The sequence below is a fragment of the Copadichromis virginalis genome, linkage group LG1, assembly GCF_057382275.1.
Source record: "Copadichromis virginalis isolate Kocher_CV1m ecotype Utaka linkage group LG1, C_Virginalis_male_GT1.1, whole genome shotgun sequence".
Lineage (NCBI taxonomy): Eukaryota > Metazoa > Chordata > Actinopteri > Cichliformes > Cichlidae > Copadichromis > Copadichromis virginalis.
This window is the reverse complement of record NC_140618.1, coordinates 8,585,671-8,705,383: the sequence shown is the minus strand read 5'-3', so window position 1 is coordinate 8,705,383 and position 119,713 is coordinate 8,585,671. Positions and strand designations below refer to the sequence as shown.

The window sequence follows — 119,713 nt, the reverse complement described above, 5'->3', positions numbered from 1 at the left end:
CTCTAGAATCCATTTGAAAAAGACTTTTACCCACCTGACCCTGTGATGACCTCTTAACTTCTGGAATCTAAAAACTGCATCACCGCTGACAGCAGGTTTGAGTTGCGGTCAGAGAAAAGCTTTCACCTGTCACCCCTTACCCTATAACCTAGGCCTTCTTTGCACATTTCCTACATGAATTTTATTGACACAAATGAAATGGTCAAAAAGACCTGAGAACTGCCACTTAGCAAACACCGGGAAAACACTGAAAGGTGAATGGGGGTGGTAGATAATTAGTTGTGCTGAATATCATAGAGTTTAACCTCAGAGCACACTTTTGGATAGAATAATGCTTTTTGAAGGTCGCCCAGCAGACAGTAACTTTTGATTAATTACTGCGATTCTTCCCTCAGAACGCAGGACGCCACTTCCCGTAATACACATTCACTTTACTTGCTGTGAGGATTCATTTATTATAGTTAAAGAAAAATAACAAGAAATGATAACAGTATGACAGAAAGGCCTATAGCATCATCTCCACCTACCTGTACTTTTAGTTACTGACGCGTGTATGGTGAAGTTATTTGCTGCCTCACTGTAAGCTCTAAGTAGTAGGTCCTATCAACGCGCAATCCTCATGGTCGAAACATTAATCCAGGTAGAAATGCAGGGCTTCCCTCTAGAAACCTGCTGCTGAGCCATGTAAATCAGTTAATCCGTACCAGAGTTGTGAAACAAATCCAGGCAGAGTGTAAACTCCAGACTCTAATCATCACGGTGACTCCGGTGGTTCTACTTTTACGCACAAAGCCACTGAATGACAGAAAGCTGGAAACTGACACAACCCACAGAATGCGCCCTCTGCTGCGCCCCCTGCCGCTATGACTACGTTGTCTGACTGTGTGTGTTTGTGTCTCGTGTAAATATTGAGGTGTGCGCCTCCTTTCCAATTCCGCGAAAGGTGGTGGTGAGCTTGGATGTATTTATGTGTAAAGTGAGAGGGAAGTGGGGGGTTTATGTTCCTCTCCAAAGTCTTTTCGACACTCCTCTCGCCGTGAGCTGCAGGTCCTTAATCAAGTCAAAGCTACTCCCATGTCTCTGACAGAGGTCACAAAAAGGATCTAAGTGCTGAAAAACTGAAATGCTAGTGTATTAGCTGCATTTAGCTTTTGTTCTCTAACACTGCATACATACAACGCCGCAAGGACGCCAGTAACTCATATTTGTGAGGGTTATTTTGAAATACAACTTTCAAAATATTGCTCGAGTCTTTGTAAAACTTGCAATAGTTTTAATCAGCAGCAATTAAAAACAAACTCAATATATAAAATAACAAAACAGCAAAGTTAAAGGGCAGTTTTATCAAAATAATGTTTCCCCTTCTTGCCACAAATAAAATACAGCCAGGACTTATTAGATAATCTAGTTCATGCCTCTGTAACATGATCATTTTTTATCTAACTTCTACAAAATGACATAGAGTCATTGAAGAAACTGTTCTGAAAGAAATGCAATTTGCACAGTTTTGTTTGCATGGATTTATTGTTTGGTCATCCAATAAACCAACTCATAGTGCTATATGTACAGCTTCACCTATACTGTTTCAATACTGGGAAAATGCAGAAAACCACAAAACAGTGAATTTAAACTATAATTCACAAGAATTGTCTTGATTTTTTCCAGGATGTCTCAAAGGAGCAGACTTCATTAAGTGGGATTGGTACTCAGATGCAGCCAAAGCAAATATACAAAAACTGGATAAAAGACTTTTTAGCTAAATGAAAACTGGAGGCATTTTTATATGAGGTAGATCACATGTGGAGTAACATTTGGCTTCAGGCTTGAATCACAGACATTTGCTGTTTTATTTTTGCAGAGTAAAAAAGCTCAGTGTATTGTTCTTTTCAGTCTGTTTATTTAGTTTGAAAAACAGAGCTATGCATAGCAGAGTGGTTTATACCACAGCAGCTTATTATAGCCATCCTTCATAAACATGCAGCCTTTATTATAGAGTATAGCCAACATAATCTACAAATATTGTGAAATCAGTATACCAATATGTCTGTGCAGCCTAAGTCTGTGCATAGAGATCCATCACCAGTGGCACTAGTGGCACTAGGTACCACTGCACTGCAGCATGTCTCTTTGCAGTATGGGGAGTAAAGTAAAGGGAGCTTGCCCCCACTGACTTTTCTCACTAGTGCATAGATGCTGAGACTGCTCAGGCATTTAACCTTGAAGTTTTTAAACCTTTCTTAGACAAACAATACTGTTTGAGATGATTGGCTGACAGTCTGTCTAGACAAGATTTAAAGACAGTGGACACTACTGTCTCACACAAGGTGAACATGTACACTGTCTCTGGACAACACTCAAAAAAATTTCATGAATGTGTCGAAAGGGAGCAGTAGAATGACAAGCTATAGTAAAGCACCATCTCCCTTTATTTATTTACATTTTTTTTAAGGGTTAATGTAAGTTGATCTTCGGGGAAAATTTATTTTGCAATCTACATCTAACTCATAATTCTGAAATGCAATTGATTAACTAACAAGTCAAACCACTGTTTCAGATCATTATTTTTTGCAGCACATGGCTCACAATAAACAATACACTTGGTTCATTCCAGCAGAAACTAATAGTTGGTTCTGTGAGGTGGAACGAATTGGCAGCCGGCTCTCCAGACTGCAGAAAAATCTATCAGAGTTGAGCATATCAACACTGCAGCTTCTAAACCAGCTCTTAGGATTTTAGCTTGTCATTCACCCAAACAGAGATTATACAGATAATATTGCATGGGTTTAGTCAACTATTTTATAATAAGTACAATAATGAATTCACTCTCATTTTACTCCCCCTTTTGGGTTTACTGTGACCTTCTACGTGTGTCTACATTATAATTACACCATTACACTCATAAACAGACAACTGTAAGCTTTAAACCACAGCTGAATCAATCAAGCCTGTAGCGTGGAGGTTTAAAGTTGTCTGAGAAATCAGAGGTACACAAAGATGGAAAGAAAGTTAGTCCATTATTTGCATTCTGAAAATGAGATTGTCTTCACAGCCTTGCAGAAATCCTCACACTAGTTTGCCTCTCATTATCCAAGCTCTTCTTGGCTGATGGCCACTGTGCATTGGCAGCTGAGACGTACAGTGCTGCTGTTGTGACAGAAAAAAAGTGCATTGATTTACTGTGAGCAAGGATCCAAGTGCTCAGTTTTCAGGCGTAGATAAAAGCTATTTTGATGATCTACTGTAGCCAGTGCTAACTGAGATAAATTGAAAACCTTATGCTTTAATCACCCACTTTAAGTATTACAGCTATAGATTACTATCATGTAACCAGACTAATCCTTGCTGCAAACTCAGCAACTCTAATTGAAAAAAGAACTATATATATTTTAATATTCAGACATAATAAAATTGCATTTAATACACATTGCACATTTAATACAAATGTCAGTGTAACGTCCTATGATAAACAAATATGTATTTAATTTGTGCCGCAGATTGATTGACAGTTATTTCTCACCAAGACATATGGAGCACATATTCATGTGTGTAGCTTTCTAGACTGGATGGAGCTCAGGAAATACTAAACTGTCTGGACTTCTCTCCAGCGATGAGACATTGCTCTCATTTTGTGGCTCTGCATCTGTTTGCTGTCACTAGTCACAAAGTTCTGTCAGTCCTTTGGGACTAGACTTTTCTTGCAGTGTTGACACCTGTAGTCTCACAAACTGACAAAATATAACAACAGTGCATTGCTGATAGGCAGCAATGTTGTGCATCAGACGTGTTCAAAGTAAACAAGTTGTCGCTTTCTGATAGCAGACATTTGCACTGAGAGCTTTCCTGTCAAAGCAGAACAATGAGCCTTCATATGAAATCATCATGGGACAGTTGCCCCAAAAACAACACATTATACCGTGTTTCTTTTTATACAACAACTGCGATGTTCTGGTTCTTAGATTTAACTGCTCTATCAGAACAGATGCTGAACTATACTCTGTAGCATGGGCAGAAGATTGTTGTGGGAGAAAAGTAAATATGAATGTCACTCACATTACTTTTTTTTACCAGGAAATAGCCACCGGGCACGGATGTTCTTGCCTTCTTCAAGTCAAATGCCCCAAGAAAGGCACTGATCTCCAGTGAGGTGGATGACATATGACAACACGACCCATCAGCTTGTGTGGGGCTGTTTGACACTCGTGGTGTTACTCCTCTGGCTTGGTGCCATTCCCTGCTGACTGTCAGATTAAATAAGGGTTAAGCATTTTTTGTAGGGTTAAAGAGCAGGTGGTGGGAAACAGGTGAAGCCTCTACACCTTCGGGGACATTCCAGTCTTAGTTCACACTACCTTCCTAGTTTTTGGACCTCCTAGCATGAATGTAGAGCCTCCGCCTTCTGAAATACCAATGGCTTGTGACTGACTTTCAAAGTGAGAATGGCATATTTTAAGAAATGATCTAACTGGATGACCTAGCCCCTTCACTGCAGTAGAAACATTTATCAGAAAAATAATTAGGCATACTATGCAGACAATCTCAGTGTTAATGCAGAATTGTTTAATACTAAGCACAATACAGAAAATCAGTGGTAAACAAAGAAAAGACCTTGTCCTTGTTTGTGCCCTTGCATTTATGCCCCGCAGGAAGAAATGAGAGAGCAATGGATGAGACAGGCTTTAAGACAGAAAAATCATTCTAGTCTCAAGAAAAGAGACACTGGTCATTTTCAGCTGATGATATTAATGGTGTAGAAGGGTCATTCAGATGGCTTTTAAAGTGCAGACAATGCTCCCTAGGGGCAACAATGCACATTGAGTCACTAAGTCTCTTTAACATTCTTCAAGTATTATTTACCTTCAAGCTCTGAAGACTCAAACTGTGGGTTTTTAGTGAAAAATCTACATTCAGACAATTTCTTCAGACACCTATAAAATAGTCTACGTACATTTCAAGCAGAAGCTTCCAACAGACTAAGGAAATACACCCTTGTGTTTCCAAATGCATTAAAACTGATAAAGTGATTATGTGTTATCCATTTTGAAATTAAAGGACGAAGATGCCCAAGAAAGCTCTGTCCACGTGTGCATGTATGTTGCCTAACAGTGAACCTTTGGTCCTTTTCACTTGGTCTCAGAGAGCTTTGCCAGGCTGGCTTGGCGGAAGGTCGCTTGGTCCCTCATCTCCAAGACACAGTCTCTCACCATCTCTGCAAACATGGAAGGCCAGAGCTTGTGTAAAGCCTCGCCCTTCAGGTTGGTGTCTGATGCACTTTGGACCAACTCCTGTAGGTACTGCTCTACCATAGTAGCACGCTCTGACGACTCCACACTGCCCTCCTGTGAAAGGAAAGAGAGCTCATTGTTGTTGATTCTGTTTTTCTATGGCATGGGAACATGTGAAACCATTGAGATTGTCTATTTTCTCTATGAACTGCTCACAATGGGCTGAAAAATATAATAAGTACACAAACTTCAGATAATAACACACAGACAGTAATAATCCTACATGTCTTTATTAAACACACCCATAATACAATCATAGTGCAAAAGTGAAACCTTAGATTCTTAGTTCACAAGGAAAATTTGCACTATTCGGATCGGATCAATTCTAATGATCTCTGGTGCAAAAAGCTTTCTTGACACTTTCTACTGCTGCAACACCCAACATCTACTAAGCTTTGTTTCAAGGACAGCTAACGACATATTATCCTGTAAGACACGTTAATAAAAGATGGGAAGTCTAGAAAAACAAAGCAGCTTATAAATGACAAAAAAGTTTTTTGTTTTTTCCTTTAAAGTTATCAAAATTTACCTGGCCTTGTGCGAAAAAAGCTATTGCTCAAAAAACTGTTTGGCTCAAAAAACGAATTCAAAAACAAATTTAAGGTTTTGGAGTGCCTGAATCACAGTCCACACTTAAATCCTACTGACACACTTTGACATGAACTTAAACAGGCCACTCATGCTTGAAAACCCTTCAATGTGGTTGAATTGAAACAATTCTGCAAAGACGAGTTGGCAAAAATTCCTCCACAGTTTTTTTTTCACATGGAGGTAGGTAGGTTTGGATAACTTTTTTCCCCTCAATAAATGAAATCATCTCGTAAAAGTGCACTTTATATTTTCTGGAATCATCTTTGTCTAACATTAAAATGTGCATAATGATCTGAAACATGTAATTGTGACAAATTTTCAAAAAAGGAAAAAATCACTAAGAGGGCAAATTCTTTTTCACAGCACTGTGGTTGAGCAGACAACTAATATGCCGAAGGCTATGCTTCTCTCTGCTGTGCCCTGTGTTTGAGTCTACTTCAGAGTATTTCCTGCAAGCCACTCTCACTCTCTCTCTTCATTTTACGGTCTACCCTACACTGTGTGTAATAAAGATCTTTCTTCATTGAGCATGCCATGCTTCACTGTTGGAGATGTTAAGATGATAGTTTACTCCCATTCCTCTATTCCACTAAGCTGTTTCTTGAGTCAACATTCAAATGATTTCCATACTTATTTAAACATACGTATAGACTGTGAACAGAACAACATAATTTGCATGTTTGCGTTACAAATTCTAATACATTTGGTTTGTTCATTTTTCTATCTTATAAATACATTTGTTTTTCAAACAGAAATGATAGGAGTGTCTTAGATTAGTGGAAACAGAGGTCTTACATATCGCAGTACGCTTTTGTTAAACATACAACTAAATTATAAAGTCAATGCTGGCGTTGATGTTATAATGAAATTGGGTAAAAAGCCTTTATCTAACTTTAAAAGAGAGGTGAAAGAGGTGACCTGAACATGGGGCAGAAAAGCAAGAGTACTGTCATGCCAAAACAGGTACTGGTGCCTGATCTGCACAAACATGTCAGATGCTCCACTCTGTCCTCAGTAAAAGGAGGTTAAATTGCACCCAAATAAAGCAGGATGAAACTGCATTAGTGCAAGTGCCAGTTACTAAGAGGCTACAGTAGCTAGAGGCTTAGGCTTCTCCAATGTGCTGTTATCCCAAGTTCACTGTATTTATTGTTGCTGAATTTAAGAGAAAATAGAAATTTGAGTAATATTAAGTAATCCCAAGTGGAACCATGTTAACTGTATCTGGTTGAGGAAAGTAATTTTAAGATTTCAGAAATTGCTGTTTTTTCTTCGGCTTATAATGTGTGTTTTATAAGCTATGCCATCCAATGCAAAGTTTCTGCAAAGCAACACTGGTGGTATTAGTTGCACTTGTTAGTGAAACCTTTAGCAATGATGATGATAAAACAGCATGCACAATATCTTTTATTGCTATAATAGTTGAAAACCAACTTTCAGTCCATCTCACCCATACTGCTCACTCCTGCTTTATCTGACTTAATCAATGCCATAACTGTTGCAACAGAGGCCTGCTTTGTTCTCTGAATATAAATGACTGCAGATCAAGATACAAGTTTCACAATACAGTAGTCCTGCATGAATTAGAAAGGACTGATTCTGTCAGTCCTTTGGGACTAGACTTTTCTTGCAGTGTTGACACCTGTAGTCTCACAAACTGACAAAATATAACAACAACTCAAATACTGATTCCTGTTCGATGGTGCATTAATGACCTGTGTGTTATTTGTATGAATGACACCAGAAGCTGACTCCTGTTCAAGTCATTGTTTGTATTTTCTCTTAACCTTCTTTTGAAGATGAAGTACAGTCAGCACTATAAATAAGAACTAACCTCAGGGCTCTCTGCACTGCAGTCTCTGCTTGGATAGTTAAACAACGCTCTGCTCAGGCCTTCTCCCAGGAGTTTCCCATTATCACGCAGCTCCTCTGGACTGAGTCCTGCCCGCCGGCCACGCCCCTCCAACAGGAACTGCAACTGCCGCTTCCTTCAGGGTGAAGAAAGACAAGAAAGAAGAGTAAGTCAGATATAGACTGAAAAAACACAAAGACACCTGGGGAGAAACAGTGGCTGCAAGTGAGTGGCACCACTATAATAAAGGCATGTTTTTGTATCCATCAAATGGCACTATCTCAACTTAATACTGTGAAAACAGTTTCTTGAGAAATAAGGGAAAGGGCTCACTTAAGAAGTCGTCAGAAATGACAGCATTTAAACAAACACTGACAGTTCAGAAAGGTCAGTAACACTCAGATACTTTGAACAAAAAAACACCATAATGGATTAAATCCAAGAAAACAGGCAAACAATATGTAAAATGTTAATAGTCTTTTTGAACTATTTCCATGAATATTTTAATGTCTTTAACACAGAGAAGTACAATACACTTATTAAAGCAGTACAGCGCTCTAACATAAACTACATCAAATGTTGCTGTCTATCAAAAGTAAATGTCATGTGATACACTACTGCACCAACATGTACCACAGGTCAGTGCCAGGATGCTGAAACTGTCTTTTCAGAGGAAGCTGGAGGCAAACATTCCTTTTAAGATAAGACAGTTTGTAGAGTGTGTGAATGCATGTGTATGCCAAAACACATCAGTGTGTGTCATTCACACATTATAATGACTAACACAATAATACAGATACGTGGAAGTTAGATCTGATAAAAAATTAAAAAAAAAAACTTGAAACAACACCTTGGGTTTGATATATGATCCCACAGTTTCAGCCTGAATTTTACAAACACAATGCAGATGGCATCTGTTTAATGCTGAGGAATTTAGTTGTATTTTGTCCATCAGAGACCTTAAGCAATATAGCAAGCATGCCCAGTTACAGCATTAGTTTCCCTTTGATGTCTTCACCACTCAGACTGAAGTTAAAGAACCCTGACAGGTGTGGGTGGGGGAGGTAACTTAACTTAACCCAACTGATTAAAGGTAGATAGATCAATAAGTGGGCCATTCTCTCTCTCAGCTTGTTCACAGTGCATCAGTTCTTTATTACTATATTTTATACTTTATATTACTATACTCTATACTTTATTACGATATTCTATTATCTTTATTACTTATCCAGATAAATGACATTATAACTCTCTTTTTCAAGAAATGGCCACGAGGATATTACAACCATTATAAACGCATACAAACACAAATACAACTGTCACACACTACAAATGAGTGAAAATGAACAGTTGTTGAAAGCAGAGAATACACACTACTGAATCTTGCACATGTAACTTTATACTGAGAGGAAGTATGAAATATGCTTAATGCAGGTATAACACATGTTATATAAGAAGGAGAAGCAAGGGACAGAGAGAGGACATTAGCATTTTATAAATGATTTTATAAATGAAAAAAATATATATTATTGATTGGTGATAGCAATCTCTGTTCTGGTCCATTAAAGGACTATTCACATCTATTACAGGAAAGACAAGAAGCACAGATTTTGTATGAAATTAAGGCAATTAAATGATTAGATAAGTAAGCGATGACTATAGACTGACTCAATGCCAAATTTTAGAGGAGCTCGTGTGCACAGAAAAATCAGATAGCTAATATATGCAATATAAACAGCATCACATGTGTTTCCAGTGTCAGCTCCTTATGATGCAAAACAAAGTGTGATAAACTGAAAGTGTTTATTATAATGAGATCATAAATTCCATAGTGTAGGATGATGTGGGTTTTTTGGTTTTTTTTACTAGAACGCCTGTGGCGCACAGATAAACGCAGTCTGAATGCATACCTTTGCCACGGCTACAAATGCTGCATGAATTGAGTCCCTGGATCCAGAGGCATATCTGACTACATAAAAAATTACGTACAATAATTTTTAGTATTTCTATTAGCTATTTATTTTTTGCAAAATGTGATGCACATGATTTTTTTTGCCATATCTTGCAGGTCAAATCAGTCCATAACTTTTAAAATCATTTTGCAAAGAAACCCATCAAAACATCTTACTGATAAAGGCACTGATGCAGAGTTATGCAGCCATCCATAACTCTGCATCGAGGAGACGCTGCAGTGACAGAATCCCAGTGGGGACAAATCCTGAAATGCGCAGAATGCCTAAACTTACTGACCATGCAGGAACTTAATTCCTCACTAGTGTTTAAGGTAACTCTTCTAAACAAAATAGGCATAACAAGAGCTCAGCATTAATTTACCATCTTTTAATACTGTTTGCTCACTCATAATCCCTGTTTCCAGTAATTTCTTTTTTATTATTATTCATGCTGGGAAACTAAAACCACATTTTATGTGAGAAACAATCTACAGCAGTTTTCAGATTTTTTTAAAATAAGTGAGTCAGATGGATACAAATTATTCAAGATCCTGCATGCGGATAACAGTGAGTAAGATTTCTGCACTGATATGAAATTAATCTTTGGCCTTGGGCTGTTGTGTGTTATATATTCATAACAGACTCCATGAAGCAGAGGTGAGATACAAAGGATACAAAGGCAGTTGAAATTGAGTTCTAGGTTGTTTAAAATAAAATTGTTTACATTTTATTCAACATGCATTAGTGTGCCCATCTCCTGATGGCTGTTTCCAGCAGGATAGTGTCACAAAGCTCAAATCGTGTCAAACTGGTTTCTTGAAGATGACAATGAGCTCACTGTACTCAAATAACTTACACAGTCACCAGATCTCAATCCAGTAGAACCAGATCCAGTAGAGATTTTCAATCTTTTTCAATCTTTTTTTTTTCAATCTTTTTCAATAAATGTTTCCTGTCAATATAACTAAAATCTATGAGGAATGTTTCCTTTGTGATCTGTGCAATCAAAAATTAAGGCAGTTCTGATGCCAACATGGGGTAAAACCTGTTACAGGCAAGAGGTATTCAATTATCTGGGAAGTATATAATCCTTAATTTATTTATTATCCAGGTAGATATCACTGAGTTCAAAAAATGTCTTTACAAGAAATCTGGCCAAAGTAGTCTTGTGCGTGACAAGCAGATTTCTTTTCCTTGTTAGGATGTTTTTTAATTGACCCTGAGAGACAGACCTCAAGAGTTTTTTGGCTGGGGAGAGAAAGGAATGTTTGTGTCTAAATGCCAAGTACCCACCCTTATCTTGAGACACATAGTCTAATTCCCCTGGCTCCTCAGTGCCAGGCTCTGTCTCACTGTTACTCACACTCATATACCCACAAAACGCTATGCACAGGCATGTACACACATGTACAGAAGCCTACATCTGACACACATTTAAGGATCCACACATTTTTGACATACTTAAACAAACAATCTACATGGTCCAAGACACAGCACACACCTGCCATTAATCTGTAGTTAATGCTATGTTATGGTTAAACATCTGGAATCAAGTTCTCACCTGGACTCCTCAAGCAGCAGAAGGAGCCGGCAACGTGGAGTTTCGGTGGCTGCTATATGGCCCAGTGTTCCAAATACACGTTCTGCAGCGATAACGTCGTTCATGGTCACCTAAGGTGAATACACAAAGCACATACATACACACAGCACAATATATTTCAGTGACAAGCTTTTTCATGTATTTCCCAATACGAAATGAAGATTTACAACTTTATTCATGGCTTCGGCTTAGCAAAAAGGTTTGATACCATTTAACAGATGCAAGATAGGATAAGACATGAAAGTGGCAGCTAACACAGAGACAAGACCTTTGATAAAGGTCATTTATCAAATCAAGTCTAAAATGGGATCTAATGTAGAGGCAATATCCTCAGGTACAGCATTCCAGGAGACACAGACCTATAATTTATAATTGTATCTATGAAGCACCTTGAGGCGACTTTTGTTGTGATTTGGCGCTATATAAATAAAATTGAATTGAATTGAATTGAATTCATTTAGGGCTGGCAACAGTAAATTAATGGTTTGACATGTTTTAATTAATTAATTGCCCCTCTGTGAATCGCCACCTTATCATGGTGGAGGGATGCATGTGTCCGAGGGATTCCATGGACCATGTTGTCATGGGGCTTTTGCCAAAATATCTCACTATCTATAAGCACCAGGAATGTGTTAACAGACCAAGCTAATCCTCACCTCCTGGCCATTTATCCTCTGCAGGTTGAAGTGGTGAAGACGATAGATGACAAAGGAGCGCCAAAGAGTCAAACTGACCACTGGGTTGCCGTCTGGGTGTATGGTCAGCTGGTCTAGGCGCCTCACCTGAGCCAGGGCTGCCAGCTGCGGCAGACGGCTGATGTTGGTTTCCAGGAATATCATATGCTACCGAAAAGAAACAAAAGTTGGTACGTGTTAAAGCAATAAGTAGTTGTTTATATCAATAACTCACTAAATTCAACTAGGACTTAAAAGATTGGCCTTTGGCAAAAAGGGTTTAAAAGATATATACAATATATTAAAATATTAAATGATGTGATTTTTTTATACTGCCTTAATTTACACTGCCTCAACAATATACCTGTGAGGCAGCTATAAGTATAAATTATGAGCCCTACCACTGACTATTAAATTTATTTGTCTATTGTATATTGGGTTAATGTGGCGCTCTACAAGATACATTACGTAATAAGAGAAATTAACTAAAGGTTCAGGGACAATAACTATGTACTATGATCTGGCAAATAGCCACTAGCCAAGACCGTCTTTTGGTGTCATGTCATGGAACTTTGGTGAGTAAGGTAAATAAAAAATGCATTGAGCGTATTCCTTCCTTCCTTCCTTCCTTCCTTCCTTCCGTATTCCTTCCTGATTAATTAATTAATTAAGTCATCACAGCTGCACAGCTAATAATATAACATGGCCTCACCGACAGATTTGGGAACTTGACTCTTATTCGTGGCAGTGTTGGTACTATGGCATCAAAGTTGATGTAGCGGAAGGTTATTACAGTGACAGCACCAGCAGTCTGAACACCCCAGCCCCTCTCCAGGGCCTCCAGGGCTCCAAGTCCAAATAAACGCAGGGTGTCTCCATCCAGCTCTGCCAGGTGACTGTCAGACAAGGACAAGCTTTGAACACTGCCACTCCCTGCCTCCACAAGCCTGCAAATTACATACAAACACACACGAAAACACTCCTTAAGTTAATTTTCTGATACTAAGATAAGATAAGATAAGATAAGATAAGATAAGATAAGATAAGATAAGATAAGATAAGATAAGATAAGATAAGATAAGATAAGATAAGATAAGATAAGATAAGATAAGATAGAACTTTATTAATCCCTCGGGTGGGTTCCTCTGGGAAATTCGATTTCCAAAAAAGCACAGCACCGACAGAAGTTACAGAGTTATACACACACACATATATATAAATACAGAGACAATATAAATAAAATATACGAATATAAATGCGCAAATTGTGGGGTTTTTTTTGTGAAACTTGAAGAATGTCTTCATGAAAAAAGTGTATGCTACATTTGCTTGAAAATTCAGGCATTGTTGCTAAGAGAAGTGGAACACAAGAGAACACTCACTGGTCTAGTCAATGTCCTGTTTGTGCTGCCCAATTACTTTCTATACTCCTAGACAACAGTTGAAGTGCCCTTCTCTGATAAGAGAGTCGTGAGAGTAGAGAATCTTGGCGAGTCTCAAGGAGACATAATCTCCGTCTGGGTCTGCTGACACTCAAGGGACTTTTCAGCATAGCAGGGCATCAGATGGCTACTGGCTCCACCCTTCAACAGTGATCATCCTGACTTCAGGCCGCCAATAGACAAATCACCCCTATTCATGTTTCATATCCTCTTGACAAAATGCAACAGAAAGCCAAAGTACTTTTAAGATTAATCCCTTGATTACTGAAGTCTAATCCAAGATTACACAGAGACCAAACTTTAGAAAGTGTGAGTTTGAGTTGTGACCTTAGATAGGTTTTAAATAGATAGTCAGGGGCACAAAATATAATGTGAACAAAAAGAGTATATTTAGTTTTCCATAATGAGGCTGCAGAGGTGTGGACTCGAGTCACATGACTTGGACTCGAGTCAGACTCGAGTCATTAATTTTATGACTTTAGACTTGACTTGAAAAAATGTTCTAAGACTTGTGACTTGACTTGGACTTTTACACCAATGACTTGGGACTTGAATTGGACTTGAACCGGTTTACTTGAAAAGACTTGATATTTTACCCCAAATATAAAATTTAACATGCATATTATATAGAGATTGAAAATGTGACGTCATTCACGGGTAGAACCGCAAAGGATTCTGGGAACTCGTGGCAAGCGGTACTAGCGCACGCAGGCTTTCAATTAAAATCAGTTATACAGCGATAAAAAGAAACACAAAAATGTCAAGAAGCCGTTGTATTATTAACTGCAATAGCCGGTCTCATGACAGCCACGGGAAGCCGACGGGTAAAGAGATCGGTTGTTATCGGATTACGTCGTTGAAGAGAAATTGTTCAAGCCATGTTTCCGAAGTAACAAGGACGCGACGGATGGCCTGGATTGCAGCCATTCAAAGATCAAATATAACGTCCCAGAACACTCCAGCTCACAGGTTAGTCTGCTCCAAGCAGTGTTGGGGAGTAACGGAATACATGTACCGCCGTTACGTATTTAAAATACAAAATATGAGTAACTGTATTCCGTTACAGTTACCGTTTAAAAAGGTGGTATTCAGAATACAGTTACTTTGTTGAAATAAATGGATTACACTGCGGTACTTTCCTGTTTCATATTGTCGCGGGTCAGGACTGTTTGGGTTTTGTTTGACAGCTACGTTCTGTTGTTCCAGGCGGCAGCGTTACGGTTGCCATGGTTACAGGGCGACGCTCTCTCTCTCTGCGACTGTGTGTTTCCTGGGTGAGAGAGCGCCTTTTCGTTGTTGTTGTCGTTGTTGTTGTGCTAAGCTAACAGGCAGAATGCTACAAGCATAGCTCTAAAGAATGTAGCATCATGGGCAGTGTAGTCCGTGCTGCAGGGAGAATGGACTGCCATACACGTTATGGGTCTGTGAGCGCGAGGAGGGAGAAAAAGGGGAGTGGAAAGGTACGAGTTGTCATCGAGGAAAAACGGGAGCTGGAAGCATGTAAATATAATAATAACCACTTCAGCCAAGAAGAGTGCCTGACGAGCCCAGTTGTAAGTAAGCTATTAAGACTCGACTGTACACCGTGTTCGTGTTTTCCTCCGAAAACAATAAGTTCTGTTGGAGCAGTCTTTCAACGCCTCTCTCTGTCTCTCGCAAGAAAAGTTGACCCAGACAACAAAGTAAAGCTAGTTTTCGGCTACAAGCCGACAGGGACCCCGCCGCATTAGTCAGAGGTCCCTTTACTACAGTTCGGAGTCGCGGACCTTCAGTAATAGTAATAAATCACACAGCAATAGTACATTCACGTTGTTGTAAAAAGCATGATAATATATTAAGTAATCCAAAGTATTCAGAATACGTTACTGTCATTGAGTAACGTAACGGAATACGTTACAGAATACATTTTGGGGCATGTATTCTGTATTCTGTAATGGAATACATTTTAAAAGTAACCTTCCCAACACTGGCTCCAAGCATTTACACGAAGGTCAGTGTTTTTTAGTAGTTAATACGTCATTTTTCTTAACATAATTGGTGATATAGGTTACAAGCAAGTCTGGCGCTGAACAGAAATTGTCGCGCTATGCTCCTTTATTTATTGTGCATAAATAGTGAATTGTCCTGACACGATATTGCGTTTCGCTTCTGTTATTATGGTACATTGACAAAAACATATACTTTTATTCACAGGATAAAACAGGTTTTTTGTATCACTAATTGCCCAGTACGATTACAGCATACAGTATTATTGTCACTGCTACATTTCTGTGATGGGTACCAGAAATTATTTCCACTACTAATTAATTACCGTTGAGCTCAAAGGTCCTATTAATAAACGGTTAAGGAATGTGTATTTATGACGACAATTTGTGAGACTGGTAAACTTATGATACGTACGATGGTCTTTCGTTCTACACGGTGCATTTCAAGGTCCTGTACCCATCCGTCGGTAAACTGTACCTGGGCTTGTTGCAGTGACCTGAAGTTACTAAACTTCATGAGTGTATGCACTCACTCCAAGAACCGTATGATTATAAATATGCATATAAATATGCTACGATGAGATAGCTGACTTCATCTAACTAGCAAATGTTGTCCAGGCTACGTTGGTGATACAGTTTTTTTTAATGTGTATGATATTTTTGTCATGCGATTTTAAAGCTGGTCCTACAACCGCATCCAAGAATAACATGCAGCTTATCTCAGAACTGTCGGTGAAAATTATTCTTGGAGCTAGGTTTAATTGAGCTGCATTTTAAAGAGGTGCAATTTCACAATTTGTGTATATTTTCTAAGTTCACTATTTTGTCATGTGTTGAGAAAAACAGATTTAAAAATTACATGGTCTAATATTTACATTTAGCATAACTGCAACATTATTTTTTCGTTGTTTTTTTTTTAAGACTCGAAAGGACTTGAAATTCAAAATTTCAGACTTGTGACTTGACTCGGACTTTTACACCAGTGACTTGAGACTCGACTCTGACTTGCCTGACATTACTTGAGACTTGACTTGAGACTTGCAAAACAATGACTTGGTCCCACCTCTGTGAGGCTGTCTCATATATACAGCTTGTTTAAAAAGTCACCATTTTTGGAGAGTGGCCCTCAAACAAAAGCTTTTTCTATAGCCCCGAGTAGGTGCAGTTTCCTCTCCTAGGTTGAAAAAAGGTTGCCATAGATTTTTAAAAACCAAACAAGTACTGTCAATGAATAATTGAACTAAATCAGTAACATGCCTTTTTAAAATGAGCAGTTTGCTACAGGAAGTGTTGTGTCTCAACTAGATTGACAAGCTTGACCAAGTAAAGGAAATGCAAACAAAAACAGGTTTGCACATTTTTGTGTGTATTAGTGTGTAATTTCATACTTTCAAAATCTGTAACGTGTTTACTCTTTGGACAGAAATATTGGTATTAGTATTTTATTTTTTTGTGAATCTGCAGTTTGTTGTCTCAATCTATTAACCACTGGTCTAAAAGCTGTTAAAACTAATAAACAGTAAGCAAATTGGAAGAAATTAAAATCATAAAGTCCATGTGTTGTCTACAAATTTCATACTTACAGAATTCATATGCTGATTAATTAACTGTGTAGCCACACAAATAAGATGAAAAAAATGAGACAGAACTACTACATGTTCCACTAATTATATTAAAAAGTGAAGACAGTGAGAATGATTATATAAGATTACCAGAGTGTCATAGTGAAACCTTATAGTTATCAATATAACATGTTCAGCCTGCTAGGGGAATAAGTGACACAACTGACTGACAATGTGCTTCTCATCAGGTGATGGATTGATCTTGGTGATGGATTTATTTTTGTGTTAATGTACAGTCGTAAATAAATACAGTAGTCTACATAAGACTTCTGTGAGTTAAACACAGTTTAATTAGTGTTAAAAATAAGCTCACTTGCTTCAAATTATGCTTTCCAGTAATCACAACAAATCAGGCACTGTGTCATTTCAGGCCGGAAAAAAAAAAAAAAAAAAAAAAAAAAAAAAAAAATAATATATATATATATATATATATATATATATATATATATATATATATATCGTTAGCTTCATAGCATAATTGCCTAAGTCATTTGACTAAGTCAATGACTTAGGCACTTATGCTATGAAGCTAACGATATATATATATATATATATATATATATATATATATATATATATATATATATATATATATATATAAATTCTTGCAGTTGGAAGTAACATTTTCAAGCTATACTGTTCCAGGCTGAACTAAATTAATCATGTAATACAACCTGAACCTCTCACAATGCACCACTCACTGATGAGGAGTGTCCCCCTCAATCATTATGTTTTTACCTAGACATATTACTCCAACATAGCGAATGTGATCCACCACTCACTCTGTGGCTTGTTAGTCAAATGTCAAGGGACGGTCATGGTGTGGGGGATTCCACAGATGTATTAAAGAAACTGATATGTGTAACAGTCAGCCTTTCTGTCATTTTTTCCCCAGTGGCCAAAAATTGAACTTACACTCAAAAGAAAAACCCTGAAAGTTTAAAAAGCATTTTCTTAAGTACAGCGATTACATCGTATTCAGTCATGTGAAAAACTAGGAACACCCCATCATGTAATACATTGACTTGGCCATTCAAATACCTTGATTGTTTCCTTTTCAGCCATTCTGTTGTACATTTGATGCTGTGACATGGCCTCACATAAAATACACTGGCATACAGAGGAGTTCATAGTTGACTCAGTGGCTACATGGTACCCATGTTTTGCAGCTGTAAAAGGAACACAAATCTGCACTACTATGAATGACAGCTGGTCTGTGAATGTACTGATATTGTGTTTACTTTTTGCCAAATGTGGTGTTGTGCGGTATGGCAAAACAACGCCACTTTGTTCATGTTTGTCAAAAAGACACTGTTCCAGAATTCTTATGGCTGCTATGTTCTTTTCAGAGAAAATAGATTTTTGCTTGGTAACCTTTTCAAACAAGCCACAATTTTTCAGTCTTTTTATAATTGTACTGTCATGAACTTTAACATTTAACATTCATACTTGCTAGGAAGGCCACTACTAGGAAAACTGTGGAATTCCGTTAACATGCACTTGAATGCTACAAACCAGAAATCTGCCACAAACTCTACACTTATAAAGGTGGTCACACATGCTGATGATCAGTTAATTAGATGCATTTGATTAGTATGCATTTGATCTTCTTGCAACTTATCCTCCTAGTTCCTAAGAATGTTCTTAGTTTTGTACAAGACTGCACAGACTGCTGTGCAAATGTTTTTTTGTATTGTTTTTTTTTCCACAACTGTATAAAAACAGTACAAAAACAGTACAAAAGGTCAGAATTATGCTTTTTATATTAGTACATATACCAACCTTACAAACATGGATGCCAACATGTACAAAGGGTTCAAATAATTCTTGCAACAAGTGCAGTAGAAGGAGTGCATCCATTTTTTTACATTTTTATTTTAAAAACATGTGTGGACATTGATAGATGACTATTTCAGATGACAAGATCTCTAAATCAAAATCTCACTGACTGCAAGCATATATGTTAGATAAAGTAGTAGCAAAGAAGTTTTAAAACCGTAAAATTCAAGTGGGTCGTGTTTCAAGTGCACACATGGACAAAAACATGGAACTAGACGGGGAGACGCCAGACTCTGAAAGGCAGTTTAATATATTTAAGGAACATGCCACGCCTCCAAGATGCAAGAATGCCAAAGGCTATAAATCAGAAGGAGTTGAAGAACAGTGCAGGAGATGGAGTGTAGTATGTAGATAAGTCACATCAAGAATGAGAGTAACTTCTAAACACCTGGCAGCATGCCATCAACACAATCTGCACTGTCACATACTGTTCAGCACAGCTGAAGGCTCCAGGTGGCCCTGAATCCCCTTATGACATGAACCCATGTACACATGCTGAGAGAAGAAGAGAGCAAGGCGGGGAAGACGGAGTGAAGAATCTATCACAATTATACAGCTCCTGCTCGCTCAAGGAATTATAGGGAACAACATTTCATTTAATTAGCGCTATTTAACATAATCCAAAAGAGGTTTTAAAAGGGACATCTGTCATCTCTTAACAACTGAATCCCACCACAGAAACAGCTTGTACAAATGCCTAAATATTGTGAGGTAGTGACACATATGAAACTTTGAACCGAGCTGTTATTTTAACACGCCACTCCATCATTTCCATCTTGTAAAAAGTGAATGCAATTTATTAAGATGCAGGCTTACTGGGTACTTAGTGTTGCACAGAACAGTCCTGTTTCTGTAAAGTATTCCTACAGCTTGCACTGGTTTAAAACGTCTTAAGTTCTTCCTTCACTCATATAGCCCACTAAATCTTTTTCTCACCATTGTTCCGGTATCTAACTGATTTATGTGCCTCAAAAAAACAAACACCTGTTCAGGATCTCTCAATTTCATCAATGTATAAACACTACAAAGCCCCTTCCATCTCTTCCCAACTCAATTGCTGAATTTCTGGGTAATAACTCTTCTATTGCCATGCAACCCTTATTGCATCTGTCAGGGGTAATGAGGTTAATTAAATCTAAGATTTCACAAAAATGAATACAATCAAGCCTACATAACAGCCATAATTTGGCAATGATACAAACTATTGTCCCATAAATTTTAGGAGCACGATGATACTATCAAGCTAAAAGTGGCATCAACATTTGTTTCATTCGTTCCTTTCATTGGAAAGGGGTGATTTATCTCTGTATTTAAAGAAAGAACCAGAGATGACATTATGTATCCATGCACTCTATGGGGGAGGATGTTGTAATTTTCTTCAGGGTGTAGTACTTCAACAGCTCTTCGAGGTAATCAGGACCACACTGTGTAGGCATTACAACATTCTGTACACCCACCCAGTGGTGAACAAAACAAGTTTTAAATTTCCTAATTCTCATATTTCCAAGCATTTTGATTTTTTACCCCTTGACCCTTTCATACATGTTGCTTCTCTTTCGTGTTAGTAGTGGTGCCATGGTTTGTAAATTCCCTTTGTATTTTGTCACACAGTACAAGCCAAAGTAATTCAAGTCTTAGCTGATAAGACTATGGCAGACTTCGCATCACTATGACCTGTTAAGCTACGTTAGTAAAGTTATAATAGACCAGTAAAAGAAAACCACTGGCACTGAAGATTTTACTTTAGGGCCATTTTCATATCCTGGTGCAGGAAGAAAGGGCCCTCTTTGAAACATGTAATAATAGCCCTTAACACAGCGCACACATTCATCTCAACCCTCCCACTTATAATTCATCCAGACTTGTATCAGTCTTGATAGGAAAGAATATAAGGGCATTACTTCCACATTATACTGAGTCCACACTACTGATTTAAACTTTTTGCAATGTCATGTTGTAAATATTTGAAAGAAAAGAACTGTTTTCAGACATCTACATGTGCATCTGCTCATCTTACCAGAGTTCAGAGAGCTGAGGAGTAACCAAAGGCAACATGCCTGAAGTAAATAAAGGGGTAACTGTGCTGTAAAATAATATTTTAAGGTATGTTTCACACACCAGCTGTTGCAGTATCTGAATATATTACCAGAATGATCCCTACATGTTCTGTCTAGGCCATTCTGCCATCTGTTAATAAGTTAAAATGGTACAGCAGCTGCTAAAACACTGCATTTAAATGTGACAAACAGTACTTTGTTAATAGATGTTTCAAGGGGGCAGGAGTCAAATTATGTGAGATTTTTTTCAGTGCCTGTGATCACTTTAAATATTTAAGTAAAATATATCATTGTGGCATTTTTGTCTTACTTGGGGTCTCGTGGGCTGTTTGGACGGCTGTTGCTCTGGAGTCTGATTTCTGTTCCCCCAGATGGCCGCTCTGGTCCTGAACCTGGGCTTACCCGCCTGATGAAAAATAAACAAAAATTTTCAACAACGGACAAAAACAATTCTTTCTAAAATCCTATAAGATAAAAAATAACAAGTAATAAAAGATAAGTAATAGTGATAATAAGCCGGAATCACAAAAACAATCATTGTTATATTGTCTCATCTTTCTACTTAAAAATATCTGCACACAGGATGAACTGTGACAATTATATGCAACACAAAAGTTTACACAGCAATGTATACAGTTCCCTCACTGTTGCATTTTTCACTTTTCTCTCCTCCCACCTACACACACGATGCTAATTTACTTCTATCAGTTACCAAAAAGACTACATTTTTCATTCATGATCACTAATTTAAGTATTAACTGCTCTGCTCAACTTCATTGAATTGTTTTTCATTGATTTGTTTTGTGTACAGTCAGGAAGAACTGCCATATTTAATTTTTTCTTAAATAACTCATGAATGATGGAAATGTTTTTAGTTTTGCATGTACTTGTTTATCAACCATAGAACTAGTTAAATGAAAATACATTTTTTGACTCAGTTACGGTGGTAGATGAATTATGAGCATAATTACTTTGGTAATTATGTAATTACCAAAGTAATTACAATTATTCCTGAGGGAGGCATGAATCGCTGTGCCAAAATTCTGGCTCAAAAGGAAAATTAAAAAGTTGGCTAAAGGCAACACTGTATGTATCCATGAGTTACTTCATTCAAAACCAAGTTGGTAGATCGATCAACTGGAAACCAATCTCCATTGTGAAAAGCTAAAAAGGTAGTAAAAACAGTTAAAAATAAACCATGACTGAAACCACAATTCTAACTAGACCAGGAATATGTAGTATAACATAGTTTGCTCATAACGTCAGTATCTTAACCAGTCACTGTCTAATTTTTACTTCTAAAATCCATCTTAATTTTCTGTACATGCTGTGTGTACCTCGGTTCATCAGGGGAAGGTTCCTGTGTAAGGCCATTGGTCTGGGCGGGGCTGTGAGCCGGGCTGTTCTCTGGACTGACTTCTTCTTTAGCGCCATTTGTGGATGGGAGCTCCAGGCAGGCCCTGACACCCTCCCACTGCTGTGCAGCATTACGGATTGCTAGACGCCGCTTCTCCTTGATGAACAGAACACACACACAAACATACACAGAACAAAGAAGGTTTCAAGTGTCAAATCTCCTGAGCAGGACAGAGCTAGCATGCTAATAGAACCTCTGTGTGTTTTCATCAGGTCACAGAAAATCATATCCTTCTTGCCTTCCTCATATATATATTTTACTGGGATACATTGTTAAAGAAAGCATATACAATAAAGTACAATAAAGTAAGACATTTTACTAAAGCAGATATAGAACTCAATTTATATTAGATTTGAAATTATATAGTGATTTCTTAGTCCAATTCATTTGCTTCTTTTGTCACACTACAGCATTATGATTTAACAGTGTTTGCCTTTTACACCAGAAAAATGTGACATCCCACCCTGCAAGAGAGAAGATTTCTGCCTCTCTGTTCTATTTCAATTACTCTTACTTGGACAGCTGGAGTTGCAATATACTCAGCTAAGGAATGTGCCACTCCTTGAAGCAGGGATGAGTATCAGTTCATGGTAAGTCCTTGGCCTTTGTGAACCCTTGGCTGTGGCATTCACTATAAAATTTTCTCAACACCAGGGATTAAAGAGAGTTAGGTAACTGAGAGACAACGAGTTTCGGCATAGGGTCCATCTAACAGTTAAAGCAGCAGGAGCTTTGGCACACACACACAAACATATTTACCGCAAAACAGATGCATGTGCAAAGCAGAACATCTTAGATCATTTAAAGCTATAAAGTGTCATTTATAGACTCCTTTACAAATACAGTACCCCTGTGAACTCTGTACAATACTCCAGATTCCATCTAAAAGGGTTTTTGTATCATACAGAAGAAAAGAGAATGCATTAAAAGAAATTCACATCTATGAAGCATCCAAAATATGTACACTATTAATGAGCTTCATCAGTCCCAAGAGACATATGTCAAAAGAAAAAAATAAACTCATAAATAAAAATCCTTATCATGACCTAAATATTTTAGAGCCTTCTCATTAAATATGTTTTGAAGGGCAGACTGATGTCTGATGAGCTGCTTTTTTTCTTTAAATGCACATTTAAGCCTGAACCTGAATCTCATAATTATGAGTAATTCAAAAGATGAATAAACTACAAATCAGATATCATCACCTATATGTGGCATTTTAAGAATGTTAAAACCTTACTGCTTATTATTGTCCTTCTACATACTAACTATATAAAGGGTAATTATGAGTTTATTCACTTCTTAACAGACTGTTGTGTTGCTGTCGTCTACAACGTGCATTTGCATCCTGCCAGCTAAAGACAGCAAGAGTGAATCTTGTCAAACTGGTACCTTATGAATGGTCTGCTTGTGACTCTCCTTCTTCTTTTCCTCCTCTTTTCGAGCCTGTACACCTGCCATGCGCCGATCCTCGTCCTGAAAAAGAAAGCCGGTGCAATCAGAGTGTCGCTCCATTCAAGAGTTCTGAATTATTCAAGAGAGAGGGGAACCACAAAAGACCCTGTCAGGACAACTGTTCTCTACACTAGAAATGGACCATTATGGAGGCTGGTAGATAGTCTCACATAAACCGGCTGCATCACTGGATTATCTGTCTGATTTTCAGTCTCAGATAAACTGAGCCCAGCTGTTGGGGAAAGCCAAAACTCCCAGAATGCAATGCAGCCAACACAGTCTGAGTGTGCCAGCAAAGAGCAGGGGGATATTCAGCTGTCTATGGCGAGCTAGTAATGACGCAAAATGATGCTCAATTCTGATAAAGACAGGCAAAATGCTGTCAGCTGGTAGAGACAGTTAAGAATCCAAACCCATATAACAATCCTTAAAATTAATTTTATAATAAAAACAACATATAATATCAAAATTAAAAAGCTGTTTTAACCTGATGAATAACTTCTTGACTGCAAAGGATGCTATTGTTCAGTGTCAATACATTCTTTGTTTGTGCACTTGCCAAAACAATGAATGTTTGGACAACAGCTCTCGGTTATGAGGCTGTTAAGATTTTCAATAACGTTCCCAGTTAAAATTTGAATGTTAAACATATTCAGGTATTTTTCTGAAACATAATAGTTGACTATTAATGCTCTAGTCTAGCGGATGTGTGTTATCTGAATTTTATTCTCATTTTCCGTTTTTGATTCCTAAAGAACCGTCTACCCACCAGTCACCCAGGCATGGGCTTTCACAGCATAGAGGTAGTATGGTTCCCTGGAGACATATATTCCAAATCAGTTATAATATGCTTAAAGAAATAGAAACCCCAATGCTAGACAAACATTTCTGTCATTAAGTCAATGCTGTGTGTCTCCCTAAAGTAAACTCTGAAAATGTAACTGATTTGTATCAGGAATTGGCAGCTGAAATGTGGTGGAGATGCTTTTATTGGACCACAATAATCCTGAAATTTGCTAATCCTGAAACCTCTTATGATTCAAGTAAAAACATTTTGAAATCTGAGTTACATGTTTTGTTTTTTGGGGGTTTGGTTTTACTTCATATCAGCACTATGTTTTGAGGGCAAGGTGTGTGGTACTTACAGATTCCTTTAAAGTGCAAGCTCAGACCTGGGTGCTCTCTGCCTGACAGCTTCTAAAAGCACGCTGACATTTCATGATAGCACATTTCTGGCAAACTGTACGACAAAAATGATTTCATGTTTTCTGAGAATAATCACTGTTTTGCTACATACACTGTGTGTAAAATATATGTAAATGTGTAGCTTAGAGTCATAACTTAGTCACTGAACCACTTTGCTTTTAGCATAAAACAGAGCATAATGAATGCAGTACCACAGTCAGACTCCAGAATATAGCACTGTAAAGTTGTTCATACAACTTGGTGATACAGAGTGACAGTGAATGGGAAACTATGTGGGTTCAAAATAAATTTTAAGTGTGAAATCATAAAAACGTTTATTTCAAGAATGAGTCGCTCTCAAGAATCAACATGTAGGAACATCAGAGGGACAAAAAGTTTGGACCATTAGCTTAACATGCAAGTGTAATGAGAATATGGCATAGGTTTATTAAATATCAACCACAGCAAAGTCATAAGCTGTGAAGGTTTAATCGCTTTAAGGCAGCTCTTTGCTTCTAAAAGTATTTGTGAATATTTCTTCCCTATTTTTAATAAGCAAAATATAGCAAAACAAACAGTGTAACACAGTGTTCTCTGATTGTAGCTGTGCAATTTGTTGTAAGAAGAAAATAAAAATATCTGAAAGGACAACAAAATATCTTAACAGTCACAGCTGAACTGGTTAACTGGTGGCTGATGTCCTGTTTATCACTTTTAAACACACACAGTCGAACACGTCAGTCTTACTGTGATGCGCTTCATGTCCAGCTGTCTGAGATGAAGCACACAGCGCAGGACGGCCTGCTTGTACCATGTCTCCAGGGCTACAGGATTCCCATCCAGCGTGAGCTCAGAAAGGGAGCACGACTCTCCAAGGCAGGCTAGCTGGTCAAAACTAGAAACAAAGGATGAATGTTTTAAACACACTCGTGAATTTCAGTGGGGGGGGTACTTTTCCAGTACAAAGACTGGCTACGCTAAATGCTTTACGGTCAGTAGCAAATACTGGGAAGTCATGCAGACACTTGAATTCCTGCACTCTGCCTGAGTGCCATTTAACTCAACGTAAGTTAGTCATATCCAAGTTTGATTCTCATAAAGCAAAGAACTCTTATCAATTATAATTTGTTGTATTACACATTACAGAAAACATTGCAATCTACAACTACTGATCAGCACCTTAGCTAAGGAGTTAGACAATCCTTACCCTATGTTTTATGTTCTCTGTTACTGGTTGTCGAAATCAGATAGGCCACTGTTCAGTGTGGAATATGCTGCTAAAAAGTGGCTGTCTCTGTATGTTTATATGCTTTTATACATCAGTCTCTAATTTTTTGGTTCCCTCTCTGGTTCCCTCCCTTTTTTAAATGCATGTGTAAAAAATTAAATTATTATGGCTTTAGCTCTCACAAAATTTCACCAGGATTTTTCCCCAGAGTCAGAACAACATTAGGCAAAAAAGCTTTCAAATATAAGCTACAGATGGACCTGAAATTGTACAGCTGGGAATTTGGGTACTCTTGGTCAATGGACTGCTCTCAAAGCTCTACTGTAATTTATTTGAAATTTGATCTATTTTTACCTTATTGCATGTAATTTGAATTTGTATGACAACTGTGCATGTGTTTTATACAATGTCCCCTGCCCTCAGGTCACTTTTGAAAAAAATTGACAATTTTAAATGAGACTTTGAGTAAATGATATTAAAAATATATATATAAAAATACATTTTGCAGAACCTGAATCATCCACCAGACAATCTCACTATCTTCGTTTTATTCCTGACACATTTTGTCTTGCTTCGTATTGACAGAATGGAGCCGGGCTAACACATGCCATGTTAAGCTGGTAATTCAGCAGGCACTCTGGCAGCCTGACATTACTCAGGGGGCAATGAAGAGAGACAAATCTGCTACACTGTTGATATCACCCTATGGCAAAAGGAAACATGAAAAAGCAAAGTCACGCCATGCACAGCAGGGGATATTCTATCATTGCTAATTTATGATAATAACCTTGATGAATCATTTGCCTGGAACCACTCAAAGTCCTAGTACACTGTGCCTGTTCCTAGCCAGAGGTTTAACTAAATGCTAAACACCATGCTGGAGATACCAGGGGTCTTCCAATCTCAAACACTTGCAGTAGCTTAGACCCTTTCTGTTACGGAATATTAATTCCTACCATAAAAATATAAAAGAGATAATAAACATAATAAAGAGGTGCTTGAGTGCATCTAACACATTCTGCCTAATTGGTGTATTCATAATAAGGAATAATAATAACATTAATGATGAAGACCAAAACCTTTACAAAAACAGAACTTCTAATTCTTGCACCATCCACCAGTTTCTGATTGCTACTAATGGTCCAATAAAAAGTGAATATCAAAACTATTTTTTAAGATGTGAGTACAGAGTGCGGTGTGAATGAAAACTGTAGCTTCAGGCTTTATCTATACTAGCACTACCCTGCACATATTCTTCAATGACTTATTGGTAATTATTAGTTCTGCTTTGATCCTATTTTCATAGGGTGTCTTGTTTTGTTTTGTTTTGTTTTGTTTTGTTTTGTTTTGTTTTAAAAATCAATATCAATGTAAGCTCAAATGAATATTTCAGTCTTAATATTATTTCATGAGAGATGTTTGATCCAAGATCCTGAACTGAGTAAACTGACTCCATCAAGGTGATGAGTGTGCTCTGTCTCTTTACCTAGCAACAGAGCACAGCTGTTCTCCTATCAGCACTAAAGAGTTCAAAAAGGTGCACACACGCTAACCAGCCTTCTATACTGCCACTACATGAGTACATTAAAGACGATACATTAAAATACCCTATCATGGAGCAGGATAAATGATACATATATGTTTCGCATAATCAAAATTTACTTATATTTTTATTCAGATATTATATCTGGAACTAGATGTCACTGTAAAATCAGAAGTTTAAGAATATAGGATTTTATTCCTTGCGACTATGTCATGATTCTCACAATGTGTGAAGCATAGAGACACAAGAAAAGCAAAGCTGGTTTGGACTGTCAGCTCAGATCTATCAGAGCACAAGGTGACTATGGTCAAGGGAGCCAATGATCCCACAGAAATTATCCTCCACTAGGCAAAAATAAAGCAAATGGCCTCATTTAGTGCCAAGATGATGCTGTGTTAAGTTTATTCTATGAGCTGGGCTCAGAAATGAAGAAGAAAAGAAAAGAAAGGAGGACAGATACTGGAAAAAAGTGTGTAAAGCTGTCTGACAGTTAGCACTAAGACAAAAAAAATCATACCTCTCATTCATCCTACATGCCCTTACCTAGGTATATTTTCCATTAATTCATCCAACCTCCAAATCTGTCATCAATAATTATCTTCTCACAACCTGCTTCTTTGTTGCCCAAATAACTTTAAACATTCTCACACCCATTTCTTAGGTAACAGATGATTAAATACTAACAATAAAGAGCACATCGAGGATTTGTTATTTTCTAGGTTGCAGAAATTGCCCACTACAGCAAATCTGTGAGTGTGTCTGGCTGTGGGTGTGTATTCTCTGCCCAAAGCCATGGGAGGGGACGTGGCACTGTCCGGCCACCATCCCTATTTCTATCCTGCGGGGAGGAGGGAGTTAAGCGGTACAAGCTCTTACCTGGTGATGTTGTTGCAGCTGAGAAAGAGGCGCTGCAACAAGGGCAGGCGGTCCACCTCAGTCTATAAAGAGAAAGAGGGAGAGGGAAGACAGAGAGATGGAGGGATGTGAAGATGAGAAGGTGCTCAGGAAGAGGGCACTGCATCGTCACTGTCGTCAAGGCTCTGTATCCCTCTCCATTCCCTCAGTCACCTTGCAGCTCTCAGCTCCAGCATGCAGCATCCCCATCCACCCTGCGCATGCACACACACATACACACACACACACACACACACACATATAGCATGCTGCCTTGTCTGCACATGGAGAGGAGGGGCAACAGAGAGAGAGAGAGAGGAAGAGAGCGAGAATAGATAGAATATGAGGAGGAAAGGGGGGAGGGGAGAGTGGAGAATGTGCTGCGCTAATGCAGAGATCCCCTGCTGCAGGAAGCTAACTTGAAATGCTCAGTGGAAAGCATAGTGATATAAAACGAGCAGCTTACTAAGGTAGTGCACCTCATCATGCAATAGCTGGAGAAAATTCAGTGGAAACTGACAGGGATGTGGAGAGTTTTACCATCAGGCAGGCTCAGCATCAAAAATCGATGCACAATTTACTGAGGGGGTGGGGGAAAAGCAGCAGCTGGGCAGCTGGCACGCTGAATTGGACACACAGGGACAAGTGCAATGTCATAATCACGTAAACTATTTGGATGACAGCATGGGGTAAATCACATTCTCTAGTATCAAGGTCTGGGCTTTCTTTATGTGTGTCGCTGGACAATGTTGGCTATACTGGAAGCAAAGAGGACACTCCCATCAGCAGTCTGACTGGGCTGCGTCACTATCCACCCACACTGCAGCCAATGCCTCACAAACCTCCTTCAGTTTCCTGCTAGGCTCTGTTCTATTATGAGGTTAGACTGGTGTTCAGGTCATGCTAGCACCCCTGCAGAAGAACAGTGCAGCCAGGTTTCGTCATTTAGAAATCCACAAAATTCCCTCCCACACAAGCATATAGATATAACACAGTTATGCAACACTGCGTTATCAACTGCATATAAGACCAACAAGCTGAGTACAGTATATTTACTACAGATAGAGTAGTAGGCTATGCAACATCAGCAGTAGTGCTAGAGATACTGATAACTGTGAAAGATTTCTACAGAAAAAACTGGGGAGGAGGTTTTTCCTGCTGACAATAGGCTGGGTTAACCTTAGATTGGTCATCAGTCCATCACATGACCAACACAAAACTCACAAGGCCAATGCCAAAGATCATCTGTAGGAAGCTGGAGTACCGAGAGAAAATCCATACAGACACAGTGCTAACAATGGTAACCACTGCATCACTGTGCCGTTCCTCCCCTACAATTATACACATCAAAACTCAGTTAAAAGAAACATTTAATATTTACAACTTGGCTTTTTTAAGCTAGTAACAACCTACACATAATTTTTAAGTTCTGCATGAGATTTTAGCAAGATGTTTTAGCTTGTTTAACACATTAATTTACATTAGTTTACACTATGCCTCCTTATCTAGACTTCTGCGTCATGATAACCAAAAATGTTGAATTAGAAATACGTGCATGAAATAGTGGTGAGACAAGGAGTTAGTAAACACTAAATCAGGGTTGTAAACTCAAATTTCTAATTGGCACATAAGGTGGGTCCTGTGCGGTATATGTAATAAATAATCATTTATACATTATTGATCCCCGTGGGATCCACCTTGCATAGGGGTACCTCAGGGTAGACGTTCAGTGGATTTGAACCCCTGACTTTCCGATCATGGGGCCAGCAACATCTAACAACACATACGAGAGCTATTGCTCAAAGGAGATAATTCAATAGAACTTAGATAGATAGATAGATAGATAGATAGATAGATAGATAGATAGATAGATAGATAGATAGATAGATAGATAGATAGATAGATAGATAGATAGATAGATAGATAGATAGATAGATAGATAGATAGATAGATAGATAGATAGATAGATAGATAGATAGATAGATAGATAGATAGATAGATAGATAGATAGATAGATAGATAGATAGATAGATAGATAGATAGATAGATAGATAGATAGATAGATAGATAGATAGATAGATAGATAGATAGATAGATAGATAGATAGATAGATAGATAGATAGATAGATAGATAGATAGATAGATAGATAGATAGATAGATAGATAGATAGATAGATAGATAGATAGATAGATAGATAGATAGATAGATAGATAGATAGATAGATAGATAGATAGATAGATAGATAGATAGATAGATAGATAGATAGATAGATAGATAGATAGATAGATAGATAGATAGATAGATAGATAGATAGATAGATAGATAGATAGATAGATAGATAGATAGATAGATAGATAGATAGATAGATAGATAGATAGATAGATAGATAGATAGATAGATAGATAGATAGATAGATAGATAGATAGATAGATAGATAGATAGATAGATAGATAGATAGATAGATAGATAGATAGATAGATAGATAGATAGATAGATAGATAGATAGATAGATAGATAGATAGATAGATAGATAGATAGATAGATAGATAGATAGATAGATAGATAGATAGATAGATAGATAGATAGATAGATAGATAGATAGATAGATAGATAGGTAGGCAGGGTTTATTTATTTATTTCTTCTATGACAAATGCAAGTCATGCTATGCAGTGCTCAACCAACTCAACCATCAATCACATTTACAGTCTCTGTCTATGCCTGCTTTTGTATGGATGCTAGTGAACTAGTAGCCACTCCTGGCTGTCTGAAACTAAATATAGCAGCCCTGTCTCAGACAGAATGATGTCATCACTGAGCTGATGAGCTGCATAACAATCGCCCACCAATGTGGTCCTTTTTTAGGAAGTCTCATAAGAGATCAGCTTACAGGATCTCTTATGAGGCTGGGTAGAGCGGTGTGTGTGTGTATTCTTGTTTGCCTGTATGCCTGCGGGTGTGTATTTATGTATCTGTGTGCCCGTGCCTTCACCTCTTTATCCCAGCTCCACCCTCTCTTTACTGACAGCTTGCGTGTCTTCATTTTCACACTCATACTCAGCTCTGGCTGAGGCATTATTCAATAAACACAGAAAAACCTCTCATCACCGCTGTCTCATCTGCATGCAATACCAACACACCACAAAAGAGCAAGAAAGCTGCTCATGTAAACACAGGTACATGTGGCTGCTGGGAGGGTTTCTAAGACCGTAAGCTGGTGGGTTTTGTGGAAGTTCCTTCAATAGCACAGGCTTGAGATGTGATTTCATCTGCTTTATGCGACTGCGCATTATAACTGCAGATGCTGTGACATGTGGCACACTCCTGTGTTGTTCTTGCATGACCTTTGAGACACTTCACATGTCAGCCAAAACATTTTGTGGTCCTCACTTGGCTTTTAAATTGTAGAAGTTAAGAGTTTCTCCCTGCAACAACATAACATAACACACAGTTTCCATGTTCCCAGGCCATACTGGAAAAACATAGAAATTACTAAGTTGCTGTTACTGTTTACTGACCTGTTTTGGGAAACACTTCAAGCTATTTACTCAGGAACATCCAAAAATCCCCTTTCCCATAAACCGTGTCAATATATAAAACTCACCTAATTAATTACTCTACAGTAAAACTACCAAAGAGCAATATAGAGTTTCTACATTTTTCTATGTAGTCTTTTGGCTCACAGACAAACCCTTCTGTTAATGCATAAAGTCAGTCTGCCAGTGCCATGCCTTTTTTTCTTAGACTGCTTTATCACTGCTCAAGCTGACTGCACTTTTCTTTCAAACAAATCATCATTCCCACAGCCAAAAATATAAAATGGATCCCTTAGTGACATGCAGCGAATTTCATAATGGAAAGGAACACCTAAGAGGAAGGATGGATGACTGGGTGCAAAGTAATCAAGTTTAAGAGTTGCTTTCAAAGAAAGACAGTGTCAGTGTTTTTTTCAGGTTAAGAATTTCACTTTTTATCTGCTTTCCCTTTCATGACAGAGAGAAAACCTGAGCACCTGGAACGTGGTTATTTAGTTTGTACAAGGTATAAGCACTTGGCAGCAAGCAGCAATAATGACAGAGACCAAGAAACTGCTGAGGGGTAGCATTTTTCCTCTCCTGTGTATCAAATAAAATACAACATCCGATAATTAGGACTGGAAGTGTTTTGTGATCAGAAATTGCAGGCAGACGGCAGGCTGAGTGACGGGAAGGGCTTTCAACTGATTCAAAATGTTGAAATCCGTTTTTATTTTCTATCTTAAAAAGCATGAAAGGGCTTAGGGGATTTGCATACAAATGAAGGGGCCTGTTTTGGCATGCACTGTTGTGTTTATCAGATTAAAACTATAGAAACCAAAGGGAGTAAGTTTCCGTGTTTAGAATATCCAGTTTCTCTTTCAGCGTGCCAGAAAGTCGGTGGGAGGTTGTGGGTAATGAGTTATGTCTCCCTAGGTAACACCAACAGTGATATACTCCACCACCACTTTCTCACAAAGGTTCCATTAATGTTATTTTTATTTTTGTTATTTTGTGGCTGTAAAAACTGATATGTTGATCCATAGCAAAGGTAACAGTAACCATCCAAGGGACCTGGTCCACAAGTGGTAATTTGAACATGAAAGATAAAGTACAATTGCTATTGCTTTCATCTTCAGAGGCACATTTTCTGAACAGTAATAAGAAAAAAAATAATTGGTAGCTGCAGGAACTTCAAAGAACCACAGGGTAGCTGTAGTGTTGGGATATAGCTGTGTGCTGCATCACACTAGGGTCTACAAGTCGGATATAGCTAAGTTAAATCAATGCACAATGTAAGATCTAAGCGTGCAAACATTTTTGTATTTGTACTTTCAAACTGATGGAAATAAGGGAACTGAATAAGTGAACAGAAAGAAAGGCCAAAAAGCAGGAAGTGCTTTTGCTTTTTGTTTTTTAACATGAAGGAAAAGGACAGTACGCATGCAAAACACTTACATACAAAAATCTATAATTAGTTGGAAAAGAGTTCCCTCACCACAACAGAGATGCAGTTCTGCCCTAGGTTCAGTTCAGTCAAAGAGTCAAGACCCTGCAAGTTTTCCATTTTGGAGATGTTGTTTCCTGCTAGGTTCAACACTCTTAATTCACTCAGATGAGACACATTTTCTATCCTGCAGATCTAAAGGAAAGCACAGTATGACAAAATTAGTTAAAAACAAAACTAAAATGCATGTAAAAGAGCAATCATATCATATATTACCCAATTCTATGCAGTGAGGCACAGATTAAGGCTGGATTAGCAGAGTATAACATACTTGAATTGTATATTTGAATTTCTTTCTCTAAAATGACACACATGCTGTCTGGCTAACCAAATCATGAAAACAAAAGAAATAACTAAGAGTCAGTCAATGGTGGAATCTTACCCCACCTTCTCCATCACACTGCTTGGAGAAAAACATTTATAAACCTCTGTAAGAGTGACATTTTTAATACTTCACACAAATTCCCAGTGGCTGTTATCAAGATGGTGATGTATTTGCCTATTCCTACTGTGCACACTATAAACATTAAGAAAAGGCGGACAATGCTTTACGAGTTGACGATTCTGTGAAAACACAAAATCCAAACATAACTGCTGTTTAAATGGTAAACAGAACAGATGGATTGAAAATCTATATTGAATATGAGACTAAAAAAGTTCTTGTCTAGGATATCTTTTCAGATGGTCTGAAATATCAGTGTTTATAAATGTAAAAGCTAAAGAGACATTTATTTAGTAATATAAAGCAGAAACACTGCAGTATGATCTTAGTCAGCACCACAGCATAAATTGCATCTGATTTATATCTTGTTTTGGGAGCTTAGATAGGTGTTCATTAAAATAGGAATAAATAGATTATGAATTTTGGCCCGAAATACAGTCTGCACACTGTAAGTGTTCATCAATTTAAACAATCGAGCCACCATAATAAATGTTGCTGAGAATCATTAAACAAAGGGGCAAGTGTAGACTTTTTACCTATATCTCACTTTGGGAATTGATAAAACTAATTGTTCTGTAACACGCATTTTAAAATCAAAGGACATAACCTTTACAACGGACAGACACATGGATATGAATTCATAAACTCTGTATCTCTGTACACACTGAAATAGATTTTGGATAGCCCCATTCTAAAATATATGAGAATCTTAAGTTACAGACTATGAATTTGGTGATTTCCAGTGAAGAAGGTCAGGACCCGGAGTTTGGCAAGAGGCTTCTGTCTCACAGGTAAAGGCCTGTTCTTCTACACTTGGTATGTTTATTTCAAATGACATAGGAAAAATAAGTATGTGTCACAAGTATCGTTGGTCACGGATATTCTTGTGGGGAAATCCTGTCTAAACTTCACCTCATCCCAGAGTGATGTGCCAACCAAACATGGCAGACAGAGTCAAACTTAATCAACATCATCATTTGTAGGAGCGAGAGTTCTACATGACTTTAGCCAACTTCTCTAAGAGAGTGATATTTTTTGTCTTTCAATTCAGTGACCCCACAGGGCATTCTCAGCTATTTCTTGAGAACATTTAAGTCAAACTGTTCAAGTGGAAAACATCACAGCCTAAGTAAAGAATTGGTTATTCAACAATCTCAGTTCACATTGTAACCCCAAGACTTGGTCACTGAGACTGAGTGGGTTGAAGGCCGACTCCCAGAGAGAATATCTCATTCTGAATAGCTTCAGCAAACTGGAAAAGAAACCTCTCGCTGGTACAGCAATAAATGGGTAAAATGGCTGAGTTTTAGATGTTTGTGAGCTTCCCAGCTCAAGGATGGGGGGAAGAAAGGATAACAGTGATGCAAAGCTTGTGGTCAAAAGGGGGGGGGAAAAGACAAGCAGCTGGTGTTCTGTGGCCAAAAGTCACTAAACAACAACTATAATTCATCCACTTCATAATCTTGAATTATCATTATGCAGCAATTCAGAATACATTTGGGTGGTCAGATCTCTTGTGAGTTTGGAAAATGTGTTAAAAATATGACTGAACAGTTATTGAGCTGCACAAAACAGAAGGTTTTAAGTTCAGTGTTTGAAAGACAAACTGGCCCTGTGAGAATGATAGATTTATCATCTGCTTCACAATAGGTGTCTGCCAGAGTACGAGCCTAAATATAATGTGCTTGCATTACAAATAAGAGCAAAAGAGCTAAAGAAGTTTCATTATTAATTCAACTGCAAGATTATAAAAACTGCTAAAATTAACCATATAGATGTAGTTAGTAAGCACAAGTCAACACTGTTGAGGCAACAGAGAAATCTCTGTCAGGAAAAATAACGTAAAACTAACAATCATTGAATGGCAACTGTAATGCTTGCTCGTGTAAAGAGCAACCGACCTCAGAAAGAGAGCAAGTCTTACCAGAGCTCTGGAGTAGCTCTCTGAGGAGGCGTGTAGGCGGCATTCTGGCAAAACACTAATTTGACCAAGGGAAGCCTTTCTATGTTGTCTTCCTTTTCCATTAGTTGTTAAAATTCTCATTTGACATAATTTTATTTCTCAGGCTTTTAATATCATTAAGCAGGCTCTATTCTCAAGGAACAAAACAGTATAATAATAGATAATAATAGAATGAGACAATTTAGGAACACTATAATCTACAAGAGTTCAAAACATTACCCAGTGCTGAAAACATAAAAAAAACAGTTCCATCTGTTCGATAAATTATGCGATGGCCACTGAGGAAATTAATGTGGGAGTAGGTATTAGACAACAGCTTGTGGGTTCTGATGGTTTTCAGTGCTTTCTTCTCTTAGAGTGCTGTGAACTATGTGAAAAGCTGAAGTTAAGTGCCCAAAACAACGAGCCAGATTTCTGGCTTTAAAAACAAACCTCAGTATTAAAGTGAATTAACTGCTCCTAATACATGGTTTAGAACATGGAAGAGTCAATCCGCTCATACTGAACTTTGAAGCCTACAACCATGATCAGCCTTTACACCACTGGCAACTAAATTAACACTGTTTAATATACATGTCCTGTAGGAGGGATGACGGTAAAGGAACAGCACCTGATTGTCATGCAAATCCAACATATTCAGTTTAGACAAGCTGTCCAGGCAGCAGATTTCATGAATTCTGCAAAGTACAAGGAAAAATGTGACACATAATGGGAAAACACAACATGAAACAGAATTTGTCTGTAGAGTGGCAACAGTTACGTAACACGTATTATGTTAATTCTGGCTTAATGAAAAACCAACAGGAAAATTTAAAAAGGTTGCAGTTTTTGAGGGAACAGCAGCAGTACAGGTAATATCCAGTAATATATTGTTCAGAGCTCTCCATGTGGATGGAGATCATATAACACTGAACAATAATTTGCTGTGGTCTTTTGAAAATGCCAACAAATAAAGTAGAGGAATTTCTTACTGTTCAGTTACTATGACCTCAGATACTGATTTGCAAAGACAAATGTCATGTTTGAAAGAAAGTGGAAGAAATGCCAGAGTTCACCTGTAAGATCTTTATGTCAAAAAGATGTGACTTTGATCCTGAACCTGCTGACCTTTTGAAACAAAAATGTCACTAAGATGATTGCTTTTCAAATGGAACTGGGTTTAATCATTTCTGATGCTGACCATGTAGCCGTACCTAGTTAATTCAAATGTATTAAATGCTAAATGTAAACAACATTTTCATTTCATGGCAGCACTGTTGAACCCCTTTTAACTATTAATAAATGCTGCAACTTTCATTGCATATTGACCATATTATTAGAGATGTTTAACAAAAGAACAATAAAGCTACTCAAGTGGTTATCTTGCATTAGCACAACTGAACTGCACATTGTCAAAGTCGATTATGTTTTTATCATACTAAAAATAAGCTTCATAATATCTATAATTGTACTATCTGTGCTGTCTTTGTTTGTTTACACTTCCTGTCATGGCAACTAACCTGTTCTTCCCCAGTATGAGGATCTTGAGAGACCTCAGAACTTCAATGCCAGCCATGTCACTGATGTGATTGTCATGCAAATTCAGTAAAACCAGCTGCTGCAAATGTGACAAATTTTGGATCTTTGTAATTAGATTGTGCTGAAGGTTGAGAAACTGCAGTTCTTTTACAAAGTCCAACTGTGGGCATTCCTCCAGAGATTGTCTAAAGTATTGGGGGGGAAAACATATCACAAGATTTAGACTTTAAATAAAATCTATACATTTTTGTAACAGAATTAATGAAACAAATATTGTCAGCTCAGGTTAATGATTCAAATAACTAGATCAGTTTTTCAATATACATATTAACTAAGTGATTTCTGCTCAGTCTGTCAGTAGAATATTTAGTCAGAATTACTGCCATTTTATCTGGAGATACTGGTTAGTTATTTAAAGAGACTCTGCTGCTCCCTTGTGGCAATCTTAAGCCTTTGCCATTTTAGTTAGTCTCATGGTTCCTACAGCAAATGATGACTGTGAAGGTCAGAATGAGTTAATAAAATTCAGTGGCATAAGCATGTCAGAAGAATATGAATGCCTTTGCAGGTAAAAGATTCAAAGAACAGCTGATACATATGACATGTTAAAGATAGTTCCAGCTTACAGTGACTTTAAGCTAGACAGCAATGTACTACAACTCTGTACTACAACACTTTACAGACAATATAGAATACATAGGCAGATAAAGGGTACCTTTCCAAGTCAATTCGTTGAAAACTGGATGTGAAAGGCAATTGAGTGGAGAGAAAACCAGGCACAGCACTGTAATTACATCCAGGAAAATCACCTGAAATAGATATCACAAACTGAAATCAGGGTACACTTAAAAGCAAAGTGCACAACATACAATATGTCTACAAAACTGTGCATGCAAAGGTTATCTTAATTCTATCATTTTTTAATTGAATAGTACCTGCAGGTTTTGCATTTTTTAAGGCATGGCCAAAAGTTTCCCCCGTACACTGGGTTTGTCTCCTTGCTGTGTGTCTTGCTTTGTATGCAGCATTTGAAACGGCAGCTCCACTGAGCAGCACTTTTTGATTATATGTACATTTGTCACTTGCAAATAGTTCCTGTACAACTCTTTTCTGGATGCCTGCATGTAAACTGTTTTCTACGAAAGATAAAATATAGTAAATAAGTGCAAAGAAAACATTTTTACACAGCAGTTGCATGTCAGTGGTTCTAAAACTGCGGAGCAGGCCCCACTGATTAGACTTTAAGCCACTGCAAGTGGGCTGTGGACAACCAGAGAAATGTGTGATGTAAACTTTGGTTAAATTAATATGACTCTGAAGGGAAAATGCACAAAACAGATTTTTCCTGAGACTATTATGATGACTTTTATTTCTCTATAATCCAAAATAGATACTTACTATTGTTGATGATTTATTTTAAAACTGTAGCATGCCAGATGACCTTTATTGTCTTCTGAAGCAGGGCATCTCCAGAGAAAGTTTGAGAACCACAGCCATGCCCAGTAATTAATATATGCAAATATGCTGCTGAATCACACAAAATCCTCTTGGGTGGTGAGTACTTGAATGAGTTAAGTGGGTCAAACCTACCTAGGTCAGAGTGGTTAAATGTTTCTTTTACATGATCTTGAGATTCACTCTGAAAAAAGATAAAGAGACCAACCTCTAAACGCCTTGAAAACTATAAGCACTACATAGCCATTACTATTCCAGTGTGCTCTTTTAATGACTCACCATCGCTTGTGCTCTCGCTGGCACGAGAGATTTCACAGTCGTGAGGTGCAACTTGCAGCTGTTGATCTACAGAAATATTGAACAGTGTTTATCTAATAAGACACAGGCAAATATGCTCAGACATAACCGTGTATCGACACTTTAAGTAGTGTTTGGAAAGCGTCCGTAAAATTATTAAAAACGGTATTTACCATAGGGGTGAGAAACATCCATTTTTCGCTTGTGTTCTGTTTATGAGAGCGGATGATTTTACCCTCGGCCAAATCCTGCTCCATCTAGCTAACGTTTATTGAAGATGGCAGTTAAAGCACACCTGACAAAACAAAACAAAAGAAAACTCGTATTATTTATGAATGATTAAAATAAATATGTGAATTCAACTGCTACAGCTAAGTTATAGCCTAGATTCGTTTCTCGTACAGAATAGCTCTTCACCTCTGCAGCTACAAACTTCCCCGAGGGCAACACTGTTACCACGGCAACGACGGGCGTTGCTTGGTTACACTCACTTCCGGTGTCGCTAATAAGCACTGTGCAAGGAAATGAGAACACGTTTCCCGCTTCGGTGGTGTTTAATTAAGTCAACGTGGGTTTTTCTAAGTAATAAGACTTAATAATAATCGGGAATTTACATGGGTCTCCTTACCCTTTTTCAAAAACTAATCCTGAATATTTCTTATTTAATATTACTGCTAGTGAGTCAAGATACATAGCCTATAGAAAACATCTACTGTGCTCTGGTGTCAGAGTGCATCCTGCCTGATTGATGCTTTTGTGTCTTGTGGGGTTTTTTTTGTTTGTTTGTTTGTTTGTTTGAGAAATAGCCTGCTGAAATATGTGCATGACAAGGAAAAACAATTCATATTACTTTATCAACTCCCGGTTTTTAACTGCTCATATCTGTTTCAGGAAGAATTCTGCCCTCTTTCAAGTCTTTCCATATATTTAAAACATGCCATTCCTAAGTTTGGGAATAATTTTAGGAATAAATATGATGTAGACTATGTTAGAAAAATCTATACTAACACAATAAGGGCAGGCAAAATTACCTAGAATTGTCTAGAAAAGTAGCAACATCTAACAACTTGCTTACTATTTAGACTTTGAGGGAAAACTTCCTAATGGCAGACCTCCTTCTCCTTCTCCCTTCTAAATCCTTCTTAGCTATTATTCTGCTTTCATGCACATAGAATTACAGCAGAAGTTGTGCTGCTTCTGAATTTGATCGCAATAAATTCTTTATCAAAATATGTGTCAGGAATAATCACAGTTTGCCACAAAAGGTTCAGCTGTGTTCATGTATTCATATTTTTGTCTTTTAAAAAAAGCCCAGTTGTTGAAGAAAAAAGACCCGGCCATCATTTAGTGTTATGTAAGTGTTTTTGTCATTCTCCTGTTTAAATATATGTTTAAAATGTTGCCAAATTATTAAACATAAAAAATTATAAATACAATTTTTAACTTAAAATCATATATCCTGATCTAGATACTTAAAGTTGGTAAAAAATAAATAAATAAATAAAAATAAATCCCTTAAAAATAGCAAACAATGGATTCCATATCAAATTGTCATTTTTGAAAGAATACATAATATATATAAAGAACCAAGACTCTGTAACAGCTGACCGCATCAGTTCAGTTTAGCTGACTGTGGACTCTTTAAAAAACTGCTAAAACCTTTTCTATTTAATCATTCCTTCTGTCGACATTCTTTTGTAATTTCAGTTGTACAGTGCTTTGACTGTGAAAAACAATATCTAAATAAACTTTACTTACTTATTAAGTAATCAAAATACAATCAAGTACTGTAACTATAACCTGGTCTCACATCTTGCAAATCTAATTCAGGCTAATTATGTTTACTTTTTTTTGTGTTTGGGTTATATAATTGTGATTACATGTAATCCATTACTAAACACCCCTTAATTTGTTTATCTTTTAATAGAATATATTATTGCCTTGTAAGCTATTATTTCATACCATGTTTACATCAAGGTTATGTCACAAGTTAATTTGTTTTTGGTCAAATTATCATGAAACAGTAGAACTGGGGTACTGAAAGTAGTATCCCAAAGCAGCAGCACTGGCTCTCTAAGCTGCTGTAATTAGTCTTTCACTTTATAAGCTGCATCTGACAAAGTACATAAATAACAGAGAGTGGGCAGTACGAGGGTCACTTGGGGCTATCCGTGTTTACAGAGTATTGAGTCTTGTTTCCATTTTACATCACACTGAAGATCATTCTCAGTTAAACAGGTCAGGGATAGCATTCAGCCAATCAAATATCCCCTCTCAGAAGACACCTATCTCAAAGTTAATGCAGAAGAAAAAAGCACTGCTTTGACATAGAGGTAGACCAAGCAAAAACTATTAACCTTTGCCCTGGTCAGTCACACCAACTTTTGAGACTGAGGTAGAGTCAGTGTTTTCAAGCCAGCCAACCAACAGAAGAAAGTTAGATAGGTCGAAAGAATATGAGCAGCAGTATCTTCCGCATATCCTAATTGTAGTGTAATGTGTAATATGTAACACAACTAAACAACATTTGCATATAAAACACATTAGCTGTGTATTGTATGCACTTCTCCCATCAAATTTCTGAATACAATTAAACCAAAGTATTTCAAAACCCTGTAATTACTTCGACCTGCACCTGTGAAAATATTGAGGGTTTTTTTTTCACTACTTTATTGCACTCCATATAATTGATGCAGTGCTGACAAAAAATAAAATTAAACACACATTAACACTCGTAGCAGACCTTCTGCACTGTTTTTCTCTGTAAGTATAAGAAAAGGCACAGGTGCAACACATAGCACTAATTATGTTCTATTTAGCTGTGTCGCTAAGTCATAGCTGCAATTTTGGAATTTCTCAGAATGCTGATTCATCCACAGCATTAGCTTCCTGTGCCCTCTTAACATTTTATCTGTGCAGCTACCTGAATTTGAATGACAGTTAGTTAGTTAAAAGTATGTGGTGTATGTAACACAGGCCTAATAGATCTAAACTAGTTTATAGACATAGCCATACTTTATATGGCTGCTACAGAAAGTACACAACATGTATGAGTACTAAGCTGAAAACAAAAAAAAACAAAAAAAGGGAACTGAATTAAAAACACAAATTGCTATACTGAGTTGATGACTGTAGAATCAGAATAAGAAAATACACTGGCCCTGTTCCCAAACTGCTTTTTTAGTGTCTACTTGACCATTGTCAAGTAGAGATGGAAAAATACTATTTCAAATGTATTATTATTGAGAGGGATTATTATTGATTGGTGTATTTTGGAGAGCATATGTACAGTTTTTTCTCTTAAAGACAATGAACTAGATGACCTTGTGGTGCTCAAAGGCCAAAAAAATGATTTTGAAAAACTCATCCACGGTGTTTCTTCCCAGAAATCATCCACTTGTTCACAGAAAATGATGCAGAACCCTTGCTGATAATCCAGTGAATGCTTCACTTGTTTCATCATGTTACAGCCTTATTCCAAAATGGATTCAGTTCATTTTACCTCAATATTCCATTCTCAATACCCCAAAATGACAATGTGTAGAAAGTTTGTTTGAATTTCTTGCAAATCTTTAAAAAAAAAAAAAAAAAAAAACCATTAACAAACAGTACATAAGTATTCACAGTCCATCTGTAGGATGCTCAGTTGATTGGACATGAGATTGGACATAGAACACACCTGTCTATGTAAGGTCTCATACTCGACAGTCCCTGTCAAAGCAAGGAAGGGAACAGAAAAATTCCTGTGGCACTGAAGGACCCAATAAGCACAGTGGCCTCCATCCTCCATCATCAAATGGAAGAAATTTGGAACCACTAGGTCTCTTCCAGGCTTGTATTGTAGAGAGGACTCAATAAAAAACACACCCTGTGTGGACTTTACCAGAAGGCATCTGAAGGACTCGACCATGAGAAATGAAATCTTGTGGTCTGAGACAAAGAATGAACACCTTGGAGTGAATGCTGAGTGTCATGTCTGGAGGAAACCAGGCACCACTCATCACCTGGCCAAAATCATCCCTGTAGTGAAGCATGGTGGTGGCAGCATTATGCTGTGGGGATATCTTTTTGGCAGCAAAAAGTGGGAGGGTTGAGTCAGGGTAGAGGGAAAGATGGGTGGAGGAATGTACATGCTTGATGATAACCTGCTCCAGAATACCCCATCTCCCAACAGTACAACAAGCCTAAGCACACAGCTAAGATAATAAAGGAGTGGCTTCAAGACCACTCTGTGAATGTCCTATCAGAACCAGAGCCCAGACTTGAACCTGATTGAACATCTCGTGAAAGATCTGAAAATGGCTGTGCACTGCTGTTCCCCATCCAGCCACATGGAGTTTGAGAGGTTCTGCCCCAAAATAGGTGTGCATTCTTGCATATAAAGCTCGTTGCATCATATGCAATAATTGTTGCCAAAGGTGCTTCAACAAAGTACAGAGCAAAGTCGGAATACAAGTTATATTTTTGTTTTATTCTTGTAATATCGTAAACAGAGGGTATTTTGCACCTTGTCTTTATCCATAGATTTACCAGTCTTTTCACTCTAAGAACCATTTAATCCAGGGGGTGGTTAGTCAGCAGCCTTGCCAAAACAACAATTGTCATAAAATAGATTATGATGTATTTTCAGCCCTTTTTACTCTGGCAGTAATAAGCTGTTGCTAAGTGAAGACAAGTCCAGATTCATCAAAAGGGACATCCCACACACTGCCTGTCATTGTCTATTCATGAAGCACAGGCTGACACATATGATGGGAGGTGATGAACAGTTTGAGTGGCAGGCCATATTGACAAAGTACTATTTAAATTTAGCTCTATATAGACAGATATTTGGTGCTCTAATTCAGATTGTTGTTTCCTGGACAGAAAACAGACACAGCACCAAATTTTTGTTTTGCAAATTTCTGCCATTACATATTTTGTTAATACATCAAAAGTTTAAATTGGCCAAAAAACAACTACAAAAGATTATAATTATAGTTAACAAAGATCAAAGAGGTAGATACGTCCACACATAAATATGAAATGAGTACAGCTTGCCCTCAAACATTTGAAATGTGAACCTGAAAATATCACATTCTGTATAGGTCTGACATACAACACAGCAAAAGGTACATATATTGTTGGTTGCCAGAGAAACGTATACCCTCGGGGGATGTGTTTTTTCATCATGAAACAACAAATAATCAAAATATAGTGTAATTGTACCATCAGTGCTGATTTGTTGGCAAAAGCACAGTGTGGCCTTTGCCTTGACTGACAGATGAAATCTAGATATACAAACATCATTTCTAAACATTCAAAAGGAAAAAAGAAAGAAGTGTGTGTATGCCTGCATTTCTCATGCTGTGGGGATATATAACAGATCCCCTTTAGTCATATTGAAGCGATCTGCCTCCCTGCTACGGACAAAAAGCAACCCCCATGTGCGTGTACATGGTTACAGTGTAGGGCGAACACTTGGGTTAAAGACAGAAAGACAGAAAAAAAGAGAGAAAGATTGCAAGGGGGTGACTGAGTTCGCGCCAGTTTTTCTTGTCATTCAAATCGGTTAGCAAACATTTTTGGTTAACCCTTAATAGCTGAAACGATTTATGTCACATCACAGATTGTGTGAAATTAAATGAACGTGACAATGAGGGGTTAATCATTTTAAACATTTATTTCCTTGTGCTTCTTTAAGTATAACTGTAATTCTGTCTTTTTGCCTACAGACAGATTGTATGATCCACAGTATCATTATATGTTACATAACAAGGTCAGTGTTTGAAAAAAAAGTGTAATAAGAGAAAACACACAGTGTAACAAAACTGAAAGAATTACTTTAATGTATGCATGCCCAAACAGCACTTTATTTGTCATGTGGATTGGAATAAGTGGGGACTAGCAGGGTTACAACCATGACTCATTTCTTCAAACAGGAAAGTAAAATAGAAACATGAAGGGGAAAATTTGCCTGGTTGTTCAGCACCATTCTTTCGATCATGTGAAATCATACCAATAATGGCAGGGTCTGCTAAAGAGACGAGCATTAGTGTACATCCTTACATACTTAAAACAACAACAAGACAGCAACATCAAAAATAGCAAATAAGGTTTTCACAGTGGTACTCTTTCTATTTAAGAATCTTAAACTCAGGTGGATATACTGCCCATCTGAAAGCTTTCTCTGAATTAAATGAGTCATTTTAAGTGGTTCCTTTGCTTTTAAACATTTGCTAGTGGCTGTCAGGCTGCACAGCTGTGCTAACATAAATATAGTAACATTAGCACCAGCAACAAAGATAAAGAACAGGCAATGTGGATCCAAATGTCATAGATTTAGGGGAAAGGTCATGGGGTTACACAAGTTTTTAGGGTAATGTCAGTTCAAAATTTCATCATAACCCATCCTAGAGCTGTTGAGATGTTTTAACCCTAGCTGTTGAGATGCAGAAAGTAATGAAACCCTGATTGATTGATTGATTGATTCTTTATTTTGAACATGTTGAAAAAGTACAACAACATAGAAGTAAAAGAGACAAATAAACAAAACAAAACAAAACAAAAGGAAAACGAGCAACCACAACTACAAATAACTTTCATGTTCAAAAAGGAGCAGGGAGAAGCACAAGCTTATTTAATCCCACCCCTTTTCCACTATCTAGTAATCAATAGACTACAGAAATACCTCCTTGCAATTACATTATATGTTATGTGTTTTTTTATTAATATATATATATATATATATATATTTTAGGGGTGCAACGATACACAAAATTCACGGTTCGGTTCGGTTCGATACTTTGGTGTCACGGTTCGATATTTTTTCGATACAAAAAAATGTTCATGCATTTTTAATTTGTCATTTATTAAAATTATAAATATATATTTTAACTCAAAAGTACAGTTTTTAAATTTAACCCTAACCCTTGTGCGTGTTTTTTATTTTGACAGCGAATGCGCACCTGCGGACCACTTATGTGCAGCCCTGGTTATTTAGCTCGTCATATCGCAGCCACGGAGATTCTTTTGTCCATGAAACCATAAAGCTGCACTTTCTTTTTGCCTTATAGTCTGATTTGTCATAACTTTTCCGTTTTGTGGTAAGCTTTTCTTTGGCTGTCACTTCTTCACCCTGACCTGTCTTATTTGGCTCAGCAGAACTGAAATGCTTTTAGACATGCACTCACATAAGCTCAGCGATTCTCTGCGCGATCAACCTCTCACATGTTTAAGCTTGCTGCGGGAGATTTCACTTGTCATGTTTGCATAGTAAGCTAACGATTAATAAGACGATGTCAGAGGAATTGGTGCACAAATTATCATCACTCACAGATCAGTGCTGTCGCTCTCTATACACAGTTCACACGATTGCAAAGTGAAAGCAAAAAACAAGAGCAAATTCAAACGCGACTTCAATATGTCACATATTGACAGTGGCTCACCGATGCCAATGACATAATTACCCAGCTACATTTCCGAAAGAATGCAAAAGCATTGACATATATTTTTCCTACAATAGCCCGACGGGCAGGGAAGAGATAGATTTTGGTAGCCCGACTGAAAAAATCGCTAGCTCCGGGACGTCGGGCTAGCGATATTGCAAGCCCTGTATCTGATTGAGGAATCACATCATCTTTGGAAAAGAGAGTTTATTACAGAGAAATGGCTCTTTCCAAAATAAAAGCTATACTATCCGCTTCTTCTGGGCTATATTCTCAGCAGCATAAGGAGAATCATGTGCTAACAGCTGTCTAAATGACTCGGCTAAAGTTAGTAGCATGCTTGTTGTTTTTGTCTTTGCACTAGGATGATGTCGGCGTAAATGTGCAGTCATATTCGTTGTGTTCCCACTAGTGCTTTCAGGTTAATCTCGTTGAAATGACCTTAACGCCACAACACGGCAAATCTCCGTTAACAAGCTACCGCGGATCGCTCCGTGCATGGGGCTAGACGGCCAACACCTTAACGAGCTAACTGCGCTAACACACTAGTTCACACCAATGTAATTGAGCATTGCATGGCACATCCAACATACTGTTTTACTTTAGTCCATGACTCGCTTACCTTCAGGGTCATACGTCACATGAAAACCAAAATAATTCCAAACGCCAGATCTGAATGAGGTTCAATTTGCTTGTTGCAAGGAGAGCTTAACTTCTGTCTCGCTAGCTTGCCCTGCGCTCTTCCTTCTGACTATGCTGTCTGTGTTGAGCGCTCAGTGGATCTGCGCTCGACAGTGCAGCCTAGGCTGAGTAGTCGAACGCAGATTCACTGAGCGCTCCACACAGACAGCATCGTCAGAAGGAAAATTGATAAAATAAATTACAAATGTTGTATTGTTCGATACATATGCGTTGTAGAGGCTAAGCCTACGCTTGAAGCCACTGAGGTGGTCGTTAACGGGGATGACGCGATGTCACTGGTATGCATGAATTAAGTTCACAGTCCAATAAATCCAGCAGTATGTATCTTGTCCTTTTTGGTCTTTATTCCATATCGACATAGCATAACAGCACAACGGTCACAAACTGTTTGCCTTCTCAATGACACACCTGACGCCGATTACGTGCGTCTACCTTAAATACCTTTACATTACATAATCAAAACAGAAAAATGTGACCTCTAGTGACCACATAAGGTATTAACCCAAGAATGGCTCCTACACCCCGGCCCCTAATTGAAATGGCTATCAGACATGGCAATTCTAATCACAAAGAAAATAAGGAGCCACTAATACAGTCTACTTTAGACCTATACATTCACATAAATAAACATAAATAACACACTTTTAGATTACAGTCTCATGTAACAAGCAAAGTTTAGTTACAGGTCTTTCCAGAATATTAGTCTTTGTTTTTAAACGTGCAGATCGCACAAGTCCCTTTTTGTCACGAATGGCTTCCAGAACTCTTCCAAGTGGCCAGGAACCACGTGGTGCAGAAGAATCCATTATAATGACTATATCTCCAGGTTTTAGATTCTTCTTCTTTTGGTTCCATTTTTGTCTCTCCTGTAACAAAGGCAGGTATTCACGTATCCATCGTTTCCAAAAAAGATCTGAGATGTACTGAGCCTGTTTCCATCTTCTCTTCAGATACATATCCTGAGGGTCAAATAGTCCGGGTGGTAAAGATGGTTTTCCTTTCATCAGGAGGATGTGATTTGGTGCAAGTGGCTCTAGGTCTTTTGGATCATCAGAAAGCTTTGTGATGGGTCTGTTATTTAAAATTGCTTCAATTTCACATAGAACCGTATTTAATCCATCGTCGTCCAACTGTTGTTGCTGAAGAACGGATCTCAGAATCTTTCTGATCATACGAATTATCCGTTCCCAAATTCCACCATGATGTGATGCTCCAGGCGGATTAAAACTCCATCTTATTCCAATGTGTCGCAAAGCATCCGCTATTTGGGTATGTTTCAGCGATTCAAGAGCCTCCCTTAACTCTCTGTCTGCTCCGACAAAGTTGGTTCCATTGTCCGATTGGATGTGAGCGACTTGACCTCTTCGACTCACAAAACGGCGCAAAGCATTAATGCAGGCATCTTTGTTTAGAGAGCTAGCCACTTCCAAGTGCACTGCTCGGCTGGCTAAACAGGTGAAAATGACTCCATAGCGTTTAGCTGTACCTCGTCCTCTTTTTACTTCAATAGGTCCGAAGTAATCAACTCCGACATTGGTGAATGGTGGGTTATCTGGCAAAATTCTTTCCTTGGGTAAATCTGCCATCTTTTGCTCCAAGGCTTTTCCATGATATTTCCTGCAAAAATTACATTCTGCGATAACCTTCCTCACGGCTGAGTTGGCCTTTGTGATCCAGTATCTTCTCCTTAGTGTGGATAAGGTGTGGTTACGACCGCTATGACCAAGCTGTTGATGAATGTGCTTTAGGATGAGATTTGCTACATGTTGATCTTTTGCAAGAACAAGGGGATGCTTCGTTTCTTCTGGTAAGGAGCCCTTTGTCAGTCGTCCCCCAACTCTTAAGAGGCCTTCATCGTCAAGATAAGGATCTAATCTATAAATTGAGCTGTGCCTGCTCACAGAACTTTTCCCACTTGACAACGTAGCAATCTCCTCTCCAAATCGTTGTTGCTGGCAAAATCTAATAATGGCAAGCTCAGCTTTCAGAAGATCCTTTGAAGATAGTCTGTACAGCTGCGGTTTCTTTACTTTCTCCTTTGTAGTACTTTTACAAATTGGGTTATCTGAGTAAGGTTGCGGTCTTTTTTTCTTATCTCTCATTGAACGAAGGATTGCCTTCAGTCTAAGGAACCAAGCAACAGCAACCTTGAGCCTTCTCCAGTCTGAGAAGTACACCATCAATTGACATGTAGCATCAAGCAAGTCTTTTACCTGAGTAACATTTACTGTGGCCTCACCTTTGACTTCAGGGTCCTCTGGTTCTAAGGAGCATTCCATTAAATTGGTTGGCCAATCACTTTCTGGCTTCTGCAGAAAGCTTGGTCCTTCGATCCAGCGGCTGCTATGAACAACGTTCCCAGCCTTGAGCCCTCTTGTAGCATCATCTGCTGGATTTTCCTTTGAGCTTACATATCTCCATTGTGATTGTTTAGTTGCAGTTGTAATGAATGAGACTCGGTTTGCCACAAAGGTAAGGAATCGTTTATCCTCATTCATTATATATTTGAGTACGGATGTACTATCTGTCCAAAATATAGATTGCTCGAGTTTCATTCTCAACTGAGCCCTTAACATGAGATCCACTCGGACGGCAACTACAGCAGCTGTTAGTTCCAGACGTGGAATAGTGACAGGTTTTAGAGGTGTTACTCTTGCCTTGCCCATCAAGAATGCGACGTGGATGGATTTCCTATTATCTTGCATGCGCAGATATGACACGGTTCCATATCCAGATTCACCAGCATCTGAAAAATGGTGTAGCTGTGCATGTGAGAGAGGTCCAAACCCTCTTGGTTGTATACACCTTTTAACCTTGAAATGGGAAAGCCTTTGCAAATCACTGAGCCAACCTTTCCACCTTTGCAACATGGTTTGGGGTATTGGTTCATCCCATCCCAGTTTCCTTTTGCAAAGCTCCTGCTGCATTCCTTTGGCAGGCAGCAGGACTGGTGCAAGAAATCCCAATGGATCGTAAATGGAACTTGATATTGATAACATTCCACGCCTAGTACAGGATTTTTGAGGGATATCCATTTTGAAGTTGAATGTATCAGTTTCCACACACCACTGCAAGCCCAGAGCTCTTTCTACCGGAAGTTTGTCTCTGTCAAGATTTAATTCTTTCAAGTCTTTAGCCCTTTGCTCCTCAGAGATACTTTGCAACAGGGTGCGATTGTTACTGACCCACTTGGTCAGTGTAAATCCTCCTCTTTGACAGAGTGCTGAAAGATCTTTGACCAAATCAACAGCATCTGAGGTGGAGGCCACACTCTTTAAACAGTCGTCCACATAGAAGTTCTCTTTCGGCGTTACACATACCTTGTCTAGGAATTCAGTTTGATTGTCCTCAGCTGTTTTTCTCAAAGCGAAACTGGCGCAGCTTGGGGAAGATACTGCACCAAACAGATGAACAGTCATGCGAAACTCAATTATGTCCTTGCTCAGATCTCCATCTGGCCACCATAAAAAACGCAGAAAGTCTCTGTACTCTTTGGCAACTTTAACTTGATAAAACATTGCCTTTATGTCACCCATAAATGCGACTGGATCCTGTCGAAATCTAAGCAAAACCCCAAGCAATGTGCTTGTGAGATTAGGACCTTGTAAGAGCTGCTTGTTTAATGATGTCCCCTGGAATGATGCCCCACAGTCAAATACAATTCTTATAGATCGTTTTCTGGGATGGTAAACTGCGTGATGAGGAATGTACCACTTCTTTCCATTTTCACAAGACAGCTGCTGTGAAGGTATTTGCTCTGCATATCCATTACTTATCATCTCGTCCATAAAGGTTTTATATTCTTTATGCAACTGTTCATTGTTGAGAAGTTTTCGTTGTAGACTTTGCAATCTTTGTTTAACTATGGAAAAATTGTTTGGCATCTTTATGTTATCCTTTTTAAAAGGTAACTTCAAACAGTAGTGTCCATCTTCCATTGTTGCAGATTTTTCCATGATCTTCATGAACTTAAGGTCCTCCCTTGACAAACCCTTTTCCTCTGTAACCCTTTCATTAAAGTCATAGTTATATTGACTTTTCAACATCTCCTCCAGCTTACAAACAGATATCCTATTTACAACTGTTGGTGGGTGCTCGCTGTCCAAGTTGCTTTTATCATCTTCCATGGGCCCATTTATGACCCAACCCAATGCTGTTCTTATAGCATATGGGCCATTCCCCTGGCTATGAATGACCTCCCATGGTTCCAATAACTTGGGAGCGTTGCATCCAATCAACAGGTCCACATTAGCCATTATGTGGGGAATTTGAACCTTTGACAGATATGGCCACCTGATCAGATCTTCTTCCTTTACGAAGTTATTCGTGGTGACAGGCATCCTTTCCTGTGTTAGAATTTCTGGAAGTTCATAGAAGGCATTGCTGCCTAAACCAGAAACTTCAAGACCAGTAAGTGAGTGGGCAGAGACGACCTTTTCTTGACCCATCGTTTGTAACAGGAATTGAGTTCTTTTGCCCACAAGATTTAGCTTTTGCATGAGGTGCTCTGAACAGAAGCTAGCTGAACTGCCAGGATCTAAAAAAGCATATGTCTGTATGACATTAGTACCTTTAACAGACTTTATTTGAACTGGCAGAATGGAAAGCAAACCGCTTTCTCTTCCGGCCCCTGTATGACCACAAGTTTTTACATTCTTTGAAGAGGAGGGCTCTCCATAGCATTCAGGGATTACACCATTGTTATCAATATGGAGGACAGTGGGATGACCTTTACCACACGTTCTACATATCAAACGCTTAGCACAGTCCTTGCTTATGTGCCCAGCACCTAAGCAACCAAAACACAGCCCTTTCTCCTTTAGAAAAAGCATTTTGTCTCTGTGCTTCTTCCGCTGAAACTGTTGACACTCCTCCAGTGTGTGTCGTTGAGTACAGCAGACACAAGATGGCTTTACTGTAAAGTCATGGCTTGTTGTAGTAATCAGCCTTTCCGTGCTGTAGGTTTTATTCATGTTCATGGATGTGGCTGTAGCAGCAAAGCTGTTCCCTTTAATTTGTTTGATTGGTTGTGACTTCAGTCTGTTGTCAGCCTTTGAGACAGGGATTGTTGACGTTACATTCTGAATGTCCCCAAACAAAGGATCCGAAAGAATTTTCACCTGCCTTTCAATAAATGCAACCAAATCTTGAAACCGAGCTCTGTGTTTAGAGGTTTCCAATATATCATATGCAAACGCTCGCCATTTCTCTCTCATTTTATATGGCAACTTGCACAAAATGATTTTCATGTTCACTGGCATGTCCAGTTCCTGCATATGTTGCAATGTTTTCATGACATTACAACTCCCACATAAGAAAAGGGAATATGCTTGCAATGATTTCACATCTTCATTTTTAATTGCAGGCCAAGATAACGCCTTGTCAATGTAAGCAGTTGCAATCTTATATTCATTTCCGAAGTGTTCTTTGAGCAGTTGCTTTGCTTGTATATAGCCTTGTCCTGCAGCCATATGTTGACAACTGCGTACCAGCTCTCTCGGCTGTCCTGTTGTAAACTGCTCCAAATAATACAAGCAGTCCCTCTTATTGGCCTTTTCTTCCACTCCTTGTTCAAACGCATTAATGAAAGAGATGTACTGAAGAGGATCACCATCGAATACAGGTATTTTCCTGGATGGTAATGACGATGCACGCTGATGCTGAACAAGGGTTGCAGTTATTTCGTTTTGTCTTTGTAAAATGGTACAAATGTCCTCCGACCGTCCTTCTGCCGCTGTAGGAATTGACCTGGGCGATGGAGGATCCACATTGTGAAATTGCGTTGTGATGACCGTTTGAGCTTGTGGCTCACTTTCAATTTCCGTTCCTGGCAGGATCATTGCAGATATGTTGCTTTCAGTCTGTAATATTTGCGCTGCAGGTTTATCTTCATTGACTGGTGTACTAGGCTTGACTGTGGCTGAAACAGCTGTTTTCTTGGTTTCCCTTTCATAATATGAATTCATAGCATTGGACGATATGTTAGATATACTTTGAACTTCAGCAGCTTGGAGAACAGCTAACTTTGCAGAAGAGGCAGAAAGCAACGCTTCAAGCTCAAGCTGTTCACGTTTCCTCCTTAGCTTTAGCTCTTGCTCCTCCAAAGCATGCTTCTCTTTGAGGACTGCCATACGAGCGAGTAATGCTGCCTTTTCTGCTTTTGCTTTGATTTTGGCAGAAGAAGTTGTGCTCACTTTACCACTAGATGAGCTTTTAGTGACTGAAGATTTACCAGCAACATTTGAAACACTGTCCTCTGGCTTAACGCCATCATCGACACCATGATCACCCTTTAAATGTAAATGTTCGCAACCTGACAACCATTCTTTCACTTCATAAGTGAACTCATCATAATGCATTGTTTTTGCTTTAAACCATGTTTCATGCTTTTCTTTTTCATCATCTGGTAACAAACACATCAATGAACCATGAATTGTTTTTGCTTCATTACACAAACCAACAAAATCATTGAATGATGCTTGAACCATAGAAGTTTCATTTTTTTCCATTGAGACCCTTATACTCTCTTTTAAATTATTAGCTTTATTTAATTTAGCTTTTCTATCACGTTGCAGCCTGTCTAGTCTCTCTGCCAGTGCCTTAGCAGTCAATTTCACCACTCGTTTTTCCTTTTCTGGATGTGTCCCAGCCTTGCTGGCCTACTTTGCACAGCTGATTCTGCAGCAGGCTCCGGGTGCCTGTCAGCAGCTTTATTTGTGTCCATAGTTCAAATGTTCCAAAACTCAAATATTTATCAAGTATTGAGGGTTTATGCGCACATGCGAGTTTGTGTTTATAAATCAGTTTTATTTGGGTTGACCACCAATGCATTGGAATTACGTCTTCTTAAATAAGTGTGCACACTTTTATAAATGGCCATTTATTAGTAGCGCTACTCATACCTTGCGTTGGGCGCCGTACTGATTCCGATGAAGAATTCTGAGTCCTCTCCAACATCCACGGAACAATCGCCAAGCATTCCACGTCGTCAGCTGACAGACCGCTAGTCCAGCTGTCCGCTCCTCGTGAAACCTCCACGGTAACCTTTCCAAACGGCATTCAGCTCTCCGCGGCGATCGATCACTCAGACTTTAATTTTCCTGTTTGCGCCGAGTCTCCAAAACACCGCGGCGAAGTTGGCACAAACTTTTCCCCAAAGAAAAAGAAGTTTGTGACTCTATTGTAGAGGCTAAGCCTACGCTTGAAGCCACTGAGGTGGTCGTTAACGGGGATGACGCGATGTCACTGGTATGCATGAATTAAGTTCACAGTCCAATAAATCCAGCAGTATGTATCTTGTCCTTTTTGGTCTTTATTCCGTATCGACATAGCATAACAGCACAACGGTCACAAACTGTTTGCCTTCTCAATGACACACCTGACGCCGATTACGTGCGTCTACCTTAAATACCTTTACATTACATAATCAAAACAGAAAAATGTGACCTCTAGTGACCACATAAGGTATTAACCCAAGAATGGCTCCTACATGCGTACCGAACCGAAAGCACTGTATCGAACGGTTCAATATCGATACGAATATCGTTGCACCCCTAATATATATATATATATATATATGTTTCTATCTATCCATACATACATATATACACATACACATATATACTCATTCAATAACCCCAGTAACACCTCAAAGGATACACAACCTACAGATATATATACCCATACCAACATACCCGTGCACCCGCACACACATGAAAATATTAGACAAGAACATCCTATCAAATCTCTACCTCCTCCCTGTACCCTGTAAAAACCATATCCTTAAACTGCTTTTTAAACTGCGCCATGCTCGGACATTGCTTCATATCTTTACCTAGTCTGTTCCACAGCTTCACTCCACACACAGAGATGCAAAAACTCTTTAATGTTGTACAGATACAAGGATGTTTTAAATTTAATTCCCCCTCAAATTGTATCCCCATTCCCTTTTAGAAAACAGTTTTAGAATATTGTCAGGAAGCAGGTTTTTTATTGCTTTATACATAATTTGTGCAGTGAGAAAATGAACCAGATCTGTGAATTTTTGATTTTAATAGAAAGTTATGAGCATGACTGACCTCTGCTTTGAGGTCATAATACATTGATATATTTTAATAATATGGTAACATTTGTCTTCTGAAAGTAAATCTGTAAAAATCTAAAACTGAGAGGTTTCAGTCCTAATGACTGGTTAATAAGGACTCACACAGCATCAGGAATTCAAGCTTTATCTTATAAAATCAATGCCATATTGGGTTGGATTTAAATCAAAGGCTGGACAATTAATCACTGGTGACAGCACATTTGCATCCTTACCAGAGCCGAACCTTTTCCTTTTCATTACTCTATAACTGAATACCAGAAAATTATTGTCTGGTTTACAAACCTGCCTGTGGGCATGCAGGTTTTTGAGGCCATGGCACCTGACCTATGGAATGCTCTTCCCGCTCACATGAGATTTGCTGATTATACAGACTTCAGAAAATTAGCTAAAGGCATATATGTTCACTGGGGTATTTCAGTAACATGTTTTATATCAAGTCTGCTATTATGCAGTGCACATTTTGTCATTTCATTGTTATGCTCTTAATGTTGTTTTAATAACTGTGCAGTTTTGAAATCTATAAATATGTCTGTATCTTTTAAATTGTTTCCAGACTTTGTATGCATTAGATTACTTTATATACTCTGTTTGTGACTAATTTAAATGCCCAAGTGGGATTATACAAGCAATCTAATCTAATTGAAAACAGAAAAGCTCAAAAAAGTGGGAAAAAAGGAGTGAAAAACTCTTTAAATTCCCTCTTTCATGGTTAATGTTCAGTTTTCTTGGTCCAAGAAGTAGAAAATACTCATGATGAAAGATGAAAGAGTAAGATGTGGACAAAAAAGGTGCCTCCAATCAAAGAGTTCTGATTTTTGAAACTCCCCATAGTTCTTTTTTACTTTGTTTTTGTTATGAGATGCAGATGAATCATACAGAGCCACTCCAATCACATAAACAAGATTTTTTTGTACCTCATTGTAAATTTTTTGTAAACACTATAAAGAGATGAACAGATGTTTGAAAAAAGAAATGAAAGTGGCTATGTATGCCAAGGAACAATTATAGTTAAGAGGAAGTGGACTGCGGGATTATTTAGAGGTTTTTACCATGAACACAATCACCCTAACAGTGTTTTCTGACTTCTGTTTCACAGAAAACTTTTCTAATTCACTAGATTTACAAACCGAAAAAGACAGAAAACACAAATGCAATCCTGGGTATTTCTACAAACTGGCAGGCTCTCTCAGTTGATCCTAGCAGATAAGCATACAATAAGACACTAAATGCTTTAGATTATTTGTTGGCAAACTTTTCTTTCCTTTCTCTCACTCATTGTCTCTCTCCTTCCCCCCTTCTCTCCCCATGTTGCATTGTACACAAACTGGAGCACTGTATGGCATGTGGTGCAGAGAATGAGTCAGACTGCCCACCAGCTGTGAGCCTGGCTTGCCAGTGGAGAGGAGTAAAGATATTTCACGCAGGGCTGCATGACATCGATGTGGGTGATTTGCAGGGTTATTAGCTGAAAGCCAATGGCTAGCTGCAAAAATGGACCTCAGGTAAAGCCTATAAAAAAGTGACCATATGATTATAATTATAATATTCCAGCTGGACACCTACATACATTTCCTCTATAACAGTAATGAAATCAGTGACTCTGAAAATATACTTTATTCTTATTAAGGGCTCAGGGCCTAAGTCAAAGAACAAAAAGTTTCACTTTTATATTACTAGTTTCATTAAAGAGCAAGCAAAGTAATAATTACAACAGAAGTATGGTTTGGTAGGAAATGCACACATTTTAAATAAAAATGTTAAATATTTACTGTTTTTTTTTTACTTACATCAACAATGGTCACTGATATTGGCAATCATTTTTGGAATTAATATTCTTTGGATTAACTTATGGTAAATGGCCTGTATTTGTATAGCGCTTTACTAGTCCCTGAGGACCCCAAAGCGCTTTACACATTCAGTCATCCACCCATTCACACACACTGGTGATGGCAAGCTACATTGTAGCCACAGCCACCCTGGGGCGCACTGACAGAGGCTTATTTCAAATAAAATTTAACAAAAAGTAAAAATCCTGACATGGCTTCGAAACAGCTATTGCAATAACTTAGCAGGAAAAAAATCTATAACAAGAACATAAAACTGTTTTTTTAAACCTTAAACTGCCAGTTCAGGGTGGGTTTCAGTGGGCCCGTACATTTGGCCAGTTGCATACAAATCTTGAATACATCGTTTTTGAATAAAGTATAACAGAATAAAACAAATATAACGTTTAGTTATCTGTACTTTTAACCCCTTGCCGCCTCTACCGTTCCCGAGCGGCTACTGTTGTTCAACTTTCCTGCTTGCTTTGGGGACATGTACCTGTAAAACTTGCCTCCTGCTTGCCACTACACGCTAAAACCCTATTATCCAATTAGCAGCGTTAGCGGAGGGGTTCGTCCTTGGCACGCCAATTTTCCAATTAGAAACACGTGAATTTGCTCCCCTACTTAGAGACATGTGGCCGGGACGTTCGCGTTTTCGCAGACTTAGGCAACACTCTGGGGGGGAAACTAAAAATCAAAACATGTACGCTTTGGTGAACGCCTTCATGCGTTGCCTCTCCTTTCTCTTGCCTCCTTCTTGGCTTTGTGTCAGCTTTTGCTTGTGGGTTGGGAATGAGTGCGAAGAGACGCTACAGCGGCCCAATCCCAGAGCTCGTTTCAAAAGCAGAGAGCCTCTTACATATGAGGAAGTAAAAGCAGCAGCAGAAGCAGAAGCACAAGGAGGCTCCAGACCGTCGGTCTCACCAGGTCCAGACTGTGTCTCGCTGGCTGCTACAAGCCCCGCTGCTCCTAAGGGCCCTTCGTCGGGTCTGATTTGGATAGGGGGTCTCTGGCGAGCCGTGGAGCGCGTCTTCGGAGCCCCCTGGGTCCTTCTCCGCCATCACCTGTGCCCGAAAAGGCGACGTGCAGCTTTGGGCGCCCAGTATCCTGTCTGTGCCTTCGAGTCGGGTAAGATTAAAAGCTTCCAGAGAGGCGCTGCTGCTGCTGCTAAAATCGTGGACGTGAAGGGACCGGGTGAAACCACCTTTACTTATTCGAAGAATATGAGCGGGTCCGTGGGGGTACCCAGTGTGAACTCAACGGAATGCGCCTCGGATGCGTCGGCGGAGCAGGGCATCGATGAGGTAATTACCGTGGACCAGCTCTCGCAGGAGATGGGGACGGTGACGATAACAGTGGCCATTCAAGCGGCTGAGGACGAGGAACCCGAGGAAGTGACATCCAATAATGCTGACTTCCTCGGAGGTAGCTGTAGCGAGGACGAAATCGGAAGACATGACAAATCGAGGTTTGTGTTATTTGCTACTTTAAGTTAATTACCGTAATGCCTAGTGCTGTGAAAACTCAAACTAACTAAATCCTATCCTACACGTTAATGTGAAACCTGTTAGTTTAGTTGTTCAGTTCCCTCCAAGGAAGTTCAGCAAGGTTGGAAGTAAAACAAGTGACTGTGTTAGTTCTTACTGGAACCCCACGAGTGTCTTTGTGCTCTGAATTTTATTCTTAAGCTGATGATTACAGCACGGGAGCAGCTTTGGCACAGTTGGACTGTTTTGTTTCAGTATAAGAATGCCACTCACATGAAAGGCTATTGTAGAAATGTCACAAATTCCAACAGGTGCATCACAGGCACAACAAAACCCGGCAACGAGTGCAGTAGATGAAAATAGATGCTTACAATTGGGAGTGTAAATCCTCACAGACACGGGTGAGGGATATTATTATTTATTATTATTGTCTTTTGGGTTGGAAGTGTTTAACCACCAGTAGGCAGCATCATAGCTATAAAGCTAGACACCTGAGACGGAGAGATAAAGGATGGCACCTTCACTTTAATCTAATTCCCCTGCGTCATGGCCTGCTATTTTTATCCTCTGGCCTATAAGGTCCCTACTTGAACTACATGCACAAAGAGTGAGTCAGTGGTAGAAAGGCCAAAGGGGAAAATAAATCTTTCTTCATACCAAGCATTTGTTTACTTGGAGCTACTGAGGTGTGACCTGTGTGACAAAGGGCTCGGTAACGCCTGCAAGCTATTGCTTTACAGCACGTTTTTCACACAGCTGGTATTTTAAGTGGTTAAGGTCTAGGAATCGTTTTTAGGACGTGTTAAATGTAAGCTGTTGGTTTGTTAGTCTAATATTCCTCCTGCATTCCTCCAGAGAACTTGTGTAGAGTGACTTGAAAATAAATGTATAACTATCGAATAATCTCTTGCGTTGTCTTTGCTCGTGCCTCTCGTCCTATTATTTGAGGAATGCAGGAAGGTATTCTCTTCTAAATTCTTGTCGTGCTTTATCTGACATCCTGGGGAAGATGTGGGCTCGTGCCAGCTGTATGGTCAGTGGGCTGGAAAGCTGCTGAGCGAGGGTGTGTGAGGGAGGAGGCTGGAGGAGGTGATGAGTCATCCACAAAATTTCATTCAGACCCTCACTCTAATCTGTAAGGCTACCTGACTGTGCAGCTTTACGGCAGCTGTCAGGCTGCTGTCAAATTATGCCTCAAAGCTTCAGTTATGCACTGTTGATACCAGTTTTTGTAAACTGTGTGAAGTTGATGTGGTGAACCACCATATTCTATGTGGGAGGGAGAGCCTGTGTCTCTGGCCTTCAGATGGAGAGGTCTTGGCAGTTTCAGGACTGGTGGGACACTGGTGTAAAGGTCTGGCACTGAGGCATGGTGACTGTGGCTAGAGACGCAGCTTGTCAACTGCTGAAAGAAAAATCAGGAAGGAGGGAAGCAAACGGTCAAACGCTTCTCATGCCAGCATGTTGTTTGGAGAAATGACAGGATAAGATTGTATTACTGCCAAAAACTTGTAAGCCTCTGGCTTATTGTATTAATGAAAGTAAAATGTGTAACAGTTGTAATGTTGGTGGTTGAGGATATGAAACATTCTGCTATTTTGGTAATGCACTAAAAAAGGTTCTCTGGCCATGATGCACGTTATCTTCCCACACACAGTGGTGCCGGGACCAGCGGAGGAGAACTGGAGGAGGAGAGCTGGCAGCCCCCGGATCCAGAGCTTATCCAGAAGTTGGTTACTCAGATTGAGTACTACCTGTCTGATGAAAACTTGGAGCATGATGCCTTCCTGCTTAAACATGTCAGACGTAACAAACTCGGGTTTGTTAGCGTCAAGTTGCTCACGTCCTTCAAAAAGGTAACGTGGCAAAATTTTGAGGTAGTCTAGAAACACGGCAATGTCTCATTTCAGTACACATCAAACTAAGGTGGGAAAGTACACACGCTCTTCTGCTGCTGGCTAAAACATACACATCACATACTAAATTTTATACTAGAGACTCAGAATTATGTCTTGTATTACTATAGATTAGCCAGTGTGTGTTGCGTTGCACATTGTGATTTATAGTTGACCACAATGAATAAATTAACTTTTGTAATGCTGAGAGAAAAGGTAGTCTTAGAATTGAAATATGGCTAAAGATGAAAGTCATTTTTATCTCCTAGTGACAGACGCTTGTGAGAGCTGAATAACAATGACTGGCTGCTTCTAGTGTCAGCATGACTAGCTGTTGCTGTTTGGTGATATTCTCACGTTAATTCACAACAGCTTGTGCTAATTTCAGCTCAATTCAGATGTGTTGGCTTTTTTTTTTTTTTTTAGATCTGTTTGCACAGATTAAACCTAGATTGTATTCATGATCATTCACACATTTATTACCCTCTACTCAATATCTCTGTATAGAATAAACTCTTGACAGATTACATTGGCCAGAAGAAAAATACTGATGTGCATTTTCTAAAAAAAAAAAAAAATTCTGAATTTGATGAATAAAAAATCTTTCCAGGTCAATATTTTTAGACTCAAACAGAATAGTGCTACACTTCAAAATAATTATTTGCCTTGCACTTGGTGCAGGCTCTGTTCTGAAAAAGCAAACTGTCATGACTGGTTGCTTCTTGCAAACAGTTTGAACAGCAGGTGGGTGGGACTGTCCTGATGACATCCAAAACTTGTACCTGAGAGGATCATATTGACATTGTTTTGGTTTTTTTTTTAATGTAATAAGTATACACCTGTGCAACAGTACATGTGGTAGACGATAAAGAACATCATACTCCTTACTCTAGTCAGTTTAATTTTTCCTTCGGTGCAGTATCAAGCAATGTACAGTACTTGGGTAGTGACAGCTGTAGACCAGTTTAAGGCATAGTGAGATACTTTAACAGAGTACTAGTCACTACACGTTTGGAATGTACTATATGGCAAACTGACTATAGTAAGGGATGAGCACTTGCTGATTTAATCTGATTCAACCATGAGCTCAGAATCACTGAGCTAAAACATAAGTTTGGGCAATATAGTAAAGTCAGAATTTTTGGCTTAAATTAATGGGTATAATTAGAGATTTAGGAAGTATGATTAACAAGAAGCTGTGAAACATTCTTAGTCTCTTGGTGACAGACTGAAGTTAGCGTGGCCATTTTTACTGAAGCTTAATAACTCATAATTAAAGGTAGTTTCACTGAAATTGTGACCCGATGGTCACTGGGTATATGACTGTAACAAAGATGTTGTTTGTTTGTTTTTTTTCCCCAGGTGAAACACTTAACTCGTGACTGGAGAACCACTGCTTATGCTCTGAGACACTCAAAGATCCTTGAGCTGAATGATGAGGGGCGTAAGGTGCGACGTAAATCCGCAGTACCAGTCTTTGCCAGCGAGTCACTGCCCAGCCGCATGCTACTATTAAGTGATTTGCAGAGGTGGCCAGAGCTGGCTGCTCTCACTAAGGATAATGGAAGTGCTGAAGGAGGAGCCACTCAACAGGAGCAGCTGATGAAGCTGTTACTGAAAGCATTTGGAACATACGGTGCCATTGCCTCTGTTAGAGTCTTGAAACCTGGAAAGGACCTGCCGGCTGACCTGAAGAGGCTGAGTGGTCGCTACGCTCAGCTGGGCACTGAAGAATGTGCCATTGTGGAGTTTGAGGAGGTGGAGGCTGCTGTTAAAGCCAACGAAGCTGCAGGGAGTGAGAACGGAGGACCCAGTTTACTGGGGTTGAAAGTGGTTCTGATTGGCACCAAGCCGCCTAAAAAGAAGGTACCAAAAGAACGACCTCGTGAGGAAGGAGGGATGCGGAAAAGCCGCTCTCTAAACAGCCGGGTACGAGAGCTTCAGTATCATGGGGACGACTCTGCTTGCAGCTCTTCGGAGACAGAGAGCACCCCTACATCTCCCAGATTGGCTAGAAAATCCCAGTCGTGCAACAAGCTCAGCCCCACCACTGCAGGCATTAGCTTCCAGAATAATCACCTGAGTCCAAGTATGTCCCCACGTAACAGCCCCTGGTCTAGCCCTCGTGCTAGCCCGTGTTCTCAGCGCAAATCTCCTCATTCCCACAAGTCTCCCTTAGCTGTTGAGGGTAGACTGAGCCCTGAGTCTGGACGTCGTTGGGCAGATTACTCCTCAGACAGTAGCCTCACACCTTCAGGGAGCCCGTGGGTTCAGCGGCGGAAGCAGGTGGCATCACAGGAAAGCAGCCCGGTCGGCAGCCCGATGCTGGGTAGAAAGATCCAGAATGCTGATGGCCTGCCGCCAGGAGTAATGAGGCTGCCAAGGGGTCCTGATGGAACTCGTGGCTTTCACTGTGTGGCGATTGAGAGGGGAAAGACTGCTGCTACTCAGACTTGATATGTGGAGCCTCATTATGTATTCGCTGACCCCCCCCCCAGAAATAAAATGAGATATTGGAAGTTTAAACAGTTCTTGGCCATGTTGCTCAAGCCCCACCCCACATTTCAGACTGTGTAGATATATAATTTTTTTTTTTAGTGCATCAGTTTTGAGTCTTTGTTATATTTTTATACAACATTTTGAGTTACCATGGTAACATTAGTGATTTACTAATGGAAATTTGAGTGAATGTAAATTAATATTGTTTTGAGAGAGAACTTTGAATACACCACTGACGTGAACCATGCCACCTCCATTGTATGAGAGCTTGTTCTACTTGGGGTAACCTGGGGGAAAGGATTCAATTTTTTTTTTCTTTTACTTTTTTTTTCTTTTACTTTTTTCTTTTTTCTTTTTTTTTTTTTTTTTTAAGTTGGGGGGGGGGGGGGGGGATTGTCTTGTCCTCTTGTATGTGTTTAAAAAAGGAAAAAAAAAGATCTTGTTTGTGGATGGCGTATAAATGTGTAAGTCTCACAGGCACATGGACTTGATAGAGATATCGCCATATGCCTTTTCTGTGTCTGTCTAATGTGAGTTCCATTTTTACAAACTACTTAAACTGAGGCCATAATTGCTCCACTGCCACGAAGATTGGAATGTTCAAATTGGACATTATTTTTGTAAATTTGTTTTATTTTTATTTTTGGTACACTTGGTTGGAAAGGTTCTCCTTATCCCTATACATGTTCAGCAGTTAGCTGCTTGATTGTTGCTGCTTATTTTTTTTTTTTTTTTTTTTTTTAAGTTTTACTTCTCCTTGCCATGTTTTCATCAGTCTAAGCCCACAATGAGGTTTGAGGGATTTTCAGGTCGGCCAGAATAGATGCTCTTATGTTCTTGCCTTTACATCTGAGATGGGGTATTTGTACACTGCAATTCCTATTGTACAAATAAATCACTAAATATGCACTCTGCCTGAGTTCTTTTTGTGACATTAGTCGTGTTCATTTGAAATGACCAAAAGTAATCTTATTTTTGACTTCAATATGTGAGCAGGATTAAGTGAGATGTTGTTACTGTGCCCAGACTGTAGAAGCTATTCCAAACTTGGAAAGCAAAATTGGCTCATTCAAGTTGTTGGGTTTTTTTTGTTTTTTTTTTTGTTTTTTAAATGAATTGCACAGATGGGAGGATGATGACATTTTTTGGATTATTTGATCCTATGACTTTATCATTGGATGGATATATAACAAACCATCTGAGAAAAGGAAACATGGGGGGATTATTTTAAAAAATGCAACATGTACTTACTAGACTACTGATCATTTATTGCATCTTGCTATGGTAATATGCAAACTATCCATTGAATTTAGATTAAGACAACCTTTCATACACATACCATTCATACACTTAACTCTGTCAGGTCGCACAGCGACTGCAAGTGAACGGCTGTTCTCGAGTCTTTCCGCAGCATCTTAATTAGAGGTTTGGATTCTGAAGTGACTATTGGACAGGATCATTGTTTTAGTACATTCCTGTCTAAATTTGGCTTGGTGATTGGTGTTGTCTGCTGGGGAATATCACATCTGTCTTTGTACACTGCAGCATGGTCCCCCCCCCCCCCCCCCCCGATTTTGTCTGTTTGCTCAGTTTATGTAAACATTCTTTTACAAGCCTTTCAGGGTCTGCTATGGAGAAGCATGTCCATGTTGCTTTCCTTATACAGTTACATTTTTCCTGCAGATGTTCCTTTTCTGCATTTTACATACAGATTTTATGTATTTGAAAATTGCTAGCCACTCAATGACTACAAAAACAACTTCCTACCACAATAGTAAAATATCAGAACAAAGGAGGCCAAAACCAATTGTTTGTCCTCAATTCAGATATTTCAGAGCTTTGTTTTCCCTTTTGCACAGATGAATCATCTCTGCTCATTTGTATAAAACTAATTACTCCATTGTGATCCCATGTTGTTGCAAAGCCAAATGAAAAGATACAATGGTGGGTATTACTTTTTATGAGCAATGTAATTTGTGCCTTGTCCTCAGGCGGTTTCCAATAGTTCTGAGCAACCATTTAGATATGAAAGAAGGGACCGTGCTGTTGGATGCTCGTAGAGCTGTTACGACTTTTAAATTCATGTGGTTGCATCATTCTGTCGATCCACGTTTTTGTTAGAAATCTTATTTCCTGTAGGAGTAAGCACAATGGGAGGACACAAGCTCTTAGGCAGTGTTGGATGCAGAGGTTCAGGGACTATGCTCTAAAATTCAGAGATGCAATGGGACTAAGTGGGGTTGCGTAAGAGAGGGATGAATAAACTTTTGTTCTCTTTGCATGATTAGCAATTCAAAATTAGGAAGTCGTGATACTGTCTGCCTTAAACAGATAATATTTTGGCTCAACTCCATGTAACTGTTAATGTTAGCAGTGAGAATAATGACTGTTTGAGAAAAGTACCACAAGATTAAACTATTATTCTCATATGATGATTCTCTATAATAACCATTAGGGAGAGTTTCATACTTACACCAAATAGGATAAAGACAGATAATAGAAAAACCAACTATCACAGGGGCCATTATTTGTAATTGGGCAGTGTGCAGTTACATATGAATAAAATTATTTAGTAAGGTCATTACGCTATTTATTTAGGACTTGAGAGAATTAGAAGGATGTGGAGAGTACATTTGTTAAAGAATAAAACTTCACAGCTTTTCATATGTATTAAGTATTGTATAACTTTATGTAACACCACTGTGAATTAAGCAGTATACTGCTGAATTACTCCATCATTGCATTGCTAGTTATTTTACATGGTTTTAAAAGCCTATACCATATAGTCATGTAGTCATATTGCACACATTTACACCATTACCTATCTATGCTAAACCCACTGACTAATTGTACCCATCAAGTTCACAGTCCAGATAAATCCATTAATGTGAGTATGTAACAGTACAGCATGATTCAAACTGAGGTAAGGCTGGAGCAGTCAGTAGGAACAAATATTATCAAGAGTATATTATGGATTATGGATGCAGAGTTGAAAAGCCTCTGGTTGGTGTTTAAATTACAGCTCTCCAAGAAGAAATAATCACTAGACGTCTCCTCCTCAACTCAGAGAAGATGACAAACACTTACATCAGTCTGTGGGAGGGAGCTGTAGTGACTACGAGTGGGTGGAGTAAAAACTGGGGAACTAGAATTAGGGTGGAGTAAATTTACAACGCTCAGCAAAGCAACCAATTGGAAAAGTCGTATCAAAGCCCAAGAACCTGCTAGAAAGGAAATGTTTGGGTTTTTTTCCCCTTTCTTTCATTTTTTTTCAAACCTTGTTATGTAACGTGGTTGCATATATATTTATATCAATTTTAGAATTACAGCCTAATGCATTAACTGAACTAACCATTACCCTCTGGATAAACATTTTAGCTACAGTCCCCTGCAGCTATTCAGTGCCTTGTTTATGGGCTCTTTAATGATATTTTATTAAAAGGGGAACATTGCCTGGCCACTGCATTACCCTCCTGGTGTCACAAACCTGTGGGTAATGAAGGTTACTGGCACCTTTCACTTTTTAATTATATATATATATATATAGATATAAAGAAACTGTCCTGTTCAAGTAATTGTAGTTCTGCTGTAATCAACTGAGTATGTCAGTATATTTGTGTGGCCCTTCAACTGACAATATTCACCTCTTATTTTTCCTTTCAAAATTCTCTGGTGTTACCATACACTATAAATACATTTAAAAAACACACATGCACAGTGAATTGGTTAGCAGTGCTGTGTACATTTGATAAACAAATATTTCACAATTTTATTTTCTTAACTAAAAAACAAAATTTACAGTGCCCTTACAGAGGAAAAAAAAACCAACTTAAATTGACACATAAAACATATTTACATAATGTGGGTGAATTAAAAGATTTTACAGTGTTAGTACACAGACTTCTGTAAAGGATGATGACGATTTCACAGAAAATTGCCACTTAAATGCAGAGGATATCTCCAACACGGAAATCACAAGGAGCCGAGTTTGCTATTGCAGCACATTTCAAGCGTTTCAATATTTATCACAAACACAATCATACACCGATTGTTATCTGTTCTGCAACTGAAATCCAACTACATGCTGCAGGAAGAGACAGTTACACTACTTCCTTGTGGTTTACTACCCAATGCTGTTGTGAGACTATAGTAGCTTTCATTTATTAAACATATGAACTTTTATAAAATAAAATGTACCCCTGTTTGGAGAGTGTTCTTACAGGTGTGACCTGCACTGCTGAATGAATGTAGGTGAAGAAATAAAGTACATGCTGAAATAACTGTTCAGGTTGTCCACTGAAATGACAATCAATAAAAAAAAAAAAAACGCCTTAAATCCCTTCTGCACATTCATACTTTCAGGATATAAATATCACCTTTCAATTTGTCCTTTGTGTGGTGACACTATAAAATTCTGCATGGCCATGGTTACCATTTGACCCCTATTAAGGCATTTAACTTGCAATAAGAGAGAAGCAATGCACAACTCCAATGGAAAAGCGTTGCTCCACAGGAAACCACAGGTACCTATCAGCAAGACAGAGCCTAACCACTAGTTAAGTCAAAGAAACTGGACAGAGGTAATTACCGGTTCCTTATACTCCTGCACAGCACCATCTGCGCAATCTCAACAGGACATGGACGCAGAATGATTGGGATCAATCTGATGGTTGTGTGGGTAGAATCATCATTTGTGTGATGAAGAAAACACTTCCTGCTTGTTAGCAGATGGGATGAAGATGTGTTACACAGCGAGCTTAGCCAGCCAAATGTGATAAGAACACAGCATCTCAGCTCTTCAGTCCTTTGAGAGTGAAGCAGTGTGAAGAGCAAAGCCAGCCATGTCCCCAGGGCTTTGCTTCAGATATAGAGAGAACCGTCAACGGGTCCTACATAACCAACCCCTATTAGAAGGACGTCAATCAAAGTCCAAATGCCTAGGCCTCCAAAGCTGAACAGTTTGCCCAGACCCTCTCTCCACTGGCCCAGGTAAAACCGGTCCGCTCCAAAACCACCAAGTGTAATGCTATGGAAGGAACCAGAAAAAAAATAAGTTTCATCACATATCCTAATCAATAACGTGTCTTTACATTTCCATTATTTAAGCTTGTTGTAATGGTTTTAATATTACTGTCAGTTTTACCTGAGTGCTAATGCTGTTGACCATTTGTATCCACCAGTCCAGTTACAAAATAAACGTTTTGGAAAACGTCTTTTACCTAAAAAGAAGTGAAGACATAGTGAATGCTTTCATGCACAAACAAGCAAAATTTAAACAAGCTGACTGAAAATACAACAAACATTACATCAAAAATGTCATGTGGAAATTTAAATAAATCCTCGCCAATCAGCTGATCTTAATGCCAGCTCACATCCGCTGATGTGTTTCCATCCTGCTGATAATTCGCATATGGGGCTATCCTATTTAAGCAGCTTCAGCCTGCATACAAATGCTGCTGTGTCTGCAAGTAGCTTTGCAACCCACCCCAACCACAGCTTCTTCACTTTATGGTGTTTCTGACTTAAATGTCTGCTGTCACAGATGTTTTATTCTGTGAAGAGGTCCTGCTCTGCTGCTCTACCTGCCTGTGCGGTTTCCACAAATGGCCAAGCAACCATAAGGGCTCTCTAGACAAAACCCAAACATAGCTCTACTGCAGATGAAATAACAATCATACTTTGACTAACATTGTCCTGACTGAATAGGAGTTTTCCTTTAATAGCAACCATGAATGAAAACCAGTTTAACTTCATGCTGTGGACAAAACAGTTGCTGCTCTAGACTGCATGACTTTAACTGACGACTTTAGAACCTAATTAGGCTTTATAGTGGATCCTTGATCATACCTAAGCAATGTACATGATCTAAGACATCACAGGTGGCATTGTAGCGCTTGCGTGGGCAAGAGACTGTCATACAATTGGTGGAGTTTGTGCAGCGATACTGGGAAGGGTCCAGCTGCCAACAGAACTGACAGATGATATTGAGAGAAAAATTGGTTTGCTGCTGTCCAGACTCTCCCTGTAAATACAAAGAAGAAAATAAATTTCACTACACAGCAATTCCCAAATTGAAGCCTTACTAACCCTCTTAACAAACAGATAAAGATGGTACAGAATTACTACAGACAAGAATATTTGACAATATTACTCACTATGCAGTGAACGCCTTTTTTGGGTCTACAGGTAAATAAAGTTGGTTTGCCATATGTGCACTTGAGATGGTAATCGCATTGAATGCAATGAGCTGGCAGGCGGTGACACAAACCCCCACTAGGACATTTGGATGTGTCTTCATCTGCAGGAAACACTACAAAAAGTCCACCACAAAGTTGCATTATCTATTTTAAGACATTTTCAAGCATGAATAATAAATATTTTGTGCAAAGTAAGCAGGCTTTCATTAAATCTGGCTGCTGGTGGTGGCAACAGGCTGTGACTTGTGATAACAGACTGTGGCGGCAAAATTAAAAATACTCCGCTTTCAAAGAGGGCAGGCCATTAAAGAGTCCTTGAGCAAAGCTATTTAGTCTTGATTGCTACATTATAGCTGCATGCTGGGCAGTAAAGGAAAACTGTTGCTGCTGTTGTTGAAAAGCAATTAACTTAACAAATTCTGGTTGAGATCAAGACTTTACTTAATGATATGCAGGTTAACAAAGAAAAAAAAACATGCAATACTTAGACAATGGAAATTAATTGTGTCTGAAGTAGGCAGTATTACTCTGATTTTGCACTGCATTTTATTCAGGTTCCCAGATAACATGGACATTCTTAAATATATGTAAAAACCTGCAGTTTACAATCTCATTACATACAGGAAATACAAATTTATAGTGATGCTCAAGCATGGGAAATAACCAACTTCAAATATGTCAAGTCCATCGCAATTGTATTTCTCAAAGCTTGGTTGTTGTTTTTTTTGTTTTTTTAATCAGTGCTGCTATGTTACAGCACAACTCAGCACCCCCAAGTCTCATGCTGTTTCCATCCTGTGTTCAGACTCAGAAATAATAATGTTGTATAGATGCTAAAAAGTGTCTAGGTCTACCCTTTCCCCCCCCTTACAAATAAGACTGAATTAGGGAATTGATAAATAATCCTGATGTATGAGCAAAATCAATAGCAGCAGTGCTACAATGAAATCTTACCAATATCTTTAAGAAAATGTTACCTTTAAAATACATTTCAAATAATCCAGCATCAACCTGTGACAGGTGTGCCATGCTTTTTGCCCTAGAACAGCCTTCATCCCTCTAAAGAAAGGGGTTTGAGTTCAATTCATGAGGCATGAACTGAAAGTCCTGGTTAACAGGTTATTAATGGAAAACTGAGCTTGCTTACTGCTTAATAGAGCCGCATTTCTTTGTTGTTAAGTGCTATAAAAAATATTAAACAGAACGTCCTCTTGATGTACAAGTCACATCTTGTCACATAACTTCTTTATACAAATGAATCCTCAATTTCTATTTGAACCAAGCGAGGACTTGTTTTTCTAGCTTCATTTTGGACTACTATTCAAAAACTCACACTCAAAGATTTAAATTTGGAGTTCAGGAAACTCTAATAGTAACCGTTGTGAATGCGGCCCTTAGTCAATCTGTTTTTTAGTTTACAAACAGTAAACTAAAAACCACACAATATATAAATTCATTATTAATAAAAAAAAAAACAGTTAAATAAATAACGTTACAGTCAGTATGTTTAATTTTGATATTTACCTGAGGCTGCATCGGGGACCACCGGGCTAGTGATGAAAGGTCCATCTCTTGTGTAGTGGGTCTCAACATTAGTTGTGCTCAGGGAACCTGACAACAAAGCGGACAGGTCATATATGGTTGAACAGAAATTAGAAGTCTAAACACGCGTAAGCAGCTAGAGACACTGGTTTTTCTTTTAATAAAACGTGCTAATTATTGCTTTACAATAATTTTAGGAAGCTACTACACAGAAGCTACTCGCTGACATGTTCTGTCATGCTACAAATTAGCATAAACAATGAACTGTTAATTGTCATAGCTTAACTTGCATACGACACAATTAACAAAAGGTGTTTTTGTAAAATAAATGTTGAATCCGTGTTGCTCACTACAGCCAATGTTTTCATTGCTACCTAGCTAAATAAACCAGTGTTATGCTAACTTGCTAGCTAACCACCTCATGCTAATTCAGTTGGGGAAAGGTAACGACCAAAGCGAGATCTATAAGTGTATTATTGTAAGCATACCGTTAACACACTGTAACATAAGGTCCATAAACAATACAGCGATAATTCCGTAGCTTTTAAGGCACCGTCCTCTGTCCGGTCTCCAAATCTGACAGACACTAGCCATTGTTACCGCAGAGCTAAAGAGAGCTGCATTCACGTCATGTAGGAAACTGGAGTGCTAATAGTCCTCTGATAGTTTCAAGCACGGAGATAGAGCAGTTTTTGTTTTGTTTTCTTTCTTTGTTTTAAATTAACAAAAATCACTAAAATAAAACCCCAAATAAGATCTGAAAATATTTTTCGTTTGAGGTCATTCTAATACAAATTAAAGGTTAGGCAATAGGGGAAAAAAAGACTAAGAAGAAGAAGAAGAAGAGCCACTTTAATGTAAAAAAAAAAAAAAGAAAAAAGAAAAAAGCAAAACTATTATCAGGTTCTTTGGTTATTTAGTTAAAGCTGTGAACATGCAACGGAAATCATATTAAATTTCATATATATGGTGTTTGATAGAGGACTGCATTAGTTTAATCCTTTACCCATGACAAAATACATTGTGTATTAATGCCATTCCATAAATGCAGGACATTTTCTGCCAACCCATGAATTTGAAAATCTTGAAAAAGAATTTGAAAAAGGTCAGTCCTCTTTGAACTGTGTCAATGTGTCCAATTAAAGTGACCCTGTTATGTATATTACCAAAAGCAGACAAATTAATTTCAGGGTTTGCTGCCTTTATCTATACATCTACATTTTATTATTCAAAAGTCTCTGGAATTACACTGCTAGCATCCTTTTCTAAGAAAATACAAATACTAGGACCGATTTGCAGTCCTGTTACCAAACGTATAAAACAAACATTAAAAACATAAAATATTATTAAACATCACATTTATATCATAATCTATAAAGAAATCCAGCCATTTTAACTTCAACCTTGTTACTGCATCATACCGATAAAATAAAAACAAGCCTTGAAATAGTTACAGTAATCTTCAAAACTAACTGATCTTGTGACCTTAGTGTAAAACTAGAATAGAACTAAAGCTAAACAGAAATGTGCTATAATAAAAGTTTGAACCTTTCCCGTCTTCATCTTGCTACCCCTGGTGCATGTTTTAGCAACAACATTTTGGTCCGTTCTGTTTTATAAATTCTTAACTTTTTATGGAAATCACCTTTCTGGCGAGTCTATCACATTGTTCTGCATGCTGTGAGTTGTTAGAAAACAGTGAGGAAAACCATGGGTAAAATAAATTTTACCACCTGACACTGGTATGTTCCTGATTTGTTATTACATGCTGTATGAGGAGCTGGCTCAGTCTTGCTTATTACACAATAACAGCTGGAATTCCCATTATTGCCACCTATTAATCTACAGGCTTCATTCCAAAGCAACAGCATGATCAACAGTTATTACTTTGGAACAAATAAACTGATGAAGCATTAAAAAAAGTAAAAGAAAATTAACAAAAATGTGAAGACTGTCTCTACAAAATAAACCTATTGTAGTTTGTCATGATATCAAACTACTTAAAGATTAACATCTTCTGTTGTGAAAATAAAGAAACAAAGCACCCACATTTGGAGAATTTTTTTATTATTATTCCTGAATTTCCAGGCAGATCTTGGTGAAAATAGATTAGTGTAAAATTCACACAACTTTCATGTCTTCACGTCGTTTCCTTAAGTTATTGAGTAACTTTTTTTGAGATACACTTAGATTACCTTGACATAATTTCAAACCCACGCTACCTACAGTTTTCCCCGTTCACTGACGATCACAAGAGCACTGCAGAGTAGTTGTGCAGGCCCAGTCATTACATCCACTTACAGAGTATCAGTTTATTTTGTCTGCACTTTCCCAAAAACCATCTTGTGTCCCTTGTTGCCGTTTCATGTTTGAAGTATTAAAATCCAAGCTGTGCCTAGATCAGAACTCCTCTTCTGCATTTTGACAGCGAGACTGTTTGAGCAGGGTCAGGCGTGCCATCACCTCGGACACCGGTAGTTCTCCGTGGACTTTGTTGTCCCTTGTGCGCACATTGACACTGTTAGTCATCTTCTCCTTCTCTCCAACCACTGCCAAGACACAAGACAACAACAACTTTACACGGGCCAAGTTTCACCACACACTCCCACTTTGCGTGCTGAATTTGTCAGCTGTTGGTGGTTAACCAGCTTGGAGGTCTGTTTGGCTTCTAATCAATCAATTAAGAATGTTTATTTTGATGACTTTGACAGATTTTCACTTATTCTCTTCCTTCACTACATCCAAAAATCTTCTGTGACACACCTCTTTTCTCCTTCCTGTTAGCTCCATATTCAAACACCCTTTGATAATGTATCCACTATCCCTCCTCTGAGAATGTCCAAATCATCTTAACCTTCAATCTTTAACTTTCTTTCCAAACCGTTCAATTTGAGCTGTTCCTTTGTTGTACACATTTCTAATCTTGTCCATCCTGGTCACTCCCACTTGAAATCTTGGCTCGACTGCCTCCAGCTTAGCTTCCTATCTTTTTTTTTTTTGGGCCACCATCTCCAAACCACACAAAATGGCAGCTCTCACTAACATCTTGTAAACATATCCTTCCACAAATCACCCCTGACCCTCGACTCCCTCAACTCTGCCAGCACTTTCTTCTTCACTTGTATTATGTATTGTCCATTGCTTTGAATAGTTGACCCCAGATATTTAAACACATCCCCCTTCACTACCTCTACTTTCCTTGCATCTTTACTGTTACAAAGGTCAAACTCCTGCCTGACCTCATTTGATAAAATGTCCATCACCAATAACAACAAGAAGGGCCTCAGAGCTGATCCCTGATGTAATCCCACACTCAATCTTAAACACATCTGTCCTACTCCTACTGCACACCTCACCAAGGTCTCACTGTGCTCATACATGCCCTGCACCTCCCTCACATAAGTCTCTAGCACTTGAACAGTAAAGTTTCAGGCATTTTATTTGAATTCTTATCCATTAAGCAGGATCTGATCATCACAAATTCATTCTGAAGCAAGACTATGACCTCAGGAATTCTGACAAAGAACCACTTTTCCTGACCAGAAGAACAATGAGTCCTGCAGCAGATGGCCTGGCCCCCACAGGGCTCAGAACCAACATTAGTGATTCAGTTTGGGAAAACATGAAGAGACAGAAGACACTGACATAGCCTAAATCCAAAGAACTGTGGAGAATTTAATTTACTTTGTACCGTGTTAAACTATGGACACATCGTTTTCACTCACTACAAATGTACAAGCATCCTCATTTACCCGTTATAGACCACACCTTTGTACAGTTTGTTACTTAATGATCTAACTTGGGGGTTTTTATTTTTCCTCACCAAGAATGAAGTTATACTGTGCCAGCTGAGCATTGCGGATTTTCTTGTTTAGAAGGCAGCTGGAGTCCAGATCAGCATCTGCCATAAAACCAGCTTCTGTAAACTGCTTACACACCTGACATGTAGAAATTGTATTTGTTAATGTTCAGTACATTTCAAGAACTTTCCATACTTATTGTCATTAACTACTGCATTACAAGAAAGAAATAATCAGAGACTAAGGCCACAATGGGGAAGTCATACCTTCTTTGCGTAATCCTCACAGGATGGATTGACAGGCACTAACATCACCTGACGTGGAGAGAGCCACAGAGGCCTGGTGGAGGGTGAAACATGGGTATTACAACTTTCACATAGTGAACGATAGCAACATGACATGATCTGTTTCCTCAACAAAAAGGAGCTAAAATCATGATCTGAGGAGGTAAAAATCATGCCATAGTTGGAGAGCTGTTAGTGACAATACAGGTAGAATTTTATAGTAAGCCAAGATGCCTACAATAATTATAAAGACCAAAACATATTTCTAAATAAAAGAAAGATCAAAGCAGTGGGTCATAATAGCACTGTATGTTAGTAGTTTTAGTAGGCCCATTGTGCTTATTGCCATCTCTATTTTGAACTCTAGTAAAATAGCTTTGCATAACTAAAATTGGGCTTCATGATCATCATTTGCCTGAAATAAGCAGTTTTAGCTCCTTTGCCTCCTTTTTAGACAGCTCTCTCCAGATTGGCCCAATCTCACAAATAGCTGGTTTGAACATCAGGTAGGTGGGGCTTCTGGTCTTACAGCCAGATGTGTGCCTGGGATCACCACAGGACAACTGAATGCTTGAAGACTGAACTGCTGGCTCACCAGGACTGCCATTTAAAATTTTAACCTTGTTTAATATGAGCATCCACTATTGTGACAGAAAGTACCAAAAATAATGGGTGTTGAATACAAAAGTAACCAAAACAACACATTACCATTTCCCTGCATAGTTCTCTGTCAGAATGGCAATCATCCTTTCCACTGAGCCTAAAATGGCACGATGGATAATGACTGGTCTGGATTTGTCATCCCCATCTTTTCTGTAATTGTAGCAAAAGAAACAAAAATAAAAACACTTATGTTAAATATGGTTGAATAAAAACATTTTGATGTATTGTTATATACACACACTGACTTAGCAGCTCAAACTGGTTTTAATGTCAAGCACTCTTTTATTATTAACCCTGCAATCATTCTCATACCTTCCCATTGTCTTTCCAGAGACAATACTTTTCTGACACAGACGTCTATACAACTATAAACACCATTTATCCATGCACTGCCTGCTGTCTATTGCTGCACAGCACGTGTATAATTTTCCCCATGGTGTGTATATTACTTGAAGTTCCCTGTGAGTCTATAGCCTGCCATCTGCACAATGAGTTCAGATTTGCATAGAGCAGCACAGGCTGAGACATCTTATCCAGGAGGGGCTTAATGCGTAATCCTTGGCGCTGTAAAGCACACAGACTCAGCAGTGTGTCAATATTTTTATTAGGTGACTCACCCCACAAAGGTCAGATTGAAGCGGATGGGCAGCTGGAAGTCCAGCTGAATGGTTGCACACTGGTGGTAACGTCCAATAGCATCTTTGATCTTAATGTCAATCTGCAATAACACAGAAAGAATTATACTTCTTTCCAGACCACAGAAGGAGATTCAAACTGAGCCAGTGTTTGGAAGGAGTTTAAAAAAAATGAAATAAAAAGATTCATTCAGAACCTTGGGTCCATAAAAAGCACCGTCACCAGGGTTCAGTCTCCATGGCTCTCCAAACTCATTCAGGCTGTTTTCCAATTGCTGTCAAGTATGAGGTAGAGGTTAGCATGTACTTTAAACAATACAAGGCAATTACTGTAAATCACGCCAAGTAGAACTACAGTAAAGTCCATAAGATAAGATAAGATAACCTTTATTAGTCCCACACGTGGGAAATTTGTTTTGTCACACTTGGGTATAGAGTTCAGTTTTAATTGGTGCTCTTATGCAATTTATAGCTGGACACTCGAAGGAATCAAGCCAAGAAAATGAGTAATGTCTTTTTTTGACAACACACCACCCACAGACAATCATGAAACTTCACAGATTTGACACTACTACTGCATAATTACATGGCAGGAGACCGATACTATCATCCAGAGTAGTTCTGTGTCAACATGAGCTTTTATTTGCTTAAATCTCTGCTATCCCTTTAGATTTATAATTCAGTAGTTGGATTTCCCTTTTTCACACGATTAACTACTTAAACTGTGACTCATGACACAGTTTACCTTCTCAGCTTGATTCCACACAGCAATGTCACCCAAATACTTGTCTGGGCGAGTGGAGAGGTGAAGCTGGAATGAGAATCCAAATACATCGTAAACACAGCGGAGGAAGTCCAGACAGCCCTTCATCTCTGACTCGATCTGTTTGAAAAAAACATATATACACATATGACTCAGCATTTAGGAAATGACTCATAATAAGCAGGTACGTGTTTTTAAAAGATGTTTTTCACATCTTGTTAGAAGCAAAAAAACATCCCACAGAAATGTTAAAAACTACTGATGTTGTGACCTGATCCATTGTGCAGAAAATGTGAGCGTCATCTTGCTGGAAACGGCGCACTCTGGTCAGCCCGGTTAGTGTTCCTGACAACTCGTTTCTGTGTAGGACCCCAAAATCTGCCAGCCTCAGCGGAAGCTCTCGCCATGAGCGAGGCCTGTGGCTGAACATCAGACTGCAGGAAAACCAAATTAAATTACTTATATGTATGAAGTAATGTGTGCGATTTTGATATACAAATTGAGAAGGAAAACAAAAAAAACAAAAAAAAAGTATTTCTTTCCTGAGAGCTCTACATTTACCAGTGCCCGGGGCAGTTCATTGGCTTCAGAGCAAATATGTCATCTTCCACGGAGAAGGAGAACATATTTTCGCTGTAGTGCTGCCAATGGCCAGATGTCTCCCACAGTTTGCTGTTATAAATGTTGGGGGAGGCTACTTCCTGAAAGCCTCTTCTCCAGTACTCATCCTAGAAAAACAACAAACCACATTGGCTAAACACACCATTTAGGCTGCACAGGTACTCAACTGAATCATGACTTCTGGCATGCAACCTTAAGCTGCAACAATGGAAATCACATTGTGTGGGCTGTATTTATCCATTTGTTGCCATTAAGCAAAACATTTAACAGGCTGTTGAGCTGTTTAGCAGCCAACAGTACAAAGACACTAACTGGAAGAATTTCTGTCAATGTGCAAAACTGTGAATACCAAAAAGGAAGTTGCTGAAAAAGAAAATGCTTGCTCACTCAGCTTTCCTAGTATTATTTACCAGAAAATGGAGAATTTCAAAACCTGGAAATAAATGAGTGCATGTACTGAAATACTCATGACACTTCAGTCATGAGCTGGGTTCCCTGCAAAGTAACTTCTGACTATTAAATGTTTTGGTGAGATCTTGGAAAGGGAAATGCATAGCATGCTGGTATAATTTTCTCTGCAGTTTTAACAGCTATAAGTGATGTGATAATGATCTTACACCCTGTCTGTGCAATGTATGAGTTTGTCTTGGCATGGCTTGGTTTGGGGGTGTGTGCTGCGAAAGTCTTCAAGATGTTAGCATGTCTTTCCAAATACACCACGGAGACAAGTTCCTGTAGAGTCAGTGAACTTGTCTGAGCAGTTGAAGTTACGCTGAAATCTGAAGACTGAACTTTAAAGACCTTTTGAGAACTTCCAAATGTAGAGAATCTGCAGCTTCAAAAGTACTATTAATTTTCCTACTTTGACAACATGTGCAGAGAGGACTGGATACAGCTATTATCTTCAACTAAATGTACAACCCCAATTCCAAAATGTTGGGAAGCTGTGTAAAATTTAAACAAAACCCAACTATCTGTATGGTAGTACAATGTAGAAACTGAGAAAACGTACCACTTTCAAAAAAAAAAAAAAAAAAAAAAAAATACTGTCTCATTTTGAATTTGATGGTATCAACATGCCTCAGTCCCTTGCATACAGAAAAGTCTCCAGACTAACAGACTCAATCTTCTGATATTATGCGCTGCAGATTAGATACTCAAAGTCTTTGCAATTTGTTGTTGGAGAAAATCATTTTGAAATTGTTTACTTCTGAGGAACTCTGTTGCTCCAAGATTCTCTTACTGTTGTCAGTTAACTAGTTGCAAAATATTCACCCAGCTCTTTTTTTTGACCACTTTGTTTTCCCACCTTTTGACACTTGTTGCTTAAATTTAAATTGAGCAAATATTTTTCATGAAATAGTAAGGAGGTCTCAATTTAACAATTGGATATGTCGTCAATGATATATTGTGAATACAATACGGGCTTGCAAAAGACTGTATTCTATTTTTATTTGCATTTCACACATCTTCCCAAAATGTTCAGAATTAAAGAGTTTATGTACCATTCAGTTTGACCTATATTTAGGTAAAAGGGCCTTCATAAGGACCAGGCCACATTTCAGATTACGCACTGTCAGGGTCCAACCAAAGTTTTCTGAAGCTCTGAGGTATTGATGAACAAAGCTGAACAAAGCTTTTCACTTGGTGTTACTGTTAGAGAATTGTGGATAAATATGATTGTCATTGTGCAAGGTGATTAGATCGTTAACAGGACGATTAGATCTTTAGCATGAATGCTGACTTCTGTTTCCTACACAGACACACATACACATATCACCGATCACATCACATGCTCATAGACACACATCAGATGTTCTCTTTTGCAGACACACATGACACATGTTCACATGTGAGTGTTTTATCTGTTGCATGATTAATGAGATGTTTGTGTGACCACAGAGTTAATAAAAGGCTGCAGGGGAGGCTGGCTCTTTGGAGTTGTCTGGGACCAGGTGAGGAGCTTGCAGCTCCAAGACCCTGGTCCAATCTGCTCCCCTTGCAAGTTAAAATGGCTCGAGCTCTGTCTTGCTTTGTTCATGGGAATAAGTCTCTAAACCAGTGGGGCCTGCAAAGTGCAGACCTAACAGTTACGCTACTTATTTTTGAGCTTCTGTGATTGGAAAAGTCACAGCGAGTGGTCTGCAAGCCATTGAGAAGGCAATCACGATTGCTACTCTGAAAATGCAAAGCACAGTCGTCATGGACTGTAAAATGATTGTAAGGGTTTCTGTGGTTCAGTAAAGTCCTTCCAACCAAAACTTTACTGAGACAAACGATCCTAAAAGTCGACACAGTGTAATATGAAAACAATGTATATATGAATACTCTGGATCTGAGGCATACAATTATACACAAACAGTAATGATCCAAGCATTGACCTTAAACACTGCTTCACATCTACTGAGCTTGTAATACTGATATTCAGTTAATATTATCTGAATGTTCCTATAACATTTTCTCAAAATGATAAAGATATTGGAGATAAAATAAGCATTTGGCTGTATCTCCTACCCTGATGAATTCTGTCAGTGTGTGGTAGATGTAAGCTCCCCGTGGCATGAAGAAACAACTGCCTGGGCTGAGATCATGGAAGAAGAAGAGCTCTTGGTCCTGTGAAGCAGACAATTATAAAAATGATTTCATATCATCATTATCTGCAGGTACAGCCAGGAATAAACTCCATGCACAGCAGACCATCTGTCAGTGAATGACTGCCCACAACCTAACAAGAGAACAGAATAAACTTTTATCAAAAAGACTTAAGACACAATTTAATCACTATGGTAAGCACTGTTAAATCCAATTGAATAAATATTGTATTAATGACAATAAACTTTGCACTTTCCTTTGAAAAGAGGCTGTGAGATTTCAGTTTCTTGGCACTTACTTCTAGAAAGACCCCAATTACAGACCAATTTGAAATTCAAATCATGCAAAGGATTAAAGGAATGGTTTCTTATGAAAAAACACACACAGATACACACCCTCATCTCTATGTGTGCCAAAACATATTTGAAGAGTTTTGTTAAATTAACACATTAAGACCAGCTACTGCATTACAAGAATAGACTGTAGTAAGAGATTTAAAATGTACTGGGTCCATGCTGAACTATAAAAAGAAAAAAAGAAAAAGGGGGGGGGTCAAATTAGAAAAATACCACCGAACACCGTCTTTAGAATCAGAATCAGAATCAGAATGGGTTTATTGCCAGATGTTGAGGTTTACAACATTAGGAAATTGCTGCGGTGCTTCAGTGCAGACAATAAGAATTAAAGTGCTATGTAGAAAGAAAGATATGTGCATGAGATATACATGAGATATATACATGAGAATAAGAATTATGAGTGCTACGTAGAAAGATATATACATGAGTGCAGGTGGTGATCAGTGCCAGACATGAAATGATGCAGTGACACAGCGTAGGGTTAAACACAACATGTCACTTTTGCCGCCTCCCTCCAACTGGCTTTGACAGCCTTATAGCTTGTGTTTAATATGGAAACTGCGTTGTAATAAGTGCTGATTGAGGTGTTGCCGTCTGTGTCTCCCATGCTGGGTAACCACCTGGGGCGCTCTGATGACTCACTCACACTTGTTCTGAATGTGCCAATGTGAGGAAACACAGTGCCCTCAGCTGGTACATAGCAGCAACAGGCGATCTGGTTTTCAAGTGAGAAACCTCACATTCGATCAGTCTTGTATGGCACTGAAAATATAGAGAAGCTGAGAAATCGGTTTGGCAATGAGTTCTGCTTGCTGGATTACATAACAAGAGAACTCCTCTTCAACCTCTCAAATAAATGCATTTCATTTCCCATTTCTTGTGTGCATGTTCACAGTTAATGCTTGTAGTGTTGGTCCAGGTTTGTTTCAGTGTTTTGACACGTCTATAGAACCACCGAAACAAACTAGTGAAGAAAAACTTCTACAAAAACCTGAAAGTGGATCTGTTTGCCATCACATTACATAATTACAAATTAAATTGCACTTAGTACTGGGTTTAGGATTTGGTTTTAGGCCTGAGTCAACTAGGCATGCTAAAACACTACTGCCTACAATGACTCACTTTTCCAATCTTGCGATGGTCTCTGTTCTTGGCCTCCTCCTGAAAACGTTCCCATTCCTTCAACATCTTTGAGTCTGGGAAGGATATCCCATAGAGCCTCTGCAGAGTCTCCATGTCAGAGCGTCCCTCCCAGTAGGTGGAAGAGTTCTGATGACAGAATTAAAAATGCTTTTTGACTCAGTTTGTTAGGTGCTTAAGCCTATGACAACATTTTGAAAAATCCCTACAGTTTGCATACAAGTAATCCCTCCAAATCTTTGGTGTCAGACAGGATTTTTTTCCTACTTTGCACCTAAATAGTGCATTCTATATTCCCAGTTGGAATTTGATTCTAAAGCGCCCTCTCAAGTCCAATTTCCTACTCAGAAAGTCAGAGCAGACTCAGCAGCCCAGAGCTATCAAGCCAAGATGGCAGGACTGCCCATAAAGGGTAGTAAAACTTAATCTATACCGTCACTGTTATTTATTTGCGACTTACCCAGAGCATTGATCGGGTTCCATCTACGAATGTGCAGCAGCATAGTGCTGCATTGCTCTACCTTACTAAGAACCAAAACAAATCTTGATTTTCCTCGCTTTTTTCTGGAATCCGCTAACAAGTTCTGACATCCCAGTTCCAAGGTATCTGGAACACAGCACCAGTGTGATGCTGTAGAGGGTGTATTCTTGCTATAGTCATCTTGGGCATAAAGATTTTGCTGTTAAAACCTTCTGTTCTTTACAAAACTGTGAATTAGATGAAAACGGACTTGAAGGGAAAGGCTTGGTTGATCTCAGACAATCTCAGATCTTATTTTTAACTGTGAAGCATGCAAAGATCTCTACTAGAGTCCAAGAACAAAAATATGGAGTTGGAAATACCTTGTAGATCTTCATGGCCTTGATCTTGCCTGTATGTCTGACATGTGGACCTCTGCACAGGTCAATCAAGGGTCCACATCTATCAAAGAATTGTGACTTACAACAGTTAGCATTACAAGAAAATAAAACTTTAAAAATAATAATAGTAACACAGTGGACATTTCAAAAACACAGCAGTTCAAGTTAAAAATAAACATCTTACCTATAGACTGTAGTAGTTGGGGTGGTGACTTTCTCATTGAGAATGCGGCATTTAAATTTGTTGTACTGGAAGATGGAAACGGTTGGGGTTAGTAAGATATATAAGTCTAAGCAGAAGCAGAAGACACCAGTCTTACCTCTTTCACTCACCTTAAACATTTTTAGTAGTGTCTCCTTGCTGACTTCAAGTCTCTCAAAGGGCTGTTTTTCCTTCACCACAGCTTTACATAAAGATTCCAGGTCCCCAAACTCCATGCTGGACACACCTCTGGAAACAGCAAACATATTAAAAAGGACTCTAGGGAAAGGGACAGCCAACTGGCACAGTAATCTGGATGACATGTGGGTCAAAATCAAAACCCAAGAAGTAGAAACCATCACAGCTCACATCAAGTCAGTAGATGGGAAAATTAAGTTCATCTGGGAAGATACAAAGGACTCCTCGATGTGCACATTGAGGAGAATGCATTGAGGAGTGCAGCATTGATGTTTACCAGAAACCCCCCTCTCGAACACAAACTTTGAGTAATCAGGACCCTGCAACACCAGGCAGAAAACGTTTCCTCTAAGCCAGAAGGGAAAATGAAGACACACACACACACACACACACACACACACACACACACACACACACACCCCCCCCCCCCCCCCCCCCCAAGGACAAAACACCCAAACACATACTAAACAACATAGTGTATATGCTGTGCAGTGCAGCAAGGAGTGCTCAGACCTCTACATTGGAGAAACCAAACAGCCACTCTATAAACCCATGGCACAACAAGAAGAGCCACCTCAACAGGACAAGACTCAGCTGTACATCTGCATCTGAAGGATAAAGATCACTCCTTTGAGGATGCCAATGTTTTCATTTTGGACAAAGACAGATTGTGTAAAAGAGGAGTGAAAGAAGCCATCTATGTCCACTGTGAACAACCATCCTTGAACAGAGGGGGTGGCTTATGACACCAACCGTCTGTAACCTATAATCCAGTTTTGAGATCCCTTCCCAGACGCCCACTCACATCTTGTGTCAATTGATCTCAATAAGTCACATGATAGGGTGAGGCAAGGTCTCGCAGTAGTTTCACCTGCAACCTCTGCTGATAATGACCCACACCTTGGCTCATGTGATTAGGCACATGATCAATACTGGGCCAACAATCCTCTTAAGGGACAACTCCCAATAGCACTTAAAATCTGGAACTCTCCACCAACTGGTCTTAGAACTGAAGCAGCTTCTCAGGTGAGAGGTGAAACGTCTTCAAGAAACTCAAAGAAGTCTAGCCGCTTTTCATTTCAAGCTCCTTATATTAAGGGACTCAAGGTTAGTCAAGTCTGACATGAGGATGCTGTGGACCACCAGTCTATAATAAAAATCTCAAATGCATACACATGAATAATGATGATTATTGGCATGATTAATGCCAAAATGCCATACCAGAACATTCAAACTCGAATACAAAAAAAAAAAAAAATGTATGGAAATATTGAGCTATTAATGGCAATACTTGCTCACTTTTGTCCATCCAGGAACATGTCGTAGTAGAAACCGTTTTCTATGGGAGGTCCATAACATAAACAACCCCCATAAAAGCGCTCCATTGCCTCCCCCAGGATGTGAGCACTGGAATGCCAATACACCTAGGGATTAAATAACATTAACATTCTTGTGAGAAAAAAAAAAAGTAGTTACAGTAACTCAGTGTATGTTTATGGATGCCCTCATAAGTTTGTTTTGTACAATATTGAAAATATTTAAGAATAAAATTCATTGAATGATCTCAGAAACTGATTTGCAGTGCATTTATGTTGTGTCCCGCCAAATTCTGTATTTACAAACAATATTAAATAATTATTGACAACTTTAAAGGTTTAAGAGTACTCACAGCCTGAGCGTCCTCATTGTCAAAGCGCAAGATCTCAAGTGAGCAGTCCTGCTCAAGAGGCCTGTCCAGATCCCACAGTTCCCCATTTACCCGAGAAATCACAGCATTGTCAGCAAGACCCTGACTGAAAGACAAATGCAAATCTGTGTCAGCGGTTTCTCTCATTATGATAAAGCATGAGAATTAAGAATATTTGCAGAAAAAAAGCATAAAGAACACAGAGGCAACATTCTCTGTTGTTATTATTAGTAAATACCCACATTAAGTAACACAATTATTAGCTGATTATTAGTGATGAAATCAGTGGTACTAACCTGATATTACAGGCCAGCTGATATGGAGTAGTGACCCAAGCTTTGCCCTCCACCTTTCTCCCATCTGGGAGCTCCACTGTAATGGGCTTACGGTCTGCAGCTTTTTTTGACTGCAGGGCATCGCTCTCTCTCTTTAGTTCCTCATAAAGACTGAGACGCTCTGCAATGTATTCAGGCCAGGGACTCAGCTGAAGCAGATAAAAAATAAAATAAAAACAATCGAAGTCAAGAAATTGTCCACACTTTGGTATCAGCGTTTGGATGAACAGGATAACTTGCAGGTCCTGTGATCAGCACCTCTTTCATGCCTCCATCTCCTTGCACCTTGTCGTGTTTCTTCCCTTTCTTGTTCCCATCACCTGTTTTTGTACTCACAGTTGCCACCTGTTAATCAGAAAAGAGTGTGCTTCTTCAAACCTGCAATGTCCTCTTATCACGATTTCTGCCAAGCCACATTATCAGCCTATTCACCGCTTAAAGAGTGCAAACACATGGGCTTGACTAGGGTTGCTATTTCTGGAAATGGGGTAGCATAGCTTGCCATTTCACGGGACAGAGGCCCGCTACTCATAACGACACAGGACTACTACGGCTCACAGCTTACTCATATTACAAAAAAAAAAAACGATTTAAACTACACCGGTCTGTATAATTACCTTGTTATTGTCAGCTCGGTTGTTTGTCTGCTGAGGTTTGGTGGTATTTTTCTGCGGAGCTTTGTCACACTTGGCTCCTTGTTGCCTCTTGCCCCGCGCCTCCTCCAGCTCCAACTCCGCCTGAAGACCCCGCCGGAGGTGCAGCAGCCGATACCTGAGCTTCTCATTCTCCGTCCGCAGGTTCTCCAGCTCCGGAGAGACCACCGCGAGACCGGCGGCGTCTAGACCTTGACCCAGTCCATCCCGGAGCGTGGATATTTCCCTGGTGAGGAGCAAAATTTGCTCCTCCTGGGCGGCCAAACGTGCAGCCAAGCACTCCGCCATCTTTAAATGACCACCAATGACAGCTGACTTCCGCTGAGCTTTTATAGAAAATAAAAGCCTCGACTCCAAATTGTGGTAAAAGGACAAACCAAAAAAATGATCTATCTCTAACCAAATTAGATTTGATATAGAGTTTTACATGTTTTACCTTAATACTAGGTTAAAAAAAAGGATTTATTCAGTTTTAAGCAGATCTTTTAACTGATCTCCTCGAGAAGTGAGTAATATTTTTGTGGGTGTTACAATTCTAATTTCCTAGTATACTAAACCGCTATCAAAAACGACTTTTTCATAGAAAGCCATCGCTCCCTTGACTTGCAGTAACGGAGTATCAACACTAGGAGGCAGTAACATATTTTTAATACGTGTTGACGTCAGCTGCTGTACAGCATGAGACAGTCTAACAGCAGGGATGTAAACAGTACTTTCCTCATTCATATGCTGCGGCTGGCCTACAGGTTCGTGACAGATATTTCCTGGTCCATTTGTTATTTTTGTGTGAACCAGGAAACCTGTATATACTCTGTGTTTAATCCGGGCATTGGTTTACTTCGAGTACATCTAGTGGCTGTGTACATACTAGCATAATGTAAAAGTGCTAAGTTAGCTTGCTAGAACTTCTGAAGCTAACAGGGTAAACAGGAATGTGTGCACTTTTAAAGAAAAAAAACTGTTTACGGTTCTTTTGTGTATTAGGATGATAAATACTTGCTAGACGAGCATTCATTAGCCTGTCTGAAATTCGGCATGAATTCAGGATACAACAACCGAAAGTAAACTGAAGCTATAGTCTTCACCAAACTATTGATTTGCCTGCCTGGATAGAGAAGAATAAGTGACGCCAACTCAATAAAATGTTTATACTATAAACATGTATTTGATAGAATATTTGAAATACGCTTTATTGCAATAGTTTTGAAGCGATATGGCTGTGGTCAGACTGACGACTTTCCCTTCCTTCTCTTCGTGCTGGTTAAAATTAGGTATTTGGTATTAACAGGCAGCATATCGATCTTAAATTCCAGCTTAGATCTGTGTGGGAGAATCTCATGCTGGTGGCAACATGGCATCAACTTCCAGCTTTGCTCCTCCAAAACTGTCAGACTTTATTCTCACAGAGCGGCTGGGCAGTGGTACATATGCTACAGTCTACAAAGCCTACAGGAAGGTGAGTTAATCTGTGATATGTAAATGTGGGTATTATTAGTCATTTTGATTATATACCACACATTTTACATTCCTAATTCTTTCTGCATTTAAGGCTCACACAGAGTATGTTATGCACTATGCATAATAATGTCAAAAAGAAAGTTTAGACAGGTGTCCATGCAACCCTGCGCATTTGATTAATTGATCATCTGCAAGTGTGACAACTTCTAAAAAAGCTGAGGTTTTTTAGAAGTGGTCACCTCAACTCTAACTGAATTTCCTGAACTCCGAGTCCTAGCCTAACAGAGGCCTAGCCTAACTCCAAAAGCCTCAGCTAGCATGTTAAATGTTCAAGTTCATGATGGTAAAGTTAGAAAAAGGCGGAATAATATGGCTTGCTAAGAGGGGTTATCAGGAGAAAAGTTCTTATCTCTCAAATCAACATGGCACATAACAAATCAAAAGACTTCTGAAACAATGTCCTTTGGACAGACAAAGCCATAGTGGAGATGTTTGGCTATAATGTACAGCCCCTACTTAGCAAAAAACACAGCATATCAACACAAACACCTGCCAACTGTCAACAACATTAGTGGAGTGGTAATTTGGGCTTGTTTTTCAGCCACAGGATCTCGGCACCAATATTGTAGAGTAAAATGCGAGGCTATTTGACTGATAGTTAAAGCATTGTCTTAATTTGGTCACGAATGGTTGAAAAAGAAAAGAAGCAAGATTTTGGAATGGTCCAGTTAATGTCCAGAGCTCAACCCGATTTAAAAGCGTGGCAAGACCTTAAGAGAGCTGAATATAAATTAATTTCTACAAACTTCAGTTAACTAAAACTACACTGTAAAGGAGAGTGGGCCAAAATTCTTCCATAATGTTGTGAGAAACTGTAGTCATGCAGAAAACGGTCACAAGTCATTGCTGCTGAAGTTGGTTCTGTGGACTTTTTAGTCATGGAGCGTACTTGATTTCTCAAATGACTATGCAGTCCTGTTAAAACCTTTTTTTGTTTGTTTGTTTGTTTTGCAGGGGAACAGTCGAGAGGTGGTTGCAGTTAAAGTAGTTGGAAAGAAGACTCTTAACAAGGCTTCCACAGAAAATCTGCTCACAGAGATTGAAATCCTAAAGACTGTGCGCCATCCTCATATAGTGCAGCTGAAAGACTTCCAGGTAAGCTCATACATGTGTTTTAGTATAGCTGGTACTTATGCAAGGTTTTTTTTTTTTGATGAGCAGAGTTTTGTGTCCCATATTATCTGTCTGGCTTTTTAATAACTGTTCATCTAGTTCAGGAATATAAGGGCGGGAGCTTCTCCCAGCTGTTGTAGGGTGAGAAGCAGGATACACCCTGGACCAGTTGCAGCAATCTCCCAAAATAAAAATAAAAAAATACTGTAAATAATATTTGTGGTACTTAAAAAAATCAATAAAATAGGAAAAAGGAACAGAAAGGCACTAGACCCATATTATTATATAAACTTTTCCCAGATTAAATAATAAATTGTTTTAAAGCATTTTGTTATTTACAATATTGTGTTTACTATATTTGCACCTTTTTCTACATTAATTGTTTGGATATCACTTTCTATATAATTTTCTATATAAATTTTTTATATAATTTCTCTCTTGTTTATATGTTTTCTTCCTGTTTTCTTCTTTTTTAGCTGATATTTATGTTTTTAAAACATTAAGAAAGATATTAACGAAATAAATGTGAAATAAAACTAATACTCTTGCTTCGACTCTGTCCCTCAGTGTCTGAACTTTTCTTTTTCATCAGTGGGATGCTGAAAATATTTACTTGATTCTTGAATGGTGTTCTGGTGGCGATCTCTCCTGCTTCATTCGCAGTCGCAGGATTTTACCTGAGAGTGTGACTCGGCGCTTCCTGCAGCAGATTGGTGGGTGATTCCCATTTCAAACAATATTGCTGAAGTTTTATGTGAATGTTTTTGATGAGAGACTTGTTTGAAAGCAATCAGCATGAAGCAGGTTTTTACATACCCGTTTTAGGAAGTCTGGAAATTAAATCCAATTCGAAAACTTTTTCAGCTGTGCATACTTGTTTGTGGAATAAAATTGCATTCATATTCTATCCTGAGCTATTACATCTGTCCACAAAAACAGCTTGTGCCCTCCAGTTTCTTCATGAGCGAAATATCTCACACCTGGATTTGAAACCCCAGAATATTCTGCTCAGCGGCTCTATCCTGAAACTAGCAGGTGATCACATGCACTCACTAAACAACAAGCACGGGAAGCTAATGTTTTACTGTAAACATGCCAACTGGTAGAGAATAAACAGATAGTTTCAGATGTAATTTACTTCCTAATTTGCCCACAGATTTTGGTTTTGCACAATACATGTCCCCATGGGACGAGCAGAGTGTCCTGAGAGGTTCTCCTCTCTACATGGCTCCTGAGATGGTGTGCCGTCGGCAGTATGACTCCAGGGTGGATCTGTGGTCTGTAGGAGTTATTCTCTATGGCAAGTACTGCGTGTTCACATATTTTATCTCTTGTGAATGTGAAATGCCATCAACATGAAGAATACTTTGCTTCATTTGTCACTTGTAATGCATTTGTGTTAGACATCTTGGCAACTAATGTGGTTCTGGGTACACAGAATCTGGTGTAATCTGTCCTGTGCCATGTTGTGTGTCTCACTTCTGACAGTAATTTATAATATCTTGACACCACTCCTTTTCCAGCAATAAAAGGCTAATCAGCTGACTGACCCTGCAGGCTTGAAAGAGCTCACTCAGTAGGCTAAAAGTAGAATTGAACTATTAATCATCAAGTGACAGAGTGGTGAAGAGCCCTTTATGGGTTTTTAGTGCAGTAATTGTGCAATAATATTGTAATAGCACACAGCAGTAACGTGTGCTATCGGTGTGACACTGTACAGTGCAAAATGAAAAGAATATTTTATATTATGTGCTTTTTAGAAAAGCTAAGTAGAATTAATTTAATTTTTCATTTGCACAGAATTTTTCAATAAAATCCAACATTCAAGTTGTTGATTGTTTTAATATCTATCTGTCTATCTGTCTGTCTATCTGTGTATCTGTGTGCAAGAGTTTATTAAGATTGCTCAGTTGAATCACTTTCTTTATTTTTTTTATTATGAAGTACTCAGTAATTATTGCATAATTATTCTTTTGTAATAATCTACTGCCCATTGTTTTTGTGCACACAGAGGCATTGTTTGGCAGAGCACCATTTGCATCAAAGTCATATGCTGAATTAGAGGAGAAGATCAGGAGCAACCAACCTATTGAAGTAAGTTATGAGCAATCTGGTGAATGTGTTAGAAAAACTTGAATTGCACTGGTTATGAGCAAATGTGCAAATGACAATGACTATTCCAACTATGGATGTAGAAATCCTGCTGAATGCTATAGTTATGTTTCTTATGTTTATAAAAATTGCTCGTCAGTATGCAAAGGCACAAATTTAAGCATTTCATTTTGTTACATTTGTACAGTATCTCCATAGTATATTGGGGTTGATCAGGTTTTCCAGATTGATATGTATCATTACATCTTCTTCAAATTAGATAGCATAGTAATAATTTCCTAACAGTAAATCTGAAATATGCTGTAGGTGGCCTGTGTAGAAAACACAACAGTTGCAAGTATTTTTCTCCCATGTACTGGATTTAACCACTAGATGGCAAACTATTCCACTCAAGAGGAACCAGCAATTGAAGCTCTACTGAAACATGACTGGTCCTCTTAAATCACCTACAACATTCAAGACAATATGAAATGTCTCTTCTAGGAAGCTGAAGAACATGAACTTTTAAATGATGAGAAATAATAAAAGATACTAGATGAATTTGAGTGAAATAAACATCAAGACAGCAGCATAAGCTGTTTGTTTATTCCCTAAATAAATGTTATCCTCTCTTAGCTTCATTCCATACTTTTACTCTTCTCATTTGTCCTCTCCTGCAGTGATTCTGTGGTCTACTCCAGAGTTTGACAAATACTGATTTAAGAGGGCAGTCTGGGACTGAAAACTGTGTTTACATACAGAAAACAAGGGCTTGTGATCTCTTAAAAAAGAGACAGAGAGAGATAATTAATTAAATGGCTTAGTAACTAATAACTCTATTTGTGTCTTTGTCCTATTTTTTGCCACATGCGCAAACCACATTAGGCTTAAGATTGGAAGAATTATCAAGAAAACATGTGCTTGTTTTACCCTTTCTTTAATGGAGACAAGAAAAGGGGAAAGAGGGGCGGAATGACGTGCAGCAAAGGTCCCATGACAGTAATGAAACCCTCTGTCCAGCCTTTGTACGTGATGGGCTACTGGGGCATCCGCGATCCGTGCACTTTAATGTTGGAGGACTTTCAAAACACTAGGATTCTTGAATCAGACATTAGTCTTAGACTTAATTGATTGCATTAGCACATGGCCCATTATCCAGGGATTCACACAGAGAGTTTAAAGGTCATCTTTTGACAGAAAGTAGCAACGTGAGACCAGAGGGTCTGTGGTAACAATGTGCTGTCCTTTTTCCTTGTATCACCATGCCGATTGGATGCAATGCAATAAGGTTGTGTTTTGTATCAGCTCCCTCCCGGGGCCAGGGTATCCAAGGACTGCAGAGACCTTCTGTTGCGGCTGCTGGAGAGAAATCCAGATGCCCGGATTACCTTTGCAGAGTTCTTTACCCACCCTTTTGTGGATATGGAGCACATGCCAACTGCAGAAAGTATAGTGAAAGCGGTAAGAGACTAGGATTATTCCAGATTTTCAAGAAATATTTTGTATGTGACTGACTTTTATACATGCGTTTGTAGGTCTGTAAACATACTTTCGCTGTGTGGTGTTAATGAATAGACGTTTGTATCCGTTTCCAATCAGTAATACCACTTTCTGTTTCTTCTTTCCAGAAAAAGCTGGTCCTACAGGCCGTTCAGAAGGACCAGGAGGGGGAGAGGTCTGCAGCACTCTCGCTTTACTGCAGTGCTCTTGAGCACTTTGTCCCTGCTATTTATTGTAAGAGCAACAACCACCATAATATCCTGTCTATGACTTAAGGCCCACTATGATGCACTGTCTTTGTTCCAGCACAATAAACTGGCAAAGGAAACTCAATAAATGAAAAACCAACACATCTCTTTTCTTTGCCCTCCCTAGATGAAACAAATTGTCAACGTAAAGAGGCCCTCAGGCAAAAGGTAGGCCTGAAAACAGTCCTCACATTCACATGTGGATTGCCCTCTATTTTCAGTTGCTTTTTTCCCTATAATCCAGTGGCTCTCACTTGTAATGAATTCTTCTTTATGAAAACCATATGTGTGTATAGAGAGCATGAGAACCATATGTTGTGGTTGATGTAATTAAGTTAAGTCAATGTAAGCGGCCTTTCCACAGGTCAGGCAGTATGTGTCCAGAGCTGAGGAGCTGAAAGCCCTGGTAGCTTCGGACAACAGGCTGAGCTTCGAGCAGGCGCGGACTTCCAGGGACATCCTCCGAGGTAAAGAAACAAAAAATAAAAATAAAAAACATACATCTCCGGGCAGAGGCTGAGGCACCACATGGCTCCCAAGCTGGATGTAGCCTGCTGTATTTTGTTTTACATAAGCACTGTGCTTGTTAATCAATATCCTATGTTTACACCACACATTATTACCAAGGCCACACACCAGTCTTTGCAGCCTTCATTCAAGCAACATGTCTGTGAAGTCCAGGTTCACTTAGTGCTGCACTATGAATCAAACTTGAGCCTTGTTTAGCCACACACTGTGTATCATTTTTCTTTTAACTTAGATCAAATAATTGGATGTTTACTTCAAAATGGGTTTTTGTAGAATAGCAAACATGCAAAGATGAAACATGTAAAACTTTAATCAGTATTAGAAGGAAAAAAATGTTCATTTCTCTTTGTCCTGGAGGTGAAATGTCTGTGAAGGTTTTCAGTCATCCAGGTCATCGTAGTCTAAAGAGCTTGGAAAGAAAAGTGTCTGGACTTATTTAGGTTTCTTGAAGACGTTTTACCTCTCATCGAGAAGCTTCTTCAGTCTGAAGCTCAAACAATTACTCAAATATATAACTAAACCACTGTGTCCACAATACAGTTTGTCATAAGATGCATCAATATTTCATGCTAATTTCAAAGTTCTGCATATGTTTCAGTAGAATGAGTTCTGCTGTGTGTCCATCTAAATTCAACAGCAATGCAAAGTAGTTTTCTGTTTTTCTTCATTTGCAGAAATGTCTAAAGATCAGCCACGTCTGCTAGCTGCTTTGGAGATGGCCTCTACTGCCATTGCTAAGGTTAGATGGGTTTATTGCGGGATGATGACATCACTGTAGTTACACATAAAGGCAAAGTGAAGTAAAGGCAATATAATGGAGAATAAGACCTAAGTGGAAGAGTAAAAAACCAAACCCTTCTCTTAGATTGATATCCAAACCACATCTTTTAAGCTCATTTGTGAACCAAACAAATGTTTGTTTGTTTTTTCAGTTTTGTGTCTGTTGTTTCAGCAGCCAACAAGAAGGGAATAAATTGTGTAGTAGTAGTAGTGGTGCTAGTTAGTTTTTAGTTACTTGATATACTGGCTTAAATAATTTCTGCCTAACTTTCCTGTATAGGAGGAGAGTGGATCAGATGACCTTGAGGCACTGGATATGTACCAGCAGTGTTTAGGAGAACTACTGTTGGGACTAGCAGGTAGACAAATACATTTCTTTCGTTATAACATCAGTTATTCAGATTTTTATAGATGTTGGTTGCTGAGCCACTTCACCGGTTCTTAAGGTAAGCTAAAGTGCTAAAGCATAGGGAATGCTGAAGTGTCACCAAAGACAATGAAACCATCTTGTAGTCCTCTATCTGGTACTTTCTCTGCACACTGAGACTGTAGCAGCTTTGTTCGTGTGTTTGCAAATATTTGGTACTAGAGAGAGAAAAATAAGAAAGATTTTGAAGAAAAATAATTTTAAAAGGCAGCTTGGCACTTAGAGTTATGTAAAGTGGGGTAATAATGAGTAGGCTAGGACTCAGAGTTCAGGAAATTCAGTTAGAGTTGAGGCTATAGCTAGGTCAAGAAATAGCTAAGGAAAAATGATCCTCAAGGGAAAGACGTTGGAGAGTGAATAAAGAGTAATTTAACTAGAATAAGAAAAGATACTAAACATGACAAAGGGTCTTTTAGAGAGGTGGATGCAAAGAAAGGGTGACCGGGGGAGAGTGAAAGGTAATCTGAAAGGGTGAAAGACAAGAGACTGTGAAACCACAGACTTGGAGAGAGATGGGGACACTTAGTATGACAGACAGAGTAACAGAAGAGACTCCAGTGACTCTGTCTGTGGCCTGGCGTCCATTAGGCTGGGTTCATGAGCTCATCTGGAAGATCAGCCCAATGGAAGAGGTGGAATAGAGTGATCCAGATGTGGCTTTGAGCTGGGATGAGACCCGTGCCAGCACCCTGTGTGTGGTATGAAAGCCTTGCCATCTGCTTCCCATTCAGACAGAACACTTCACTTATTTGTGTTTACACACTGGAAACAAACAAAAACTATTATCTTTCTAATAGACAAGAGCTCTAAGCATTCAGATACTGCTTTTGAAACAAATCTGGTCAATTAAAAAATACTGTTACTTTTTCACTTGAAATGGATATTAGTTTCTAAAGCTGTCTGAAGAAAATTTTTACACGTGTAGAATAACGCTGATAGCTTTTTTTTTTTCTTTTTTTTTTTTAGATTTGTTATGCTATACTGGTTTAGTTGGTTGGTGAATGCAGTCCCAACCACCTTCTCTCTCCAGTGTCAGGGAGCCTTGTTGTGGCAGAGGATACCATGAGGAGTATAGTCGGGGGAAAAGATTGGTTCTTTGACTGTCTAGGAGCTCTTTGCCACACAGCTTTTCATCATGCCTAACTACCACAGACTCCTCTTTTTACTGCTCATCTCTCTCCATTTTCTGTGAGTCTTCTCTTTTGGATGGTAGTTGGTGAAAACACTGGCCTACATTAGAAACCATCCCATCTTGAACCTCACTAGTGAAATCCAGTCTTGTAGTTGACCTCTCCCAGAACAAACTAAGTAATTAGGTATTGGACTTCTCTCCTCCCTTCATCTCCTCATTATTTTCCTCATTATTCTTATGTCTTTTTTTTTCTCCTCTTGGTGAGCCAGCCGAGCCCCAGGGCCGCAGGAGGGAGCTGCTCCACAGCGAGGTGAGTGTGTGAGGAAGGGATTCTGGTTCAGTGCTCACAGTAGGAACGACAATCTCCTACCTCCACTGAGCCCTCAGCTGATCACCTTCCACAATACACACTCCATCACATAACCTGCAAGCATTTTTTCCACTCATCAAATACGATTTTGTTTTTGTTTTGTTTTTTGGTAAAGAACAAATAATATAATTCATCATCTATAGTTCCTGTAACATACCCATAGATCACTGTCCACGTAGATAATTGGATATCTTGTATTACCAGTGTGTCACGTGACCACTCTTGCAGAGGTACACATACTGACAAATTATCAGTTACATAAAGCTTTATGGTGCTTTTTTTTGGTTTTACAATTTAAAAACTTTGCTAAAATTTAGCTAGATGTCTCATTCATAGACTATTGTTTTTTCTAATCCACTTCAGTTACTGTAGAGGCTGGAAAGCCTCTGTTGCAAAAGAGTAATGTCAACTTTAAAGTCAGTCAGCTAAAAATGAAATGTTTTTAAAAATGTGGGGATGTGATGAATCTAAAATGTCAAGAAGGTCAGCATCCATTTATTTATTTCTAATCTTCTTACACTTGCGAGAACCTGGGGGAATAATAGCCATGTTTTTCCAACATCCTCAACGAAGCTGAATAAAACCCTAAATTCTGCAATCCTGTAAGATTGCTTACTGTAACTTTGAGGAATTAGGATCCTGGATTCTTGCATTGATGAGGTGTTGTGTATGTCTGTTGGTAAAGCTCCGGAGTCTTTTGTTTTTGTGAAGATTGTTAATCCAGAAACTGATCCAACAACAGACAGCCATATTTCAACAACAAAGCCAAAAAAAAGGGGGGGGGGGATTGAATGAGCCGTGTAGACCTCCCTATTTGAAGTTTTATGGGTGCTTGTCTTAAGTAAATTCAGCTGCGGCTGTAATAATCTAATGCAGCATTAGGGAGGCGAGTTTGGGGTATTAGATTGAAAGCATGTGTGTATGTGAGAACCTAAAAAAGCCAACACATGCTGCCATGGCTGGCCTCCATGTGCGTTCATATCTACTGTTGAGCACACTTTGGTCTCTCAAAGCTGTAATTCAATATTCTGGCTTCTCAGTAGTGAGTCATAGCTTGGATCTAGCTAGTGTATGTTGACATAGTGTCATTATGGCTGAGCATACATGGGATCTCTTTGTCTTGTAGCCTTTGTTGGTAATAAAATTTCTGCAAGTTATCAGCATGCCCCATATACTTTGCTTACCCGTGTAGATTTGTTCCACATTTATTGTAGTTGGTGATTAAAGGGATTGTGATTAAAGTTTTGTGGCTACATAAGGTTGGGGTCAGAGCCGGATACTAAAAACCTGTGGTCAGAATGATTATTTGGCTCCAAAGATTGGTGTTTTAAAGGGACATTATGGACGTCATCAATTTAGGTCTCCCGTCATTACGATCCTCAGATGTTACTTCAGTAAGACCTGAGAGAGCTGGCTTTAAATTGTGACAAAGTGGGGGTACAACTAGGTATTAGGTGCAGCCAAAAACCTTCATGATCACCAAAGGACTGATTACCACAGTAAAGAGCATCCTCGAGCCTTGTGATGACAGCAGTTACCGCTTGCACGTGTGTGCCATATGAAATCTTTTCAAAAAATAGAAATACTAAGTTGCAGAGATGATTGGTTTGATCTGATTTAATTCAGGTTTTGCCAACATGCATCCAGAATTTATTGTTTGTTTGTTTGTTTTATGCACAAAAACAGCACAGTGTAGAGTAAATAATAAATAAAATACATAATACACAACAAAAAACAATTAACCATCTGTATACTTCACTTAAAGGCAATTAAGTCACAATAAAATGTAAAAAATTAGACTATATGGTCATACTGGAAGCTGTCTGAGAATTACTAGTGTTATGTAACCACAAACTACAGCTGAGGGTTGTACTAATGTGTTTTGTTTTACAGCCTTTTGATAACAAAGAAGACTTTTTATTAAAAACCAGAGAAAAGGGGGATCACTGAAGTCTAGGAACTATGAATATCTGTACAATCTGTTATCTCATCTACTATGGGATGGATTATATTTTAACTAGTCAGCCTTGCTTCTGGATTCATGCTGCAGGCACAGTTAAAATCCTGAGTAGAAAACATGTTTAAAATGAAAGCCACTGTGCCTGTGTTGTAACTGTGTATCTGTTACCAAATTTATTGGAATTTTGTATCTCATCAGATTAAAAGCCTCATGAGCAGAGCTGAATACCTCAAAAAGCATATTAAGGTAAGCATGCACTCCTTCAGCGTACATTCAAGTGAAGGAGAAGAAAGACCCCAGACTGTATGAGAAAACATTTGATTTACAAAAAAACAGAGGCAAGGATCTTAAGATACATGTTTTGTTAATTTTTCAGATGCAGGAGACTCAAAGGGACGTTTCTCTGGATCGAGAATCTCTCGCAGAATCCGTCAGAAGTTGTGAGTCTCCCTGTTGTGTTGTGTAATCATTACTTTGCCCTTAAATGTGTTTTTACTTTTTTGATTTTACCTTGCAGCCATTCTGATAAGTAGCTACAGTATATGTAGTGTTAGTGAGGGGATGTGGTGGAAGTTGCTGTAGGTGAGGAACACACATCTCAAGTTGCAATGAAATGTCCTTTCACTGAAGTTTTTTCCACTAGTAAAATATGAGCCATTCTGTTGCTGCTCTGGCCGCCCTGCTGGGCTCCCTGACTCTTTCATTTTATTTCCATGCAGCCCTGTCCTCCCGTATAGCCTATATTGTGAAAGTGAGACATATTCAAAGAAAAAAATAATAACTTTAAAAAGTCTAAACTCGAAACTTCTATTTAAGGGTTGCTTTTTGTTCCTTTTGTGTCGCTACATGTCAAACGTCTCCACAAAGTTAAGTTTTAATATCTGCAAATTTCTGTAGTGGTAACCTTTGTAGACAAAACCTAATTCCTCATATTTTCTAAGCTCTGCTCCTAGATGGATAGTAAATACTTAAAGTCGGGACAATATCCTGTTCTCCGCTAGGGATTCCTGGGGAGTTATGAATTTAAAAAAGAAAAAAAGACAGGAACGGGGGAAGGCAACTGATGACTGTAGAGGCCGTTTAAGTTTCATGAAGAATGTGGCTTCTTATTCTGCTGGTGTTATTTTAATAAAACCACACCACAGTCAGCCTGGCTGGCACTAATCCAACAGTAGCTGTAGTAGAGAGGGTCGCAGCTACGCCCAAGTCTGTCTGGTGACCTTAGACTACACCAACATAAGCATAACCAACTTTTGCTGAGAACTGAGATCTCTAAACTCCTCTAAAAAATCACATGTCAGACTGTCTTGGTAGTCCATGTACAGCACCTTTCCCTTACAAGCCTGGAGCCCTGAATATTTAAACTGGCATCATATGCATGATCAGTGTAGCCCAGCAGGGGATAGAAATGAAGGTCTTGGCAGATGAATATCTGATAACTCCATTTACATAAAGGTTTATTTACGGAAAAGGACTGGACATGTTCTGTTTGGCTCATGCAGCAACAAACAATAAAAGAAGACTCGCATCTCCTCCAAGGTCACGATTTAGTGTGTTTACAAAATTAATTATATTTTATCAGTGTCAGTGGCTGTTTGTACTGGCTTTGTTCAAAGATGAGTTGGCTTAGAGCTGTAACACCTCAGAAGAAGATTGTTATAGAAAATAATTCAAAGCTTCTTTTGTTACCCTGATGCAGAAAATGTCAGCAAGAAAAAAAAAATACACAAACAAGTATAAGCAATTGGATTTTCATGGAAAAATCTGAAACATGGGGATCATGCCAGAATTCTGATGCAGGCCTAATAAGCATAGAGTACATTTTATTCTAAATGCAGATGATTATTAGTTTCTGTCACTGCTATAACATCAGTATTAAAATCACAAGAAGAGTATACATATACTGCAAACTACATATACTATTTGGTGGGATGCCAGTCTGTCTATGCTGGAGAGTGGACAGGAGACGACACACTAAAGCACTTTTCACACATGCACTGCAGCCCTGGACTCTCCTAAGTATTACCTAACAGAGACGCATGTGAGGACTTGAATATCTGATGCAGTCAATTCGGACATTAGCTGGTCTTTAATCTGCCTGTACTTTCATTAAAGTTTCACAATTGAATTTAGATTCAGAAAACTGATTGATGAAGTGATATCTACGTAGTGTAACGGTGATTGCTAATTATGCAGTGGCACAGACAGAACACCTGGGCTGCTGATGTGCACTTCTGTACACAGCAGGAGAAGGAGAAAGACATCACATTTAAGCTCATAGGTAGTAACACAAACGCGCATTAAGTTAGATAATTAATTTATAAATAAACTTTAAATGTTTATAAAGAGTTGTTTTTATAAAAATGTTGAAGATGTTTAGTCTAACACACTGTTTTCCTTTAATCAGTTGAAATGAATAACATAAAAGTTTCCTAAGCAACTCTGGAAAATATTCTTCATCTTTTTGGATGCCAGATGTGTTTACCGAACCCTTAGAGAATAATTATTTCAAATGTTGTAGGAAATGTGTTGTAATCTTGAAAAAGTGGAGCTTGACACATTTCTGTCTTCTCAGCCTGCTGTTTGCAGTAAACAGGACAGCCACCGTGGGAAGACTGGAACTCCTCGGCTGTCTGTCAGTGTACAGGTTGGACACAGAGCCTTCACCTGACCAGCTTTCTGCTGTAGCCAAATCACACCACATCCTAACCAACTGAGTACACTATCTGGGTGGGATATTGCACTTGCCAGCCAAATGTGGTCAATGTTTTGGCTGATGCTGTAAAGTTTTTACATGAAATGATTGGACAGGTAGTGAACTTCTGTTTATTATTTTTCAGGAAAAAAAAGTTGGCTGGTAAGAAACTCTTGAATTTTGGATTTGCACACTGCTGAATGTGAAAGTTCCCTGTTCTTTACACTGTTGTTGCCCTGCTTAGCCCGAATCCCCTCCTACTGACACACCATTGATATGTAAATGGTGGACAGCTTGTATGACAATACAACACTGTCACGGCAACACGCAACTGGCACTGTTGCATTTTGGTTTGGTGTAGAACATTCAAATGTATTTGAAGTTTAACTAAACCTACGAAAAACTGAAAATACAAATAAGCCAGAGCTGTGACATTAAGATGTTTCAAAAGCATTTTCAGCAAATAGTATAGATGATGTGTACGATATATGATATAGAGGCCTGTACAAACAGCTACATACTACTCCGCACCCCCCTTTTCCCCCCCACTGCCTTTACTGTGGGTGAACCACAGGCTCACCATGCTCTCTCCACTGATGGAGTTCTCTCCACCGCTATGAGGGGAAAACTGGAGAGGTGCGGCCTCTGCCTTATTTACACTAGACATGCATTTTCTTAGGTTTGGCACTGGCTTTATATTTGAGGGATACACTGAGTTGTGGAGTTCAAGTAAAGCCTTCATAACTGGGCCTCTGTGAAACGGTAAAAAACTTAATAGATGGTGGCAAGCCAATGATCCTCGCTGTTGTAGGTCTTCACGGACCGTTTAGATTTCATTTATTTGAATATTCCAAAAGGGAGCTTTAATACAATTATCAAAAATATTATACTGTATGTTTGTTTGCAAGATTTTCATTCTGCTGTACTGTTTCATTATTTAATTTCTTTATACAGTGTGAATTTTAATATGTATTTATTAAATGACAAATCACAAATGACAGTTCTGTCTCAAAATAAAATCACAATCTTTAAAAATTGTGCAGTCTGAAGTTTTGTCAGCAGCACGTCGCAAACACTCATTTTTCAGAATCTTTGCAAAGATTTATTTGTCTTCGTGTGAACAGCGCTCCTGGTTCCTCACCACCATCATCATCTGGAAGTGCGCTCTGTAGAAACAGCTGGCTCGTGTCCACGAGGGGTGGAGACAGGGAGGCAGGGAAGGGAAAAGTAAGAATACTTGTTAATAATATGATTCATGAGATGAGATAACGGATTCAATAAAATGTCACAAAAACTGGAGAATGGTGAGGAATTTATTTCATCTGCATAATCTCTTTTGCCAAGAATGCTACGTCCAGGTTTTTTCACAAAATTATGTCAGTTGAAGACCTAACATGATAGATCCACATTTTTATTCTGTGAAGCTTTGGCTTACTGTTATCTTTTTTGGAAAAGTAAAATGATTGTCCCACTCACCCCCAAAATAAGATTTTTGCCTCTTTGGGGGGAAAACAAGGCCTGTCTTACAAAGTGAAAGTTCGGAGTTTGAAAGATGTGTTTACCATGCAGTTTCCAGTGAAACACAGTACTGCTCCATTAATGGAAATGCATGAATCTGTGTGTGTGTGTTTTTCATTTATGCTAAACTCTAAAAGCCAAGATATTTTGATTTCCACAGTTCTTTGATTATTCTTTTTTTATTTCTGTCACGTTCGCTTTTTCCAACTTATTTCCAATATTAAATTGCCCATTTAAAAACTGGATCAGTAGATCAAAAGACAAAGTTTTGTGAAAATCGGAAAGAGATGTATTTTGATATCTTAAAAAACTGCAGCTGTGGTTGTCATAGGTTTACGAGCGGTCTTCAAAACCAGGACTCAGATTAATGTTTGTTTTCTGTGCTCTCATTTAGCTAATAACAATCACCTGGTCATGCCAGGTGTAAATCAGTACCAGACCGTATGGTTAGAGCAGAAACAGCATGGCCCCGAAGCAACGGGATGAAGAACCATTGGGTGATGAGTTTGTGGCTGTGCTATGGAGGGGGCTGTAATTGGCTGTCGGTGCCCGTGGTGTTGGCTCAGTTTCTTTGCTTTAATCATAGCGCGAGCATGTTGCTGCCAGGAAAACTTTGGATGCAATTTTGACCCTTGTGCTTGCTTTGTTGTTTCTGGGAGTACTGCCAATTTATATTGCCTTCTTAAAAAGTCTGCTGAATAACCTTACAGTAATGCAGCCCAGAATGGGAGCTTCTTAGATGGAAAACTTATCCCACAACCCCTCCTCCAAAACATCACCGATCCTCCTCTCCTAAACCACGACCTACAGCATTGTGGCTTCGATCAGTCTCCATATTCCCTTCCTCCCTCTCTTTTTCTTTTGGTACTGTTAAAGCTACACACGAGTAGTGCTGGTATCACTGTTGCCTATAAAGAGGGGTTTGTATGTTCTGGTCCCTAAGGAGCTGGGTGACCTTGACTCCATCATCCCTCTACATAGAGAGCAGGTCGGCTAGTTGCTATGGCTCCATGGCTGTCATGAATGGAACATTGTATGCGTGTGACATAAGAACCTCCCAAATCCATGGGTCACCCCACTTTGGAGTTGGGGGAACAGGGGGGTTTGTTTTAAAGAAATGTTGAATAAAGATAATTTAGAAAATGGGCTCCAGCACACTGCTCCCTCTGTAACCCCACCCCCCATTCTCCTCCACACACAATCCCCAAGGCTCCTCTGTGCATGTTTGTTTTGACTTTGCTCCCAGAATTGGGGGGACAGGGTGTTTTTTTTTTGGACGACTTTAAGATGCATGGCAGTGGTTAAGACAGACTGAACCAAAGACAGTCTAACTACATGAGATGGAGTCGTGCTATATTGTAGCTGTAGGCTGCATTGTTTCTCTATCTCGCAGCAGACAGTTGGACCTACTTGAGAATTCCTGTGGTTTACAAAAGAAAAAAAGAAAAAATCAGTAAAGGCTGTATAGAAGTTCTCTCCAGGCTTGGAGATGTTACTGAAATTTGCCACCTGTTAGCTCAAGTAACAAACTTCCAAAACGTAATTACTCAACAAATGTAGGTCTGTTTTTTTTCACGCAAGTATAGTGGAAAAACATTACTCCTCAGTTTATTCCTTTTTTGTTTGTCCGACTGCTTGTACCATTTGGACATGCCTAAAGTAACATTTGCAGAACAGGTGTGCAGCTCAGCTCACACCTAACTGCTAATGCTAATGATCATTTCACAGTTTGTTAACGACTTGCAAATACCTCAGTAACTGTGGAGGAAGCACCAAATGGTGGCTTGCTCTGAAGTAGTTCATTATATTTTCGGTCATTAGCAAAGTCACACTGACACTGGGAAAGTTTGAAGGTATATGATTAAATCTTTCCAGTATCGGCTTATCTGCTTTTCTCTACCTTTTTCATTTTAAAGGTTTTGTGCTTTACATCTACGTAACTATGACTCATGTGTTTGAAATGCAATATAGTACTCTTCAGAACTTCCTAACTCTTACAACCTGACCATTACCGCCCATTTCAAATGAACAAAAGGTAAAATTAACACAGGATCCAGTACTGAAAGCAATACTGACAAAACAAACCCACTCAGTCCCTTAGCTGACTTGAGAATGACTGTTTCCAGGAACCCAAAATGCTAACGTCATATAACTATTTTATAGTGAAACTTTAATGTGAAGAAATATGATTAAAATATAATAAGTGCTAGTATGTGAAGGTTTACACATTATATGCAGATTTAGCTCATGCCACATATACCACTGAAATATCTAGACACTTTTGGATGCGCCCTTATTTCCCAAGGGGTTGCCACAATGGATGAATCTGCATGTTTGATTTGGCACTGATTTTATGCCGGATGCCCTTCCTTTTCCCTTTTATCCAGCTTTGGGACTAGCATTAAGTACATTAGCTTGTGAGCCCCTGAGACTGAGTTTGTTTCCTCTGAGTGTTGGACCACAGATCTTTTGTGTGTAAGATGAATGGGTTGAAAACTACCGCATGGATCCTCTACACTACTTTTAAAAAAATATTATCATTAAATATGCACATACAGTCATGAATGCTCCACTGACTTTGAGGTAATGTACGATCACCAAAATATGACAGGGAAATGATGTAAAAATCAAGCACACATTGGTTAAAAGTTCAACATTATTTATTCCTTTTTATTCTTGGGCTACATTAGGTCATATATGTATTATAAAACGCATCCTCCAGTTTGGAGGAAGGAAGACGTGCTGAAGTGTTTACTGCTATATTCCCAAAAAATGAGAGGAAACATTGAAAACTACATCCAAAAAACAGGTTTTGTGAACAAACTTTGAGCTACATTTGTTTATATTAAAAGCATTTAAGCGACACTTGTTTTACTGCATATGACGGTAAAATATATACACATTCTTCATACTATAGCTTCATAATTTAACACTTAACATTCATTGTTTAAGACTGCATTTCAAGTGGCAAAGACACAAACTGGCAGCTTCAGAAAAAGTGATCAAAACTAACAAAAACTTTGTTTTTAATTTTCCCCTTTTTCAGCATAACGTGGAAGTAAGAAGTCAGACTGAAAATCTGCTGGTTTCAGTCCCTGGACCTGCAAACAGGTAAAATCAACCACGCAGCAGCTGTTCAAAGCAATGTGTGCAAGTACAAATATGAATGTGATGTTTTGCTCTGACGTTTTTAGCCTCGAAACACACAAAAGACTTCAAAGTACAATTACTGAGGAAAGGATCCCCAACATGAAAATGTAAAAGTTGTAAAAATCTCATATTATTAACTTGAGTTTATCTGTGTGTGTGTGTCATTTAGAAAATAGCTGGGTAAAACATTTAATTTAAAAGTATCCTGACAAATGTATCCTGACAAAATGAAGAAACACTTTCAACTTCAAGCCAACCTGTGTGACATAAAATAAGGAATTATAACTATGTTTGCTCACAGTGAACATCAAGACTACTTCTTGATGTTTTGTTTACCATTTACTGCATTGCTGCTTTAGTGTTGCTTGGTGTTACTTTAGGTGTTTTGTTCAGCAGAGTTTGTTTTGTTCATAAAACCTGACTTACTCATCCTTAACTTGCACAGTTTGTTACATATATGTGGCTTAAATCCAACATTGTGCTTTGGAAAAAGAAAGCAAAGCACTGTCAGACCACCTGTAGATGTGAGCAGTCTTGTGGACAAACTGTAAATGTTGTACGTTGACTTGTTCACTCCAGCAGCTGGCAGTTGTTCCTGGAGTGTAGCAGCAGTGTGAAAGCAGTAATAAAGATAGGGGTCTCCTTAGAGGCCTCAAATGGGGTAGGCAGTAGAATGGAGGAAGAAGGGGGTGAGGGTGGTCTCAGGAAAAGTTCAATAACACAATCTCAAATGGGGGAGGGGAACAAGACAGAGTGCTGGAGAGGCGCTTCAGTTAATTTAAGTACTTGATCACACACCCTTGCCTGTCCTCTCACTGTTCCTACAAATATTTGAAGTGTGGCTGTTGCAACAATGAAAAGGCCCCTGAAATAGAGAGCAGAGCAAATAGAGACTGGATGGATCCAATGTTTGTCCAAGGTCTTAATAAGGCCACACTTCAAGTACCATTGAAAGCAAACCAAATAAACAGGAGCTGTTTGAGGGCAAACAAAGTGGCCGTGCGCTTCAACAAAATACGGTCTGGTTAATTTCCTCTCACTGCTACATGAAAATGTTTTTGATATTTTTGACAAAAGCTTTCTTTTAACTTAAACTGGTGGGGAATTTTAACTCGGAAAACTAAAAGGAGCATGTACAGTATACAAATCGAAAGGAAATACTTCCTGAGTGAGATGTGCATGGAGAATTACTAAGGTTGTGGAAATTTTACACAAACCATTACAGTGCTGTCTGTCACCATGAAACTAGCACGAGAAGTTTGAGGGGCCCAGGGACGAAAAAATAACCTTTCTCATCCTGCAGACCTGAATTCAAGTCCTCTGCCAGCAAAGCATCGCCTGCTCAAGTGTCTTTGAGAAAGTTACCAAGTCCTTATTAAATTAAATACGGGATAATTTTGCTTTTGTACAGTACATTTTATTCATAAAACTGTAAAAATACCCATCCCCTCAGTATAATATCCGTGCTGTAAGAAGAAACAAGGGCAACACGCCTCTGGATAAGCTCTGAGAAGCAGAGGAGTTTTCACTAAAATCCACCTTTTTGTCATTTTTAGGGTAATTGTTTTTGTTTGGATCTTCATAACCTTTAGTCGGGTCTGAAACAACGCTGTGGTCTCCTATGGAGCAAAGTTTGCTCATGTTCTCCTTGACCACTTCACACAAAGGCCTCTCCACTCCATCGCAAATGCAGCGGTTCAGAAGCATGCCGTTTGGGATGAACAGCATCTGCTGAATGGTGGCTTTACACCTGGAGGAGCACTTCCGGCCATTGAACAGCTGCCCGCAGTATGACATGTAGGCTGCCAGGGAGGTGTGGCAGTTGCTGTCTTCCTCGCAGCGCTGCCGGGCCTCCATGCACCCTATACCTCCGGCGTCCTTCGGGTGTCTTCGGGGCAGGCACGGCTCTATGGCCCGCTTGGCGTTGAGGCAGTCCAGATCTTGAGCGCAGTCGCAGGTCTCCAGATCTGGCCCACTGCGGGTGTGATTCAGCCTTATCAGCGCGCTGATGCAGTGGCTGGGGCATTGCTTTCTAGTTCCTTTGATGTTACCTTCACATGCTGTCATGTATTGATTGTATGCAAGTTCGCACTCGGGTTCGTCGTGGCACCGGAGAAGCGCCTGCCAGCATATTAGCTGTGCATCCAAGGCCACCAGCACCCACGGGAGAAGTGCCAGGGCGCTGCACCAACATTTCATGCTTGGATGGAGTTGTAGTTCGGTGACGTGCACTTTCTCCACCAGCACATTAGGATCAGAGCGACTCAGGCACAGAAACTTTCACACTGAAGTTCATACAAGTTTTCTTTTCATCCGAGAGTTTTCGCAACAGACAACCTGTTAACACCGCAGCTCTTTCAAAAATTCTCCACTCACTTTTGCACCTTGGATGAGTTTGGCTCCTCCCGGTGAGATTTGCAACAGTAGAAGTCAAGATCGGACTCAGGGGATTCACCACGCGTAGTTGCAAGAAACGGAAAAGTCAATTCGGGAAGCATGTCCGTTCAAAGACGAGAAATCCAAACTCCAAAGTGCAGTCTGTCTCCGCATCACCGGTGCAAATCTGAGGTGGCCACTGAAACGCGCCATTGGGCTATCTAAAGTTTACAACTCTAACTACAATTAATGTACACAACTCAGATATTACACTAGAACTCTCCTGCCATTGCTAGTTTCGATTCTTCCCAGCGCTACTACTTTTAACATCCATCCACGCATTCATTCCAAACTTGTTGTTTTTTTTAGTTGAGAGCTATTTCTCTCAGTCCCATTTTGTCCCGCTATGTGCGTCTTTGTCCTTCTTCTGGCTGTTACGCTTCACGGTCCGCCGAGCATTTCCCCACAACACCCCTCCTCCACGAAAAAAAAGAAAGAAAAAGTCGCGCCTTTCCCCCTCCTTCTCTCATTTACAATCCTGGCCACCGATTGGTCGTCACTGAGGAGTCAGCCGTGGGACCCATTTCCAGGCCCACAGCAGCACAGCTCTGAGCACAAATCCTCTCAGTATATGACGAGATAGGCTGGATGAAACTGTTTATAATTTTCCTTGTATGAAACCCAGGATCTGTGTGGTCCTCCTGTAGCAAAACATAAGTGAAAGGGGGAGGCAGGCAGGGGGAGCTTGCAAAAATGCATTCCTTTGCAAGAAGCTCACATCTGCAACTTCACTGCTCCAAATTTCAGCGAAGAAAAACAAATCTGTTTCTCCGGAGCAAGGAGAAACCTCAGTGATGGCTTCCTCGCCGATGAGGATTTTCACTTAAAGGTTCTCGCTAATTGTCTCCCTCCCTCGTCTCCCCATTCTGCAGAGTTTTTTAAGCCTCGATTGATAGAAGAGAAAGGGAGAGAATAGTATTTTCTGGCCCGTTTCACCCTAATTGTGTCAGATTGGCCATGCGGTGGCCCAGTGTCTTTCCAGCCTGAAGATTGTTCACGCACTGCAGCCTATCAATAGAGAGGGGTTCAGCATCAATATATTTTACAGCTATTCCCTTTCACACCACACTTGAAAACTACCAATAGCCCAGGCGTTCCTGCCATTGAAATGGAAACGAGCTTTTCTAGCTTCAGGTCTGCCCTCACAGAGGGGCTGTGCCAGTTTTGCACAAACCACACAGAGCAGATGGGTGCCCAACCTGAAATCTGCAAGAATGCAAAAGAACTGATAGCATTCTGGTAATTATTGTAGCTCTGTGTCTTTAACAGGGACAGAGTCAGCACTGGAGCTGCAAGTAACACTTTAAATAGTAAATTTGGGCCTTTTTAAACTTTAGTTTAACTTACTTTAATTTATTTTAGTGTTAAATTAAAGTTTGGATGAAATTTATAAAGCTGTAACTGGCAATTATTACTTAAAACGAGTCTAAGTAAGTGCTAAAATATAATTTTGTTTTGTTGGGTTTATACACTAAAACCAGTTGATCACGTTTTGGACAAGAGCAGACATTTTAGAGAAAACATGCAGATCAACACACAAAAAGACAGCTAGTGCATATATATGAGATCAGTCAATTAAAAAAACTTTATTTGCATATCACTTTTCATGCAAATCACTGCAGTTCACTGTGTCTCACAGATGATTAACAGAGTATAATAAGTGAAAGCCACTCAAAATAAACTAAAAAGATAAAACATCATGGAAATAACATAAAGAAAATATTCTTTAAAGTAAAAGTATGTCAGTTAAATTAAGAGCAATACAAATAATAAATAAAATAAAACACAATGTACGGGAACAAGCCGGCTCTAATCTGTGAAAAATGCTGTGATGAGAGCAGTTAAAATGAAAGCATTAAAAATCAAATAAACCTACAACTTAGACACAATGAGGTAATAAAAACAAAGTAACTTCTTGAAAAGAACACTCAGTCAAAAGCCAGATTGAAGGCATATGTTTGAAGTTCAAATATTTCAACACTTCCAACTGCAGCGCCAATCTGAGCTAATGAAACCTTACCTACACAACAACAACGACGACAACGACGATGGCGACAACAACAACAACTGGTAATCATTAACAAATATATAATATAGCATAGAAAATTTTTAGGTGTAAATAGGAATAATCAAATGAGTTATGGGTTATTATCGATTATATAGTGCAATATAATTAAATTCTATTTTATAATCTAATGATATGAATGGTAATGCCTTTTAACAGTATTCATGATTAGTAAACATGATCAACTACACTAGTTTTAGTATATAAATTTATACTAAGGCGCTTTCTAAAATGAAGGAAGTGAACAAAAATAATAGTATATATGTAATAATAATAATAATAATAATAATACCTCACCAAAAACGACCATCCATCCTTACATCCACCTTTTTAGATCTTCTTAACTGCTTTTCCAGTTCAGGGTCAAGAGTCAAGGGTCACAGGTGAACTTGAGTCTATCTCATCTGTAATAGGATGACATACAGGGTACACACTGGATACATCACCAGTCTGAAATGTAATTTTTGCTAAAATCCTCAGAGCACCCATTTATTGACCTGCAGTGACCCTTCCTTGTAAGAGGACAAAGTAAACGCAAACCATGCCATTAAAAAGCCCCCCACAGGATATCAGAGCCACCAGATTCCATGACTGTAGCAGTTCTCAGGTGCACACCATCCACTCACTCACTCTTTGGAATATGCAGTATGCCCATTTGACTCTACATTTTCCCCCATCTTTGCCATCCTTTGTCTTGTGGATTTTGCACCTTTGAACTCTCTGATGTGTGTATGCCCTCAACCACAATATAGAGTTCCCTCCATGAATCTGTCAACGGATTATTCTTGATGACAGTCTGATTACAGTGACATTTCTCAATCACTTGAAGAGTGACTCCATAATATGGTAGTTTACACATTTGCTAACAAGGAAAAGCTCCCTAGTTCAATCGTGGTAGGACCTGACCCCAAATCCCATCGGGGCTGGGTCAGGAAGGGCATCCAAATCAAATAAGCAGAGTTACCTGTTATGGTAACCCCCTTCCAAATAGCTGTTAAAAGTAGCTTCTGAGTCCTCGGATACTTACTGTCTTTGCTACAGGGATGAATGGACAGTAGTCGCTGTTCCTATTGAAACAGTGTCTGTTTGAGTAGTTTTTAAGATTGAAGCTCCTGCTTTAAGTGCTTGGACCCTATTTCAAAGTCATGACTGCATTCATAGCATTCACATAGAGAATCATCCCTGAGCTAAAAATTATTACTGTGTGTATGCATGCTGTGAACTGGTGCATATGTGAATGCATTCATTGTGTTTCTCCACTTATTTGTTCGGGTTTTTCCTTTAAACTTTCCTCTTTCATGTGTGGATTACTTGACTCATTCGGTCAGCACACTGCTGCCAGAGATAATGAGGATGTTTTTTAGATTCATTTGAAATATTACATTCTGTTCTTAACATCTTTTAATACTAGTTTTAACGCTAATACTAGTTAATACAGCCCGGCTTTGACTTGTCAGTCACAATCTATGGGGCTCACCCAGAAGCCTCCCTCATGAACAAATCTGTAATTGTGAGTGTGTTTTTATCGCCCCCTGGTGTTCAAGCTGCTGCACATTTAACAACATGCACAAACGACACACTAAACCTCGAAGCCATTTAAACTCAAACACAGTAGAAATGAATTCAATTAATAAATAGAATATAATAAAAAAATTTATTGCAGTTAAAACGCAGAAGTCACTGAAATACTTTCCAACAGAATGACAGAGATACAATGAAAGAAAACAAAAAGGTCAAAGGAGAAAAACTGCGTGTCATGGTAGCCATTTCCTGAAAAATCTGGACCACAGAATGACACCACAGAAATCATATATATGTGTATATTGTTATTATTATTGAGTTATTGAATTATTATTTCAAGTCACAAACACTCATACAAAGCAAAGAGATTTGCTTTATGGCTTCATTTCCCCCCATGAATATCGTCTCATGATGAAACATGACATATTCTAGTAGCTCTGTTTATAAAAGGACTTATTGCAACTTTTCTTCTTCTTCGTATTATTGAAATATTCTGAATATATAGATATATATATATATATAATTGTGTATCTAACAGATGACAATAATCACTGTAGTGAAAAAATGTTGCCTCCGCTTTCATTCAGTAGTAGTGTGGCACCTACAGTGAGGAAATTAAAACTCATACAGTAAATTAACAAAATCTTTTTGGCCACAGTTTAAACTTAAAAGAAAAATATTAAGTAACACAAAGCGGGGAAAAAAAGTTTTTGGCCGTAGAACCATAAAAGGAATGAGATCGGGGACAGATGTGAGATCAAGCCAACATCACCTTCATCACCACTGCTACATAAACTGAACACTGGCAAAATGTAGCATATATGTAACATAACATCAACAGCATCCTCCCTAATGTCACCCCTACCTTCACACTTGGCTATTAATCAACAATACCACAGTAAGCCCACACTGACTGAGTGCTCTGTAACACTACGATGAGCACTCCCGGCTATAGGGTGAGTTTTTTTTTTCTGTTTTACAAAGACACCACTTGACGCATCACACTGGCTAAACAACACGAAATCCACCAGCACGAAAGAGCACTACTGAGACGGAGGGGTCAATGAGATGGAGGACAGGTCAAAGGTCACCTGATGGTTGACAACACTGCAAGACCCGGTGAGTTGATGGAAACAGAATGACTCGCTGTTGACAGTATAGGCAAACAGATACCTGTACATCTAACAGAACATAAATACTTGAATGCGGACTCTGTATTTGGATTTATACACACACACACTGTCGTTACACATCTGGACATATTTGTGCCTTTTCCTTAATGTTGGTCAGAGTGTTATCAACACAGGCTTTGGCATACAACTTGTAAAGCATTTACATTTCTTCTAACTGAGCAGCTTTTATTCTTTTAACCTATAAATGCAGCATATGTGCAGAAATACTTCCAGTATAGTTGATATTGATGCTAGGTTAAATTTGGGAACACATGAATTACACGTAGCAAAACTATCTGGACTTTCAGCAAGACATCATCTGTGCTTGCTTGGTAATTATTAATGGTTTTTAATCGAACAGGAAAGAAGAAAAGAAAAAAATTGAAACTTCTTCCAAAAATAAAAAAAAAATCAATAAGGCTCGTCTTTGTAAAAAGTAGCTTTTAGATTTCGGAGCTCAAAAGAAGACAACCTTGTACGGACATCCAAGGCACACTGAAGTACAGAAAAATCTAAATGATATGTCTATGAGAATATTTAAAACTGATGCAGCAACATTAGCAAGCTACTTTTGACCAAGATCAGCCCATTTCTACCATGTTGCGCATTTGTACATGAAAAATAAACAGAGCGAGCTTTTATTTTATTTTACCTACATCAACTCCCCCAAATTTAACATAACACAGCAATCAGTGTCAGCTTTGTTTATGTGTGCTTTCATTCCAGTGAAGCAGCTGATCTCACTGATGCGCTTATTGAAAGTGCACGTGTTCATCACTGAAATCAGTTGCTGTGTGTTTGGAAGCAAGAAAATCCTGCACACACACACACATACACACCTGCGACCTCTGCTGCAGAATCACATTGTGTTATCACAGGTCACATGAGGTACAGAGAGCTGGGGAGGTTATAGGGAGTAAAGGATTTAATACACTGGAAAAACCTTTCTCAGAGGTGAAACTGCTCTAAGGGCAGAGCTATTTTAATTGGCTAAATCTCAGTGAGAGGAGCCACATTTTTGGCTAATTGGCAATTTATGTAAAAATATGCATGGCATTCATGACCTTTTAAGATATCGGGAAGTCAAAAGGCAAACAAATTAAGCTGTTTCACCTGGTTGTCATTGTGGCTAGAATTGTATTGTAGGTTTGTAAGATGTAGCCAAGATATCGTACTATAAGGCTTCTGTTTAACTTTGCACGACCAGAAAAAACTGTTAATATGTGGCTCTGCCAACTGACATTCCACTACAGCAATGAGAAAATGTCTACCCCCGGAGCAGCTCTGCCTCTGAAAATATTTGTACAAGAAAAACTCTAATCTCCTGGGCTTGGAGTTGGCCAGATCACATCAGACTGCAATTCTCCGTCTGCTTTTTGAGGTCTTCCAGTGTGGCCTGGGCTTTGTCTTTCAGCTGGTCGATGTCCACATTCTGGATGTTGGACAGCTGGCCCAGCACCGACTGCTTGTGTGCTTCCTCCTCGTTGTCCTCGGCGATCATCTTGGCAAGCTCTGTGGGCAGCACCACATCGTCCCCTGCCTGCTGGATTTGGGTCTCATCCATCTCATTCTGAGGTGGACACACATGGACAAAGATAATATATATCTGACGTATAGCCATGTCCACCAGGACCAACAAGAGAAAGGACAAGCTCTTCCATGGCTTGGAAAGCATAAGAATATGTGATCTTCTGTCAAATAATAAGAAGTAATAATGATGCTCAAGGTCACCTTACATCATGAAATTAATGAATCAGTAACACTTAAATATTCCAATAAGAAAGAACATTACTCAGCAATTGATTAAAAGTAGTATTAACATAGTACTATTATTCCTATTGCCTATTCACGATACAGATTTTAAAGGGGAGGATTATCTTTACTTTCTTTAGATTATTGGATATTTCAGTTAATTTACCTTTGGTAGTCTGTACTTTTCCCGAAAATGAGTTCTAACTGTGGCTCGCTCAGCTTTCTTCTGAGCGTAATGATCTTCTCGTTCTTTTCTGCAAGAGAGGACGAAAAATATTTTGGGGGCACAATTGAAAAAGTGAAGCTTAGGTTCCAACCAGAGGTGACTATATAAATATATACATTTTTAATATGCGCTTTTATTTAAATGAGACATAGAAAATGCAAATGTTAACTCCAAGATCTTTACTTTTGCAGTGGGTATCGCACCAAATATTACAAACCAAATATGCCGTAAAATAAATCTGGTACTTCTCTAAAGTCAAGTGAAGTTGCATCTCAGCTGTAAAATAAACATAAGGCTTCTGCTGAATCTGGATCATGGAGGCCTTGGAGCCTAGCGTTACCCCGTGTCCTCCTAACGCTAACTACAGGGCATACAGCGAACAGAAGGTGGAGCAGCAGCAGTGCCGCCATGGGGAGAAAAGCAAGACATGTTTTGCTTATGCTTATAAACCCCAGATGCAGCATCCTGACAGTCCAGCTTTCCTCTGAGGGATTTCAGTTTTCTCGGGTTGTGGACTAATAGATCTGCACTCATTACCACTCACATGCTGTCAGTCTGTCCTGTACTTACTAACTTAAGCGGTACAGCATGGTCTGCCTGATGAGCCTCATTCATGTTAAATACCTTAAGTCTGTAAAGGAAAACCTGAAAAGAGTGAGTTACTCTGCAAAACAGGTAGTTAAACCAAATACATAGGAAGTACTGAGACATTTAAAAATACTTATCTTGGTGAAACTGAATGTTGGGCCATATCAAATGTCTTTTAGCCTACTTACATTTGTCTCTTAAAACTCTTAAAAACAATCCATTATACAGTGTATGAGGCCTCCAGCAGAGGGCAGGCTGTAGGCTCCTGGCAATGCCTTTGCCATTCAGTGTCACTGGAATATTTATGGCTTTAGTGTAATTCGTAATTGTCCCCCATCATTTGCTAAATCAGCTGATATGCCTCTTACAAATTATGAGTCAACAGATATAATCCTTTACAATTTTGTGTGTACAGCCCAAGGTTGAGCATAGCATGATTACAGAAACAAAAAGCAATACAAACACAAACATTGTGGATGATTTTAATCAAAGCAAAGCTACAGTGAAAGAGGCTGCATTGCATGCCTAAAAGGATTAGATCAGCAGCATCATCTAAAAGCAGAGGGACACTCCAAGACCAGCGGCATGGTTCAAAAAGTGTCTGTACCCAATGTGTCAGGGGAAGGTCGTTTTATGTGGCGTTGCAGCATTCATGGAGGCGTCCATGTGAGCCTGAGTTCACTTCATATCAACGTGAGTAGGCCAAACACCAAAGGGCCATGTGGTGCTCACTTGCAACCAATGACCGGGGCTTTGTGCCTTTCTTTCTCAAGGGCATCAGATGACCGGGGTCGTCTCTGTGGTCTTCGCGTTGAGGGTAATAAAATGTGTGTATGTGACACGTCAGCATCGCCAACCCACCCTCACAAACCATATTCTGCTTCATTCTGAGCAGAACGAGCTTCTCAGTGACCTATGCTCGTGTTCAGCACCTCTGACTAATAACTCGCCTCCGAAGAAGGTCACGTTATGACGGAAGAGCATTAAGCATCTCGTCATGCCTCCTATGGAGCTCAGTGGGCTGAGCTGAGTGTTAATACTGCTAGAGTTAGGACTTCACCTCCCACTCATTTTGAAAATGTCTGCCCATGGTACAGTGAAACACTTTGGATAGACGTGTTAGATGATGAGGACGATACATTTGGATAATTTCCTTTTAACAACAGGACAGTATGTAGTGCTGTTTGGGTTCTGAACAAACTTGCAGACAGAAACCAATAAAATCAGGTTTATTTGTCTTGTTTTTCTGCAAAAACCAGATCTGAATCCCTATCCTGGATTATTTATAGTAGCTTATTATATGACGTGGAGTTCTGCTCTGAGGATCACACTAATCAATAGTGAGTTGCTGTCTCCTGGGTGAACTCTGCCAAATGACCTTGTTGTTGCCTTATATTCTCACCTAGTGCACTCTGAAATTAAACTACATGATAAATATAATAATAAAACAGCGTGTAAAGAATGAACTTTGGAAGGTGAGGTGAAGGTGATAAGGGAAAGATTGAAATGATATAAAGTGGAAAAAATCAAGTGAATTACAACAATTTAAGTCAAAGGCAATATTTGACATATTTTTGCAGGCATCCCCTGGCTTTAAATCACTGTCATTTTGAATAGTTACTTCTGTATGATTATAATGACGATGATGAGAGTCGGTTAAAAGCCGAAACTAATTTGTATTATTGTTGGTTATTTGCCCTCTAATAATCACCACTTTAATTACCACACAGTCCGCTCCATTATTCAGCCGCACGCACAGCATTAGGAACATTTTTTGCCACAGGCACGAATCCCTGTAGACATTTCCGTGGAAGAATGATTCCAGGAATCCCAAATTAAAGACGGCGCTACACATTTTTGCCGAAGCAAAGAGACGGAGAGCTCCCTGGGCGAGAGGAGCAGCTGCGCGTGGAGTGTTCATATTATTGCACTGGTGCGTAAAAAAAGCGCGCGGCGCACTGGGGGCTTTCTGCTATTTACACAGAAAAACACACTGTTTAAGCATGCCACGTTTCCACCCCCTCACCCCCGACACACAGGCTTTTTTCATCACAACTTTACAATCAGAAACTTCAATCATTGGCTTACTTTTCCTCCTCTAACTGTTGCTGATATTGTTCAAATTCCTCTTGAGTCATTCCCTGCGCGGCGGCGTCTGATTTCTCCCCTTCGGATTTCTCCTCCGTCAGTCCTCCTGTCAGGTTCTTCAGCTGTCCTCCCACCACGTGTTTTACCATGAAAGCCATAGTTGCGCTTTGGAGAGTCCTCGATTTGTTCGGTTAAGAAGTTGAAGTTGCGATGCGCTCTTGGGCAGAGCGATGATGGGCAGATATCAACCAAGTGCCGTTTAAACGAGTATGAGACTTGTAACTTTCAAAGGATGACTAAGAGCAGTCAAAGCGTAAAAAGTAGAAAATAATTCCGACGATGCGTCGAAGACCGAGAATTTCAGCACCACTGGCCCTGGACAGCTCCGTGCCGAGAAGGATGGAGAGGAGCTGCTCAGCTATGAGTCAACAACTTTGGCGCTGAACTCTACCAATCCTGTGACTCCGTCCGCAGCCACCACTCCCTCCACCCAATCCCAAGCACCGCCGGACTAGGTGTGCGCTTGCACAGCGCGCGTCGGCATCGTGGGCTGCGCGGGATCCCGTGATTCGCCGTCTGATTATAACTTGCAATGGATTCAGACAGATTTCCGGAGGCGGTGTGGGGGGACAAACAACACGTGACGAACCACAGTATCTCCTGGCTGTTTTGGTGCCTTGGTCTCTGTCAGGGTCATCTGCGCGCTAGAGCCTACTACAGAGTTTGTCAGCAGACAAACAGAGTATTAATTGCAAATTAGTGGGATGGTTGTCTGTTAACCCACGGCATTAGCTTGGTTTGTTGGTCTAATTGCTTAGAAATGATGAGTCCTCTCTGTCTGCTGCACATGAATAGGCTCCATTTCCAACAAGATGAGTCTGTGTACGTTGCATGGGCAGATTCAGCACCCTTGTAAATATCCATTCTACTTGTGGACTAGAGTTGGTAAATTTGTCTCCATTGCATCACAGTAATACAGAACAGTACTGTACTGATCCAACGTCTTGCAAGTGAGGTTGTAATGTCAGTATTTTGTGCTTGTTTGGCTGTGTTAGTGTGTCTTTGATGGGGCAGGCGGGGTAAATAGTTTAACTTCCATGAGCAGATAATGCGTTTTAGTGAAAGGCTGGCTGCTTCTTGAGGTTACTGGAGATGACGTAGCACTCAACTAGAAAGCCTCATTTCTAAAAATATGACCTACATGTGTGTGAGGGATGCTTTAAATCTCTCTTCCTGTGAGATTCTTGACATCCAAAGTGTGAAAAGCAACTTTGATCACAAGTCAACAACTCCAGTGTCCTGATCCTCGCAGCAGTCTGACACCGAGCCTGGCCTACTTTCCCCATCCCTGTGGATCAGGAGAGACAGAGCCCGTCTCAGTGTCTTTTTGTCACAGGCTTAGCAAGGCCCTGTTAGCCTATACCTGCCTTGCTTAAAATCTCCCCCTAACTTCAAAGCTGCCATTGGTGAATAGATTGAAACGTAACATAGTGAATAAGATCAAAACTGTAATCTCTGTGAAATTGAATAAGAAGAAAGAATTTGCCTAGCCAGCATGTTTCAACATCAATTTATATCCTTTGGATTTTGATATTCAAACCCAAGGGATCTGTTCCAAGTGCAGGTCCCAATCACTTTTTTTCTGGATTATTACTTAGCCCTGACTACAGGTGCTCTAGCAGGAGGTTTTAATCCAAGATAACATATATGACATACATAGCTCAATGCTTAAACTCATACATTTCTGTAAAGATTGACTACATCCCTCTCTTGAGGACATGTGGTGGCTGAGCTTCACAGAACAATCACAGCAGCGTGAAAAAAAAAGAGCCGAGGCGGCGTGTTTATTGGCAAGTACAACAAATTATGAGAAATACACCAGCTGTTTTCACACCATACTTGTGATGCTCTGTCATCACTGCTATCACCCAAGTTATGAAGACACAGAGAGACAGTTTTTCAGTATTTTCTATGTTGTCCTGTGCTATGTTTGTGGTATTTCTGTGCTCCTCTTCAGTTTGCAGTTCAGTCAGCTTTGGCTACCTGCCATTGTCCAAAAACACATTGGGTTTATTGGTGATTCTGAATTGAGGTATGTGGCTGCTTTTCACTCCGTGTCAGCTCTCAATTTTGGTTTACAAAGCGCTATGAATTCCAGTAATTCATAATTCCAATGCTAGTTTGTTGGTTATTAATGATGATTTTTCTGGGTCCAGAACTGATTTGATAGCATGTAGCTCAAATCACAGCAAAGCACTATTTTGCCCTAGACGGTTCGATTACTGATGAAACTACAGACAAGTACAAATTGAAGGAAACACAATCATAAAGCGTCTCATTAAGGCGTTGGGTTACCAAATGTCCCATATTATCTTTAATGCTGATACCCGAGGTATCCTGCAATCTACCAGCCAAAGCAGTTATAACGCAGAAATAGAGGCCCCCAAAAAGCAAGCCTACTGAGAGTATAGACCACCAGCTTTCCAATGTGTGGAGGTGTTAAACACATCAGTCCAGAATCTCTCATAGGTGTTCATGTAGTGGGTTGAAAGCTGGTGACTGTGAAGGTCAAAACATGAAAAAAAAACACTAATTCAAATTAATGTTTTGTTGTAGTTTGAATGTGATCATTCACAGCAACTTCATATTGATTTGTTGTGACCATAATGGCTCAGTCACACTAGAGTAAAAATAGGATGGCAACCTTCTGGCGACTAGCAAAAATTAGTGGTTGCTTTTTGATTGCATTGAATTTGAGACTGAGACTGAGCATACAAGGCCCTTAACCTCTTGGTGAACACTTTTAAGTGACAATTGCAGAGGTCACTTAGTGGGAGGCAACCTGTATCCAAACAGTCTCGCTCCAGCTCAGACTGTCTGGACTCATTCTCACACAGATTGGTGAAGGTCTACAAATAGCTGCCATCTAATTTATAAATGCAGAAAGATTTTCCAGCACACTGTAACCAATCTGAGTCAGTCTGTGCAGATGAGTGTAACTTGTCTGTGACACATCTCTTTGCAATACGAGACTCAGTTGATTGCCAACTGAT

At 39.1% G+C, this 119,713-nt stretch overlaps 7 protein-coding genes across 8 annotated transcripts; 2 read left to right on the top strand and 5 right to left on the bottom strand.

Annotated features, from left to right (window-relative positions):
• Positions 1–4,536: 4,536 nt before the first annotated feature.
• On the bottom strand, positions 4,537–39,792 carry lrrc49 (leucine rich repeat containing 49). 2 transcript variants are annotated; one of them, XM_085445229.1, is made up of 19 exons: positions 39,731–39,792; positions 39,487–39,608; positions 39,296–39,361; positions 39,152–39,200; positions 38,497–38,697; positions 38,277–38,370; positions 37,543–37,746; positions 36,654–36,720; positions 33,630–33,773; positions 28,600–28,661; positions 25,700–25,847; positions 23,705–23,788; positions 22,233–22,408; positions 21,206–21,301; positions 12,664–12,898; positions 11,934–12,119; positions 11,239–11,348; positions 7,708–7,861; positions 4,537–5,336 (listed from the first exon to the last, which is right to left on the bottom strand). In XM_085445229.1, exons 2-19 carry the CDS (start codon positions 39,568–39,570, stop codon positions 5,121–5,123), a joined length of 2,376 nt encoding a protein of 791 aa, XP_085301355.1. In that variant the 5' UTR covers positions 39,571–39,608; positions 39,731–39,792; the 3' UTR covers positions 4,537–5,120. The 2 variants fall into 2 exon arrangements, with proteins under 2 accessions (XP_085301355.1, XP_085301275.1); XM_085445149.1 differs by having other exon boundaries at positions 39,716–39,784.
• Positions 39,793–58,004: 18,212 nt separating this feature from the next.
• Positions 58,005–63,549, top strand: larp6a (La ribonucleoprotein 6, translational regulator a). The gene is made up of 3 exons (XM_085445062.1): positions 58,005–58,840; positions 60,517–60,715; positions 62,117–63,549. Exons 1-3 carry the CDS (start codon positions 58,005–58,007, stop codon positions 63,209–63,211), a joined length of 2,130 nt encoding a protein of 709 aa, XP_085301188.1. The 3' UTR covers positions 63,212–63,549.
• A 3,426-nt stretch (positions 63,550–66,975) lies between these two features.
• On the bottom strand, positions 66,976–71,660 carry tm2d3 (TM2 domain containing 3). The gene is made up of 6 exons (XM_085444934.1): positions 71,481–71,660; positions 70,975–71,061; positions 69,409–69,563; positions 69,101–69,275; positions 68,397–68,472; positions 66,976–68,279 (listed from the first exon to the last, which is right to left on the bottom strand). Exons 1-6 carry the CDS (start codon positions 71,584–71,586, stop codon positions 68,114–68,116), a joined length of 765 nt encoding a protein of 254 aa, XP_085301060.1. The 5' UTR covers positions 71,587–71,660; the 3' UTR covers positions 66,976–68,113.
• A 1,388-nt stretch (positions 71,661–73,048) lies between these two features.
• Positions 73,049–86,076, bottom strand: tars3 (threonyl-tRNA synthetase 3). The gene is made up of 19 exons (XM_085444686.1): positions 85,747–86,076; positions 85,388–85,474; positions 85,091–85,278; positions 84,777–84,900; positions 84,407–84,531; positions 83,041–83,158; positions 82,892–82,956; positions 82,690–82,768; positions 81,829–81,975; positions 80,273–80,371; positions 77,699–77,865; positions 77,409–77,571; positions 77,120–77,257; positions 76,572–76,649; positions 76,357–76,457; positions 75,785–75,889; positions 75,059–75,131; positions 74,816–74,930; positions 73,049–73,541 (listed from the first exon to the last, which is right to left on the bottom strand). The coding sequence occupies exons 1-19, from the start codon at positions 86,068–86,070 to the stop codon at positions 73,393–73,395; spliced, it is 2,445 nt and encodes an 814-aa protein (XP_085300812.1). The 5' UTR covers positions 86,071–86,076; the 3' UTR covers positions 73,049–73,392.
• Positions 86,077–86,520: 444 nt separating this feature from the next.
• ulk3 (unc-51 like kinase 3) lies at positions 86,521–100,180 on the top strand. The gene is made up of 17 exons (XM_085444804.1): positions 86,521–86,528; positions 87,189–87,238; positions 88,255–88,395; positions 89,006–89,126; positions 89,353–89,448; positions 89,570–89,713; positions 90,425–90,507; positions 91,810–91,965; positions 92,133–92,238; positions 92,380–92,420; positions 92,617–92,719; positions 93,455–93,519; positions 93,841–93,919; positions 95,389–95,429; positions 97,648–97,695; positions 97,826–97,889; positions 100,025–100,180. Exons 6-17 carry the CDS (start codon positions 89,590–89,592, stop codon positions 100,039–100,041), a joined length of 927 nt encoding a protein of 308 aa, XP_085300930.1. The 5' UTR covers positions 86,521–86,528; positions 87,189–87,238; positions 88,255–88,395; positions 89,006–89,126; positions 89,353–89,448; positions 89,570–89,589; the 3' UTR covers positions 100,042–100,180.
• Positions 100,181–104,304: 4,124 nt separating this feature from the next.
• On the bottom strand, positions 104,305–107,674 carry LOC146718286 (growth arrest-specific protein 1). Its single transcript, XM_085444518.1, has one exon. It carries the CDS (start codon positions 107,009–107,011, stop codon positions 106,262–106,264), a length of 750 nt encoding a protein of 249 aa, XP_085300644.1. The 5' UTR covers positions 107,012–107,674; the 3' UTR covers positions 104,305–106,261.
• Positions 107,675–110,948: 3,274 nt separating this feature from the next.
• Positions 110,949–117,227, bottom strand: cplx3b (complexin 3b). Its single transcript, XM_085444617.1, has 3 exons — positions 116,661–117,227; positions 113,925–114,012; positions 110,949–113,576 (listed from the first exon to the last, which is right to left on the bottom strand). Exons 1-3 carry the CDS (start codon positions 116,816–116,818, stop codon positions 113,352–113,354), a joined length of 471 nt encoding a protein of 156 aa, XP_085300743.1. The 5' UTR covers positions 116,819–117,227; the 3' UTR covers positions 110,949–113,351.
• Positions 117,228–119,713: the final 2,486 nt, after the last annotated feature.

What these genes read in the sequence shown, in the direction of transcription:
- cplx3b (XM_085444617.1), bottom strand. Translation starts at nt 116,818, where the DNA reads ATGGCTTTCATGGTAAAACACGTGGTGGGAGGACAGCTGAAGAACCTG. An exon ending in CAACAGTTAGAGGAGGAAAA is followed by an intron (nt 114,013 to 116,660) that starts GTAAGCCAATGA and finishes CCTCTCTTGCAG; the next exon opens with AAAAGAACGAGAAGATCATT. An exon ending in AAAAGTACAGACTACCAAAG is followed by an intron (nt 113,577 to 113,924) that starts GTAAATTAACTG and finishes TGTCCACCTCAG; the next exon opens with AATGAGATGGATGAGACCCA.
- larp6a (XM_085445062.1), top strand. Translation starts at nt 58,005, where the DNA reads ATGTGGCCGGGACGTTCGCGTTTTCGCAGACTTAGGCAACACTCTGGG. An exon ending in GGAAGACATGACAAATCGAG is followed by an intron (nt 58,841 to 60,516) that starts GTTTGTGTTATT and finishes TCCCACACACAG; the next exon opens with TGGTGCCGGGACCAGCGGAG. An exon ending in TGCTCACGTCCTTCAAAAAG is followed by an intron (nt 60,716 to 62,116) that starts GTAACGTGGCAA and finishes TTTTTTCCCCAG; the next exon opens with GTGAAACACTTAACTCGTGA.
- LOC146718286 (XM_085444518.1), bottom strand. Translation starts at nt 107,011, where the DNA reads ATGAAATGTTGGTGCAGCGCCCTGGCACTTCTCCCGTGGGTGCTGGTG.
- tars3 (XM_085444686.1), bottom strand. Translation starts at nt 86,070, where the DNA reads ATGGCGGAGTGCTTGGCTGCACGTTTGGCCGCCCAGGAGGAGCAAATT. An exon ending in ACAATGAGGACGCTCAGGCT is followed by an intron (nt 84,532 to 84,776) that starts GTGAGTACTCTT and finishes TTTAATCCCTAG; the next exon opens with GTGTATTGGCATTCCAGTGC. An exon ending in GTGAGGATTACGCAAAGAAG is followed by an intron (nt 74,931 to 75,058) that starts GTATGACTTCCC and finishes TCTACATGTCAG; the next exon opens with GTGTGTAAGCAGTTTACAGA.
- tm2d3 (XM_085444934.1), bottom strand. Translation starts at nt 71,586, where the DNA reads ATGGCTAGTGTCTGTCAGATTTGGAGACCGGACAGAGGACGGTGCCTT. An exon ending in TATGTTACAGTGTGTTAACG is followed by an intron (nt 71,062 to 71,480) that starts GTATGCTTACAA and finishes CTTTGTTGTCAG; the next exon opens with GTTCCCTGAGCACAACTAAT. An exon ending in GGTCCCCGATGCAGCCTCAG is followed by an intron (nt 69,564 to 70,974) that starts GTAAATATCAAA and finishes GACTTTTTGTAG; the next exon opens with TGTTTCCTGCAGATGAAGAC.
- lrrc49 (XM_085445229.1), bottom strand. Translation starts at nt 39,570, where the DNA reads ATGGAGCAGGATTTGGCCGAGGGTAAAATCATCCGCTCTCATAAACAG. An exon ending in CTCATACTGGGGAAGAACAG is followed by an intron (nt 36,721 to 37,542) that starts GTTAGTTGCCAT and finishes TGTACTTTGCAG; the next exon opens with AATTCATGAAATCTGCTGCC. An exon ending in TCAAGTTCCCAAATCTGTCG is followed by an intron (nt 12,120 to 12,663) that starts GTGAGGCCATGT and finishes TCTTTTCGGTAG; the next exon opens with CATATGATATTCCTGGAAAC.
- ulk3 (XM_085444804.1), top strand. Translation starts at nt 89,590, where the DNA reads ATGTCCCCATGGGACGAGCAGAGTGTCCTGAGAGGTTCTCCTCTCTAC. An exon ending in GGAGCAACCAACCTATTGAA is followed by an intron (nt 90,508 to 91,809) that starts GTAAGTTATGAG and finishes GTTTTGTATCAG; the next exon opens with CTCCCTCCCGGGGCCAGGGT. An exon ending in CTTTGTCCCTGCTATTTATT is followed by an intron (nt 92,239 to 92,379) that starts GTAAGAGCAACA and finishes TGCCCTCCCTAG; the next exon opens with ATGAAACAAATTGTCAACGT.